The sequence below is a fragment of the Pseudophryne corroboree genome (assembly GCF_028390025.1).
Source record: "Pseudophryne corroboree isolate aPseCor3 chromosome 10 unlocalized genomic scaffold, aPseCor3.hap2 SUPER_10_unloc_1, whole genome shotgun sequence".
NCBI lineage: Eukaryota > Metazoa > Chordata > Amphibia > Anura > Myobatrachidae > Pseudophryne > Pseudophryne corroboree.
Window position 1 is genome coordinate 75,063 of NW_026967472.1, and position 144,179 is coordinate 219,241.

Here is a 144,179-nt window from a genome sequence, read left to right on the forward strand (position 1 = left end):
TACTATCTGTGGTGAGTGTCAGCATTCTCTGGTACTATCTGTGGTGAGTGTCAGCATTCCCTGGTACTATCTGTGGTGAGTGTCAGCATTCCCTGGTACTATGTGTGGTGAGTGTCAGCATTCCCTGGTACTATCTGTGGTGAGTGTCAGCATTCCCTGGTACTATCTGTGGTGAGTGTCAGCATTCTCTGGTACTATCTGTGGTCAGTGTCAGCATTCTCTGGTACTATCTGTGGTGAGTGTCAGCATTCTCTGGTACTATCTGTGGTGAGTGTCAGCATTCTCTGGTACTATCTGTGGTGAGTGTAAGCATTCTCTGGTACTATGTGTGGTGAGTGTCAGCATTCCCTGGTACTATCTGTGGTGAGTGTCAGCATTCCCTGGTACTATCTGTGGTGAGTGTCAGCATTCTCTGGTACTATCTGTGGTCAGTGTCAGCATTCTCTGGTACTATCTGTGGTCAGTGTCAGCATTCTCTGGTACTATGTGTGGTGAGTGTCAGCATTCCCTGGTACTATCTGTGGTGAGTGTCAGCATTCCCTGGTACTATCTGTGGTGAGTGTCAGCATTCTCTGGTACTATCTGTGGTCAGTGTCAGCATTCTCTGGTACTATCTGTGGTGAGTGTCAGCATTCTCTGGTACTATCTGTGGTGAGTGTCAGCATTCTCTGGTACTATGTGTGGTGAGTGTCAGCATTCCCTGGTACTATCTGTGGTGAGTGTCAGCATTCCCTGGTACTATGTGTGGTGAGTGTCAGCATTCTCTGGTACTATCTGTGGTGAGTGTCAGCATTCTCTGGTACTATCTGTGGTCAGTGTCAGCATTCCCTGGTACTATCTGTGGTGAGTGTCAGCATTCCCTGGTACTATCTGTGGTGAGTGTCAGCATTCTCTGGTACTATGTGTGGTGAGTGTCAGCATTCCCTGGTACTATCTGTGGTGAGTGTCAGCATTCCCTGGTACTATCTGTGGTGAGTGTCAGCATTCCCTGGTACTATCTGTGGTGAGTGTCAGCATTCCCTGGTACTATGTGTGGTGAGTGTCAGCATTCCCTGGTACTATCTGTGGTGAGTGTCAGCATTCTCTGGTACTATCTGTGGTGAGTGTCAGCATTCTCTGGTACTATGTGTGGTGAGTGTCAGCATTCCCTGGTACTATCTGTGGTGAGTGTCAGCATTCCCTGGTACTATGTGTGGTGAGTGTCAGCATTCTCTGGTACTATCTGTGGTGAGTGTCAGCATTCTCTGGTACTATCTGTGGTCAGTGTCAGCATTCCCTGGTACTATCTGTGGTGAGTGTCAGCATTCCCTGGTACTATCTGTGGTGAGTGTCAGCATTCTCTGGTACTATGTGTGGTGAGTGTCAGCATTCCCTGGTACTATCTGTGGTGAGTGTCAGCATTCCCTGGTACTATCTGTGGTGAGTGTCAGCATTCCCTGGTACTATCTGTGGTGAGTGTCAGCATTCCCTGGTACTATGTGTGGTGAGTGTCAGCATTCCCTGGTACTATCTGTGGTGAGTGTCAGCATTCCCTGGTACTATGTGTGGTGAGTGTCAGCATTCCCTGGCACTACGTGTGTCTTCTTATCATAGAGGTTACATGTGCTCACAGCTTGCAGTATGTAGTCTCTGCCCTGCGCTGCTGACTGTCACTCCTTCAGGCAGAGAGATGTTTCCCCTACTCTCTCCGGCTGATTACAGGTACAGCGTGCGCACATAAGGGAAGATGGGAAATCCAAAGATGAGAGTCTGCTGAGGGCAGAAAGGAAAAGCTGTGACACATATAATATATATACACACACACACACACACACACACACACACACACACACACACACACACACACACACACACTGAGTATCCCATATCCAAATATTCTGAAATAGTGAATATTGTGAGTGAGATAGTGAAACCTTTGTTTTCTGATAGCACAATGTACACAAACTTTCTCTAATACGCAAAGTTATTAAAAATATTGGCTAAAATGACCTTCAGGCTGTGTCATACTTGCCTACCCTCCCAAAATGGCCGGGAGGCTCCCGAAAATCGGGTGATCGTCCCGGCACCCCGGAAAGGTGGGCAAGCCTCCCGCTTTCCCCCTTGGCCGCCCGCAGCAGTGAACAAGTAGGCGGGCCGAGGGGGTCCGATGACGAGATTCGCGCTGAATCGCGTCATCGTAGCTCCGCCCCCCGCTATGCAGCGCCTCGTTTCTCGGCACAGCACAGCGGGGGGTGGAGTCACGATGACGCGACCCTGATGCAACGCCTCCGGACCGCCCATCCTGCTGCCGGCCACGCCCCCGAACCACCCGTCCTGCTGTCGGCCACGCCCCCATTCACCTACAACGCTGCCTCCTCCCGGAGGAGGAGGCAGCAAAGTAGGTAAGCCTGGGCTGTGTGTATAAGGTGTATATGAAACATAAATGTATTCTGTGCTTAGATTTAGGTCCCATCACCATGATATCTCATTATGGTATGCAATTATTCCAAAACACGGAAAAATCCGATATCCAAAATACCTCTGGTCCCAAGCATTAGGATTATGGGATACTCAACCTGCGTATGTGTGTGTGTGTGTATATATATATATATATATATATATATATATATATATATATATACACACACACACACGTACACCCTCTTCCCCCTCTCCCTCCATAGTATTAGCCTGGGAACATTGCTAGTACATATATATATATTTTGGAAATAACATATAACAATATATTTACTAGCGGAGGACAGAGAAAGTGTGACAGTAAATGTGATGATATCGGGATTGATGTGTAATATTCCCCTATTCATTCATCTCTTGACTTATTGCACAATATAAACTCTCTTTATAAGCACTCTGATCCTGAATGGATTAATGACTAATTGATGTCACCATTGGAATTAACAAGACCCTGGTCTGTCCTGCATATTCTGTGTTCTCTATCACTGGGTACATGCAGTACGCTCCGTGTGCACAATTACTGTACATGGGGCTTAGGGCTCTATTCATGAAGCAGTGAGCCTGTGGGGAAGTTGCCCATGGCAACCAATCAGCATTGAAGTAACATTTATAATTTGCATACTATTCAATTGTACGGAGCAGCTGATTGGTTGCCATGGGCAACTTCTCCACAGGCTCACTTCTCCGCTCTTCACTGCTTCATGAATAGAGCCCTTAATATCATAGCACAATTGAATACTGGAGTATTGATAAGTAATTCCAGTCAGATGATGATATGGAACTGACCCTGGGGCATTGGCCCTGATTCAGCGACGAGGCTGAAGTTAGCTTCTTATTCGGCTCCAGTTTCTTATTCACTTCTTATTCGGCTCCAGCTTCTTATTCACTTCTTATTCGGCTCCAGCTTCTTATTCACTTCTTATTCGGCTCCAGCTTCTTATTCACTTCTTATTCGGCTCCAGCTTCTTATTCAGAAATTATTATATTAAAATAAATTAAATAAGGATAGATCACTAAGTTAACATTGCATAAACTTCAAATAGTGTCCCTTACACCAATTTACATGACATTTTGCAATAAACAAAAATGATTTAGGCATGAAAATGGTGGTAAAGCGGGCACAGACACCAGATTTCATCATTTTGAATAAGAAGCTGTAGTTGTGCAAGGGTTAAACAGCGTTGGTCAAAAGATTTGACACTTGAAACTCACAGAGGGTGGTCACTTACATATCACCCACTTGCAGTTTGTCTTGACCAACAAGCATTTGGGCATGAAAATAATGGCAAGGCGGGCACAGAAACCAGATTTCATCATTTTGAATAAGAAGCTGTAGTTGTGCAAGGGTTAAACAGCGTTGGTCAACAGATTCGACACTTGAAACTCACAGAGGGTGGACACTTACATAACACCCACTTGCAATTTGCCTTCACCAACAGGCATTTGGGCATTAAAATGGTGGTAAAGCGGGCACAGACACCAGATTTCATCATTTTGAATAAGAAGCTGTAGCTGTGCAAGGGTTAAACAGCGTTGGTCAACAGATTTGACACTTGAAACTCACACAGGGTGGTCACTTACATATCACCCACTTGCAGTTTGTCTTGACCAACAAGCATTTGGGCATGAAAATGGTGGTAAAGCGGGCACAGACACCAGATTTCATCATTTTGAATAAGAAGCTGTAGTTGTGCAAGGGTTAAACAGCGTTGGTCAACAGATTTGACACTTGAAACTCACACAGGGTGGTCACTTACATATCACCCACTTGCAATTTGCCTTCACCAACAGGCATTTGGGCATGAAAATGGTGGTAAAGCGGGCACAGACACCAGATTTCATCATTTTGAATAAGAAGCTGTAGTTGTGCAAGGGTTAAACAGCGTTGGTCAACAGATTTGACACTTGAAACTCACACAGGGTGGTCACTTACATATCACCCACTTGCAGTTTGTCTTGACCAACAAGCATTTGGGCATGAAAATGGTGGTAAAGCGGGCACAGACACCAGATTTCATCATTTTGAATAAGAAGCTGTAGTTGTGCAAGGGTTAAACAGCGTTGTTCAAAAGATTTGACACTTGAACCTCACACAGGGTGGTCACTTACATATCACCCACTTGCAATTTGCCTTGACCAACAAGCATTTGGGCATGAAAATGGTGGTAAAGCGGGCACAGATACCAGATTTAATAATTTTGAATAAGAAGCTGTAGCTGTGCAAGGGTTAAACAGCGTTGGTCAAAACATTTGACACTTGAAACTCACACAGGGTGGTCACTTACATATCACCCACTTGCAAGTTGCCTTGACCAACAAGCATTTAGGCATGAAAATGGTGGTAAAGCGGGCACAGACACCAGATTTCATCATTTTGAATAAGAAGCTGTAGCTGTGCAAGGGTTAAACAGCGTTGGTCAAAAGATTTGACACTTGAACCTCACACGGGGTGGTCACTTACATATCACCCACTTGCAAGTTGCCTTGACCAACAAGCATTTAGGCATGAAAATGGTGGTAAAGCGGGCACAGACACCAGATTTCATCATTTTGAATAAGAAGCTGTAGCTGTGCAAGGGTTAAACAGCGTTGGTCAAAAGATTTGACACTTGAACCTCACACGGGGTGGTCACTTACATATCACCCACTTGCAAGTTGCCTTGACCAACAAGCATTTGGGCATGAAAATGGCGGTAAAGCGGGCACAGACACCAGATTTCATCATTTTGAATAAGAAGCTGTAGTTGTGCAAGGGTTAAACAGCGTTGGTCAAAACATTTGACACTTGAAACTCACACAGGGTGGTCACTTACATATCACCCACTTGCAGTTTGTCTTGACCAACAAGCATTTGGGCATGAAAATGGTGGTAAAGCGGGCACAGACACCAGATTTCATCATTTTGAATAAGAAGCTGTAGTTGTGCATAGTGAAGTGCACCGGACATTTTTCGGGTTTTGTGTTGTGGCTTTGAATTCGGTTCCGCGGCCGTGTTTTGGATTCGGACGCGTTTTGGCAAAACCTCCCTGAAATTTTTTTGTCGGATTCTGGTGTGTTTTGGATTCGGGTTTTTTTTTTACAAAAAACCCCCTGAAAAACAGCTGAAATCATAAAATTTGGGGGTAATTTCGATCCCATAGTATTATTAACCTCAATAACCATAATTTCCACTCATTTCCAGTCTATTCTGAACACCTCACACCTCACAATATTATTTTTAGTCCTAAAATTTGCACCGAGGTCGCTGGATGACTAAGCTAAGCGACCCAAGTGGCCGACACAACCACCTGGCCCATCTAGGAGTGGAACTGCAGTGTCAGACAGGATGGCAGATTAAAAAAATAGTCCTCAAACAGCACATGATGCAAAGAAAAAAAGAGGTGCACCAAGGTCGCTGGATGGCTAAGCTAAGCGACCCAAGTGTCCGACACAAACACCTGGCCCATCTAGGAGTGGCACTGCAGTGTCAGACAGGATGGCAGATTAAAAAAATTGTCCCCAAACAGCACATGATACAAAGAAAAAAAGAGGCGCAATGAGGTAGCTGTGTGACTAAGCTAAGCGACCCAAGTGGCCGACACAAACACCTGGCCCATCTAGGAGTGGCACTGCAGTGTCAGACAGGATGGCAGATTAAAAAAATTGTCCCCAAACAGCACATGATGCAAAGAAAAAAAGAGGTGCACCAAGGTCGCTGGATGCCTAAGCTAAGCGACCCAAGTGGCCGACACAAACACCTGGCCCATCTAGGAGTGGCACTGCAGTTTTCTAGCGAGAGGATGAGTGCTTCCATCCTCATGTGAAGTTGAACCACTAGCCATGAACATAGGCCAGGCCCTCAGCCGTTCCTTGCCACTCCGTGTCGTAAATGGCACATTGGCAAGTTTACGCTTCTCCTCAGACGATTTTGATTTAGATTTTTGGGTCATTTTACTGAACTTTATTTTTTTGGATGTTACATGCTCTCTACTATGACATTGGTCATCGGCCTTGGCAGATGGCATTTCATCGTCTCGGCCATGACTAGTGGCAGCAGCTTCAGCACGAGGTAGAAGTGGATCTTGATCTTTCCCTATTTTACCCTCCACATTTTTGTTCTCCAATTTTTAATGTGTGGAATTATATGCCAGTAATATATCAATAGCAATGGCCTACTACTATATATACTGCGCACAAAAACTTAAATGCACCACAGGTATGGATGGCTAGTATACTTGACGACACAGAGGTAGGTAGAGCAGTGGCCTACTGTACCGTACTGCTATATATTATATACTGGTGGTCAGCAAAATTATGCACTGTCCTACTACTATATATATACTGCGCACAAAAACTTAAATGCACTACAGGTATGGATGGATAGTATACTTGACGACACAGAGGTAGGTAGAGCAGTGGCCTACTGTACCGTACTGTTATAATATACTGGTGGTCAGCAAAATGATGCACTGTCCTACTACTATATATATACTGCGCACAAAAACTTAAATGCACCACAGGTATGGATGGATAGTATACTTGACGACACAGAGGTAGGTAGAGCAGTGGCCTATTGTACCGTACTGCTATATATTATATACTGGTGGTTAGCAAAATTATGCACTGTCCTACTACTATATATATACTGCGCACAAAAACTTAAATGCACCACAGGTATGGATGGATAGTATACTTGACGACACAGAGGTAGGTAGAGCAGTGGCCTACTGTACCGTACTGCTATATATATTATATACTGCTGATCAGCAAACTGTGCAAAACTGAAATGCACCACAGGTATGGATGGATAGTATACTTGACGACACAGTGGTAGGTAGAGCAGTGGCCTACTGTACCGTACTGCTGTTATATACTGGTGGTCAGCAAAATGATGCACTGTACTCCTATATACTACAAAGCAGCACAGATATGGAGCGTTTTTCAGGCAGAGAACGTAGATATTTGCAGCACACTGAGCACAGATATTTGCAGCACACTGAGCACAGATATTTGCAGCACACTGAACAAACTGAGAGAACGCCAGCCACGTCCTCTCCCTATCATCTCCAATGCATGAGTGAAAATGGCGGCGACGCGCGGCTCCTTATATAGAATACGAATCTCGCGAGAATCCGACAGCGGGATGATGACATTCGGGCGCGCTCGGGTTAACCGAGCAAGGCGGGAGGATCCAAGTTTGCCTCAGAACCGTGTAAAATGGGTGAAGTTCGGGGGGCTTCGGATTCCGAGGAACCGAACCCGCTCATCACTATGCAGAACTACAGCTTCTTATTCAAAATGATGAAATCTGGTGTCTGTGCCCGCTTTACCACCATTTTCATGCCCAAATGCTTGTTGGTCAAGACAAACTGCAAGTGGGTGATATGTAAGTGACCACCCTGTGTGAGGTTCAAGTGTCAAATCTTTTGACCAACGCTGTTTAACCCTTGCACAGCTACAGCTTCTTATTCAAAATGATGAAATCTGGTGTCTGTGCCCGCTTTACCACCATTTTCATGCCCAAATGCTTGTTGGTCAAGACAAACTGCAAGTGGGTGATATGTAAGTGACCACCCTGTGTGAGGTTCAAGTGTCAAATCTTTTGACCAACGCTGTTTAACCCTTGCACAGCTACAGCTTCTTTTTTTTTTAAATTGTGTTTATTGAAGAGAAGAAAAGTAACACACATGTAACAGTATTAATACATATCAATAAAGGCGAACATAGAAATCCACTGTCCGTATATTATTGTGACATGTTAAATGTGGGAAATTGCGAAACAAAATAGTATAAACACTAATGATCATGAAATACAGTACATCAGAATTAGTCAATTATACATATGTATGACTATATTTATAAGTGAGGTGTTAAAAGTCCAACAGCAAAAGACCTATCTAAAGGAGCTCAAAACGGTGGCGACCCATCGGTGAGGGTTGCCATATTATACCACGTTGTTAACCGTACCACTTTACGTATACTTTCTTTGGTGTTCACAGGTAATGTGATCAAAAAAGGCAGCCATATTGCAAAAAACTTAGGAGCACGAGATTCAACATCTAGAGAACATTCTGTCCAATCCATTTGGAATAGAAATATTAACCGGGGTAACACAAGAGACACAGGAATATGATCTTTTTGTATCCACTGAGATAATATTGTTTTTTTCGCTGCTGCTGAGATGCGAGCCAGAAGCAGTCTTGTACCCTTGGATAAAGCGGGAGTGTAAGGTTCTACATAATTCCAAAGGGCCCATGCCATTGTCATTGTAAATGGTATACCCAATTTAACCCCGATGTACACCTGTATTAGTTCCCAGAATGATTGTATAATTGGGCAAGACCATAAACAGTGTATAATATCAGCATCGGGGGACTTGCATTTGAAACATTGAGAATTGTCTGCTGCCCCTGTAAGGAATCGCAGCCTAGGGGTATAGTAAGCTCTATGTAAAATTTTTAAATGCATCTCTGCATAAGAGGAAGATACCAATTGTTTATTAAGCAAATTAGACCATTTAATAATAGTGTGCAAATCCACTCCCGGAAAGACATCCTTCCATTTAGCTATGCCCGCAGTAAGTTTAGTATAGTCAATCTTCCGTCTGGTGTAAGAGTATATTAAAGATGTAGAATGGGGGGAGTCTAAACGTCGTCGTACAATGCCATCCAGTAGAAAAGTATGATCAATGGGCTGTAGGTGCGTCATAATGTGTGTAGCAAAACTACGCATCTGAAAATATGCAAAAAAGGGAAATTTCAAAGTCGGGTATCTAGTTTGTAATTGGGACAGCGATAATACCGCCGAACAGTCATCATTCAAAGATTGAAACAATGAACGGAGTTCCTGGAGGTGCCAACCACGTACAATCCTGCCCGCATCCCCTCCCTGAAAAGCCGGGTTCCCAAATAAAGGCTGGAACAAGGAATGAGTCAGAGTGAGTTTAGAACGTTTTCTAATTTGCTGCCACGCCTTGTAAGGAGCATATAATAATGGAATTGATTTTATATCCTGTAATATAGAGGAATTCGGAAAATGTAGTATCTGTAACAAATCATAACTGGGATACAAAGCTTGTTCCAGAGCCTTGTTAACAAAATTGTCTCCGTTACCTATGCAATCTAGGGCGCATCTATAATTAGCTGCTAAGGAGTAATCTTCCGGGCAGGGGAGATTAACTCCTCCAAGTGAGGGTGGTTGTTTTAATTTGAACAGCGCTATACGAGGACGCTTATTCGCCCATATAAATTTAGTAATGGCTTTATTTAGTGTATGTATATCTTTTTTTAATAGCAAAAACGGAAGCATCTGTATCGGGTAAAGTAGGCGAGGAAAAGACACCATTTTATACAAGTGACACCTACCCAAGTAAGAAATTGGCAGATGTTGCCATCTCGTAAAGTCCTCGATCATCCTATTAATATAATAAGAAAAGTTTAAAGAGTATAATTCCGAGGGATCAGATGATACACGTATACCAAGATATGTTATGTAGTTATGCGCCCATTTAAATGGGAACGCATCATCCCATCCCACCCTCGCGTCTCCACCCAGTGCCAGTGCCTCAGTCTTGTCAAAATTAATTAAAAATCCTGATATTAAGTTCAAATTCTCTAGTGCGGTCAATAGTGAGGGCAAGGATGTCATGGGGTCACTGAAATATAGTAGAAGATCATCCGCAAAAGCGGAGACCTTTATAGTGTGAGAGCCCACTTCGATACCTTTCCAAGATACATCACTTATGAACGTGCGTATGAGCGGGTCTAAAGCCAGATTAAATAACAAGGGGGAGAGGGGGCACCCCTGTCTTGTACCCCTATATAACTGAAACAATTTTGTGATTAATCCATTGATCGTGATATACGCTTGTGGAGTGGCATATAGTGTTTTAAAAACATCAATAAACAGTACCAAAATGTTGGGCATGTAGGACTCGCAATATATGAGCTCAGGAGACACGGTCAAATGCCTTGTCTGCATCACAACTGACTATAAGGGCTTTGTGAGACTTTGATTGTCTCGAGCTATGTATCGCTGCCATTAAAGTACGGATATTATGTACTGAAGTTCTGTTTCTAACAAACCCATTTTGAGCTGGGTGTAAAATTCGCTGTAAAATGGGCTGAAGTCTAAACGCTAGTAATTTGGTAAATAATTTCAAGCCTTGGTTTAGTAAGGAGATCGGCCTATAAGATTGGACATACTTGGGATCTTTTCCCGGTTTCGGAAAGACCACTATTCTAGCCTCATCAAACCCGGTCGGGGCTGAATTCCCTTGTAATATAGAATTAAAAAGAGCTAGCATATAAGGCATTAAGTGAGGAGCCAGCATTCGGTAATACTCCGCCCCAAAACCATCCGGCCCAGGGGACTTCCCCTTTTTCAACAATTTGATTAGAGATAATATTTCAGGTTCCTGAATTGGCGTCGTCAGAGATTCTCTCTCTTCCTCCGTCAACACCGGAAGTCCTGCCTTATCCAAAAATCTCTGGCCCTCCATTGGATGATCTAGAGGAGATTTATACAAAATTTGGTAGTAACGTAAGAATTCCTCCGAGATAGCAGGAGTATCCAAAACGTTAGAGGTGAGATCAGTTGACAGTTGAGTGATGCGTGAAGGAGCAGAGTACGACCGAACCAAATTTGCCAACAACCTGCCCGATTTATTGCCAGTTCTAAAAAACTTGTTTCTACGAATATCATGAGAAAAGCTTGCCCGCTCAGTGCATAGGGCATCGTATTGTTGTTTAGCAGTAAGATAAGCCTGGCGGTTTTCAAGTGAATAATGTGAAGAGAGTATATCATAAGTTCTAGTTAAATTTTGACTAAGATCATTTAATTGATTATTCAGTGCCTTGCGTCTCCTGGAGACATACTCCATGATCTGACCCCGTATTACCGGCTTCGAGGCGGACCAAAATAGGTTGATGTCCCCGATATGTTCCATATTATCAGTTTTATAATTTAGAAATGACTGTTCAAGATGTAGGCGGAAATCTGAAGATTTTTCCATATAAGCTGGAAACTTCCAATTATAAGAACGTGGTATTGGAGTGTTTAACTTTATAGTGAACCACACCGGAGCATGGTCAGAGAGGAGAATTGGATCTATCTGGGAGTGTACTACCTGTTGCAAAAGAGTATCCGTGATCAGCCAATAATCTAATCTGGACGAGGAATGATGAGGGTGTGAGTAAAACGTATACTCACGAGAATCTGGATGTTGGCACCTCCAGGGATCACACAATCCCATCGTATTAGTCAGCAACGAAAGCGATAGGGGAGCAGCTGAGCCATGGGTAGTGGCAGCTGTGGATCTGTCCAGTCCTGTCAATTGAACACAGTTAAAGTCCCCACCCAGAATAATAGGACTTCTGCCCAGTCCTGCAACTTTGTATAAATATCCGTGAAAAAGAGGGCATTAGGTCCCGTGGGAGCATAAATATTAGCAATCGTGTAAGATATACCATGTATAGTCAGTTTTAAAAATAGATACCTTCCCTCAGGGTCTACCAAGCTGTCACTAATATTATAAACAAGAAATTTGCTAAAAATAATCATAACCCCTCTTTGTTTTGATGTATAGGATGCTGTTTTGAAATCTCCTATCCATGTATCTCTTACCACATTGGGATCTTAAATCTTCCAGTGTGTCTCTTGTAATAAAACTATATCCGGTCGTTAACGTTTTAGGTGGGTCAGAATCTTCTTCCTCTTTATAGGGGAATTTAAGCCCTCCACATTCCATGTTACTAATTTAAGGGCCGTTTTTATCGTTTTAGAAGGATTTACAGTCGCTGTCATTTAACCAATACCCACCCTAGGCCAAGTCATAACAGTATAAACTTCCTTTGGAAAATCCTTACCCGTCCCAGCGAACGGACAAGGGGGGGGGGGGGGTGAATACCGGCCCAATGGGGGGAAATGTAAACATATCACATGTAGTAGGAAAAAATCATGTGTGTTAACCACAATTAAATTTTCAACAATCATAAACCATTTTAACCTTATAAGAACCCAGTAGTATGTCCGACTGAGCAGCAGCCCTGCAGAACATTGCAGGACACAATCATACTCGTGTGACAATACGGATTTCGAACTAGACGGACATTTAGTACTAGAGCATTTTAAAAGCTGAGAAAATAGGATAAGAACAAGAAAAAGAAGAAAAAAAAGAAGGGAAATCAGTGAGATGCAGAAAGAGAATAAGAAAAAGAGGGCGAGCGAGCCGAAGAAGAAATAGGTAAAGGTACACCTAGATATGAGATTTTCAACAAGAAGTTTGGTCCTTGTAAGACTCCAGCAACACCCTTGAAATATCACAGCATAGCTAAGCATTAAACAGCCTGCAAGAAACCAAAAACATTCCAAACTATAAACCGTCATCCATAACCTGAATGTTCAATGAATTTAAAGATGTCCACAAGATAAAATTCTGTAGTGTCAATCCGCATCATCCATCCTAGATGGACGTGAAGAAGCCAATGAGTCCACAAAGTTTTTTGCAGCTTGCGGAGTATCAAAGAAATAGGATTTTCCTGAGTATGTGACCCTCAGCTTAGCCGGATAAAGTAGAGCAAACCGGAGCTCCATCTCGAACATGCGTTTGCATATCGGGGAAAACTCTCGTCTCTTTGCAGCCACCATATATGAGAAGTCCTGAAAAAGTAGGATCTTGGACTCTTGGTACTTGAGAGTGGAACGTTTTCTATAAGCATCAAGCAGGCGGACCTTATCAGCGTAATTTAAAAACTTCATAATAACCGGTCTAGGTCTATCTTTGGTAGATTGTCGATCCGGACCGATACGGTGAACACGTTCAATCAGCAGTGATTCAGAATCAGATATACATCCCAATTCCCTTGGCAACCACTGAGAGACCAAGTTCATAAGTTCGTAAGGTTTCACCGTTTCCGGGAGTCCTATAAGGCGCACATTACTTCTTCTATTTCTGTTCTCTAAATCTTCAAGTTTCTCTTGCATGGACGTCACTATTTTATCCTGTTCAGTGAGCGCCGTTCTGGCCGTCTTTAAATCATCCTCAAGGTCTGAGATTCTTTGCTCCGCCTCCGATATACGTTGATCATGATGATTCAATTGGGTAAGAGCGGAGTCCAATGAATCCTTCAAGGGAGCCAATTTTTGATCCAGAAGCGAAGCCAGTATGTCAGTAATCTCATGCGTAGTAAAAGATTTGGTGGGATCCTTTGTTGTAGTAAGTGATGAGCGTTCCAAAGGACTATTGCTGAGACCAGATGCCAGTGACTGAGGGCTATCTGCAGGAATGTTGTCCCGACCCCGACCTTTATTCGCTTGTGAGCCTCGGGGGTTTCTAGGAGTTTTAGCCATATACTTATCCATATTTAGGAACTTGTGGTGTTGAAATAGCAATAGCGTATGACAAGGTGTAAGAGACGTAGAGAGAGAAAATAAAATAAATAAATAAAAAAGAATAAAAAAAAAAAAAATGTGTATAGAAATAAATGCTCTGCAATATGATTTCTCACCAGCTGGGGGAGCTCCAAAGCTGTTCCTATGACATTACAGATTATTTAATGTATAGAAATGTACTCCAAGAGAGCTGGCTTCACTGTGTATAGGTTAGGTGACCAATAATGTCGAGCACCCAGCAGTGACGGTTGCGTATATATGGAAACGGATTTTCCAGAGGAGAGACAAATATTAAGAAAAAATAAAAATAGCCAAATTAGTATAAAAAAAAACAACAATTAAAATAAAATAAAATAAAAGAAAGGAAAAAAAAATAAAATAAACAGAAATATAAATCAAAGAAAGGATTAGAATGGGGAGGTAGAGCACCTTTATGCCCTTTCCAGCATACCCCTATCACAAGGCATGTAAGGTTGTTGACAGGAGTGTTCAGTGTAACTTCCCAGACCAGGCCAGTCGATCAGCATGTAGGAGCAGCAGGAGCTGGCTGGAAGTGCAGGTTTGCCCACACTTAAGATGGCCGCCAGGAGGTGTACAGCCCGGGGAAGTGTCCAGGAGTATCCGGCCAGTGAGCTCCGTGTGAGGGGTGAGTGCCGGCGTGGATGCAGGGGGAGGCCAGGACCCGGACCACCAGGTCACAGTCTCCGGGGAGCAGGAGAGGCAGCGCTGTAGCCGCTGCAACGAGCGGAATGGGAGGCTCCGTTCCGTTGCCCTGGAGATCCGCGGCAGGCACCTGGTGAAATTGAGGTCCCGGCTCAGGGGGATGAAGTGGGCCGCAACCTGCAAGGGCGCTCTGAGCGTCCTCCGGCTCCGCAACCCGCTTCCTCCGACCCCCTTTCAGCAGCAGAGGTATAGTAGAGGGTATGGGGAGACCCGGTGGGCTATTTGGTGTTGTAGTTTTGTTTTTATTAGGACGCCGTGTAGGAGCAGTTCCAAGGCACGTCCTTCTCCCTAGCCCGTCAGGCCACGCCTCTCCAACTACAGCTTCTTATTCAAAATGATGAAATCTGGTGTCTGTGCCCGCTTTACCACCATTTTCATGGCCAAATGCTTGTTGGTCAAGACAAACTGCAAGTGGGTGATATGTAAGTGACCACCCTGTGTGAGGTTCAAGTGTCAAATCTTTTGACCAACGCTGTTTAACCCTTGCACAACTACAGCTTCTTATTCAAAATGATGAAATCTGGTGTCTGTGCCCGCTTTACCACCATTTTCATGCCCAAATGCTTGTTGGTCAAGACAAACTGCAAGTGGGTGATATGTAAGTGACCACCCTGTGTGAGGTTCAAGTGTCAAATCTTTTGACCAACGCTGTTTAACCCTTGCACAGCTACAGCTTCTTATTCAAAATGATGAAATCTGGTGTCTGTGCCCGCTTTAGCACCATTTTCATGCCCAAATGCTTGTTGGTCAAGACAAACTGCAAGCGGGTGATATGTAAGTGACCACCCTGTGTGAGTTTCAAGTATCAAATCTTTTGACCAACGCTGTTTAACCCTTGCACAGCTACAGCTTCTTATTCAAAATGATTAAAACATGGTATCTGTGCCCGCTTTACCACCATTTTAATGCCCAAATGCTTGTTGGTCAAGGCAAATTGCAAGTGGGTGATATGTAAGTGACCACCCTGTGTGAGTTTCAAGTGTCAAATCTGTTGACCAACGCTGTTTAACCCTTGCACAACTACAGCTTCTTATTCAAAATGATGAAATCTGGTGTCTGTGCCCGCTTTACCACCATTTTCATGCCCAAATGCTTGTTGGTCAAGGCAACTTGCAAGTGGGTGATATGTAAGTGACCACCCTGTGTGAGTTTCAAGTGTCAAATGTTTTGACCAACGCTGTTTAACCCTTGCACAGCTACAGCTTCTTATTCAAAATTATTAAATCTGGTATCTGTGCCCGCTTTACCACCATTTTCATGCCCAAATGCTTGTTGGTCAAGGCAAATTGCAAGTGGGTGATATGTAAGTGACCACCCTGTGTGAGGTTCAAGTGTCAAATCTTTTGAACAACGCTGTTTAACCCTTGCACAACTACAGCTTCTTATTCAAAATGATGAAATCTGGTGTCTGTGCCCGCTTTACCACCATTTTCATGCCCAAATGCTTGTTGGTCAAGACAAACTGCAAGTGGGTGATATGTAAGTGACCACCTTGTGTGAGGTTCAAGTGTCAAATCTTTTGACCAACGCTGTTTAACCCTTGCACAGCTACAGCTTCTTATTAAAAATGATGAAATCTGGTGTCTGTGCCCGCTTTACCACCATTTTCATGCCCAAATGCTTGTTGGTCAAGGCAAATTGCAAGTGGGTGATATGTAAGTGACCACCCTCTGTGAGTTTCAAGTGTCAAATCTGTTGACCAACGCTGTTTAACCCTTGCACAACTACAGCTTCTTATTCAAAATGATGAAATCTGGTGTCTGTGCCCGCTTTACCACCATTTTCATGCCCAAATGCTTGTTGGTCAAGACAAACTGCAAGTGGGTGATATGTAAGTGACCACCCTGTGTGAGTTTCAAGTGTCAAATCTGTTGACCAACGCTGTTTAACCCTTGCACAACTACAGCTTCTTATTCAAAATGATGAAATCTGGTGTCTGTGCCCGCTTTACCACCATTTTCATGCCCAAATGCCTGTTGGTGAAGGCAAATTGCAAGTGGGTGTTATGTAAGTGTCCACCCTCTGTGAGTTTCAAGTGTCAAATCTGTTGACCAACGCTGTTTAACCCTTGCACAACTACAGCTTCTTATTCAAAATGATGAAATCTGGTTTCTGTGCCCGCCTTGCCATTATTTTCATGCCCAAATGCTTGTTGGTCAAGACAAACTGCAAGTGGGTGATATGTAAGTGACCACCCTGTGTAAGTTTCAAGTATCAAATCTTTTGACCAACGCTGTTTAACCCTTGCACAACTACAGCTTCTTATTCAAAATGATGAAATCTGGTGTCTGTGCCCGCTTACCGCCATTTTCATGCCCAAATGCTTGTTGGTCAAGACAAACTGCAAGTGAGTGATATGTAAGTGACCACCCTGTGTGAGTTTCAAGTGTCAAATCTTTTGACCAACGCTGTTTAACCCTTGTACAGCTACAGCCTCTTATTCAAAATGATGAAATCTGGTGTCTGTGCCCGCTTTACCACCATTTTCATGCCCAAATGCTTGTTGGTCAAGACAAACTGCAAGTGGGTGATATGTAAGTGACCACCCTGTGTGAGTTTCAAGTGTCAAATCTTTTGACCAACGCTGTTTAACCCTTGCACAGCTACAGCTTCTTATTCAAAATGATGAAATCTGGTGTCTGTGCCCGCTTTACCACCATTTTCATGCCCAAATGCTTGTTGGTCAAGACAAACTGCAAGTGGGTGATATGTAAGTGACCACCCTGTGTGAGTTTCAAGTGTCAAATCTTTGACCAACGCTGTTTAACCCTTGCACAGCTACAGCTTCTTATTCAAAATGATGAAATCTGGTGTCTGTGCCCGCTTTACCACCATTTTCATGCCCAAATGCTTGTTGGTCAAGACAAACTGCAAGTGGGTGATATGTAAGTGACCACCCTGTGTGAGTTTCAAGTGTCAAATCTTTTGACCAACGCTGTTTAACCCTTGCACAGCTACAGCTTCTTATTCAAAATTATGAAATCTGGTGTCTGTGCCCGCTTTACCACCATTTTCATGCCTAAATCATTTTTGTTTATTGCAAAATGTCATGTAATTTGGTGTAAGGGACACTATTTGAAGTTTATGCAATGTTAACTTAGTGATCTATCCTTATTTAATTTATTTTAATATAATAGTTTCTGAATAAGAAGCTGGAGCCGAATAAGAAGTGAATAAGAAGCTGGAGCCGAATAAGAAGCTATCTTCAGCCTCGTGATTCAGCGTGGGTTGTAGTTGTGTGAAAATTGCACCTTTTGCACTAGCATGTGGGGGGACACCCAGCGCACGCCGGGTCCTTTCCCCCCCGCTAACATATGAACGCTTTTCTAGCTCCGAAGACAGACGGCTACCTGCCATGTTCAGGCTCCAAGCGGCTGCGTGTTACATCATGAGGCCGCCGTGGCCTGCCCCACAAATGGCCCGGACACGCCCGCATTATCTGGACCGCGCTCCCCCAACGTCCCCCTGAAAGTGTCACGTCGACGCTCCCTCCCGCCCTTGTAAATGCCGCTGCCTGATTGTGATATGTCGCATCTCACTGTGTGCACAATGGCAGTGCGGCGTCTGCGCGTGCGCACTCTCAAGAAGAGCTTCAGCCAGCAAACACATCGTAGATGCGTTCCACACTGAATTGTGCGCATTGTGTATTATCCTCTGCTAACAGGATGTGTTGTACAGCGGCATAGTGTAATTGCCATACTGTGTGTTGTACAGCGGCATAGTGTTATTGCCGTACTGTGTGTTGTGCAGCGGCATAGTGTTATTGCCATACTGTGTGTTGTACAGCGGCATAGTGTTATTGCCATACTGTGTGTTGTGCAGCGGCATAGTGTTATTGCCATACTGTGTGTTGTACAGCGGCATAGTGTTATTGCCATACTGTGTGTTGTACAGCGGCATAGTGTTATTGCCATACTGTGTGTTGTACAGCGGCATAGTGTAATTGCCATACTGTGTGTTGTACAGCGGCATAGTGTGATTGCCATACTGTGTGTTGTACAGCGGCATAGTGTTATTGCCATACTCTGTGTTGTACAGCGGCATAGTGTTATTGCTATACTGTGTGTTGTACAGCGGCATAGTGTAATTGCCATACTGTGTGTTGTACAGCGGCATAGTGTTATTGCCATACTGTGTGTTGTACAGCGGCATAGTGTAATTGCCATACTGTGTGTTGTACAGCGGCATAGTGTTATTGCCATACTGTGTGTTGTACAGCGGCATAGTGTTATTGCCATACTGTGTGTTGTACAGCGGCATAGTGTAATTGCCATACTGTGTGTTGTACAGCGGCATAGTGTTATTGCCATACTGTGTGTTGTGCAGCGGCATAGTGTTATTGCCATACTGTGTGTTGTACAGCGGCATAGTGTAATTGCCATACTGTGTGTTGTGCAGCGGCATAGTGTTATTGCCATACTGTGTGTTGTACAGCGGCATAGTGTTATTGCCATACTGTGTGTTGTGCAGCGGCATAGTGTTATTGCCATACTGTGTGTTGTACAGCGGCATAGTGTAATTGCCATACTGTGTGTTGTGCAGCGGCATAGTGTTATTGCCATACTGTGTGCTGTACAGCGGCATAGTGTAATTGCCATACTGTGTGTTGTACAGCGGCATAGTGTTATTGCCATACTGTGTGTTGTGCAGCGGCATAGTGTTATTGCCATACTGTGTGTTGTACAGCGGCATAGTGTTATTGCCATACTGTGTGTTGTACAGCGGCATAGTGTAATTGCCATACTGTGTGTTGTACAGCGGCATAGTGTTATTGCCATACTGTGTGTTGTGCAGCGGCATAGTGTTATTGCCATACTGTGTGTTGTACAGCGGCATAGTGTAATTGCCATACTGTGTGTTGTGCAGCGGCATAGTGTTATTGCCATACTGTGTGTTGTACAGCGGCATAGTGTTATTGCCATACTCTGTGTTGTACAGCGGCATAGTGTTATTGCTATACTGTGTGTTGTACAGCGGCATAGTGTAATTGCCATACTGTGTGTTGTACAGCGGCATAGTGTAATTGCCATACTGTGTGTTGTACAGCGGCATAGTGTTATTGCCATACTGTGTGTTGTACAGCGGCATAGTGTTATTGCCATACTGTGTGTTGTACAGCGGCATAGTGTAATTGCCATACTGTGTGTTGTACAGCGGCATAGTGTTATTGCCATACTGTGTGTTGTGCAGCGGCATAGTGTTATTGCCATACTGTGTGTTGTACAGCGGCATAGTGTAATTGCCATACTGTGTGTTGTGCAGCGGCATAGTGTTATTGCCATACTGTGTGTTGTACAGCGGCATAGTGTTATTGCCATACTGTGTGTTGTGCAGCGGCATAGTGTTATTGCCATACTGTGTGTTGTGCAGCGGCATAGTGTAATTGCCATACTGTGTGTTGTGCAGCGGCATAGTGTTATTGCCATACTGTGTGTTGTACAGCGGCATAGTGTAATTGCCATACTGTGTGTTGTACAGCGGCATAGTGTTATTGCCATACTGTGTGTTGTGCAGCGGCATAGTGTTATTGCCATACTGTGTGTTGTACAGCGGCATAGTGTTATTGCCATACTGTGTGTTGTACAGCGGCATAGTGTAATTGCCATACTGTGTGTTGTACAGCGGCATAGTGTTATTGCCATACTGTGTGTTGTGCAGCGGCATAGTGTTATTGCCATACTGTGTGTTGTACAGCGGCATAGTGTTATTGCCATACTGTGTGTTGTGCAGCGGCATAGTGTTATTGCCATACTGTGTGTTGTACAGCGGCATAGTGTAATTGCCATACTGTGTGTTGTACAGCGGCATAGTGTTATTGCCATACTGTGTGTTGTACAGCGGCATAGTGTAATTGCCATACTGTGTGTTGTGCAGCGGCATAGTGTTATTGCCATACTGTGTGTTGTACAGCGGCATAGTGTAATTGCCATACTGTGTTTTGTACAGTGGCATAGTGTTATTGCTATACTGTGTGTTGTACAGTGGGATAGTGTAATTGCCATACTGTGTGTTGTGCAGCGGCATAGTGTTATTGCCATACTGTGTGTTGTACAGCGGCATAGTGTTATTGCCATACTGTGTTTTGTACAGCGGCATAGTGTGATTGCTATACTGTGTGTTGTACAGCGGCATAGTGTTATTGCCATACTCTGTGTTGTACAGCGGCATAGTGTTATTGCTATACTGTGTGTTGTACAGTGGCATAGTGTGATTGCTATACTGTGTGTTGTACAGCGGCATAGTGTTATTGTTATACTGTGTGTTGTACAGCGGCATAGTGTTATTGCCATACTGTGTTTTGTACAGCGGCATAGTGTTATTGCCATACTGTGTTTTGTACAGCGGCATAGTGTAATTGCCATACTGTGTGTTGTGCAGCGGCATAGTGTTATTGCCATACTGTGTGTTGTACAGCGGCATAGTGTAATTGCCATACTGTGTGTTGTGCAGCGGCATAGTGTTATTGCCATACTGTGTGTTGTACAGCGGCATAGTGTAATTGCCATACTGTGTGTTGTACAGCGGCATAGTGTAATTGCCATACTGTGTGTTGTACAGCGGCATAGTGTTATTGCCATACTGTGTGTTGTGCAGCGGCATAGTGTTATTGCCATACTGTGTGTTGTACAGCGGCATAGTGTTATTGCCATACTGTGTTTTGTACAGCGGCATAGTGTTATTGCCATACTGTGTTTTGTACAGCGGCATAGTGTGATTGCTATACTGTGTGTTGTACAGCGGCATAGTGTTATTGCCATACTGTGTGTTGTACAGCGGCATAGTGTTATTGCCATACTGTGTTTTGTACAGCGGCATAGTGTTATTGCCATACTGTGTTTTGTACAGCGGCATAGTGTGATTGCTATACTGTGTTTTGTACAGCGGCATAGTGTTATTGCTATACTGTGTTTTGTACAGCGGCATAGTGTTATTGCCATACTGTGTTTTGTACAGCGGCATAGTGTTATTGCCATACTGTGTGTTGTACAGCGGCATAGTGTAATTGCCATACTGTGTGTTGTGCAGCGGCATAGTGTTATTGCCATACTGTGTGTTGTACAGCGGCATAGTGTAATTGCCATACTGTGTGTTGTACAGCGGCATAGTGTTATTGCCATACTGTGTGTTGTGCAGCGGCATAGTGTTATTGCCATACTGTGTGTTGTACAGCGGCATACTGTTATTGCCATACTCTGTGTTGTACAGCGGCATAGTGTGATTGCCATACTGTGTTTTGTACAGCGGCATAGTGTGATTGCCATACTGTGTTTTGTACAGCGGCATAGTGTTATTGCTATACTGTGTGTTGTACAGTGGCATAGTGTGATTGCCATACTGTGTTTTGTGCAGCGGCATAGTGTTATTGCCATACTGTGTTTTGTACAGCGGCATAGTGTTATTGCCATACTGTGTGTTGTACAGCGGCATAGTGTAATTGCCATACTGTGTGTTGTGCAGCGGCATAGTGTTATTGCCATACTGTGTGTTGTACAGCGGCATAGTGTAATTGCCATACTGTGTGTTGTACAGCGGCATAGTGTTATTGCCATACTGTGTGTTGTGCAGCGGCATAGTGTTATTGCCATACTGTGTGTTGTACAGCGGCATAGTGTTATTGCCATACTGTGTTTTGTACAGCGGCATAGTGTGATCGCTATACTGTGTGTTGTACAGCGGCATACTGTTATTGCCATACTCTGTGTTGTACAGCGGCATAGTGTTATTGCCATACTGTGTGTTGTACAGCGGCATAGTGTTATTGCCATACTGTGTTTTGTACAGCGGCATAGTGTTATTGCTATACTGTGTGTTGTACAGCGGCATAGTGTGATTGCCATACTGTGTTTTGTACAGCGGCATAGTGTTATTGCCGTACTGTGTGTTGTGCAGCGGCATAGTGTTATTGCCGTACTGTGTGTTGTGCAGCGGCATAGTGTTATTGCTATACTGTGTGTTGTGCAGCGGCATAGTGTTATTGCTATACTGTGTGTTGTACAGCGGCATAGTGTTATTGCCATACTGTGTGTTGTACAGTGGCATAGTGTTATTGCTATACTGTGTTTTGTACAGTGGCATAGTGTTATTGCCATACTGTGTGTTGTACAGTGGCATAGTGTTATTGCTATACTGTGTTTTGTACAGTGGCATAGTGTGATTGCTATACTGTGTGTTGTACAGTGGCATAGTGTTATTGCTATACTGTGTGTTGTACAGTGGCATAGTGTTATTGCTATACTGTGTGTTGTACAGTGGCATAGTGTGATTGCTATACTGTGTGTTGTACAGCGGCATAGTGTTATTGCCATACTATGTGTTGTACAGTGGCATAGTGTTATTGCTATACTGTGTTTTGTACAGTGGCATAGTGTTATTGCTATACTGTGTGTTGTACAGTGGCATAGTGTTATTGCTATACTGTGTGTTGTACAGTGGCATAGTGTTATTGCTATACTGTGTGTTGTACAGCGGCATAGTGTTATTGCCATACTGTGTGTTGTACAGCGGCATAGTGTTATTGCCATACTGTGTGTTGTACAGCGGCATAGTGTTATTGCCATACTGTGTGTTGTACAGCGGCATAGTGTTATTGCCATACTGTGTGTTGTACAGCGGCATAGTGTTATTGCCATACTGTGTGTTGTACAGCGGCATACTGTTATTGCCATACTGTGTGTTGTACAGTGGCATAGTGTTATTGCCATACTGTGTGTTGTACAGCGGCATAGTGTTATTGCCATACTGTGTGTTGTACAGCGGCATAGTGTGATTGCCATACTGTGTGTTGTACAGCGGCATAGTGTTATTGCTATACTGTGTGTTGTACAGCGGCATAGTGTTATTGCTATACTGTGTGTTGTACAGTGGCATAGTGTTATTGCCATATTGTGTGTTGTACAGTGGCATAGTGTTATTGCCATACTGTGTGTTGTACAGCGGCATAGTGTGATCGCCATACTGTGTTTTGTACAGCGGCATAGTGTTATTGCTATACTGTGTGTTGTACAGCGGCATAGTGTTATTGCTATACTGTGTGTTGTACAGTGGCATAGTGTTATTGCCATATTGTGTGTTGTACAGTGGCATAGTGTTATTGCCATACTGTGTGTTGTACAGCGGCATAGTGTGATTGCCATACTGTGTTTTGTACAGCGGCATAGTGTTATTGCCATACTGTGTTTTGTACAGCGGCATAGTGTTATTGCCATACTGTGTTTTGTACAGCGGCATAGTGTGATTGCCATACTGTGTTTTGTACAGCGGCATAGTGTTATTGCCATACTGTGTTTTGTACAGCGGCATAGTGTGATTGCTATACTGTGTTTTGTACAGCGGCATAGTGTTATTGCCATACTGTGTTTTGTACAGCGGCATAGTGTTATTGCTATACTGTGTGTTGTACAGCGGCATAGTGTTATTGCCATACTGTGTGTTGTACAGTGGCATAGTGTTATTGCTATACTGTGTGTTGTACAGCGGCATAGTGTTATTGCTATACTGTGTGTTGTACAGCGGCATAGTGTTATTGCTATACTGTGTTTTGTACAGCGGCATAGTGTTATTGCTAGACTGTGTGTTGTACAGCAGCATAGTGTTATTGCCATACTGTGTGCTGTACAGTGGCATAGTGTTATTGCCATACTGTGTGTTGTACAGTGGCATAGTGTTATTGCCATACTGTGTGTTGTACAGTGGCATAATGTTATTGCTATACTGTGTGTTGTACAGCGGCATAGTGTTATTGCCATACTGTGTGTTGTACAGTGGCATAGTGTTATTGCTATACTGTGTTTTGTACAGCGGCATAGTGTTATTGCTATACTGTGTGTTGTACAGCGGCATAGTGTTATTGCCATACTGTGTGTTGTACAGTGGCATAGTGTTATTGCCATACTGTGTGTTGTACAGTGGGATAGTGTTATTGCTATACTGTGTGTTGTAAAGTGGGATAGTGTTATTGCTATACTGTGTTTTGTACAGCGGCATAGTGTTATTGCCATACTGTGTGTTGTACAGCGGCATAGTTTTATTGCTATACTGTGTTTTGTACAGCGGGATAGTGTTATTGCTATACTGTGTGTTGTACAGCGGCATAGTGTTATTGCTATACTGTGTTTTGTACAGTGGCATAGTGTTATTGTTATACTGTGTTTTGTACAGTGGCATAGTGTTATTGTTATACTGTGTTTTGTACAGTGGCATAGTGTTATTGTTATACTGTGTTTTGTACAGCGGCATAGTGTTATTGTTATACTGTGTTTTGTACAGTGGCATAGTGTTATTGTTATACTGTGTTTTGTACAGTGGCATAGTGTTATTGTTATACTGTGTTTTGTACAGTGGCATAGTGTTATTGTTATACTGTGTTTTGTACAGCGGCATAGTGTTATTGTTATACTGTGTGTTGTACAGCGGCATAGTGTTATTGCTATACTGTGTGTTGTACAGCGGCAGCCCCTGTGACTTTTGCACTAAGTTGTTTTCATCGATTTTTGTTTTATTCGCTGTTTTTTATTACATTGGGTCTGCTGCACTTTTCAGCTATTGATATAATAATGTGATCACATGGTATATAATTATTATACATATCGTTATAGTCCTCGTTCTGCTGCATCCCCCGCGACTGCCACGTCCTGCGCAGTCCAGGGACAGAGCACATTGCGTATGACAGCTCTTATCGGAAGATCTGTTCTGTTAGTAAATATGCGATTAGTATCAATGTGATGTGTGACAGGATTAGTACATCTCATCCTCTGCAGTGTCCTCTGTGTGCACGGTTGCAGTCGCGGTTTGTGTAGAGATGGAAAGGCAGCAGGATCTGTCCCTGAAAAAGAAAAGAAAATTTGGCCCATCAGGGGGGGTTTCTGGATGCTGAGAACCCCCCCTCCCTGCATGCACCACTGGTCAGAAAGTGATTGATGAATGAGTTATAGGATTAACAAACCATTACATCAGTGCGGACGCTGAGAGGGGTTTTCTATATTGAACAAAAAATACAAATCTGTCATCTCAGACTTCATATTTACCTATTATAACATCACCCTTTACAGTAAGAGACCACTCCTGCTGTGTGCACAGCATCGCAGATATAGATGTGTGTTGTGTGTGTGTGTGTGTGTGCGGGGTGACTGTGTGTGTGTGGGAGGTGACGGTGTGTGTGTGTGGGGGGGTGAGGGTGTGTGTGTGTGTGGTGACGGTGTGTGTGGGAGGTGACGGTGTGTGTGTGGGGGGGTGAGGGTGTGTGTGTGGGGTGACTGTGTGTGTGTGCGGGGTGACTGTGTGTGTGTGGGAGGTGACGGTGTGTGTGTGGGGGGGTGAGGGTGTGTGTGTGTGTGGTGACGGTGTGTGTGGGAGGTGACGGTGTGTGTGTGGGGGGGGTGAGGGTGTGTGTGTGGGGTGACTGTGTGTGTGTGCGGGGTGACTGTGTGTGTGTGGGAGGTGACGGTGTGTGTGTAGGGGGGTGAGGGGGTGTGTGTGTGGGAGGTGACTGTGTGTGGGGGTGACGGTGTGTGTGTGTGGGGGGGTAAGGGTGTGTGTGTGGGGGGGGGTAAGGGTGTGTGTGTGCGGGGTGACTGTGTGTGTGTGGGAGGTGACGGTGTGTGTGTGGGGGGGTGAGGGTGTGTGTGTGTGTGGTGACGGTGTGTGTGGGAGGTGACGGTGTGTGTGTGGGGGGGGTGAGGGTGTGTGTGTGGGGTGACTGTGTGTGTGTGCGGGGTGACTGTGTGTGTGTGGGAGGTGACGGTGTGTGTGTAGGGGGGTGAGGGTGTGTGTGTGTGGGAGGTGACTGTGTGTGGGGGTGACGGTGTGTGTGTGTGGGGGGGTAAGGGTGTGTGTGTGGGGGGGGGTAAGGGTGTGTGTGTGCGGGGTGACTGTGTGTGTGTGGGAGGTGACGGTGTGTGTGTGTGGGGGGGTGAGGGTGTGTGTGTGGGGGGGTGAGGGTGTGTGTGTGTGTGTGTGGGGTGACTGTGTGTGTGTGTGTGTGGGAGGTGACTGTGTGTGGGGGTGACGGTGTGTGTGTGTAGGGGGGTAAGGGTGTGTGTGTGTGGGGTGACTGTGTGTGGGAGGTGACTGTATGTGTGTGGGGGATGCCAGTGTGTGTGTGTGTGGGGGGGGGGATGACAGTGTGTGTGTGGGGGGTGACGTGTGTGTGTGGGGTGACGGTGCGTGTGTGTGGGGTGACGGTGTGTGTGTGTGGAGGGTGACGGTGTGTGTGGAGGGTGACGTATGTGTGGGAGGTGACGGTGTGTGTGTATGGAGGGTGACGGTGTGTGTGTGTGTGGAGGGTGACGGTGTGTGTGTGTCATACATGTACCCCATAGTATGAAGCTTGCAGACCCCTCTCCCACGTATCCCTCTGTTACTGATACTGACCGTTCATACATTGCCCGCCATACCGGCAGGTCATACATGTACCCCATAGTATGACGCTTGCAGACCCCTCTCCCACCTCTATTAGCAATGGGTAAGGAGCACCTGGAGTTGTGGGCAGGAGGGCAAATGTCAGGACCTCGTGTATATGGAGCAGGCAGTACAGATAAAGGGAATATATATAATGACTGTCAGTGCTGAGTGTGAGGGTGAGTGGGGTCACTGCACAAGGTGTATATTCTATTGGTGTGGGAAAGGGGCCTAGAGAGTCGGAAAACTAATAATAATTAGAATATCACACACAAATATTGTTATGCCATAAAGACTTAGAAAGCGAATTCTATTCTGTGAAATGTTCTGTTGTTCTGTACATCCTCACCACATCTTATTCTCAGACAGAATGTCTTCCCGTTCTCCTTCCGCGCTCTGGTGAATATTCGGATCCCGCTGTCTGTTCTGCTGTCGTGTGCTGGGATTTGGGTACAGATTGTCCATATGCAGAATTTTCAGCCAAGCAAACCTCATTACACCAAGCACAGTATATACTTGCCCTCAAGGGTATTAACAAGACACTTTACAATTGGAATCATCCACTCTTTGACCTTTAGAGACAACTTTGCTAAAAGCTAATGTTAACTGTATAGTTATACTATAAAAGGTGAGATGTTCTAAAGGAAAAATGCAGTACTAACACCCAGCCGCCCGCTTTTTGATGTGGCGAGCTTCTTACCGCATCCCATCACACCCGCTGCCCAGCACTGCTCACTCTGCCCCCCCATACCTGTATGCAGGTAGCTCCCGTCGCAGTCCCGAATCCCAGACTCCTCCTCCCCCAGGAACACAGTCATCTGTACGTCCGGATGCAGAGAGGAGGAGCCTGGGACAGACAGCAGACGTCACCTCCCAGTGACGGAGGACCCCGCACACCCTCTCCGGACCAACAATCTTCACAGGGGGCCACTGCTATCGCATTGCGATGGCCTACGGAAATTATTAGTACATTCTGCCCAAAAAGAGAGAAGCGCACACACAGATGTGTCCACAGAGACCAATTCTGAGACCGCACCAAATAGCCCTGTTTAGCACGCAATCTATATTGTAACTTATCCGCCCCAAAACACTGATCCTAAGTACCCAGTGCACTATAAGGGAGCTAAGAGGCAATACTGAGGATAAGGTGCACAATCCAGTGCTATATACAGATGGGTCCTCCGTTATCTTGGATCTTTCTCCGCCTAGACGGAGGTTTAGTCACGCCTAGGCGATAGCTTAGGTTGCTGAGTTTAATCATGGACAGGCGCGTTTAGGCGCGACTAGATACTCAGCATGCAATACACATCACCACCACTGGGTGGCTAATGCTCCACTAATCCAGTACTCTAGATCGAATAGCATCGGATTGATCTATAAGCTCTGGCAAATGGTCAGTGACGACTGTAATGTTAATAGATGGTGACCAATGGTCAGTCGGAGAGTTAAAAAAAAAAAAAATTATACAGACACAAACGAACATGTTAAAACACTTGTGTATGCAGACACAACTAATGTGTGAAAGGAATAATATAGCTCATTGACTTTAAAGTATGTACAGTGCACTAAATACCGTGCTTTTGAAATAGGGGACTCGGCTGCTCATAACAGCATAAACAAACACCAATGAGAAAGGATGGCTGCTTGCAGTACTTTTACACATGAACTTATGAATCTTCCATGAAGTGTCGTGGTCTAGCAATGAAGGCTCCCACCTCCCCCGCTGAGAGTCCCGGGTTTGAGTCCCAAAGTGCCAACCTTTTTTTTTGTGTTCCCATGACATTCACTTTTTTTTATTATTTTTTTTCTTTGTAATACATTCAATGGAAGGGTGCACACAGGTTTCACATAAATCAGAGCAAATCTGCAGCAGCGACTCATTCCGCTATATACAATACACAGCGTGTAATGACCACCCGTAGAGATACAGTACCAGTAAATATAAATTAGTGTATTCTGACGTAACTAACTTCGAGCAACACAGTACTGTAGATCGCCAGCATTAGAGAATCTGTGTTGTACTTAATGAGAAGGGATCACTGCTACTGTACCATTTACACATCTACACAGAATCAACGCGACTGTAGTTCTCTATGTGATTTTCCTACGTAGTATACTGTTGCACATGTCTTGTAACCTGATCGGAACTCCCTCCCTGTCTACTGCATGTACTTTGCAGGCTCCCAGGGAGGAAGGGGAAAGTGGGATGGGGGTAGGGCGAGGCAGTAGAAAATACTGTGTTCAAAGAAAAGGCATAATCAAAACCAAAGGGAACTGACATAACAACCTGGAATGCCTGGAACGCACAACGTCATCTAAGATGCTCATTGCGGTTATTAACTGTACAGTATGTCTGCCAGGGATCGCCCCTATTCCCTTGGGGAGCTCCGTCTCCTCGTTTGCTGGCGGGACAGACCTCTCACCAGCAATGAGGAGAAGATTAGGGCCTATAGGAGGGCTCGCAGGGAGATCCACATTACTCCTCACAGTAGTGCCCCTTATTCACATTCCACCACACCATATTGCCCTTTATTCACATTAGACCACGCAGTAGTGCCCTTTCTTTACGTTATGCCACAAAGTACTGTAGTACCCCTTATACACATAATGCCGCACATTAGTAATGCATTTCATATTTCATTTCATAGATCCGCAGTCACACACAGAATATAGGCATGCTGCATATCATTTTAATCAGCAGGAGCTGCTTGTGCCCCATTTGCCTAGTGTGCCTATGCCTCGGGCCAGCTCTGTATATTACAATAGAAAAAAAATAGCGTCAGGGAAAAAAACACCTCATGACAGATACACAAGCTCATGTGTACATGTACAGTAAGCAGTGATCCCTTGCCATTGGTTTTAGATTATGCCCTAATGGCTAGGGGACTTGGCCGCTCACTTACTGTACTGTATCCCTGACTTCAATAGACCGCACTGTTGCTTAAAATCCTTTTTTAGCGTCTATATACTGTACACTATACAGTATTTATTAATTGATCATTCTACGGGACCTCATTACCCCTGTGTATTTTAGGGGATTGTGACGCTCCTTCAGCATTGGCCCATAGCCTGCAAAACCTGTGCCATCGCTCGCTTCATAGCTGAGGGCTGCTACAATGCAGGGGGAATTGGGCGGCGGCCATTTTGTCAGTTTGCTATGCGATCGAGTCTGGTGTATCGTTATGCACATAGACCTTGCCTATCCCTGTCGCCCCTGTGTATTTTAGCTAGGAGATTATGATGCTTCTTCAGCATTGGCCCATAGTCTGCAAAACCTGTGCTGTCACTTGCTCCGTAGCCGAGGGCCTCCATGGGGCAAGGAGTCACAGGCGGTAGCCATTTCAATTGAGTCTGCCCTGCTACAGAATTGTATGTGTATCGTACGGTGCATAGAACCTTAACAGTAGAAATGCTCCTGCAGCTTTGCCCTGCTTTATGTAAAACTTGTATTGAATGTGAAAGTATACTACAGTATGATAGATAGATATAAAAATAAAAAAAATAATAAAGTGTCTGGAAGAAACTAACATGCATTCGTACTTTAGAAATCGAACCCGGGACTTTAAGCATAGGAAGCGGAACACTTCACCACTCAGACACTTCGCCGCCGACAGATCAGTAAGTCCATTGGTTTTGATTATGCCGTAATAGCTACGGGATTAGGACGTTAACATACAATATCCCTAACATCAATAGGCAACAATGTACTTGTAACACGTCCGTTTGCGTCTGTGTACACTACTGGTTTTATGTTGATTTGTCTGCGGGATTTGGACGCTCACATATTTCTAAAGTACAGTAAATGGACCATATATGCTGTACTATTTGCATCTGTACTGTATGAAATAATGTAGCGTAATGAGACGCTGTACGTACTGTATGTAGCGTAATGAGACGCACTAGTAAAGTAGTTCTTACTATCTATTTCAGTATTGTATTTTACGGGAGACCACATGCATGCACAGTGGTTATTGTAAAAAGCGACATCTGGTGGATGATCGCAGGTATTACACTAAAAGGTAATGACAAACGCTCTGTGCGCCTCCCTGCGACTAGGTGCACCTCTCTGCGACAGTGCGCGCCTCCATGCACCCCGGCACGCTGTGTGTGCCTGATATCTTGGCTGGCTGAGGCGTAAGTCGCTAACGGAGGACCCATCTGTATATGCGATACTAGTGACCCGCACAATGAGCACTGCGATACTAGTGACCCGCACAATGCATTGTCATGCTTAAGCTGCGCCTTTATACCAATTCCTTTGCTACAAAAAAAAGTCCCAAGAACCTAGCAAACAATTAGTAAATGAAAACATAAAATTGAGGAGACAGTACGGGAATCATTCTCATGTAGCGCAAAGAGGATGGGTATATGAGGACACGTCTGTAACCTGCATTGTAAACCAAGTCATGAGGCTGGGCAGTTTGAGCAGACAGGGCCACCACTGGGGGCTCCCAGAGCCAGCCTTAGGCATAGGCAGTACAGGCAAATAGCTAGGGGCATCTGAAAAGCCATGGGGTATCTGGGCAGGCTGGGATGTAGCGTTATTGCACCGTGCGTGAGCTGGAGCCGGAGTTTGCAGGGATTTATTCATGTAGTGTGAGATATTATATGTATTAGCCTGCACCATCTTAACAATGTTCTGGAGCCAGAGATAAACAAGGGATGAGGCTGTGTGGGATGGGAAGCACAACACCACAAGACCCAGGGGTCTAGTCATGAGGCAGTGGAAAGAGTGGAGAAGTGAGCCAGTGGAAAAGTTGCCCATGGCAACCAATCAGCTGCTACATATAATTGTATAGCATGCACTGCAGAAATGTTACCTCAACACTGATTGGTTGCCACAGGCAACTTTTACACTGGCTCACTTCATGAAGCAGTGAAAAGTGTGGAGAAGTGAGCCAGTGTAAAAGTTGCCTGTGGCAACCAATCAGTGTTGAGGTAACATTTCTGCAGTGCATGCTATACAATTATATGTAGCAGCTGATTGGTTACCATGGGCAACTTTTCCACTGGCTCGCTTCTCCACACTTTTCACTGCTTCATGAATAGACCCCCATATCCTTCCGTGAGACCACACCCATTCTGTGAGGCCATGCCCCTTTTAAGGTGCTTATAAAGCCTCCCTCACAAGGGTGGAAAAGGGGGCACCAGACATAATCTTGCCTATGGCACCAAATCGGTCAGTGCTGGCTATGGGGGCTGCCATACTTACGGATTTCTAAAAAGCCCCGAAGAGTGGTCTGGAGCACAAAGCAAGGGTTCAGAATCCCACAAAAAGGTTTTCAGGGTAGCTCAAAAGCTGGAAGATAAAAACACCCCAAGTGCAAACCAGGAGGCCTGGCATTGATTCTACTAAACCTAGACTGCACCTGAGGCACAATGTCTAGTGTGTGACATAACGAAGAGCCACCATGACGATACGTAACTAAGAAGCCAATGTTGGATCTGAAAGAGTCTGAATGTAAATACGTTTTTATTTTATCACCCTAAAACTAGAGGGATTTTTGGGTCTGCATAGAAGTGCTGAGGGATTGAAATGAAATTGACTGTAATCAGTGAGTGGTGCGTTGAGGGGATAGGGGTGCTGTAATTGGTGAGGAATGTTGTGCTGTGAGGAGAGGGGTGCTGTAATTGGTGAGGAATGTTGTGCTGTGAGGAGAGGGATGCTGTAATTGGTGAGGGGTGCTGTGAGGAGAGGGGTGCTGTAATTGTTGAGGGATGTTGTGCTATGAGGAGAGGGGTGCTGTAATTGGTGAGGAATGTTGTGCTGTGAGGAGAGGGATGCTGTAATTGGTGAGGAATGTTGTGCTGTGAGGAGAGGGATGCTGTAATTGGTGAGGAATGTTGTGCTGTGAGGAGAGGGATGCTGTAATTGGTGAGGGATGTTGTGCTGTGAGGAGAGGGATGCTGCAATTGGTGAGGAATGTTGTGCTGTGAGGAGAGGGGTGCTGTAATTGGTGAGGAATGTTGTGCTGTGAGGAGAGGGGTGCTGTAATTGGTGAGGAATGTTGTGCTGTGAGGAGAGGGATGCTGTAATTGGTGAGGGGTGCTGTGAGGAGAGGGGTGCTGTAATTGGTGAGGGATGTTGTGCTATGAGGAGAGGGGTGCTGTAATTGGTGAGGAATGTTGTGCTGTGAGGAGAGGGTGGTGTAATTGGTGAGGAATGTTGTGCTGTGAGGAGAGGGATGCTGTAATTGGTGAGGAATGTTGTGCTGTGAGGAGAGGGGTGCTGTAATTGGTGAGGAATGTTGTGCTGTGAGGAGAGGGATGCTGTAATTGGTGAGGGATGTTGTGCTGTGAGGAGAGGGATGCTGTAATTGGTGAGGGATGTTGTGCTGTGAGGAGAGGGATGCTGTAATTGGCGAGGAATGTTGTGCTGTGAGGAGAGGGGTGCTGTAATTGGTGAGGAATGTTGTGCTGTGAGGAGAGGGGTGCTGTAATTGGTGAGGAATGTTGTGCTGTGAGAGAGGGGTGCTGTAATTGGTGAGGGATGTTGTGCTGTGAGGAGAGGGGTGCTGTAATTGGTGAGGGATGTTGTGCTGTGAGGAGAGGGATGCTGTAATTGGTGAGGAATGTTGTGCTGTGAGGAGAGGGATGCTGTAATTGGTGAGGAATGTTGTGCTGTGAGGAGAGGGATGCTGCAATTGGTGAGGGGTGCTGTGAGGAGAGGGATGCTGTAATTGGTGAGGTATGTTGTGCTGTGAGGAGAGGGATGCTGTAATTGGTGAGGGATGTTGTGCTGTGAGGGGAGAGGGATGCTGTAATTGGTGAGGAATGTTGTGCTGTGAGGAGAGGGATGCTGCAATTGGTGAGGGGTGCTGTGAGGAGAGGGATGCTGTAATTGGTGAGGGATGTTGTGCTGTGAGGAGAGGGTTGCTGTAATTGGTGAGGGATGTTGTGCTGTGAGGAGAGAGGGATGCTGTAATTGGGGAGGGATGCTGTGCTATGAGGGGAAAGAGGTGCAGTAATTGGTGAGGACAGGGCCGAAACTAGGATTTTTGGCACCTGGGGCAAGGCTGCAATTCCCCCCCCCTCCCCCACACAGACACTCACACACACACTTTATCACACTAAATTATTAGTATCCATTTTATTCTAAATATATGGTAGACTATATTGCCCCCCTGTGTGCCCCAAATGCCCTAAGCATCTGTCATATGGCACACAGCAGCGTGTTCCCCCACATGTCCACTGTGTGCCCCAGATGTGCTTAACTTCTGTCACCTGGCCTCCCCAGCAGCGTCTTCCACTACGTGCCCTGTTTGTCCCCATACATTGCACAACGTCACTGCACTGCATCATTATACTACATCACTACACTACATTCCCCTGTACGCTGCACTACATTACTAAACACCTGCCTATACGCCACACTGCGCTACATCACTACACTATAACCCCCTATACGCTGCACTACTACACTATAACCCCCTATACGTTGCACTGCATCACTACACAATAACCCCCTATACGCTGCATTACATTACTACACAATAACCCCCTATACGCTGCACTACATTACTACACTATAACCCCCTATACGCTGCACTACATTACTACACAATAACCCCCTATACGCTGCACTACATTACTACACTATAACCCCCTATACGCTGCACTACATTACTACACTATAACCCCCTATACGCTGCACTACATTACTACACTATAACCCCCTATACGCTGCACTACATTACTACACAATAACCCCCTATACGCTGCACTACATTACTACACAATAACCCCCTATACGCTGCACTACATTACTACACAATAACCCCCTATACGCTGCACTACATTACTACACAATAACCCCCTATACGCTGCACTACATTACTACACAATAACCCCCTATACGCTGCACTACATTACTACACTATAACCCCCTATACGCTGCACTACATTACTACACAATAACCCCCTATACGCTGCACTACATTACTACACTATAACCCCCTATACGCTGCACTACATTACTACACTATAACCCCCTATACGCTGCACTACATTACTACACAATAACCCCCTATACGCTGCACTACATTACTACACTATAACCCCCTATACGCTGCACTACATTACTACACAATAACCCCCTATACGCTGCACTACATTACTACACAATAACCCCCTATACGCTGCACTACATTACTACACAATAACCCCCTATACGCTGCACTACATTACTACACTATAACCCCCTATACGCTGCACTACATTACTACACTATAACCCAGAGCCGGCCTAACCAATATGATGCCCTAAGCAAGATTTTGGCTTGTGCCCCCTAGCACCGCCGCTAGTTCTGCAGGAGATGCCTGGCATGAGTCAGCTGGCAGCTCTGCTAACGTCGGGCACCTTTTGTTTATGAAAATTCATCATCTTATTTGCATTACTATGTGGCTAGAACGCACAAGCAGCTTCTGCTGATTAAAATGATATGCAGCATGCCTATATTCTGTGTGCGACTGCAGCTGTATCTGCATATGAAATGCTACATTACAGTGATTTCCAGGAATACACTGCAACGTAGCATTTCGTATGCAGATACAGCCGCAGTCACACACAGAATATAGGCATGCCGCATATCATTTTAATCAGCAGAAGCTGCTGGTGCCCCTAAGCATACCAAATGCCCTAGGCATTTGCCTAGTTTGCCTATGCCTAAGGCCGGCTCAGGGTATATTTCACCGTGAGTTGTATTATATGGGCTCAGGGCGTAATTCAGCGTGAGTTGTATTACAGGTTGAGTATCCCTTATCCAAAATACTTCTGGTCCCAAGCATTTTGGATATCGGATTTTTCCGTATTTTGGAATAATTGCATACCATAATGAGATATCATGCTGATGGGACCTAAATCTAAGCACATAATGCATTTATGTTACATATACACCTTATACACACAGCCTGAAGGTCATTTACTACAATATTTTTTATAACTTTGAGTATTAAACAAAGTTTGTGTACATTGAGCCATCAAAAAACAAAGGTTTCACTATCTCACTCTCACTCAAAAAAGTCCGTATTTTGGAATATTTGGATATGGGATACTCAACCTGTATATGGGCTCAGGGTATAATTCAGCGTGAGTTGTATTATATGGGCTCGGGGTATAATTCAGCGTGAGTTGTATTATATGGGCTCGGGGTATAATTCAGCGTGAGATGTATTATATGGGCTCGGGGTATAATTCAGCATGAGATGTATTATATGGGCTCGGGGTATAATTCAGCATGAGATGTATTATATGGGCTCGGGGTATAATTCAGCGTGAGTTGTATTATATGGGCTCGGGGTATAATTCAGCATGAGATGTATTATATGGGCTCGGGGTATAATTCAGCATGAGATGTATTATATGGGCTCGGGGTATAATTCAGCGTGAGTTGTATTATATGGGCTCGGGGTATAATTCAGCATGAGATGTATTATATGGGCTCGGGGTATAATTCAGCGTGAGTTGTATTATATGGGCTCGGGGTATAATTCAGCATGAGTTGTATTATATGGGCTCGGGGTATAATTCAGCATGAGTTGTATTATATGGGCTCGGGGTATAATTCAGCATGAGATGTATTATATGGGCTCGGGGTATAATTCAGCGTGAGTTGTATTATATGGGCTCGGGGTATAATTCAGCATGGCTCGCTTCTCCACACTTTTCACTGCTTCATGAATAGACCCCCATATCCTTCCGTGAGACCACACCCATTCTGTGAGGCCATGCCCCTTTTAAGGTGCTTATAAAGCCTCCCTCACAAGGGTGGAAAAGGGGGCACCAGACATAATCTTGCCTATGGCACCAAATCGGTCAGTGCTGGCTATGGGGGCTGCCATACTTACGGATTTCTAAAAAGCCCCGAAGAGTGGTCTGGAGCACAAAGCAAGGGTTCAGAATCCCACAAAAAGGTTTTCAGGGTAGCTCAAAAGCTGGAAGATAAAAACACCCCAAGTGCAAACCAGGAGGCCTGGCATTGATTCTACTAAACCTAGACTGCACCTGAGGCACAATGTCTAGTGTGTGACATAACGAAGAGCCACCATGACGATACGTAACTAAGAAGCCAATGTTGGATCTGAAAGAGTCTGAATGTAAATACGTTTTTATTTTATCACCCTAAAACTAGAGGGATTTTTGGGTCTGCATAGAAGTGCTGAGGGATTGAAATGAAATTGACTGTAATCAGTGAGTGGTGCGTTGAGGGGATAGGGGTGCTGTAATTGGTGAGGAATGTTGTGCTGTGAGGAGAGGGGTGCTGTAATTGGTGAGGAATGTTGTGCTGTGAGGAGAGGGATGCTGTAATTGGTGAGGGGTGCTGTGAGGAGAGGGGTGCTGTAATTGTTGAGGGATGTTGTGCTATGAGGAGAGGGGTGCTGTAATTGGTGAGGAATGTTGTGCTGTGAGGAGAGGGATGCTGTAATTGGTGAGGAATGTTGTGCTGTGAGGAGAGGGATGCTGTAATTGGTGAGGAATGTTGTGCTGTGAGGAGAGGGATGCTGTAATTGGTGAGGGATGTTGTGCTGTGAGGAGAGGGATGCTGCAATTGGTGAGGAATGTTGTGCTGTGAGGAGAGGGGTGCTGTAATTGGTGAGGAATGTTGTGCTGTGAGGAGAGGGGTGCTGTAATTGGTGAGGAATGTTGTGCTGTGAGGAGAGGGATGCTGTAATTGGTGAGGGGTGCTGTGAGGAGAGGGGTGCTGTAATTGGTGAGGGATGTTGTGCTATGAGGAGAGGGGTGCTGTAATTGGTGAGGAATGTTGTGCTGTGAGGAGAGGGTGGTGTAATTGGTGAGGAATGTTGTGCTGTGAGGAGAGGGATGCTGTAATTGGTGAGGAATGTTGTGCTGTGAGGAGAGGGGTGCTGTAATTGGTGAGGAATGTTGTGCTGTGAGGAGAGGGATGCTGTAATTGGTGAGGGATGTTGTGCTGTGAGGAGAGGGATGCTGTAATTGGTGAGGGATGTTGTGCTGTGAGGAGAGGGATGCTGTAATTGGCGAGGAATGTTGTGCTGTGAGGAGAGGGGTGCTGTAATTGGTGAGGAATGTTGTGCTGTGAGGAGAGGGGTGCTGTAATTGGTGAGGAATGTTGTGCTGTGAGAGAGGGGTGCTGTAATTGGTGAGGGATGTTGTGCTGTGAGGAGAGGGGTGCTGTAATTGGTGAGGGATGTTGTGCTGTGAGGAGAGGGATGCTGTAATTGGTGAGGAATGTTGTGCTGTGAGGAGAGGGATGCTGTAATTGGTGAGGAATGTTGTGCTGTGAGGAGAGGGATGCTGCAATTGGTGAGGGGTGCTGTGAGGAGAGGGATGCTGTAATTGGTGAGGTATGTTGTGCTGTGAGGAGAGGGATGCTGTAATTGGTGAGGGATGTTGTGCTGTGAGGGGAGAGGGATGCTGTAATTGGTGAGGAATGTTGTGCTGTGAGGAGAGGGATGCTGCAATTGGTGAGGGGTGCTGTGAGGAGAGGGATGCTGTAATTGGTGAGGGATGTTGTGCTGTGAGGAGAGGGTTGCTGTAATTGGTGAGGGATGTTGTGCTGTGAGGAGAGAGGGATGCTGTAATTGGGGAGGGATGCTGTGCTATGAGGGGAAAGAGGTGCAGTAATTGGTGAGGACAGGGCCGAAACTAGGATTTTTGGCACCTGGGGCAAGGCTGCAATTCCCCCCCCCTCCCCCACACAGACACTCACACACACACTTTATCACACTAAATTATTAGTATCCATTTTATTCTAAATATATGGTAGACTATATTGCCCCCCTGTGTGCCCCAAATGCCCTAAGCATCTGTCATATGGCACACAGCAGCGTGTTCCCCCACATGTCCACTGTGTGCCCCAGATGTGCTTAACTTCTGTCACCTGGCCTCCCCAGCAGCGTCTTCCACTACGTGCCCTGTTTGTCCCCATACATTGCACAACGTCACTGCACTGCATCATTATACTACATCACTACACTACATTCCCCTGTACGCTGCACTACATTACTAAACACCTGCCTATACGCCACACTGCGCTACATCACTACACTATAACCCCCTATACGCTGCACTACTACACTATAACCCCCTATACGTTGCACTGCATCACTACACAATAACCCCCTATACGCTGCATTACATTACTACACAATAACCCCCTATACGCTGCACTACATTACTACACTATAACCCCCTATACGCTGCACTACATTACTACACAATAACCCCCTATACGCTGCACTACATTACTACACTATAACCCCCTATACGCTGCACTACATTACTACACTATAACCCCCTATACGCTGCACTACATTACTACACTATAACCCCCTATACGCTGCACTACATTACTACACAATAACCCCCTATACGCTGCACTACATTACTACACAATAACCCCCTATACGCTGCACTACATTACTACACAATAACCCCCTATACGCTGCACTACATTACTACACAATAACCCCCTATACGCTGCACTACATTACTACACAATAACCCCCTATACGCTGCACTACATTACTACACTATAACCCCCTATACGCTGCACTACATTACTACACAATAACCCCCTATACGCTGCACTACATTACTACACTATAACCCCCTATACGCTGCACTACATTACTACACTATAACCCCCTATACGCTGCACTACATTACTACACAATAACCCCCTATACGCTGCACTACATTACTACACTATAACCCCCTATACGCTGCACTACATTACTACACAATAACCCCCTATACGCTGCACTACATTACTACACAATAACCCCCTATACGCTGCACTACATTACTACACAATAACCCCCTATACGCTGCACTACATTACTACACTATAACCCCCTATACGCTGCACTACATTACTACACTATAACCCAGAGCCGGCCTAACCAATATGATGCCCTAAGCAAGATTTTGGCTTGTGCCCCCTAGCACCGCCGCTAGTTCTGCAGGAGATGCCTGGCATGAGTCAGCTGGCAGCTCTGCTAACGTCGGGCACCTTTTGTTTATGAAAATTCATCATCTTATTTGCATTACTATGTGGCTAGAACGCACAAGCAGCTTCTGCTGATTAAAATGATATGCAGCATGCCTATATTCTGTGTGCGACTGCAGCTGTATCTGCATATGAAATGCTACATTACAGTGATTTCCAGGAATACACTGCAACGTAGCATTTCGTATGCAGATACAGCCGCAGTCACACACAGAATATAGGCATGCCGCATATCATTTTAATCAGCAGAAGCTGCTGGTGCCCCTAAGCATACCAAATGCCCTAGGCATTTGCCTAGTTTGCCTATGCCTAAGGCCGGCTCAGGGTATATTTCACCGTGAGTTGTATTATATGGGCTCAGGGCGTAATTCAGCGTGAGTTGTATTACAGGTTGAGTATCCCTTATCCAAAATACTTCTGGTCCCAAGCATTTTGGATATCGGATTTTTCCGTATTTTGGAATAATTGCATACCATAATGAGATATCATGCTGATGGGACCTAAATCTAAGCACATAATGCATTTATGTTACATATACACCTTATACACACAGCCTGAAGGTCATTTACTACAATATTTTTTATAACTTTGAGTATTAAACAAAGTTTGTGTACATTGAGCCATCAAAAAACAAAGGTTTCACTATCTCACTCTCACTCAAAAAAGTCCGTATTTTGGAATATTTGGATATGGGATACTCAACCTGTATATGGGCTCAGGGTATAATTCAGCGTGAGTTGTATTATATGGGCTCGGGGTATAATTCAGCGTGAGTTGTATTATATGGGCTCGGGGTATAATTCAGCGTGAGATGTATTATATGGGCTCGGGGTATAATTCAGCATGAGATGTATTATATGGGCTCGGGGTATAATTCAGCATGAGATGTATTATATGGGCTCGGGGTATAATTCAGCGTGAGTTGTATTATATGGGCTCGGGGTATAATTCAGCATGAGATGTATTATATGGGCTCGGGGTATAATTCAGCATGAGATGTATTATATGGGCTCGGGGTATAATTCAGCGTGAGTTGTATTATATGGGCTCGGGGTATAATTCAGCATGAGATGTATTATATGGGCTCGGGGTATAATTCAGCGTGAGTTGTATTATATGGGCTCGGGGTATAATTCAGCATGAGTTGTATTATATGGGCTCGGGGTATAATTCAGCGTGAGATGTATTATATGGGCTTGGGGTATAATTCAGCGTGAGATGTGTTATATGGGCTCGGGGTATAATTCAGCATGAGTTGTATTATATGGGCTCGGGGTATAATTCAGCATGAGTTGTATTATATGGGCTCGGGGTATAATTCAGCATGAGTTGTATTATATGGGCTCGGGGTATAATTCAGCATGAGATGTATTATATGGGCTCGGGGTATAATTCAGCGTGAGTTGTATTATATGGGCTCGGGGTATAATTCAGCATGAGATGTATTATATGGGCTCGGGGTATAATTCAGCATGAGATGTATTATATGGGCTCGGGGTATAATTCAGCATGAGATGTATTATATGGGCTCGGGGTATAATTCAGAGTGAGTTGTATTATATGGGCTCGGGGTATAATTCAGCATGAGTTGTATTATATGGGCTCGGGGTATAATTCAGCATGAGATGTATTATATGGGCTCGGGGTATAATTCAGCATGAGATGTATTATATGGGCTCGGGGTATAATTCAGCGTGAGTTGTATTATATGGGCTCGGGGTATAATTCAGCATGAGTTGTATTATATGGGCTCGGGGTATAATTCAGCGTGAGTTGTATTATATGGGCTCGGGGTATAATTCAGCATGAGTTGTATTATATGGGCTCGGGGTATAATTCAGCGTGAGATGTATTATATGGGCTCGGGCTATAATTCAGCATGAGATGTATTCTATGGGCTCAGGGTATAATTCAGCATGAGTTGTATTATATGGGCTCGGGGTATAATTCAGCGTGAGATGTATTATATGGGCTCGGGCTATAATTCAGCATGAGATGTATTCTATGGGCTCGGGGTATAATTCAGCGTGAGATGTATTATATGGGCTCAGGGTATAATTCAGCATGAGATGTATTATATGGGCTCGGGGTATAATTCAGCATGAGATGTGTTATATGGGCTCAGGGTATAATTCAGCATGAGATGTATTATATGGGCTCGGGGTATAATTCAGCATGAGATGTATTATATGGGCTCGGGGTATAATTCAGCATGATATGTATTCTATGGGCTCGGGGTATAATTCAGCATGAGATGTATTCTATGGGCTCAGGGTATAATTCAGCATGAGATGTATTCTATGGGCTCGGGGTATAATTCAGCGTGAGTTGTATTATATGGGCTCGGGCTATAATTCAGCATGAGATGTATTATATGGGCTCGGGGTATAATTCAGCGTGAGTTGTATTATATGGGCTCGGGGTATAATTCAGCGTGAGTTGTATTATATGGGCTCGGGCTATAATTCAGCATGAGATGTATTATATGGGCTCGGGGTATAATTCAGCATGAGATGTATTATATGGGCTTGGGGTATAATTCAGCGTGAGATGTATTATATGGGCTCGGGGTATAATTCAGCGTGAGTTGTATTATATGGGCTCGGGGTATAATTCAGCGTGAGTTGTATTATATGGGCTCGGGCTATAATTCAGCATGAGATGTATTATATGGGCTCGGGGTATAATTCAGCGTGAGTTGTATTATATGGGCTCGGGGTATAATTCAGCGTGAGATGTATTATATGGGCTCGGGGTATAATTCAGCATGAGATGTATTATATAGGCTCGGGGTATAATTCAGCATGAGATGTATTATATGGGCTCGGGGTATAATTCAGAGTGATTTGTATTATATGGGCTCGGGGTATAATTCAGCGTGAGATGTATTATATGGGCTCGGGGTATAATTCAGCGTGAGTTGTATTATATGGGCTCGGGCTATAATTCAGCGTGAGATGTATTATATGGGCTCGGGGTATAATTCAGCATGAGATGTATTATATGGGCTCGGGGTATAATTCAGCGTGAGATGTATTATATGGGCTCGGGGTATAATTCAGAGTGAGTTGTATTATATGGGCTCAGGGTCTAATTCAGCGTGAGTTGTATTATATGGAATCGGGTTATAATTCAGCGTGAGTTTTATTATATGGGCTCGGGGTATAATTCAGCGTGAGTTGTGTTATATGGGCTCGGGGTATAATTCAGCGTGAGTTGTATTATATGGGCTCGGGGTATAATTCAGCATGAGATGTGTTATATGGGCTCGGGGTATAATTCAGCGTGAGTTGTGTTATATGGGCTCGGGGTATAATTCAGCATGAGATGTATTATATGGGCTCGGGGTATAATTCAGCGTGAGTTGTATTATATGGGCTCGGGGTATAATTCAGCGTGAGTTGTATTCTATGGGCTTGGGGTATAATTCAGCATGAGATGTATTATATGGGCTCGGGGTATAATTCAGCATGAGATGTATTATATGGGCTCGGGGTATAATTCAGCATGAGATGTATTATATGGGCTCGGGGTATAATTCAGCATGAGATGTATTATATGGGCTCGGGGTATAATTCAGCGTGAGTTGTATTATATGGGCTCGGGGTATAATTCAGCATGAGTTGTATTCTATGGGCTCGGGGTATAATTCAGCGTGAGTTGTATTATATGGGCTCGGGGTATAATTCAGAGTGAGTTGTATTATATGGGCTCGGGGTATAATTCAGCATGAGTTGTATTATATGGGCTCGGGGTATAATTCAGCGTGAGTTTTATTATATGGGCTTGGGGTATAATTCAGCGTGAGATGTATTATATGGGCTCGGGGTATAATTCAGCGTGAGATGTATTATATGGGCTCGGGGTATAATTCAGCATGAGATGTATTATATGGGCTCGGGGTATAATTCAGAGTGAGATGTATTATATGGGCTCGGGGTATAATTCAGAGTGAGTTGTATTCTATGGGCTCGGGGTATAATTCAGCGTGAGTTGTGTTATATGGGCTCAGGGCCTACAACGCATTTTTCTAGCCCTGCTAATGTTACAGACACGCCTAGATAGTCTAGACCCCCCCTCCTCCCCAACACCACACGCCCCTTTCGCCCCAAAACGCCATTGGAACATTCCATCCCCGTCCTCCGCTGGGATAATAGTGGTGAGCGTGCATGCGCAGAAGTGGAGAAATCACCAAATAGCGATTTGCGCACTTCTCCGACTCCTGCTGAACCGGCCCCTCAGTCTCCGCAGACAGATCCTCGCCTCATTTACCACTGCGTGTACCTTGTCTGAATAAACTCGTGTGTTAATAAAAACATATAAATAATTCAGCTCTTACCACATAATCACTGCTTACAGAGTACAATATTGACAAATGAAGTCATTTCGCGGCTCCTACAGATCATTTTAATAACTCCTGATGTTTGAAAACTGTTTTGCCTGAAGTTCCCTGTACAAAACTAATACACGCACTGTCGCTGCTACTTAGACTGTCCGCAAACAAGTAATCACAGTAACGTAACCGTGGAAATAAGCGTCGGACTGCGGTGACTACTTCATGAATGCAGATGTTGCTAATGAGTGCTTGTCAGGGGCATAAGTAAGGGCTCCATAGCAAAATCTTGAAAGGGTCCCCCCTCCCCCCATGCCATTGTTACTACAATGCCCCTTAGGGGAGCAAGAGATGGGGATTGAGAGAGAGACAACAGGAGAGTGAGGGGAGAGAGAGGAGCGAGAAAGAGGGGGAGAGAGCGGGGTCAGAGAGAGAAAGGGGTGAGAGGAGAAGAAAGAATGGACATCAGGGAGAGAGAGAGGAGCAAAAGAGGGAGAGTGGGGTCAGAGAAAGAAAGAGAGAGATAGGGGTGAGAGAGAGACAGGAGAGTGAGGGGAGAGAGAGAGGAGCGAGAAAGAGGGGGAGAGAGCGGGGTCAGAGAGAGCAAGGGGTGAGAGGAGAAGAAAGAAAGGACATCAGGGAGAGAGAGAGGAGAAAAAGAGGGAGAGGGGGGTCAGAGAAAGAAAGAGAGATAGGGGTGAGAGAGACAACAGGAGAGTGAGGGGAGAGAGAGAGGAGCGAGAGGGAGAGAGCGGGGTCAGAGAAAGCAAGGGGTGAGAGGAGAAGAAAGAAAGGACATCAGGGAGAGAGAGAGGAGAAAAAGAGGGAGAGGGGGGTCAGAGAAAGAAAGAGAGAGATAGGGGTGAGAGAGAGACAACAGGAGAGTAAGGGGAGAGAAAGAGGAGCGAGAGGGAGAGAGCGGGGTCAGAGAGAGAAAGGGGTGAGCAGAAAGAAAGGACATCAGGGAGAGAGAGAGGAGCAAAAGAGGGAGAGCGGGGTCAGAGAAAGCAAGGGGTGAGAGGAGAAGAAAGAAAGGACATCAGGGAGAGAGAGAGGAGCAAAAGAGTGAGAGTGGGGTCAGAGAAAGAACGAGAGAGTGGGGTGAGAGAGACAACAGGAGAGTGAGGGGAGAGAGAGAGTAGCAAGAAAGAGGGGGAGAGAGAAGGGTGAGAGGAGAAGAAAGGGCATCAGGGAGAGAGAGAGAGAGAGAGAGAGAGAGAGGGGGTGAGAGGAGAAGAAAAATAAAGGGCATCAGGGAGAAAGAGAGGGGTGGGTCAGGGAGAGAGCGACAAAGGGGTGAGAGGGAAACAGTGAAAGGGCAACAGGGAGAGAGGAGCAAGAAAGAGAGGGAGAGAAAAGGGTAAGAGAAGAAGAAAGAGAAAGGGCATCAGGGAGAGTGAAAGGTGTCAGAGGGAGAAAGGAGAGGAGCAAGAAAGAGAGGGAGAGAAAAGGGTAAGAGAAGAAGAAAGAGAAAGGGCATCAGGGAGAGAGAAAGGTGTCAGAGGGAGAAAGGAGAGGAGCAAGAAAGAGAGGGAAAGAGAGGGGTCAGGCAGAGAGAGAAAAAGGGGTAAGAGGGGAAGAGAGAGGATGTCAGAAGGAGAGAGTGTCAGGGAGGGAGAGCAAAAGAGAAGGGGAGCAAGAGAGAGTGAGAGTATCAGGAAGAGACAGACAAGGAGAGAGAGAGAGAAAGTTCCAGGCTGAGAGAGAGGGAAAGAGAGACAGTGCCAGGTAGAGAGACAGTATCAGGGAGAGAGAGAGTGTGTGCCAGGGAGAGAGAGACAGTATCATGGAGAGCGAGATAGTGTCAGGCAGAAAGAGGGAAGGAGAGAGACAGTGCCAGAGAAAGACAATGTAAAGGCATGAGAGAGGGAGAGAAAGAGTGTGAGAGAGGGAGACCGTGTCAGAGAGAGAGATTGTCAGAAAGGGGGTGAGGGAGAGACAGTGTGAGAGAGAGATAGTGTAGCAAGAGAGTGTCAGGGAGAGCGCGCGGGTAGAGAGAGGGGGAGTGAGCAGGAGATACATTACCTGCTACAGCAAACTTTCAAAGGTTTCTAATGGCATTAGGCCCCACCCCCTAAATTACAGCGAATCGCAGCACTGCTCATCTGCAACTGGTTCTTGGAGCCTGCCAGGTAGGGCACCCCCACCCACCTGCAGCTGTAGGGGGCTGCTATCAGCGGCGGACGTTCACCCATGGTCGGGGTTGAAGGGTGAGCAGCGGGCCTCAGAGGCAGTCAGTGACTGGGTGCAGGAGGAGCAGCAGGCCTCAGAGGCAGTCAGTGACGGTGCAGGGGGAGCAGCGGGCCTCAGAGGCAGTCAGTGACTGAGTGCAGGGTGTGCAGCGGGCATCAGAGGCAGTCAGTGACTGAGTGCAGGGGGAGCAGCGGGCCTCAGAGGCAGTCAGTGATGGTGCAGGGGGAGCAGCGGGCCTCAGAGGCAGTCAGTGACTGGGTGCAGGGTGTGCAGCGGGCCTCAGAGGTAGTCAGTGACTGGATGCAGGAGGAGCAGCGGGCCTCAGAGGCAGTCAGTGATGGTGCAGGGGGAGCAGCGGGCCTCAGAGGCAGTCAGTGACTGGGTGCAGGGTGTGCAGCGGGCCTCAGAGGTAGTCAGTGACTGGGTGCAGGAGGAGCAGCGGGCATCAGAGGCAGTCAGTGACTGAGTGCAGGAGGAGCAGTGGGCATCAGAGGCAGTCAGTGACGGTGCAGGGGGAGCAGCGGGCATCAGAGGCAGTCAGTGACTGAGTGCAGGGTGTGCAGCGGGCATCAGAGGCAGTCAGTGACGGTGCAGGGGGAGCAGCGGGCCTCAGAGGCAGTCAGTGACTGGGTGCAGGGTGTGCAGCGGGCCTCAGAGGTAGTCAGTGACTGGGTGCAGGAGGAGCAGCGGGCCTCAGAGGCAGTCAGTGACTGGGTGCAGGGTGTGCAGCGGGCCTCAGAGGCAGTCAGTGACTGGGTGCAGGAGGAGCAGCGGGCATCAGAGGCAGTCAGTGACTGGGTGCAGGAGGAGCAGCGGGCCTCAGAGGCAGTCAGTGACGGTGCAGGGGGAGCAGCGGGCCTCAGAGGCAGTCAGTGTCGGTGCAGGGGGAGCAGCGGGCCTCAGAGGCAGTCAGTGACTGAGTGCAGGGTGTGCAGCGGGCATCAGAGGCAGTCAGTGACTGAGTGCAGGGTGTGCAGCGGGCCTCAGAGGCAGTCAGTGACTGGGTGCAGGAGGAGCAGCGGGCCTCAGAGGCAGTCAGTGACTGAGTGCAGGGTGTGCAGCGGGTATCAGAGGCAGTCAGTGACTTGGTGCAGGGTGTGCAGCGGGCCTCAGAGGCAGTCAGTGACTGGGTGCAGGAGGAGCAGCGGGCCTCAGAGGCAGTCAGTGACGGTGCAGGGGGAGCAGCGGGCCTCAGAGGCAGTCAGTGTCGGTGCAGGGGGAGCAGCGGGCCTCAGAGGCAGTCAGTGACTGAGTGCAGGGTGTGCAGCGGGCATCAGAGGCAGTCAGTGACTGAGTGCAGGGTGTGCAGCGGGCCTCAGAGGCAGTCAGTGACTGAGTGCAGGGTGTGCAGCGGGTATCAGAGGCAGTCAGTGACTGGGTGCAGGGGGAGCAGCGGGCATCAGAGGCAGTCAGTGACTGGGTGCAGGGTGTGCAGCGTGCATCAGAGGCAGTCTGTGACTGGGTGCAGGGTGTGCAGCGGGCATCAGAAGCAGTCAGTGACGGTGCAGGGTGTGCAGTGGGCCTCAGAGGCAGTCAGTGACGGTGCAGGGGGAGCAGCGGGCCTCAGAGGCAGTCAGTGACGGAGTACAGGGTGTGCAGCGGGCCTCAGAGGCAGTCAGTGACTGAGTGCAGGGGGAGCAGCGGGCATAAGAGGCAGTCAGTGACTTGGTGCAGGGTGTGCAGCGGGCATCAGAGGCAGTCAGTGACTGGGTGCAGGGGGAGCAGCGGGCATCAGAGGCAGTCAGTGACTGGGTGCAGGGGGAGCAGCGGGCATCAGAGGCAGTCAGTGACTGGGTGCAGGGTGTGCAGCGGGCCTCAGAGGTAGTCAGTGACTGGGTGCAGGAGGAGCTGCGGGCATCAGAGGCAGTCAGTGACTGGGTGCAGGGTGTGCAGCGGGCCTCAGAGGTAGTCAGTGACTGGGTGCAGGAGGAGCAGCGGGCATCAGAGGCAGTCAGTGACTGGGTGCAGGGTGTGCAGCGGGCCTCAGAGGCAGTCAGTGACGGTGCAGGGGGAGCAGCGGGCCTCAGAGGCAGTCAGTGACTGAGTGCAGGGTGTGCAGCGGGCATCAGAGGCAGTCAGTGACTGAGTGCAGGGTGTGCAGCGGGCCTCAGAGGCAGTCAGTGACTGGGTGCAGGGGGAGCAGCGGGCATCAGAGGCAGTCAGTGACTGGGTGCAGGAGGAGCAGCGGGCATCAGAGGCAGTCAGTGACTGGGTGCAGGAGGAGCAGCGGGCATCAGAGGCAGTCAGTGACTGAGTGCAGGGTGTGCAGCGGGCATCAGAGGCAGTCAGTGACGGTGCAGGGGGAGCAGCGGGCATCAGAGGCAGTCAGTGACTGAGTGCAGGGTGTGCAGCGTGCATCAGAGGCAGTCAGTGACTGGGTGCAGGGTGTGCAGCGGGCCTCAGAGGCAGTCAGTGACTGGGTGCAGGAGGAGCAGCGGGCCTCAGGGGCAGTCAGTGACTGGGTGCAGGGTGTGCAGCGGGCCTCAGAGGCAGTCAGTGACTGGGTGCAGGGTGTGCAGCGGGCCTCAGAGGCAGTCAGTGACTGGGTGCAGGAGGAGCAGCGGGCATCAGAGGCAGTCAGTGACTGGGTGCAGGAGGAGCAGCGGGCATCAGAGGCAGTCAGTGACTGGGTGCAGGAGGAGCAGCGGGCATCAGAGGCAGTCAGTGACTGGGTGCAGGGGGAGCAGCGGGCCTCAGAGGCAGTCAGTGACTGGGGGCAGGGGGAGCAGCGGGCATCAGAGGCAGTCAGTGACTGGGTGCAGGGTGTGCAGCGTGCATCAGAGGCAGTCAGTGACTGGGTGCAGGGTGTGCAGCGGGCCTCAGAGGCAGTCAGTGACTGGGTGCAGGAGGAGCAGCGGGCCTCAGAGGCAGTCAGTGACTGGGTGCAGGGTGTGCAGCGGGCCTCAGAGGCAGTCAGTGACTGGGTGCAGGGTGTGCAGCGGGCCTCAGAGGCAGTCAGTGACGGTGCAGGGGGAGCAGCGGGCATCAGAGGCAGTCAGTGACTGAGTGCAGGGTGTGCAGCGTGCATCAGAGGCAGTCAGTGACTGGGTGCAGGGTGTGCAGCGGGCCTCAGAGGCAGTCAGTGACTGGGTGCAGGAGGAGCAGCGGGCATCAGAGGCAGTCAGTGACTGGGTGCAGGAGGAGCAGCGGGCTCTGGAAGTAGCCGGGGCCCCATAGCAGCTGCACCCTTGGTAGTTACGCCACTGGTGCTTGTCTTTACCTGTTTATGAAATGCCAGTAAGAGTCTATTGCTGAATCTTAAGCTGGCAATTTCAGGCACAAGTCACTTTGAATTGTCGTGCCCGGTATAAAGAATTTCACTACAATGAAATAGCCTCTAAATAAATCTTAATCTGTAAAAATGTTTTGTTTTGTGTCCTAGGAGCTGGGTGCAATACAGGAACATCTTCTCCTGAGACTGCTGTCTGGGTGGACGGATAGCGCAGAAAGTCATTCATTAGAGGCGGAGAGAGCTGCTCCTGACACTTCTGAGACCAACTTTATTCCATCCGTGAAGTTCCAGCATCTTTCTCAACGTGAACGAAAAGCTCCCTGCAAACATTTCTTCTGGAAGACATTCACTATGTGCTAGTGACCGCATACAGCTGCCGGCCCTTATACATTGTGCTGCTGATTCACAGTACGGAGCAATGCGCAGAAAGAGGAGTAACCATACACATGCCAAGGTGCAGGTGCATGCAGGGTAAACACTGGCCGCTTCTGCATGTAGCCCACACATGCTGGACAGCTTTATTATTCTGCATGCAGGGTAAATACTGGCTGCTTCTGCATGTAGCCCACACATACTGGGCAGCTTTATTATTCTGCATGCAGGGTAAATACTGGCCGCTTCTGCATGTAGCCCACACATGCTGGACAGCTTTATTATTCTGCATGCAGGGTAAATACTGGCCGCTTCTGCATGTAGCCCATACGTGCTGGGCAGCTTTATTATTCTGCATGCAGGGTAAATACTGGCCGCTTCTGCATGTAGCCCACACGTGCTGGGCAGCTTTATTATTCTGCATGCAGGGTAAATACTGGCCGCTTCTGCATGTAGCCCACACATGCTGGGCAGCTTTATTATTCTGCATGCAGGGTAAATACCCGCCGCTTCTGCATGTAGCCCACACGTGCTGGGCAGCTTTATTATTCTGCATGCAGGGTAAATACTGGCCGCTTCTGCATGTAGCCCACACATGCTGGGCAGCTTTATTATTCTGCATGCAGGGTAAATACTGGCCGCTTCTGCATGTAGCCCACACATGCTGGGCAGCTTTATTATTCTGCATGCAGGGTAAATACTGTCCGCTTCTGCATGTAGCCCACACATGCTGGACAGCTGTATTATTCTGCATGCAGGGTAAATACTGGCCGCTTCTGCATGTGGCCCACACATGCTGGACAGCTTTATTATTCTGCATGCAGGGTAAATACTGGCCGCTTCTGCATGTAGCCCACACATGCTGGACAGCTGTATTATTCTGCATGCAGGGTAAATACTGGCTGCTTCTGCATGTAGCCCACACGTGCTGGGCAGCTTTATTATTCTGCATGCAGGGTAAATACTGGCTGCTTCTGCATGTAGCCCACACATGCTGGGCAGCTTTATTATTCTGCATGCAGGGTAAATACTGGCCGCTTCTGCATGTAGCCCACACATGCTGGACAGCTTTATTATTCTGCATGCAGGGTAAATACTGGCCGTTTCTGCATGGAGCCCACACATGCTGGGCAGCTTTACTTTTAATGAATTTAGATTTGGACTAGGACCCCCTCACAATCTAATTCTCCCTGCACATTATACATCTGCCGCGCCGGCATGGTAAAGTTGGCCACGTATATAAAGATGGTCATTCCAACCAGCCAACTAAATGGTAATCTGGTAATGTACTAAGCAAATAGAAAGTAGTTTCCTTCCAAAACGCTGGAAAAGGGGACAATACGGCCGCGCAGACAAGTTGGTGGATTTGTTTTGATGACCATTGTCTTCGGTTTTCCGGCGCTGAACCAGTTGTTTGCTCCCGTCCATTACCAGTGGTTGGAATGCTGGCTCTTTGCTCCTGACTCTGAACCAGACCTTGTGCTAACACCACATTATCCCACTGTGCGCTCAGATTGTGACCTCAATATTAAAGACTCATCCAGCACTAAGAGTCTTATTGTCTTCTGTATAATAAACACCAAACACAACAATGACACAACTTGTTATATGGATTGAATGAAACATTTGTTTTCCAAAGTAATTTCATCAAAATGAGGCATCATCTGTAAGGGAGGTTTTTGCAGCGGTGCAAGTGGGCGGGTACGGGTGGGTAGGGCGTACCCTTAAGAATTTAGCCGTGGGTACGCCATACCCACCGCCGACGGGCCACCGCTCCGTCCCTCCCTCTGCTGCGAGCGTTCTCCTCTCCTGTCCCTCACCGTCTCCCTTCAATTCAGAGCCAGCCCGTGAGCCAATCAAAGCTCGCGGACCAGCAGTCAAGGCTGCCGGCCCACGAGCTTTGATTGGCTCACGGATCGGCGCTGAATTGAAGGAAGACACATGCACCACCGCCAGAGAGGGGCAGGAGAGGCGCAGGCTGCGCGCTCCTCCCTTCACACACAGGACAGCAGCGGGGGAGCAGCAGGGGAAGGGGGGGGGGCGCATATACCTGGCACTGGGGGGGACGTGTATCTGGCACTGGGGGCATATCTGGCACTGGGGGGACGTGTATCTGTCACTGAGGGCATATCTGGCACTGGGGGGGACATGTATCTGGCACTGGGGGCATATCTGGCACTGGGGGGGACGTGTATCTGGCACTGGGGGCATATCTGGCACTGGGGGGGACGTGTATCTGGCACTGGGGGCATATCTGGCACTGGGGGGGACGTGTATCTGGTACTGGGGGCATATCTGGCACTGGGGGGGACGTGTATCTGGCACTGGGGGCATATCTGGCACTGGGGGGGACATGTGTATCTGGCACTGGGGGCATATCTGGCACTGGGGGGGACGTGTATCTGGCACTGGGGGCATATCTGGCACTGGGGGGGACATGTATCTGGCACTGGGGGCATATCTGGCACTGGGGGGGACGTGTATCTGGCACTGGGGGCATATCTGGCACTGGGGGGGACGTGTATCTGGCACTGGGGGCATATCTGGCACTGGGGGGGATGTGTATCTGGCACTGGGGGCATATCTGGCACTGGGGGGGACGTGTATCTGGCACAATTGGGGTCATATGTGTATCTGGCCCCCCCATATGTGTATCACCCCCCGATTTTCATTGGCCACGCCCCATGTGGCATTTGGCCACACCCATTTTTTTTGGCGTGTGCACACAGTACCTATAAGACATTTTTCTACTTGCAGCACTGGGTTTTTGCATTGTATAAAAAGATTATGTAACTTCCCTAACGAGCTTCCGTGCACAAGAATGTTTTTATAGCAAATATGGTGAAACGTAATTGTGTCTGTAACGTGATCTCCTGGCGGAGCGAGGTCATCCCGTCACAGTACCTCATTCTGCTGGAATATGTTGAGCGAGGCTGCGCAGTCTCCATGACGCTCCTTCAAACGCTTGATGGCCACTGTATGGTCTAATGTGCTTGTGCGGTGCCAGAATGCCACAGAGGGACACCCAGAGACCCTGAAATATCCTGAGCATAGCTGTCAGCAAGACGCACCACTACCCCTACACATCACTGCCCACCCCCTCCTCTAGTGATCAGGTTCCAGACTGTTATACATTATACGCATGTTACATTATACTGCACAGGACTATGGTGTATTCTCTACAGTGTATTATACATTATACATATGTTACATTATACTGCACAGGACTATGGTGTATTCTCTACAGTGTATTATACATTATACATATGTTACATTATACTGCACAGGACTATGGTGTATTCTCTACAGTACATTATACATTATACATATGTTACATTATACTGCACAGGACTAAGGTGTATTCTCTACAGTGCATTATACATATGTTACATTATACTGCACAGGACTATGGTGTATTCTGCACAGTGCATTATACATTATACTTATGTTACATTATACTGCACAGGACTATGGTGTATTCTCTACAGTGTTTTATACATATGTTACATTATACTGCACAGGACTATAGTGTATTCTCTACAGTGCATTATACATTATACATATGTTACATTATACTGCACAGGACTATGGTGTATTCTCTACAGTACATTATATATTATACATATGTTACATTATACTGCACAGGACTATGGTGTATTCTCTACAGTGCATTATACATATGTTACATTATACTGCACAGGACTATGGTGTATTCTGCACAGTGCATTATACATTATACTTATGTTACATTATACTGCACAGGACTATGGTGTATTCTCTACAGTACATTATACATTATACATATGTTACATTATACTGCACAGGACTATGGTGTATTCTCTACAGTACATTATACATTATACATATGTTACATTATACTGCACAGGACTATGGTGTATTCTCTACAGTGCATTATACACATGTTACATTATACTGCACAGGACTATGGTGTATTCTCTACAGTGCATTATACATTATACATACTTACATTATACTACACAGGACTATGGTGTATTCTCTACAGTGCATTATACATTATACATATGTTACATTATACTGCACAGGACTATGGTGTATTCTCTACAGTGCATTATACACATGTTACATTATACTGCACAGGACTATGGTGTATTCTCTACAGTGCATTATACATATATTACATTATACTGCACAGGACTATGGTGTATTCTGTACAGTGAATTATACACATGTTACATTATACTGCACAGGACTATGGTGTATTCTCTACAGTGCATTATACATTATACATATGTTACATTATACTGCACAGGACTATGGTGTATTCTCTACAGTGTATTATACATATGTTACATTATACTGCACAGGACTATGGTGTATTCTCTACAGTGAATTATACATTATTCATATGTTACATTATACTGCACATGACTATGATGTATTCTCTACAGTGCATTATACATTATACATATCTTACATTACACTGCACAGGACTATGGTGTATTTTCTACAGTGCATTATACACGTTACATTATACTGCACAGGACTATGATGTATTCTCTACAGTGCATTATACATTAATCATATGTTATATTATACTTGAAAGGAGTATGGTGTATTCTCTTCAGTACATTATACATATGTTACCTTATACTGCACAGGACTATGGTGTATTTTCTACAGTGCATTATACATATCTTACATTATACTGCACTGGACTATGGTATATTCTCTACAGTGCATTATATATTATACATATGTTACATTATACTGCACAGGACTATGGTGTATTCTCTACAGTGCATTATACATTATACATATGTTACATTATACTGCACAGGACTATGGTGTATTTTCTACAGTGCATTATACATTATACATATGTTACATTATACTGCACAGGACTATGGTGTATTCTCTACAGTGCATTATACATTATACATATGTTACATTATACTGCACAGGACTATGGTGTATTCTCTACAGTGCATTATACACTATACATATGATACATTATACTGCACAGGACTATGGTGTATTCTCTACAGTGCATTCTACATTCTACATATGTTACATTATACTGCGCAGGACTATGGTGTATTATCTACAGTACATTATACAAATGTTGCACTATACTGCACAGGACTATGGTGTATTCTCTACAGTGCATTATACATATGTTACATTATACTGCACAGGACTATGGTGTATTCTCTACAGTGCATTATACATTATACATATGTTACATTATACTGCACAGGACTATGGTGTATTCTCTACAGTGCATTATACATTATACATATGTTACATTACACTGCACAGGACTATGGTGTATTCTCTACAGTGCATTATACAATATACATATGTTACATTATACTGCACAGGACTATGGTGTATTCTCTACAGTGCATTATACATTATACTTATGTTACATTATACTGCACAGGACTGTGGTGTATTCTCTACAGTGCATTATACATATGTTACATTATACTGCACAGGACTATGGTGTATTCTCTACAGTGTATTATACATTATACATATGTTACATTATACTGCACAGGACTATGGTGTATTCACCTATGGTGTATTCACAGTGCATTATACATTATACGTATGTTACATTATACTGCACAGGACTATGGTGTATTCTCTACAGTGTATTATACATTATACATATGTTACATTATACTGCACAGGACTATGGTGTATTCACAGTGCATTATACATTATACGTATGTTACATTATACTGCACAGGACTATGGTGTATTCTCTACAGTGTATTATACATTATACATATGTTACATTATACTGCACAGGACTATGGTGTATTCTCTACAGTACATTATACATATGTTACATTATACTGCTCAGGACTATGGTGTATTCTCTACAGTGTATTATACATATGTTACATTATACTGCACAGGACTATGGTGTATTCTCTACAGTGTATTATACATTATACATATGTTACATTATACTGCACAGGACTATGGTGTATTCACAGTGCATTATACATTATACGTATGTTACATTATACTACACAGGACTATGGTGTATTCTCTACAGTGTATTATACATTATACATGTGTTACATTATACTGCACAGGACTATGGTGTTTTCTGTACAGTGTATTATTCATTATACATATGTTACATTATAGTGCACATGACTATGGTGTATTCACAGTGCATTATACATTATACGTATGTTACATTATACTGCACAGGACTATGGTATATTCTCTACAGTGCATTATACATTATACATATGTTACATTATACTGCACAGGACTATGGTGTATTCTCTACAGTGCATTATACATATGGTACATTATACTGCACAGGACTATGGTGTATTCTCTACAGTACATTATACATATGTTACATTATACTGCACAGGACTATGGTGTATTCTCTACAGTGTATTATACATATGTTACATTATACTGCACAGGACTATGGTGTATTCTGCACAGTGCATTATACATTATACATATGTTACATTATACAGCACAGGGCTATGGTGTATTCTCTACAGTACATTATACATATGTTACATTATACTGCACAGGACTATGGTGTATTCTCTACAGTACATTATACATATGTTACATTATACTGCACAGGACTATGGTGTATTCTCTACAGTGCATTATACATATGTTACATTAAACTGCACAGGACTATGGTGTATTCTCTACAGTGCATTATACATATGTTACATTATACATTACATGACTATGGTGTATTCTCTACAGTGTATTATACATTATACATATCTTACATTACACTGCACAGGACTATGGTGTTATTCTACAGTGCATTATACACGTTACATTATACTGCACAGGACTATGATGTATTCTCTACAGTGCATTATACATTAATCATATGTTACATTATACTTGAAAGGAGTATGGTGTATTCTCTTCAGTACATTATACATATGTTACCTTATACTGCACAGGACTATGGTGTATTCTCTACAGTGCATTATAATTTATACAAATGTTACATTATACTGCACAGGACTATGGTGTATTCTCTACAGTGCATTATACATATCTTACATTATACTGCAGTGGACTATGGTGTATTCTCTACAGTGCATTATACATTATACATATGTTACATTATACTGCACAGGACTATGGTGTATTCTCTACAGTGCATTATACACATGTTACATTATACTGCACAGGACTATGGTGTATTCTCTACAGTGCATTATACATATATTACATTATACTGCACAGGACTATGGTGTATTCTTTACAGTGAATTATACACATGTTACATTGTACTGCACAGGACTATGGTGTATTCTCTACAGTGCATTATACATTATACATATGTTACATTATACTGCACAGGACTATGGTGTATTCTCTACAGTGTATTATACATATGTTACATTATACTGCTCAGGACTATGGTGTATTCTCTACAGTGAATTATACATTATTCATATGTTACATTATACTGCACATGACTATGATGTATTCTCTACAGTGCATTATACATTATACATATCTTACATTACACTGCACAAGACTATGGTGTATTTTCTACAGTGCATTATACACGTTACATTATACTGCACAGGACTATGATGTATTCTCTAGAGTGCATAATACATTAATCATATGTTATATTATACTTAAAAGGAGTATGGTGTATTCTCTTCAGTACATTATACATATGTTAGCTTATACTGCACAGGACTATGGTGTATTTTCTACAGTGCATTATACATATCTTACATTATACTGCACTGGACTATGGTGTATTCTCTACAGTGCATTATATATTATACATATGTTACATTATACTGCACAGGACTATGGTGTATTCTCTACAGTGCATTATACATTATACATATGTTACATTATACTGCACAGGACTATGGTGTATTCTCTACAGTGCATTATACATTATACATATGTTACATTATACTGCACAGGACTATGGTGTATTCTCTACAGTGAATTATACACATGTTACATTGTACTGCACAGGACTATGGTGTATTCTCTACAGTGCATTATACATTATACATATGTTACATTATACTGCACAGGACTATGGTGTATTCTCTACAGTGTATTATACATATGTTACATTATACTGCTCAGGACTATGGTGTATTCTCTACAGTGAATTATACATTATTCATATGTTACATTATACTGCACATGACTATGATGTATTCTCTACAGTGCATTATACATTATACATATCTTACATTACACTGCACAAGACTATGGTGTATTTTCTACAGTGCATTATACACGTTACATTATACTGCACAGGACTATGATGTATTCTCTAGAGTGCATAATACATTAATCATATGTTATATTATACTTAAAAGGAGTATGGTGTATTCTCTTCAGTACATTATACATATGTTACCTTATACTGCACAGGACTATGGTGTATTTTCTACAGTGCATTATACATATCTTACATTATACTGCACTGGACTATGGTGTATTCTCTACAGTGCATTATATATTATACATATGTTACATTATACTGCACAGGACTATGGTGTATTCTCTACAGTGCATTATACATTATACATATGTTACATTATACTGCACAGGACTATGGTGTATTCTCTACAGTGCATTATACATTATACATATGTTACATTATACTGCACAGGACTATGGTGTATTCTCTACAGTGCATTATACATTATACATATGTTACATTATACTGCACAGGACTATGGTGTATTCTCTACAGTGCATTATACATTATACATATGTTACATTATACTGCGCAGGACTATGGTGTATTATCTACAGTACATTATACAAATGTTGCACTATACTGCACAGGACTATGGTGTATTCTCTACAGTGCATTATACATTATACATATGTTACATTATACTGCACAGGACTATGGTGTATTCTCTACAGTTCATTATACATTATACATATGTTACATTATACTGCACAGGACTATGGTGTATTCTCTACAGTGCATTATACAATATACATATGTTACATTATACTGCACAGGACTATGGTGTATTCTCTACAGTACATTATACATATGTTACATTATACTGCACAGGACTATGGTGTATTCTCTACAGTGTATTATACATATGTTACATTATACTGCACAGGACTATGGTGTATTCTCTACAGTGTATTATACATTATACATATGTTACATTATACTGCACAGGACTATGGTGTATTCACAGTGCATTATACATTATACGTATGTTACATTATACTGCACAGGACTATGGTATATTCTCTACAGTGCATTATACATTATACATATGTTACATTATACTGCACAGGACTATGGTGTATTCTCTACAGTGCATTATACATATGTTACATTATACTGCACAGGACTATGGTGTATTCTCTACAGTGCATTATACATATGTTACATTATACTGCACAGGACTATGGTGTATTCTCTACAGTACATTATACATATGTTACATTATACTGCACAGGACAATGGTGTATTCTCTACAGTGTATTATACATATGTTACATTATACTGCACAGGACTATGGTGTATTCTGCACAGTGCATTATACATTATACATATGTTACATTATACAGCACAGGGCTATGGTGTATTCTCTACAGTACATTATACATATGTTACATTATACTGCACAGGACTATGGTGTATTCTCTATAGTACATTATACATATGTTACATTATACTGCACAGGACTATGGTGTATTCTCTACAGTGCATTATACATATGTTACATTAAACTGCACAGGACTATGGTGTATTCTCTACAGTGCATTATACATATGTTACATTATACATTACATGACTATGGTGTATTCTCTACAGTGTATTATACATTATACATATCTTACATTACACTGCACAGCACAGGACTATGGTGTATATTATACAGTGCATTATACACGTTACATTATACTGCACAGGACTATGATGTATTCTCTACAGTGCATTATACATTAATCATATGTTACATTATACTTGAAAGGAGTATGGTGTATTCTCTTCATTACATTATACATATGTTACCTTATACTGCACAGGACTATGGTGTATTCTCTACAGTGCATTATAAATTATACAAATGTTACATTATACTGCACAGGACTATGGTGTATTCTCTACAGTGCATTATACATATCTTACATTATACTGCAGTGGACTATGGTGTATTCTCTACAGTGCATTATACATTATACATATGTTACATTATACTGCACAGGACTATGGTGTATTCTCTACAGTGCATTATACACATGTTACATTATACTGCACAGGACTATGGTGTATTCTCTACAGTGCATTATACATATATTACATTATACTGCACAGGACTATGGTGTATTCTCTACAGTGAATTATACACGTTACATTGTACTGCACAGGACTATGGTGTATTCTCTACAGTGCATTATACATTATACATATGTTACATTATACTGCACAGGACTATGGTGTATTCTCTACAGTGTATTATACATATGTTACATTATACTGCACAGGACTATGGTGTATTCTCTACAGTGAATTATACATTATTCATATGTTACATTATACTGCACATGACTATGATGTATTCTCTACAGTGCATTATACATTATACATATCTTACATTACACTGCACAGGACTATGGTGTATTTTCTACAGTGCATTATACACGTTACATTATACTGCACAGGACTATGATGTATTCTCTAGAGTGCATAATACATTAATCATATGTTATATTATACTTAAAAGGAGTATGGTGTATTCTCTTCAGTACATTATACATATGTTACCTTATACTGCACAGGACTATGGTGTATTTTCTACAGTGCATTATACATATCTTACATTATACTGCACTGGACTATGGTGTATTCTCTACAGTGCATTATATATTATACATATGTTACATTATACTGCACAGGACTATGGTGTATTCTCTACAGTGCATTATACATTATACATATGTTACATTATACTGCACAGGACTATGGTGTATTCTCTACAGTGCATTATACATTATACATATGTTACATTATACTGCACAGGACTATGGTGTATTCTCTACAGTGCATTATACATTATACATATGTTACATTATACTGCACAGGACTATGGTGTATTCTCTACAGTGCATTATACACTATACATATGATACATTATACTGCACAGGACTATGGTGTATTCTCTACAGTGCATTCTACATTCTACATATGTTACATTATACTGCGCAGGACTATGGTGTATTATCTATAGTACATTATACAAATGTTGCACTATACTGCACAGGACTATGGTGTATTCTCTACAGTGCATTATACATTATACTTATGTTACATTATACTGCACAGGACTATGGTGTATTCTCTACAGTTCATTATACATTATACATATGTTACATTATACTGCACAGGACTATGGTGTATTCTCTACAGTGCATTATACAATATACATATGTTACATTATACTGCACAGGACTATGGTGTATTCTCTACAGTGCATTATACATTATACTTATGTTACATTATACTGCACAGGACTATGGTGTATTCTCTCCAGTGCATTATACATATGTTACATTATACTGCACAGGACTATGGTGTATTCTCTACAGTGTATTATACATTATACATATGTTACATTATACTGCACAGGACTATGGTGTATTCACCTATGGTGTATTCACAGTGAATTATACATTATAGGTATGTTACATTATACTGCACAGGACTATGGTGTATTCTCTACAGTGTATTATACATTATACATATGTTACATTATACTGCACAGGACTATGGTGTATTCACAGTGCATTATACATTATACGTATGTTACATTATACTGCACAGGACTATGGTGTATTCTCTACAGTGTATTATACATTATACATATGTTACATTATACTGCACAGAACTATGGTGTATTCACAGTGCATTATACATTATACGTATGTTACATTATACTGCACAGGGCTATGGTGTATTCTCTACAGTGCCTTATACATATGTTACATTATACTGCCAGGACTATGGTGTATTCTCTACAGTACATTTTACATATGTTACATTATACTGCACAGGACTACGGTGTATTCTTTACAGTACATTATACATATGTTACATTATACTGCACAGGACTATGGTGTATCCTCTACAGAGTATTATACATTATTCATATGTTACATTATACTGCACAGGACTATGGTGTATTCTCTACAGTGCATTATACATTATACATATGTTACATTATACTGCACAGGACTATGGTGTATTCTCTACAGTGCATTATACACTATACATATGATACATTATACTGCACAGGACTATGGTGTATTCTCTACAGTGCATTCTACATTCTACATATGTTACATTATACTGCGCAGGACTATGGTGTATTATCTATAGTACATTATACAAATGTTGCACTATACTGCACAGGACTATGGTGTATTCTCTACAGTGCATTATACATTATACATATGTTACATTATACTGCACAGGACTATGGTGTATTCTCTACAGTTCATTATACATTATACATATGTTACATTATACTGCACAGGACTATGGTGTATTCTCTACAGTGCATTATACAATATACATATGTTACATTATACTGCACAGGACTATGGTGTATTCTCTACAGTGCTTTATACATTATACTTATGTTACATTATACTGCACAGGACTATGGTGTATTCTCTACAGTGCATTATACATATGTTACATTATACTGCACAGGACTATGGTGTATTCTCTACAGTGTATTATACATTATACATATGTTACATTATACTGCACAGGACTATGGTGTATTCACCTATGGTGTATTCACAGTGAATTATACATTATAGGTATGTTACATTATACTGCACAGGACTATGGTGTATTCTCTACAGTGTATTATACATTATACATATGTTACATTATACTGCACAGGACTATGGTGTATTCACAGTGCATTATACATTATACGTATGTTACATTATACTGCACAGGACTATGGTGTATTCTCTACAGTGTATTATACATTATACATATGTTACATTATACTGCACAGGACTATGGTGTATTCACAGTGCATTATACATTATACGTATGTTACATTATACTGCACAGGGCTATGGTGTATTCTCTACAGTGCCTTATACATATGTTACATTATACTGCCAGGACTATGGTGTATTCTCTACAGTACATTTTACATATGTTACATTATACTGCACAGGACTACGGTGTATTCTTTACAGTACATTATACATATGTTACATTATACTGCACAGGACTATGGTGTATCCTCTACAGAGTATTATACATTATTCATATGTTACATTATACTGCACAGGACTATGATGTATTCTCTACAGCAGGGACGTGCAGTCAGGGGAGGCAGGGGAGGCAGTGCCTCCCCTGTCATAATGATTAAGATAATACAAAGAAGATGCATATGACACATATTCTGTGCCATATGTATCTTCTTAATATTATTCTTATCGTTGCTGTTTTGTATATGTGTTTGGGAGGCACCGATCGTGGTGCCTCCCGTTGTCACTGGGGAAAGTATGGGGAGCGGGGGTGGGCACGGGCGGGGACTAGCCTTGGGCTGTAAAAGCCCATTGAAAATATATGGGAAAGCGGCACCATTAGTGGTGCCGCTTTCCATCAGGGACGTGCTTTCAACCTATGAAAGCACGTCCCTGTCAGTGAGGCCACAGTGATTGTCCAGCGGATCCGTCACTGGATCCGCTGTCAATCACTGTGTGGGCGACGCTGGCGGAGGAGGTGCGGGCGGCTGGATGCGGCGATGGTGCGGGCGGCGGGATGCGGCGGTGGAGCGGGCGGCGGCGGTGCGGGTTGCGGCGGCGGTGCGGCGGCGGAAATTACCTTTATCCTGCAGAGTTTGGCAGCGGAGCGGTTCCAGTTTCAAAAATGGCACCTCAGCGTCATTTTTTAAATTCAAGATGGCCGCCGCGAGCCAATCACGGCTCGCCGCGTCATCGCCCCGTCCCCTCCGGCTGACTTATATAAGTCAGCGCGAGGCGGAGGAGAGTCAGTCCGACGGCGGAGGAGGAGCTGTGAAGAGCTCCTGAAGAATGAAGACGCCGGAAGTCCTGGCTGGGCGGCGGCTATGCAAAAAAGCTTAGCAGCCGCCGCCCACCAGGTGAAGACGCTGGAAGCCCTGGGGAGGTGGCGCCCCCCCAGGTGAAGACGCCGGAAGCCCTGGGAAGGCGGCGGCCACGCAAAAGAGCTTAAAGGCCGCCGCCCCCAGGTGAAGACCCAGTTTAATAAAGCTTATTTTCAAGACTTGTGTGGTGTTTTTATTTTAATATTTTCTTTACAGGTGGACTACAGGTGCCAGCGGGCACTTTATGTCCGGGCATGCTGGCACTTGTGGTTCTCCAAGTGCCAGCAGGCTTGCTGGGACCTGTAGGCTACCTGTAAAGAACAATATTACTATTCTTTGCAGGTGGACTACAGGTGCCAGCAGGCCCTTTGTGTCCGGGCATGCTGGCACTTGTGGTTCTGCAAGTGCCAGCATGCTGGGGCAGGCTTACTGGGACTTGTAGGCAACCTGTAAAGAACACTATTAACACACAATGAACCCCGCACCCACCGCCACCAGGGGTGCGGGGCATAGTACTGGGCTATCAGCCCAGTGCTGGTTATTGCTCGGGAGGGGGGACCCCATTTTAATTTTTTGGGGTTCCCACTTTCCGAGGAATTCCAACCCTGGGCTGACTGGTTGGGGGGCAGATTAATGTTATGGCAGGGGGACCCCACACTGAGTGTCTCCCCTGCTGTGGCATTACTCCCCATGGCTGGTTCTGCCTAGTGCTGGTTTTACTGGTGTGTTGGGGGACCACACTTTTTTTTTTTTCAGGGGGGGGGAGGGCTTGTTAGCTGCCAGTGCCTCCCCAACCAGTGACCTCACCGCACGTCACTGCTCTACAGTGCATTATACATTATACATATGTTACATTATACTGCACAGGACTATGGTGTATTTTCAACAGTGCATTATACATTATACATATGTTACATTATACTGCACAGGACTATGGTGTATTCTCTACAGTGCATTATACATTATACATATGTTACATTATACTGCACAGGACTATGGTGTATTCTCTACAGTGCATTATACATTATACATATGTTACATTATACTGCACAGGACTATGGTGTATTCTCTACAGTGCATTATACATTATACATATGTTACATTACACTGCACAGGACTATGGTGTATTCTCTACAGTGCATTATACAATATACATATGTTACATTATACTGCACAGGACTATGGTGTATTCTCTACAGTGCATTATACATTATACTTATGTTACATTATACTGCACAGGACTGTGGTGTATTCTCTACAGTGCATTATACATATGTTACATTATACTGCACAGGACTATGGTGTATTCTCTACAGTGTATTATACATTATACATATGTTACATTATACTGCACAGGACTATGGTGTATTCACCTATGGTGTATTCACAGTGCATTATACATTATACGTATGTTACATTATACTGCACAGGACTATGGTGTATTCTCTACAGTGTATTATACATTATACATATGTTACATTATACTGCACAGGACTATGGTGTATTCACAGTGCATTATACATTATACGTATGTTACATTATACTGCACAGGACTATGGTGTATTCTCTACAGTGTATTATACATTATACATATGTTACATTATACTGCACAGGACTATGGTGTATTCTCTACAGTGTATTATACATTATACATATGTTACATTATACTGCACAGGACTATGGTGTATTCTCTACAGTACATTATACATATGTTACATTATACTGCTCAGGACTATGGTGTATTCTCTACAGTGTATTATACATATGTTACATTATACTGCACAGGACTATGGTGTATTCTCTACAGTGTATTATACATTATACATATGTTACATTATACTGCACAGGACTATGGTGTATTCACAGTGCATTATACATTATACGTATGTTACATTATACTACACAGGACTATGGTGTATTCTCTACAGTGTATTATACATTATACATGTGTTACATTATACTGCACAGGACTATGGTGTTTTCTGTACAGTGTATTATTCATTATACATATGTTACATTATAGTGCACAGGACTATGGTGTATTCACAGTGCATTATACATTATACGTATGTTACATTATACTGCACAGGACTATGGTATATTCTCTACAGTGCATTATACATTATACATATGTTACATTATACTGCACAGGACTATGGTGTATTCTCTACAGTGCATTATACATATGTTACATTATACTGCACAGGACTATGGTGTATTCTCTACAGTGTATTATACATATGTTACATTATACTGCACAGGACTATGGTGTATTCTGCACAGTGCATTATACATTATACATATGTTACATTATACAGCACAGGGCTATGGTGTATTCTCTACAGTACATTATACATATGTTACATTATACTGCACAGGACTATGGTGTATTCTCTACAGTACATTATACATATGTTACATTATACTGCACAGGACTATGGTGTATTCTCTACAGTGCATTATACATATGTTACATTAAACTGCACAGGACTATGGTGTATTCTCTACAGTGCATTATACATATGTTACATTATACATTACATGACTATGGTGTATTCTCTACAGTGTATTATACATTATACATATCTTACATTACACTGCACAGGACTATGGTGTTATTCTACAGTGCATTATACACGTTACATTATACTGCACAGGACTATGATGTATTCTCTACAGTGCATTATATATTAATCATATGTTACATTATACTTGAAAGGAGTATGGTGTATTCTCTTCAGTACATTATACATATGTTACCTTATACTGCACAGGACTATGGTGTATTCTCTACAGTGCATTATAATTTATACAAATGTTACATTATACTGCACAGGACTATGGTGTATTCTCTACAGTGCATTATACATATCTTACATTATACTGCAGTGGACTATGGTGTATTCTCTACAGTGCATTATACATTATACATATGTTACATTATACTGCACAGGACTATGGTGTATTCTCTACAGTGCATTATACACATGTTACATTATACTGCACAGGACTATGGTGTATTCTCTACAGTGCATTATACATATATTACATTATACTGCACAGGACTATGGTGTATTCTCTACAGTGAATTATACACATGTTACATTGTACTGCACAGGACTATGGTGTATTCTCTACAGTGCATTATACATTATACATATGTTACATTATACTGCACAGGACTATGGTGTATTCTCTACAGTGTATTATACATATGTTACATTATACTGCTCAGGACTATGGTGTATTCTCTACAGTGAATTATACATTATTCATATGTTACATTATACTGCACATGACTATGATGTATTCTCTACAGTGCATTATACATTATACATATCTTACATTACACTGCACAAGACTATGGTGTATTTTCTACAGTGCATTATACACGTTACATTATACTGCACAGGACTATGATGTATTCTCTAGAGTGCATAATACATTAATCATATGTTATATTATACTTAAAAGGAGTATGGTGTATTCTCTTCAGTACATTATACATATGTTACCTTATACTGCACAGGACTATGGTGTATTTTCTACAGTGCATTATACATATCTTACATTATACTGCACTGGACTATGGTGTATTCTCTACAGTGCATTATATATTATACATATGTTACATTATACTGCACAGGACTATGGTGTATTCTCTACAGTGCATTATACATTATACATATGTTACATTATACTGCACAGGACTATGGTGTATTCTCTACAGTGCATTATACATTATACATATGTTACATTATACTGCACAGGACTATGGTGTATTCTCTACAGTGCATTATACATTATACATATGTTACATTATACTGCACAGGACTATGGTGTATTCTCTACAGTGCATTATACATTATACATATGTTACATTATACTGCGCAGGACTATGGTGTATTATCTACAGTACATTATACAAATGTTGCACTATACTGCACAGGACTATGGTGTATTCTCTACAGTGCATTATACATTATACATATGTTACATTATACTGCACAGGACTATGGTGTATTCTCTACAGTTCATTATACATTATACATATGTTACATTATACTGCACAGGACTATGGTGTATTCTCTACAGTGCATTATACAATATACATATGTTACATTATACTGCACAGGACTATGGTGTATTCTCTACAGTACATTATACATATGTTACATTATACTGCTCAGGACTATGGTGTATTCTCTACAGTGTATTATACATATGTTACATTATACTGCACAGGACTATGGTGTATTCTCTACAGTGTATTATACATTATACATATGTTACATTATACTGCACAGGACTATGGTGTATTCACAGTGCATTATACATTATACGTATGTTACATTATACTGCACAGGACTATGGTATATTCTCTACAGTGCATTATACATTATACATATGTTACATTATACTGCACAGGACTATGGTGTATTCACAGTGCATTATACATTATACGTATGTTACATTATACTGCACAGGACTATGGTGTATTCTCTACAGTGCATTATAAATTATACAAATGTTACATTATATTGCACAGGACTATGGTGTATTCTCTACAGTGCATTATACATATCTTACATTATACTGCAGTGGACTATGGTGTATTCTCTACAGTGCATTATACATTATACATATGTTACATTATACTGCACAGGACTATGGTGTATTCTCTACAGTGCATTATACACATGTTACATTATACTGCACAGGACTATGGTGTATTCTCTACAGTGCATTATACATATATTACATTATACTGCACAGGACTATGGTGTATTATCTACAGTGAATTATACACGTTACATTGTACTGCACAGGACTATGGTGTATTCTCTACTGTGCATTATACATTATACATATGTTACATTATACTGCACAGGACTATGGTGTATTCTCTACAGTGTATTATACATATGTTACATTATACTGCACAGGACTATGGTGTATTCTCTACAGTGAATTATACATTATTCATATGTTACATTATACTGCACATGACTATGATGTATTCTCTACAGTGCATTATACATTATACATATCTTACATTACACTGCACAGGACTATGGTGTATTTTCTACAGTGCATTATACACGTTACATTATACTGCACAGGACTATGATGTATTCTCTAGAGTGCATAATACATTAATCATATGTTATATTATACTTAAAAGGAGTATGGTGTATTCTCTTCAGTACATTATACATATGTTACCTTATACTGCACTGGACTATGGTGTATTCTCTACAGTGCATTATATATTATACATATGTTACATTATACTGCACAGGACTATGGTGTATTCTCTACAGTGCATTATACATTATACATATGTTACATTATACTGCACAGGACTATGGTGTATTCTCTACAGTGCATTATACATTATACATATGTTACATTATACTGCACAGGACTATGGTGTATTCTCTACAGTGCATTATACATTATACATATGTTACATTATACTGCACAGGACTATGGTGTATTCTCTACAGTGCATTATACACTATACATATGATACATTATACTGCACAGGACTATGGTGTATTCTCTACAGTGCATTCTACATTCTACATATGTTACATTATACTGCGCAGGACTATGGTGTATTATCTATAGTACATTATACAAATGTTGCACTATACTGCACAGGACTATGGTGTATTCTCTACAGTGCATTATACATTATACATATGTTACATTATACTGCACAGGACTATGGTGTATTCTCTACAGTTCATTATACATTATACATATGTTACATTATACTGCACAGGACTATGGTGTATTCTCTACAGTGCATTATACAATATACATATGTTACATTATACTGCACAGGACTATGGTGTATTCTCTACAGTGCATTATACATTATACTTATGTTACATTATACTGCACAGGACTATGGTGTATTCTCTCCAGTGCATTATACATATGTTACATTATACTGCACAGGACTATGGTGTATTCTCTACAGTGTATTATACATTATACATATGTTACATTATACTGCACAGGACTATGGTGTATTCACCTATGGTGTATTCACAGTGAATTATACATTATAGGTATGTTACATTATACTGCACAGGACTATGGTGTATTCTCTACAGTGTATTATACATTATACATATGTTACATTATACTGCACAGGACTATGGTGTATTCACAGTGCATTATACATTATACGTATGTTACATTATACTGCACAGGACTATGGTGTATTCTCTACAGTGTATTATACATTATACATATGTTACATTATACTGCACAGGACTATGGTGTATTCACAGTGCATTATACATTATACGTATGTTACATTATACTGCACAGGGCTATGGTGTATTCTCTACAGTGCCTTATACATATGTTACATTATACTGCCAGGACTATGGTGTATTCTCTACAGTACATTTTACATATGTTACATTATACTGCACAGGACTACGGTGTATTCTTTACAGTACATTATACATATGTTACATTATACTGCACAGGACTATGGTGTATCCTCTACAGAGTATTATACATTATTCATATGTTACATTATACTGCACAGGACTATGGTGTATTCTCTACAGTGCATTATACATTATACATATGTTACATTATACTGCACAGGACTATGGTGTATTCTCTACAGTGCATTATACACTATACATATGATACATTATACTGCACAGGACTATGGTGTATTCTCTACAGTGCATTCTACATTCTACATATGTTACATTATACTGCGCAGGACTATGGTGTATTATCTATAGTACATTATACAAATGTTGCACTATACTGCACAGGACTATGGTGTATTCTCTACAGTGCATTATACATTATACATATGTTACATTATACTGCACAGGACTATGGTGTATTCTCTACAGTTCATTATACATTATACATATGTTACATTATACTGCACAGGACTATGGTGTATTCTCTACAGTGCATTATACAATATACATATGTTACATTATACTGCACAGGACTATGGTGTATTCTCTACAGTGCATTATACATTATGCTTATGTTACATTATACTGCACAGGACTATGGTGTATTCTCTACAGTGCATTATACATATGTTACATTATACTGCACAGGACTATGGTGTATTCTCTACAGTGTATTATACATATGTTACATTATACTGCACAGGACTATGGTGTATTCACCTATGGTGTATTCACAGTGAATTATACATTATAGGTATGTTACATTATACTGCACAGGACTATGGTGTATTCTCTACAGTGTATTATACATTATACATATGTTACATTATACTGCACAGGACTATGGTGTATTCACAGTGCATTATACATTATACGTATGTTACATTATACTGCACAGGGCTATGGTGTATTCTCTACAGTGTATTATACATTATACATATGTTACATTATACTGCACAGGACTATGGTGTATTCACAGTGCATTATACATTATACGTATGTTACATTATACTGCACAGGGCTATGGTGTATTCTCTACAGTGCCTTATACATATGTTACATTATACTGCCAGGACTATGGTGTATTCTCTACAGTACATTTTACATATGTTACATTATACTGCACAGGACTACGGTGTATTCTTTACAGTACATTATACATATGTTACATTATACTGCACAGGACTATGGTGTATCCTCTACAGAGTATTATACATTATTCATATGTTACATTATACTGCACAGGACTATGATGTATTCTCTACAGCAGGGACGTGCAGTCAGGGGAGGCAGGGGAGGCAGTGCCTCCCCTGTCATAATGATTAAGATAATACAAAGAAGATGCATATGACACATATTCTGTGCCATATGTATCTTCTTAATATTATTCTTATCGTTGCTGTTTTGTATATGTGTTTGGGAGGCACCGATCGTGGTGCCTCCCGTTGTCACTGGGGAAAGTATGGGGAGCGGGGGTGGGCACGGGCGGGGACTAGCCTTGGGCTGTAAAAGCCCATTGAAAATATATGGGAAAGCGGCACCATTAGTGGTGCCGCTTTCCATCAGGGACGTGCTTTCAACCTATGAAAGCACGTCCCTGTCAGTGAGGCCACAGTGATTGTCCAGCGGATCCGTCACTGGATCCGCTGTCAATCACTGTGTGGGCGACGCTGGCGGAGGAGGTGCGGGCGGCTGGATGCGGCGATGGTGCGGGCGGCGGGATGCGGCGGTGGAGCGGGCGGCGGCGGTGCGGGTTGCGGCGGCGGTGCGGCGGCGGAAATTACCTTTATCCTGCAGAGTTTGGCAGCGGAGCGGTTCCAGTTTCAAAAATGGCACCTCAGCGTAATTTTTTAAATTCAAGATGGCCGCCGCGAGCCAATCACGGCTCGCCGCGTCATCGCCCCGTCCCCTCCGGCTGACTTATATAAGTCAGCGCGAGGCGGAGGAGAGTCAGTCCGACGGCGGAGGAGGAGCTGTGAAGAGCTCCTGAAGAATGAAGACGCCGGAAGTCCTGGCTGGGCGGCGGCTATGCAAAAAAGCTTAGCAGCCGCCGCCCACCAGGTGAAGACGCTGGAAGCCCTGGGGAGGTGGCGCCCCCCCAGGTGAAGACGCCGGAAGCCCTGGGAAGGCGGCGGCCACGCAAAAGAGCTTAAAGGCCGCCGCCCCCAGGTGAAGACCCAGTTTAATAAAGCTTATTTTCAAGACTTGTGTGGTGTTTTTATTTTAATATTTTCTTTACAGGTGGACTACAGGTGCCAGCGGGCACTTTATGTCCGGGCATGCTGGCACTTGTGGTTCTCCAAGTGCCAGCAGGCTTGCTGGGACCTGTAGGCTACCTGTAAAGAACAATATTACTATTCTTTGCAGGTGGACTACAGGTGCCAGCAGGCCCTTTGTGTCCGGGCATGCTGGCACTTGTGGTTCTCCAAGTGCCAGCATGCTGGGGCAGGCTTACTGGGACTTGTAGGCAACCTGTAAAGAACACTATTAACACACAATGAACCCCGCACCCACCGCCACCAGGGGTGCGGGGCATAGTACTGGGCTATCAGCCCAGTGCTGGTTATTGCTCGGGAGGGGGGACCCCATTTTAATTTTTTGGGGTTCCCACTTTCCGAGGAATTCCAACCCTGGGCTGACTGGCTGGGGGGCAGATTAATGTTATGGCAGGGGGACCCCACACTGAGTGTCTCCCCTGCTGTGGCATTACTCCCCATGGCTGGTTCTGCCTAGTGCTGGTTTTACTGGTGTGTTGGGGGACCACACTTTTTTTTTTTCAGGGGGGGGGGGGGGGGAGGGCTTGTTAGCTGCCAGTGCCTCCCCAACCAGTGACCTCACCGCACGTCACTGCTCTACAGTGCATTATACATTATACATATGTTACATTATACTGCACAGGACTATGGTGTATTTTCAACAGTGCATTATACATTATACATATGTTACATTATACTGCACAGGACTATGGTGTATTCTCTACAGTGCATTATACATTATACATATGTTACATTATACTGCACAGGACTATGGTGTATTCTCTACAGTGCATTATACACTATACATATGATACATTATACTGCACAGGACTATGGTGTATTCTCTACAGTGCATTCTACATTCTACATATGTTACATTATACTGCGCAGGACTATGGTGTATTATCTACAGTACATTATACAAATGTTGCACTATACTGCACAGGACTATGGTGTATTCTCTACAGTGCATTATACATATGTTACATTATACTGCACAGGACTATGGTGTATTCTCTACAGTGCATTATACATTATACATATGTTACATTATACTGCACAGGACTATGGTGTATTCTCTACAGTGCATTATACATTATACATATGTTACATTACACTGCACAGGACTATGGTGTATTCTCTACAGTGCATTATACAATATACATATGTTACATTATACTGCACAGGACTATGGTGTATTCTCTACAGTGCATTATACATTATACTTATGTTACATTATACTGCACAGGACTGTGGTGTATTCTCTACAGTGCATTATACATATGTTACATTATACTGCACAGGACTATGGTGTATTCTCTACAGTGTATTATACATTATACATATGTTACATTATACTGCACAGGACTATGGTGTATTCACCTATGGTGTATTCACAGTGCATTATACATTATACGTATGTTACATTATACTGCACAGGACTATGGTGTATTCTCTACAGTGTATTATACATTATACATATGTTACATTATACTGCACAGGACTATGGTGTATTCACAGTGCATTATACATTATACGTATGTTACATTATACTGCACAGGACTATGGTGTATTCTCTACAGTGTATTATACATTATACATATGTTACATTATACTGCACAGGACTATGGTGTATTCTCTACAGTGTATTATACATTATACATATGTTACATTATACTGCACAGGACTATGGTGTATTCTCTACAGTACATTATACATATGTTACATTATACTGCTCAGGACTATGGTGTATTCTCTACAGTGTATTATACATATGTTACATTATACTGCACAGGACTATGGTGTATTCTCTACAGTGTATTATACATTATACATATGTTACATTATACTGCACAGGACTATGGTGTATTCACAGTGCATTATACATTATACGTATGTTACATTATACTACACAGGACTATGGTGTATTCTCTACAGTGTATTATACATTATACATGTGTTACATTATACTGCACAGGACTATGGTGTTTTCTGTACAGTGTATTATTCATTATACATATGTTACATTATAGTGCACAGGACTATGGTGTATTCACAGTGCATTATACATTATACGTATGTTACATTATACTGCACAGGACTATGGTATATTCTCTACAGTGCATTATACATTATACATATGTTACATTATACTGCACAGGACTATGGTGTATTCTCTACAGTGCATTATACATATGTTACATTATACTGCACAGGACTATGGTGTATTCTCTACAGTACATTATACATATGTTACATTATACTGCTCAGGACTATGGTGTATTCTCTACAGTGTATTATACATATGTTACATTATACTGCACAGGACTATGGTGTATTCTCTACAGTGTATTATACATTATACATATGTTACATTATACTGCACAGGACTATGGTGTATTCACAGTGCATTATACATTATACGTATGTTACATTATACTGCACAGGACTATGGTATATTCTCTACAGTGCATTATACATTATACATATGTTACATTATACAGCACAGGGCTATGGTGTATTCTCTACAGTACATTATACATATGTTACATTATACTGCACAGGACTATGGTGTATTCTCTACAGTACATTATACATATGTTACATTATACTGCACAGGACTATGGTGTATTCTCTACAGTGCATTATACATATGTTACATTAAACTGCACAGGACTATGGTGTATTCTCTACAGTGCATTATACATATGTTACATTATACATTACATGACTATGGTGTATTCTCTACAGTGTATTATACATTATACATATCTTACATTACACTGCACAGGACTATGGTGTTATTCTACAGTGCATTATACACGTTACATTATACTGCACAGGACTATGATGTATTCTCTACAGTGCATTATACATTAATCATATGTTACATTATACTTGAAAGAAGTATGGTGTATTCTCTTCAGTACATTATACATATGTTACCTTATACTGCACAGGACTATGGTGTATTCTCTACAGTGCATTATAATTTATACAAATGTTACATTATACTGCACAGGACTATGGTGTATTCTCTACAGTGCATTATACATATCTTACATTATACTGCAGTGGACTATGGTGTATTCTCTACAGTGCATTATACATTATACATATGTTACATTATACTGCACAGGACTATGGTGTATTCTCTACAGTGCATTATACACATGTTACATTATACTGCACAGGACTATGGTGTATTCTCTACAGTACATTATACATATGTTACATTATACTGCACAGGACTATGGTGTATTCTCTACAGTGAATTATACACATGTTACATTGTACTGCACAGGACTATGGTGTATTCTCTACAGTGCATTATACATTATACATATGTTACATTATACTGCACAGGACTATGGTGTATTCTCTACAGTGTATTATACATATGTTACATTATACTGCTCAGGACTATGGTGTATTCTCTACAGTGAATTATACATTATTCATATGTTACATTATACTGCACATGACTATGATGTATTCTCTACAGTGCATTATACATTATACATATCTTACATTACACTGCACAAGACTATGGTGTATTTTCTACAGTGCATTATACACGTTACATTATACTGCACAGGACTATGATGTATTCTCTAGAGTGCATAATACATTAATCATATGTTATATTATACTTAAAAGGAGTATGGTGTATTCTCTTCAGTACATTATACATATGTTACCTTATACTGCACAGGACTATGGTGTATTTTCTACAGTGCATTATACATATCTTACATTATACTGCACTGGACTATGGTGTATTCTCTACAGTGCATTATATATTATACATATGTTACATTATACTGCACAGGACTATGGTGTATTCTCTACAGTGCATTATACATTATACATATGTTACATTATACTGCACAGGACTATGGTGTATTCTCTACAGTGCATTATACATTATACATATGTTACATTATACTGCACAGGACTATGGTGTATTCTCTACAGTGCATTATACATTATACATATGTTACATTATACTACACAGGACTATGGTGTATTCTCTACAGTGCATTATACATTATACATATGTTACATTATACTGCGCAGGACTATGGTGTATTATCTACAGTACATTATACAAATGTTGCACTATACTGCACAGGACTATGGTGTATTCTCTACAGTGCATTATACATTATACATATGTTACATTATACTGCACAGGACTATGGTGTATTCTCTACAGTTCATTATACATTATACATATGTTACATTATACTGCACAGGACTATGGTGTATTCTCTACAGTGCATTATACAATATACATATGTTACATTATACTGCACAGGACTATGGTGTATTCTCTACAGTACATTATACATATGTTACATTATACTGCACAGGACTATGGTGTATTCTCTACAGTGTATTATACATTATACATATGTTACATTATACTGCACAGGACTATGGTGTATTCACAGTGCATTATACATTATACGTATGTTACATTATACTGCACAGGACTATGGTATATTCTCTACAGTGCATTATACATTATACATATGTTACATTATACTGCACAGGACTATGGTGTATTCTCTACAGTGCATTATACATATGTTACATTATACTGCACAGGACTATGGTGTATTCTCTACAGTGCATTATACATATGTTACATTATACTGCACAGGACTATGGTGTATTCTCTACAGTACATTATACATATGTTACATTATACTGCACAGGACAATGGTGTATTCTCTACAGTGTATTATACATATGTTACATTATACTGCACAGGACTATGGTGTATTCTGCACAGTGCATTATACATTATACATATGTTACATTATACAGCACAGGGCTATGGTGTATTCTCTACAGTACATTATACATATGTTACATTATACTGCACAGGACTATGGTGTATTCTCTACAGTACATTATACATATGTTACATTATACTGCACAGGACTATGGTGTATTCTCTACAGTGCATTATACATATGTTACATTATACTGCACAGGACTATGGTGTATTCTCTACAGTGCATTATACATATGTTACATTATACATTACATGACTATGGTGTATTCTCTACAGTGTATTATACATTATACATATCTTACATTACACTGCACAGCACAGGACTATGGTGTATATTATACAGTGCATTATACACGTTACATTATACTGCACAGGACTATGATGTATTCTCTACAGTGCATTATACATTAATCATATGTTACATTATACTTGAAAGGAGTATGGTGTATTCTCTTCAGTACATTATACATATGTTACCTTATACTGCACAGGACTATGGTGTATTCTCTACAGTGCATTATAAATTATACAAATGTTACATTATACTGCACAGGACTATGGTGTATTCTCTACAGTGCATTATACATATCTTACATTATACTGCAGTGGACTATGGTGTATTCTCTACAGTGCATTATACATTATACATATGTTACATTATACTGCACAGGACTATGGTGTATTCTCTACAGTGCATTATACACATGTTACATTATACTGCACAGGACTATGGTGTATTCTCTACAGTGCATTATACATATATTACATTATACTGCACAGGACTATGGTGTATTCTCTACAGTGAATTATACACGTTACATTGTACTGCACAGGACTATGGTGTATTCTCTACAGTGCATTATACATTATACATATGTTACATTATACTGCACAGGACTATGGTGTATTCTCTACAGTGTATTATACATATGTTACATTATACTGCACAGGACTATGGTGTATTCTCTACAGTGAATTATACATTATTCATATGTTACATTATACTGCACATGACTATGATGTATTCTCTACAGTGCATTATACATATCTTACATTACACTGCACAGGACTATGGTGTATTTTCTACAGTGCATTATACACGTTACATTATACTGCACAGGACTATGATGTATTCTCTAGAGTGCATAATACATTAATCATATGTTATATTATACTTAAAAGGAGTATGGTGTATTCTCTTCAGTACATTATACATATGTTACCTTATACTGCACAGGACTATGGTGTATTTTCTACAGTGCATTATACATATCTTACATTATACTGCACTGGACTATGGTGTATTCTCTACAGTGCATTATATATTATACATATGTTACATTATACTGCACAGGACTATGGTGTATTCTCTACAGTGCATTATACATTATACATATGTTACATTATACTGCACAGGACTATGGTGTATTCTCTACAGTGCATTATACATTATACATATGTTACATTATACTGCACAGGACTATGGTGTATTCTCTACAGTGCATTATACATTATACATATGTTACATTATACTGCACAGGACTATGGTGTATTCTCTACAGTGCATTATACACTATACATATGATACATTATACTGCACAGGACTATGGTGTATTCTCTACAGTGCATTCTACATTCTACATATGTTACATTATACTGCGCAGGACTATGGTGTATTATCTATAGTACATTATACAAATGTTGCACTATACTGCACAGGACTATGGTGTATTCTCTACAGTGCATTATACATTATACATATGTTACATTATACTGCACAGGACTATGGTGTATTCTCTACAGTTAATTATACATTATACATATGTTACATTATACTGCACAGGACTATGGTGTATTCTCTACAGTGCATTATACAATATACATATGTTACATTATACTGCACAGGACTATGGTGTATTCTCTACAGTGCATTATACATTATACTTATGTTACATTATACTGCAGAGGACTATGGTGTATTCTCTACAGTGCATTATACATATGTTACATTATACTGCACAGGACTATGGTGTATTCTCTACAGTGTATTATACATTATACATATGTTACATTATACTGCACAGGACTACGGTGTATTCACCTATGGTGTATTCACAGTGAATTATACATTATAGGTATGTTACATTATACTGCACAGGACTATGGTGTATTCTCTACAGTGTATTATACATTATACATATGTTACATTATACTGCACAGGACTATGGTGTATTCACAGTGCATTATACATTATACGTATGTTACATTATACTGCACAGGACTATGGTGTATTCTCTACAGTGTATTATACATTATACATATGTTACATTATACTGCACAGGACTATGGTGTATTCACAGTGCATTATACATTATATGTATGTTACATTATACTGCACAGGGCTATGTTGTATTCTCTACAGTGCCTTATACATATGTTACATTATACTGCCAGGACTATGGTGTATTCTCTACAGTACATTTTACATATGTTACATTATACTGCACAGGACTACGGTGTATTCTTTACAGAACATTATACATATGTTACATTATACTGCACAGGACTATGGTGTATCCTCTACAGAGTATTATACATTATTCATATGTTACATTATACTGCACAGGACTATGGTGTATTCTCTACAGTGCATTATACATTATACATATGTTACATTATACTGCACAGGACTATGGTGTATTCTCTACAGTGCATTATACACTATACATATGATACATTATACTGCACAGGACTATGGTGTATTCTCTACAGTGCATTCTACATTCTACATATGTTACATTATACTGCGCAGGACTATGGTGTATTATCTATAGTACATTATACAAATGTTGCACTATACTGCACAGGACTATGGTGTATTCTCTACAGTGCATTATACATTATACATATGTTACATTATACTGCACAGGACTATGGTGTATTCTCTACAGTTCATTATACATTATACATATGTTACATTATACTGCACAGGACTATGGTGTATTCTCTACAGTGCATTATACAATATACATATGTTACATTATACTGCACAGGACTATGGTGTATTCTCTACAGTGCATTATACATTATACTTATGTTACATTATACTGCACAGGACTATGGTGTATTCTCTACAGTGCATTATACATATGTTACATTATACTGCACAGGACTATGGTGTATTCTCTACAGTGTATTATACATTATACATATGTTACATTATACTGCACAGGACTATGGTGTATTCACCTATGGTGTATTCACAGTGAATTATACATTATAGGTATGTTACATTATACTGCACAGGACTATGGTGTATTCTCTACAGTGTATTATACATTATACATATGTTACATTATACTGCACAGGACTATGGTGTATTCACAGTGCATTATACATTATACGTATGTTACATTATACTGCACAGGACTATGGTGTATTCTCTACAGTGTATTATACATTATACATATGTTACATTATACTGCACAGGACTATGGTGTATTCACAGTGCATTATACATTATACGTATGTTACATTATACTGCACAGGGCTATGGTGTATTCTCTACAGTGCCTTATACATATGTTACATTATACTGCCAGGACTATGGTGTATTCTCTACAGTACATTTTACATATGTTACATTATACTGCACAGGACTACGGTGTATTCTTTACAGTACATTATACATATGTTACATTATACTGCACAGGACTATGGTGTATCCTCTACAGAGTATTATACATTATTCATATGTTACATTATACTGCACAGGACTATGATGTATTCTCTACAGCAGGGACGTGCAGTCAGGGGAGGCAGGGGAGGCAGTGCCTCCCCTGTCATAATGATTAAGATAATACAAAGAAGATGCATATGACACATATTCTGTGCCATATGTATCTTCTTAATATTATTCTTATCGTTGCTGTTTTGTATATGTGTTTGGGAGGCACCGATCGTGGTGCCTCCCGTTGTCACTGGGGAAAGTATGGGGAGCGGGGGTGGGCACGGGCGGGGACTAGCCTTGGGCTGTAAAAGCCCATTGAAAATATATGGGAAAGCGGCACCATTAGTGGTGCCGCTTTCCATCAGGGACGTGCTTTCAACCTATGAAAGCACGTCCCTGTCAGTGAGGCCACAGTGATTGTCCAGCGGATCCGTCACTGGATCCGCTGTCAATCACTGTGTGGGCGACGCTGGCGGAGGAGGTGCGGGCGGCTGGATGCGGCGATGGTGCGGGCGGCGGGATGCGGCGGTGGAGCGGGCGTCGGCGGTGCGGGTTGCGGCGGCGGAAATTACCTTTATCCTGCAGAGTTTGGCAGCGGAGCGGTTCCAGTTTCAAAAATGGCACCTCAGCGTCATTTTTGAAATTCAAGATGGCCGCCGCGAGCCAATCACGGCTCGCCGCGTCATCGCCCCGTCCCCTCCGGCTGACTTATATAAGTCAGCGCGAGGCGGAGGAGAGTCAGTCCGACGGCGGAGGAGGAGCTGTGAAGAGCTCCTGAAGAATGAAGACGCCGGAAGTCCTGGCTGGGCGGCGGCTATGCAAAAAAGCTTAGCAGCCGCCGCCCACCAGGTGAAGACGCTGGAAGCCCTGGGGAGGTGGCGCCCCCCCAGGTGAAGACGCCGGAAGCCCTGGGAAGGCGGCGGCCACGCAAAAGAGCTTAAAGGCCGCCGCCCCCAGGTGAAGACCCAGTTTAATAAAGCTTATTTTCAAGACTTGTGTGGTGTTTTTATTTTAATATTTTCTTTACAGGTGGACTACAGGTGCCAGCGGGCACTTTATGTCCGGGCATGCTGGCACTTGTGGTTCTCCAAGTGCCAGCAGGCTTGCTGGGACCTGTAGGCTACCTGTAAAGAACAATATTACTATTCTTTGCAGGTGGACTACAGGTGCCAGCAGGCCCTTTGTGTCCGGGCATGCTGGCACTTGTGGTTCTCCAAGTGCCAGCATGCTGGGGCAGGCTTACTGGGACTTGTAGGCAACCTGTAAAGAACACTATTAACACACAATGAACCCCGCACCCACCGCCACCAGGGGTGCGGGGCATAGTACTGGGCTATCAGCCCAGTGCTGGTTATTGCTCGGGAGGGGGGACCCCATTTTAATTTTTTGGGGTTCCCACTTTCCGAGGAATTCCAACCCTGGGCTGACTGGCTGGGGGGCAGATTAATGTTATGGCAGGGGGACCCCACACTGAGTGTCTCCCCTGCTGTGGCATTACTCCCCCTGGCTGGTTCTGCCTAGTGCTGGTTTTACTGGTGTGTTGGGGGACCACACTTTTATTTTTTTTCAGGGGGGGGGGGGGGGAGGGCTTGTTAGCTGCCAGTGCCTCCCCAACCAGTGACCTCACCGCACGTCACTGCTCTACAGTGCATTATACATTATACATATGTTACATAATACAGCACAGGACTATGGTGTATTCTCTACAGGGCATTATACATTATACATATCTTACATTACACGGCACAAGACTATGGTGTATTTTCTACAGTGCATTATACACGTTACATTATACTGCACAGGACTATGATGTATTTTCTACAGTGCATTATACATTAATCATATGTTACATTATACTTGAAAGGAGTATGGTGTATTCTCTTCAGTACATTATACATATGTTACCTTATACTGCACAGGACTATGGTGTATTCTCTACAGTGCATTATCAAGTATACAAATGTTACATTATACAGCACAGGACTATGGTGTATTTTCTACAGTGCATTATACATATCTTACATTATACTGCACTGGACTATGGTGTATTCTCTACAGTGCATTATATATTATACATATGTTACATTATACTGCACAGGACTATGGTGTATTCTCTACAGTGCATTATACATTATACATATGTTACATTATACTGCACATGACTATGGTGTATTCTCTACAGTGCATTATACATTATACATATGTTACATTATACTGCACAGGACTACGGTGTATTATCTACAGTGCATTATACATATGTTACATTATACTGCACAGGACTATGGTGTATTATCTACAGTACATTATACAAATGTTGCATTATACTGCACAGGACTATGGTGTATTCTCTACAGTGCATTATACATATGTTACATTATACTGCACAGGACTATGGTGTATTCTCTACAGTGTATTATACATGTGTTACATTATACTGCACAGGACTATGGTGTATTCTCTACAGTGCATTATACATTATACATATGTTACATTATACTGCACAGGACTATGGTGTATTCTCTACAGTGCATTCTACATTCTACATATGTTACATTATACTGCGCAGGACTATGGTGTATTATCTATAGTACATTATACAAATGTTGCACTATACTGCACAGGACTATGGTGTATTCTCTACAGTGCATTATACATTATACATATGTTACATTATACTGCACAGGACTATGGTGTATTCTCTACAGTTCATTATACATTATACATATGTTACATTATACTGCACAGGACTATGGTGTATTCTCTACAGTGCATTATACAATATACATATGTTACATTATACTGCACAGGACTATGGTGTATTCTCTACAGTGCATTATACATTATACTTATGTTACATTATACTGCACAGGACTATGGTGTATTCTCTCCAGTGCATTATACATATGTTACATTATACTGCACAGGACTATGGTGTATTCTCTACAGTGTATTATACATTATACATATGTTACATTATACTGCACAGGACTATGGTGTATTCACCTATGGTGTATTCACAGTGAATTATACATTATAGGTATGTTACATTATACTGCACAGGACTATGGTGTATTCTCTACAGTGTATTATACATTATACATATGTTACATTATACTGCACAGGACTATGGTGTATTCACAGTGCATTATACATTATACGTATGTTACATTATACTGCACAGGACTATGGTGTATTCTCTACAGTGTATTATACATTATACATATGTTACATTATACTGCACAGGACTATGGTGTATTCACAGTGCATTATACATTATACGTATGTTACATTATACTGCACAGGGCTATGGTGTATTCTCTACAGTGCCTTATACATATGTTACATTATACTGCCAGGACTATGGTGTATTCTCTACAGTACATTTTACATATGTTACATTATACTGCACAGGACTACGGTGTATTCTTTACAGTACATTATACATATGTTACATTATACTGCACAGGACTATGGTGTATCCTCTACAGAGTATTATACATTATTCATATGTTACATTATACTGCACAGGACTATGGTGTATTCTCTACAGTGCATTATACATTATACATATGTTACATTATACTGCACAGGACTATGGTGTATTCTCTACAGTGCATTATACACTATACATATGATACATTATACTGCACAGGACTATGGTGTATTCTCTACAGTGCATTCTACATTCTACATATGTTACATTATACTGCGCAGGACTATGGTGTATTATCTATAGTACATTATACAAATGTTGCACTATACTGCACAGGACTATGGTGTATTCTCTACAGTGCATTATACATTATACATATGTTACATTATACTGCACAGGACTATGGTGTATTCTCTACAGTTCATTATACATTATACATATGTTACATTATACTGCACAGGACTATGGTGTATTCTCTACAGTGCATTATACAATATACATATGTTACATTATACTGCACAGGACTATGGTGTATTCTCTACAGTGCATTATACATTATACTTATGTTACATTATACTGCACAGGACTATGGTGTATTCTCTACAGTGCATTATACATATGTTACATTATACTGCACAGGACTATGGTGTATTCTCTACAGTGTATTATACATTATACATATGTTACATTATACTGCACAGGACTATGGTGTATTCACCTATGGTGTATTCACAGTGAATTATACATTATAGGTATGTTACATTATACTGCACAGGACTATGGTGTATTCTCTACAGTGTATTATACATTATACATATGTTACATTATACTGCACAGGACTATGGTGTATTCACAGTGCATTATACATTATACGTATGTTACATTATACTGCACAGGACTATGGTGTATTCTCTACAGTGTATTATACATTATACATATGTTACATTATACTGCACAGGACTATGGTGTATTCACAGTGCATTATACATTATACGTATGTTACATTATACTGCACAGGGCTATGGTGTATTCTCTACAGTGCCTTATACATATGTTACATTATACTGCCAGGACTATGGTGTATTCTCTACAGTACATTTTACATATGTTACATTATACTGCACAGGACTACGGTGTATTCTTTACAGTACATTATACATATGTTACATTATACTGCACAGGACTATGGTGTATCCTCTACAGAGTATTATACATTATTCATATGTTACATTATACTGCACAGGACTATGATGTATTCTCTACAGCAGGGACGTGCAGTCAGGGGAGGCAGGGGAGGCAGTGCCTCCCCTGTCATAATGATTAAGATAATACAAAGAAGATGCATATGACACATATTCTGTGCCATATGTATCTTCTTAATATTATTCTTATCGTTGCTGTTTTGTATATGTGTTTGGGAGGCACCGATCGTGGTGCCTCCCGTTGTCACTGGGGAAAGTATGGGGAGCGGGGGTGGGCACGGGCGGGGACTAGCCTTGGGCTGTAAAAGCCCATTGAAAATATATGGGAAAGCGGCACCATTAGTGGTGCCGCTTTCCATCAGGGACGTGCTTTCAACCTATGAAAGCACGTCCCTGTCAGTGAGGCCACAGTGATTGTCCAGCGGATCCGTCACTGGATCCGCTGTCAATCACTGTGTGGGCGACGCTGGCGGAGGAGGTGCGGGCGGCTGGATGCGGCGATGGTGCGGGCGGCGGGATGCGGCGGTGGAGCGGGCGTCGGCGGTGCGGGTTGCGGCGGCGGTGCGGCGGCGGAAATTACCTTTATCCTGCAGAGTTTGGCAGCGGAGCGGTTCCAGTTTCAAAAATGGCACCTCAGCGTCATTTTTGAAATTCAAGATGGCCGCCGCGAGCCAATCACGGCTCGCCGTGTCATCGCCCCGTCCCCTCCGGCTGACTTATATAAGTCAGCGCGAGGCGGAGGAGAGTCAGTCCGACGGCGGAGGAGGAGCTGTGAAGAGCTCCTGAAGAATGAAGACGCCGGAAGTCCTGGCTGGGCGGCGGCTATGCAAAAAAGCTTAGCAGCCGCCGCCCACCAGGTGAAGACGCTGGAAGCCCTGGGGAGGTGGCGCCCCCCCAGGTGAAGACGCCGGAAGCCCTGGGAAGGCGGCGGCCACGCAAAAGAGCTTAAAGGCCGCCGCCCCCAGGTGAAGACCCAGTTTAATAAAGCTTATTTTCAAGACTTGTGTGGTGTTTTTATTTTAATATTTTCTTTACAGGTGGACTACAGGTGCCAACGGGCACTTTATGTCCGGGCATGCTGGCACTTGTGGTTCTCCAAGTGCCAGCAGGCTTGCTGGGACCTGTAGGCTACCTGTAAAGAACAATATTACTATTCTTTGCAGGTGGACTACAGGTGCCAGCAGGCCCTTTGTGTCCGGGCATGCTGGCACTTGTGGTTCTCCAAGTGCCAGCATGCTGGGGCAGGCTTACTGGGACTTGTAGGCAACCTGTAAAGAACACTATTAACACACAATGAACCCCGCACCCACCGCCACCAGGGGTGCGGGGCATAGTACTGGGCTATCAGCCCAGTGCTGGTTATTGCTCGGGAGGGGGGACCCCATTTTAATTTTTTGGGGTTCCCACTTTCCGAGGAATTCCAACCCTGGGCTGACTGGCTGGGGGGCAGATTAATGTTATGGCAGGGGGACCCCACACTGAGTGTCTCCCCTGCTGTGGCATTACTCCCCCTGGCTGGTTCTGCCTAGTGCTGGTTTTACTGGTGTGTTGGGGGACCACACTTTTATTTTTTTTCAGGGGGGGGGGGGGGGGGAGGGCTTGTTAGCTGCCAGTGCCTCCCCAACCAGTGACCTCACCGCACGTCACTGCTCTACAGTGCATTATACATTATACATATGTTACATAATACAGCACAGGACTATGGTGTATTCTCTACAGGGCATTATACATTATACATATCTTACATTACACGGCACAAGACTATGGTGTATTTTCTACAGTGCATTATACACGTTACATTATACTGCACAGGACTATGATGTATTTTCTACAGTGCATTATACATTAATCATATGTTACATTATACTTGAAAGGAGTATGGTGTATTCTCTTCAGTACATTATACATATGTTACCTTATACTGCACAGGACTATGGTGTATTCTCTACAGTGCATTATCAAGTATACAAATGTTACATTATACAGCACAGGACTATGGTGTATTTTCTACAGTGCATTATACATATCTTACATTATACTGCACTGGACTATGGTGTATTCTCTACAGTGCATTATATATTATACATATGTTACATTATACTGCACAGGACTATGGTGTATTCTCTACAGTGCATTATACATTATACATATGTTACATTATACTGCACATGACTATGGTGTATTCTCTACAGTGCATTATACATTATACATATGTTACATTATACTGCACAGGACTACGGTGTATTATCTACAGTGCATTATACATATGTTACATTATACTGCACAGGACTATGGTGTATTATCTACAGTACATTATACAAATGTTGCATTATACTGCACAGGACTATGGTGTATTCTCTACAGTGCATTATACATATGTTACATTATACTGCACAGGACTATGGTGTATTCTCTACAGTGTATTATACATGTGTTACATTATACTGCACAGGACTATGGTGTATTCTCTTCAGTGCATTATACATTATACATATGTTACATTATACTGCACAGGACTATGGTGTATTCTCTACAGTGCATTATACATTATACATATGTTACATTATACTGCACAGGACTATGGTGTATTCTCTACTGTGCATTATACAATATACATATGTTACATTATACTGCACAAGACTATGGTGTATTCTCTACAGTGCATTATACATTATACTTATGTTACATTATACTGCACAGGACTATGGTGTATTCTCTACAGTGCATTATACATTATACGTATGTTACATTATACTGCACAGGACTATGGTGTATTCTCTACAGTGTATTATACATTAAACATATGTTACATTATACTGCACAGGACTATGGTGTATTCTCTACAGTGCATTATACATATGTTACATTATACTGCACAGGACTATGGTGTATTCTCTACAGTGCATTATACATATATTACATTATACTGCACAGGACTATGGTGTATTCTCTACAGTGAATTATACACATGTTACATTGTACTGCACAGGACTATGGTGTATTCTCTACAGTGCATTATACATTATACATATGTTACATTATACTGCACAGGACTATGGTGTATTCTCTACAGTGTATTATACATATGTTACATTATACTGCTCAGGACTATGGTGTATTCTCTACAGTGAATTATACATTATTCATATGTTACATTATACTGCACATGACTATGATGTATTCTCTACAGTGCATTATACATTATACATATCTTACATTACACTGCACAAGACTATGGTGTATTTTCTACAGTGCATTATACACGTTACATTATACTGCACAGGACTATGATGTATTCTCTAGAGTGCATAATACATTAATCATATGTTATATTATACTTAAAAGGAGTATGGTGTATTCTCTTCAGTACATTATACATATGTTACCTTATACTGCACAGGACTATAATGTATTTTCTACAGTGCATTATACATATCTAACATTATACTGCACTGGACTATGGTGTATTCTCTACAGTGCATTATATATTATACATATGTTACATTATACTGCACAGGACTATGGTGTATTCTCTACAGTGCATTATACATTATACATATGTTACATTATACTGCACAGGACTATGGTGTATTCTCTACAGTGCATTATACATTATACATATGTTACATTATACTGCACAGGACTATGGTGTATTCTCTACAGTGCATTATACATTATACATATGTTACATTATACTGCACAGGACTATGGTGTATTCTCTACAGTGCATTATACACTATACATATGATACATTATACTGCACAGGACTATGGTGTATTCTCTACAGTGCATTCTACATTCTACATATGTTACATTATACTGCGCAGGACTATGGTGTATTATCTACAGTACATTATACAAATGTTGCACTATACTGCACAGGACTATGGTGTATTCTCTACAGTGCATTATACATTATACATATGTTACATTATACTGCACAGGACTATGGTGTATTCTCTACAGTTCATTATACATTATACATATGTTACATTATACTGCACAGGACTATGGTGTATTCTCTACAGTGCATTATACAATATACATATGTTACATTATACTGCACAGGACTATAGTGTATTCTCTACAGTACATTATACATATGTTACATTATACTGCTCAGGACTATGGTGTATTCTCTACAGTGTATTATACATATGTTACATTATACTGCACAGGACTATGGTGTATTCTCTACAGTGTATTATACATTATACATATGTTACATTATACTGCACAGGACTATGGTGTATTCACAGTGCATTATACATTATGCGTATGTTACATTATACTGCACAGGACTATGGTATATTCTCTACAGTGCATTATACATTATACATATGTTACATTATACTGCACAGGACTATGGTGTATTCTCTACAGTGCATTATACATATGTTACATTATACTGCACAGGACTATGGTGTATTCTCTACAGTGCATTATACATATGTTACATTATACTGCACAGGACTATGGTGTATTCTCTACAGTACATTATACATATGTTACATTATACTGCACAGGACTATGGTGTATTCTCTACAGTGTATTATACATATGTTACATTATACTGCACAGGACTATGGTGTATTCTGCACAGTGCATTATACATTATACATATGTTACATTATACAGCACAGGGCTATGGTGTATTCTCTACAGTACATTATACATATGTTACATTATACTGCACAGGACTATGGTGTATTCTCTACAGTACATTATACATATGTTACATTATACTGCACAGGACTATGGTGTATTCTCTACAGTGCATTATACATATGTTACATTAAACTGCACAGGACTATGGTGTATTCTCTACAGTGCATTATACATATGTTACATTATACATTACATGACTATGGTGTATTCTCTACAGTGTATTATACATTATACATATCTTACATTACACTGCACAGGACTATGGTGTATATTATACAGTGCATTATACACGTTACATTATACTGCACAGGACTATGGTGTATTCTCTACAGTGCATTATACATATGTTACATTAAACTGCACAGGACTATGGTGTATTCTCTACAGTGCATTATACATATGTTACATTATACATTACATGACTATGGTGTATTCTCTACAGTGTATTATACATTATACATATCTTACATTACACTGCACAGGACTATGGTGTATATTATACAGTGCATTATACACGTTACATTATACTTGAAAGGAGTATGGTGTATTCTCTTCAGTACATTATACATATGTTACCTTATACTGCACAGGACTATGGTGTATTCTCTACAGTGCATTATAAATTATACAAATGTTACATTATACTGCACAGGACTATGGTGTATTCTCTACAGTGCATTATACATATCTTACATTATACTGCAGTGGACTATGGTGTATTCTCTACAGTGCATTATACATTATACATATGTTACATTATACTGCACAGGACTATGGTGTATTCTCTACAGTGCATTATACACATGTTACATTATACTGCACAGGACTATGGTGTATTCTCTACAGTGCATTATACATATATTACATTATACTGCACAGGACTATGGTGTATTCTCTACAGTGAATTATACACGCTACATTGTACTGCACAGGACTATGGTGTATTCTCTACAGTGCATTATACATTATACATATGTTACATTATACTGCACAGGACTATGGTGTATTCTCTACAGTGTATTATACATATGTTACATTATACTGCACAGGACTATGGTGTATTCTCTACAGTGAATTATACATTATTCATATGTTACATTATACTGCACATGACTATGATGTATTCTCTACAGTGCATTATACATTATACATATCTTACATTACACTGCACAGGACTATGGTGTATTTTCTACAGTGCATTATACACGTTACATTATACTGCACAGGACTATGATGTATTCTCTAGAGTGCATAATACATTAATCATATGTTATATTATACTTAAAAGGAGTATGGTGTATTCTCTTCAGTACATTATACACATGTTACCTTATACTGCACAGGACTATGGTGTATTTTCTACAGTGCATTTTACATATCTTACATTATACTGCACTGGACTATGGTGTATTCTCTACAGTGCATTATATATTATACATATGTTACATTATACTGCAGAGGACTATGGTGTATTCTCTACAGTGCATTATACATTATACATATGTTACATTATACTGCACAGGACTATGGTGTATTCTCTACAGTGCATTATACACTATACATATGATACATTATACTGCACAGGACTATGGTGTATTCTCTACAGTGCATTCTACATTCTACATATGTTACATTATACTGCGCAGGACTATGGTGTATTATCTATAGTACATTATACAAATGTTGCACTATACTGCACAGGACTATGGTGTATTCTCTACAGTGCATTATACATTATACATATGTTACATTATTCTGCACAGGACTATGGTGTATTCTCTACAGTTCATTATACATTATACATATGTTACATTATACTGCACAGGACTATGGTGTATTCTCTACAGTGCATTATACAATATACATATGTTACATTATACTGCACAGGACTATGGTGTATTCTCTACAGTGCATTATACATTATACTTATGTTACATTATACTGCACAGGACTATGGTGTATTCTCTACAGTGCATTATACATATGTTACATTATACTGCACAGGACTATGGTGTATTCTCTACAGTGTATTATACATTATACATATGTTACATTATACTGCACAGGACTATGGTGTATTCACCTATGGTGTATTCACAGTGCATTATACATTATACGTATGTTACATTATACTGCACAGGACTATGGTGTATTCTCTACAGTGTATTATACATTATACATATGTTACATTATACTGCACAGGACTATGGTGTATTCACAGTGCATTATACATTATACGTATGTTACATTATACTGCACAGGACTATAGTGTATTCTCTACAGTGTATTATACATTATACATATGTTACATTATCCTGCACAGGACTATGGTGTATTCACAGTGCATTATACATTATACGTATGTTACATTATACTGCACAGGGCTATGGTGTATTCTCTACAGTGCATTATACATATGTTACATTATACTGCCAGGACTATGGTGTATTCTCTACAGTACATTTTACATATGTTACATTATACTGCACAGGACTACGGTGTATTCTTTACAGTACATTATACATATGTTACATTATACTGCACAGGACTATGGTGTATCCTCTACAGAGTATTATACATTATTCATATGTTACATTATACTGCACAGGACTATGATGTATTCTCTACAGCAGGGACGTGCAGTCAGGGGAGGCAGGGGAGGCAGTGCCTCCCCTGTCATAATGATTAAGATAATACAAAGAAGATGCATATGACACATATTCTGTGCCATATGTATCTTCTTAATATTATTCTTATCGTTGCTGTTTTGTATATGTGTTTGGGAGGCACCGATCGTGGTGCCTCCCGTTGTCACTGGGGAAAGTATGGGGAGCGGGGGTGGGCACGGGCGGGGACTAGCCTTGGGCTGTAAAAGCCCATTGAAAATATATGGGAAAGCGGCACCATTAGTGGTGCCGCTTTCCATCAGGGACGTGCTTTCAACCTATGAAAGCACGTCCCTGTCAGTGAGGCCACAGTGATTGTCCAGCGGATCCGTCACTGGATCCGCTGTCAATCACTGTGTGGGCGACGCTGGCGGGTGAGGTGCGGGCGGCTGGATGCGGCGATGGTGCGGGCGGCGGGATGCGGCGGTGGAGCGGGCGTCAGCGGTGCGGGTTGCGGCGGCGGTGCGGCGGCGGAAATTACCTTTATCCTGCAGAGTTTGGCAGCGGAGCGGTTCCAGTTTCAAAAATGGCGCCTCAGCGTAATTTTTGAAATTCAAGATGGCCGCCGCGAGCCAATCACGGCTCGCCGCATCATCGCCCCGTCCCCTCCGGCTGACTTATCTAAGTCAGCGCGAGGCGGAGGAGAGTCAGTCCGACGGCGGAGGAGGAGCTGTGAAGAGCTCCTGAAGAATGAAGACGCCGGAAGTCCTGGCTGGGCGGCGGCTATGCAAAAAAGCTTAGCAGCCGCCGCCCACCAGGTGAAGACGCTGGAAGCCCTGGGGAGGTGGCGCCCCCCAGGTGAAGACGCCGGAAGCCCTGGGAAGGCGGCGGCCACGCAAAAGAGCTTAAAGGCCGCCGCCCCCAGGTGAAGACCCAGTTTAATAAAGCTTATTTTCAAGACTTGTGTGGTGTTTTTATTTTAATATTTTCTTTACAGGTGGACTACAGGTGCCAGCGGGCACTTTATGTCCGGGCATGCTGGCACTTGTGGTTCTCCAAGTGCCAGCAGGCTTGCTGGGACCTGTAGGCTACCTGTAAAGAACAATATTACTATTCTTTGCAGGTGGACTACAGGTGCCAGCAGGCCCTTTGTGTCCGGGCATGCTGGCACTTGTGGTTCTCCAAGTGCCAGCATGCTGGGGCAGGCTTACTGGGACTTGTAGGCAACCTGTAAAGAACACTATTAACACACAATGAACCCCGCACCCACCACCACCAGGGGTGCGGGGCATAGTACTGGGCTATCAGCCCAGTGCTGGTTATTGCTCGGGAGGGGGGACCCCATTTTAATTTTTTGGGGTTCCCACTTTCCGAGGAATTCCAACCCTGGGCTGACTGGCTGGGGGGCAGATTAATGTTATGGCAGGGGGACCCCACACTGAGTGTCTCCCCTGCTGTGGCATTACTCCCCCTGGCTGGTTTTGCCTAGTGCTGGTTTTACTGGTGTGTTGGGGGACCACACTTTTTTTTTTTTTTTCAGGGGGGGGGGGGGGAGGGCTTGTTAGCTGCCAGTGCCTCCCCAACCAGTGACCTCACCGCACGTCACTGCTCTACAGTGCATTATACATTATACATATGTTACATTATACAGCACAGGACTATGGTGTATTCTCTACAGTGCATTATACATTATACATATCTTACATTACACGGCACAGGACTATGGTGTATTTTCTACAGTGCATTATACACGTTACATTATACTGCACAGGACTATGATGTATTTTCTACAGTGCATTATACATTAATCATATGTTACATTATACTTGAAAGGAGTATGGTGTATTCTCTTCAGTACATTATACATATGTTACCTTATACTGCACAGGACTATGGTGTATTCTCTACAGTGCATTATCAAGTATACAAATGTTACATTATACTGCACAGGACTATGGTGTATTTTCTACAGTGCATTATACATATCTTACATTATACTGCACTGGACTATGGTGTATTCTCTACAGTGCATTATATATTATACATATGTTACATTATACTGCACAGGACTATGGTGTATTCTCTACAGTGCATTATACATTATACATATGTTACATTATACTGCACATGACTATGGTGTATTCTCTACAGTGCATTATACATTATACATATGTTACATTATACTGCACAGGACTATGGTGTATTCTCTACAATGCATTATACACTATACATATGATACATTATACTGCACAGGACTACGGTGTATTATCTACAGTGCATTATACATATGTTACATTATACTGCACAGGACTATGGTGTATTATCTACAGTACATTATACAAATGTTGCATTATACTGCACAGGACTATGGTGTATTCTCTACAGTGCATTATACATATGTTACATTATACTGCACAGGACTATGGTGTATTCTCTACAGTGTATTATACATGTGTTACATTATACTGCACAGGACTATGGTGTATTCTCTACAGTGCATTATACATTATACATATGTTACATTATACTGCACAGGACTATGGTGTATTCTCTGCAGTGCATTATACATTATACATATGTTACATTATACTGCACAGGACTATGGTGTATTCTCTACTGTGCATTATACAATATACATATGTTACATTATACTGCACAAGACTATGGTGTATTCTCTACAGTGCATTATACATTATACTTATGTTACATTATACTGCACAGGACTATGGTGTATTCTCTACAGTGCATTATACATTATACGTATGTTACATTATACTGCACAGGACTATGGTGTATTCTCTACAGTGTATTATACATTAAACATATGTTACATTATACTGCACAGGACTATGGTGTATTCTCTACAGTGCATTATACATATGTTACATTATACTGCACAGGACTATGGTGTATTCTCTACAGTACATTATACATATGTTACATTATACTGCACAGGACTATGGTGTATTCTCTACAGTGTATTATACATATGTTACATTATACTGCACAGGACTATGGTGTATTCTGCACAGTGCATTGTACATTATACATATGTTACATTATACAGCACAGGGCTATGGTGTATTCTCTACAGTACATTATACATATGTTACATTATACTGCACAGGACTATGGTGTATTCTCTACAGTGCATTATACATTATACATATGTTACATTATACTGCACAGGACTATGGTGTATTCACTACAGCACAGGTTCTCAAACTCGGTCCTCAGGACCCCACACAGGGCATGTTTTGCAGATCTCCTCACAGAATCGCAAGTGAAATAATTAACTCCACCTGTGGACCTTTAAAAATGTGTCAGTGAGTAATTAATCCACCTGTGCACCTGCTGGGTTACCTGCAAAACATGCACTGTGTGGGGTCCTGAGGACCGAGTTTGAGAACCTATGCTCTACAGTGCATTATACATTATACATATGTTACATTAAACTACACAGGACTATGGTGTATTCTCTACAGTGCATTATACATATGTGACATTATACAGCACAGGACTATGGTGTATTCTCTACAGTGTATTATACATTATACATATCTTACATTACACTGCACAGGACTATGGTGTATATTCTACAGTGCATTATACACGTTACATTATACTGCACAGGACTATGATGTATTCTCTACAGTGCATTATACATTAATCATATGTTACATTATACTTGAAAGGAGTATGGTGTATTCTCTTCAGTACATTATACATATGTTACCTTATACTGCACAGGACTATGGTGTATTCTCTACAGTGCATTATAAATTATACAAATGTTACATTATACTGCACAGGACTATGGTGTATTCTCTACAGTGCATTATACATATCTTACATTATACTGCACTGGACTATGGTGTATTCTCCACAAGTCATTATACATTATACATATGTTACATTATACTGCACAGGACTATGGTGTATTCTCTACAGTGCATTATAAATTATACATATGTTACATTATACTGCACAGGACTATGGTGTATTCTCTACAGTGCATTATACAATATACATATGTTACATTATACTGCACAGGACTATGGTGTATTCTCTACAGTGCATTATACATTATACATATGTTACATTATACTGCACAGGACTATGGTGTATTCTCTACAGTGTATTATACATGTGTTACATTATACTGCACATGACTATGGTGTATACTCCACAGTGCATTATACATTATACATATCTTACATTATACTGCACAGGACTATGGTATATTCTCTACAGTGCATTATACATATGTTACATTATACTGCACAGGACTATGGTGTATTCTCTAAAGTGCATTATACATTATACATATGTTACATTATACTACACAGGACTATGGTGCATTCTCTACAGTACATTATACATTATACATATGTTACATTATACTGCACAGGGCTATGGTGTATTCTCTACAGTGCATTATACATATGTTACATTATACTGCCAGGACTATGGTGTATTCTCTACAGTACATTATACATATGTTACATTATACTGCACAGGACTATGGTGTATTCTCTACAGTGCATTATACACTATACATATGATACATTATACTGCACAGGACTACGGTGTATTATCTACAGTGCATTATACATATGTTACATTATACTGCACAGAACTATGGTGTATTATCTACAGTACATTATACAAATGTTGCATTATACTGCACAGGACTATGGTGTATTCTCTACAGTGCATTATACATATGTTACATTATACTGCACAGGACTATGGTGTATTCTCTACAGTGTATTATACATGTGTTACATTATACTGCACAGGACTATGGTATATTCTCTACAGTGCATTATACATTATACATATGTTACATTATACTGCACAGGACTATGGTGTATTCTCTACAGTGCATTATACATTATACATATGTTACATTATACTGCACAGGACTATGGTGTATTCTCTACAGTGCATTATACATTATACTTATGTTACATTATACTGCACAGGACTATGGTGTATTCTCTACAGTGCATTATACATTATACATATGTTACATTATACTGCACAGGACTATGGTGTATTCTCTACAGTCTATTATACATTATACATATGTTACATTATACTGCACAGGACTATGGTGTATTCTCTACAGTGCATTATACATTATACGTATGTTACATTATACTGCACAGGACTATGGTGTATTCTCTACAGTGTATTATATATTATACATATGTTACATTATACTGCACAGGACTATGGTGTTTTCTGTACAGTGTATTTTTCATTATACATATGTTACATTATACTGCACAGGACTATGGTGTATTCACAGTGCATTATACATATGTTACATTATACTGCACAGGACTATGGTGTATTCTCTACAGTACATTATACATATGTTACATTATACTGCTCAGGACTATGGTGTATTCTCTACAGTGTATTATACATATGTTACATTATACTGCACAGGACTATGGTGTATTCTCTACAGTGTATTATACATTATACATATGTTACATTATACTGCACAGGACTATGGTGTATTCACAGTGCATTATACATTATACGTATGTTACATTATACTGCACAGGACTATTGTGTATTCTCTACAGTACATTATACATTATACATATGTTACATTATACTGCACAGGACTATGGTGTATTCTCTACAGTGCATTATACATATGTTACATTATACTGCACAGGACTATGGTGTATTCTCTACAGTACATTATACATATGTTACATTATACTGCACAGGACTATGGTGTATTCTCTACAGTGTATTATACATATGTTACATTATACTGCACAGGACTATGGTGTATTCTGCACAGAGCATTATACATTATACATATGTTACATTATACAGCACAGGGCTATGGTGTATTCTCTACAGTACATTATACATATGTTACATTATACTGCACAGGACTATGGTGTATTCTCTACAGTGCATTATACATTATACATATGTTACATTATACTGCACAGGACTATGGTGTATTCTCTACAGTGCATTATACATTATACATATGTTACATTATACTGCACAGGACTATGGTGTATTCTCTACAGTGCATTATACATATGTTACATTATACTGCACAGGACTATGGTGTATTCTCTACATTGCATTCTACATTCTACATATGTTACATTATATTGCACAGGACTACGGAGTATTATCTACAGTGCATTATACATATGTTACATTATACTGCACAGGACTATGGTGTATTATCTACAGTACATTAAACAAATGTTGCATTATACTGCACAGGACTATGGTGTATTCTCTACAGTGCATTATACATATGTTACATTATACTGCACAGCACTATGGTGTATTCTCTACTGTACATTATACATATATTACATTATACTGCACAGGACTATGGTGTATTCTCTACAGTGCATTATACAATACACATATGTTACATTATACAGCACAGGACTATGGTGTATTCTCTACAGTGCATTATACAATATACATATGTTACATTATACTGCACAGGACTATGGTGTATTCTTTACAGTGCATTATACATTATACATATGTTACATTTTACTGCACAGGACTATGGTGTATTCTCTACAGTGCATTATACATATCTTACATTACACTGCACAGGACTATGGTGTATTTTCTACAGTGCATTATACACGTTACATTATACTGCACAGGACTATGATGTATTTTCTACAGTGCATTATACATTAATCATATGTTACATTATACTTGAAAGGAGTATGGTGTATTCTCTTCAGTACATTATACATATGTTACCTTATACTGCACAGGACTATGGTGTATTCTCTACAGTGCATTATCAAGTATACAAATGTTACATTATACTGCACAGGACTATGGTGTATTTTCTACAGTGCATTATACATATCTTACATTATACTGCACTGGACTATGGTGTATTCTCTACAGTGCATTATATATTATACATATGTTACATTATACTGCACAGGACTATGGTGTATTCTCTACAGTGCATTATACATTATACATATGTTACATTATACTGCACATGACTATGGTGTATTCTCTACAGTGCATTATACATTATACATGTTACATTATACTGCACAGGACTATGGTGTATTCTCTACAATGCATTATACACTATACATATGATACATTATACTGCACAGGACTACGGTGTATTATCTACAGTGCATTATACATATGTTACATTATACTGCACAGGACTATGGTGTATTATCTACAGTACATTATACAAATGTTGCATTATACTGCACAGGACTATGGTGTATTCTCTACAGTGCATTATACATATGTTACATTATACTGCACAGGACTATGGTGTATTCTCTACAGTGTATTATACATGTGTTACATTATACTGCACAGGACTATGGTGTATTCTCTACAGTGCATTATACATTATACATATGTTACATTATACTGCACAGGACTATGGTGTATTCTCTACTGTGCATTATACAATATACATATGTTACATTATACTGCACAAGACTATGGTGTATTCTCTACAGTGCATTATACATTATACTTATGTTACATTATACTGCACAGGACTATGGTGTATTCTCTACAGTGCATTATACATTATACGTATGTTACATTATACTGCACAGGACTATGGTGTATTCTCTACAGTGTATTATACATTAAACATATGTTACATTATACTGCACAGGACTATGGTGTATTCTCTACAGTGCATTATACATATGTTACATTATACTGCACAGGACTATGGTGTATTCTCTACAGTACATTATACATATGTTACATTATACTGCACAGGACTATGGTGTATTCTCTACAGTGTATTATACATATGTTACATTATACTGCACAGGACTATGGTGTATTCTGCACAGTGCATTGTACATTATACATATGTTACATTATACAGCACAGGGCTATGGTGTATTCTCTACAGTACATTATACATATGTTACATTATACTGCACAGGACTATGGTGTATTCTCTACAGTGCATTATACATTATACATATGTTACATTATACTGCACAGGACTATGGTGTATTCACTACAGCACAGGTTCTCAAACTCGGTCCTCAGGACCCCACACAGGGCATGTTTTGCAGATCTCCTCACAGAATCGCAAGTGAAATAATTAACTCCACCTGTGGACCTTTTAAAATGTGTCAGTGAGTAATTAATCCACCTGTGCACCTGCTGGGTTACCTGCAAAACATGCACTGTGTGGGGTCCTGAGGACCGAGTTTGAGAACCTATGCTCTACAGTGCATTATACATTATACATATGTTACATTAAACTACACAGGACTATGGTGTATTCTCTACAGTGCATTATACATATGTGACATTATACAGCACAGGACTATGGTGTATTCTCTACAGTGTATTATACATTATACATATCTTACATTACACTGCACAGGACTATGGTGTATATTCTACAGTGCATTATACACGTTACATTATACTGCACAGGACTATGATGTATTCTCTACAGTGCATTATACATTAATCATATGTTACATTATACTTGAAAGGAGTATGGTGTATTCTCTTCAGTACATTATACATATGTTACCTTATACTGCACAGGACTATGGTGTATTCTCTACAGTGCATTATAAATTATACAAATGTTACATTATACTGCACAGGACTATGGTGTATTCTCTACAGTGCATTATACATATCTTACATTATACTGCACTGGACTATGGTGTATTCTCCACAAGTCATTATACATTATACATATGTTACATTATACTGCACAGGACTATGGTGTATTCTCTACAGTGCATTATAAATTATACATATGTTACATTATACTGCACAGGACTATGGTGTATTCTCTACAGTGCATTATACAATATACATATGTTACATTATACTGCACAGGACTATGGTGTATTCTCTACAGTGCATTATACATTATACATATGTTACATTATACTGCACAGGACTATGGTGTATTCTCTACAGTGTATTATACATGTGTTACATTATACTGCACATGACTATGGTGTATACTCCACAGTGCATTATACATTATACATATCTTACATTATACTGCACAGGACTATGGTATATTCTCTACAGTGCATTATACATATGTTACATTATACTGCACAGGACTATGGTGTATTCTCTAAAGTGCATTATACATTATACATATGTTACATTATACTACACAGGACTATGGTGCATTCTCTACAGTACATTATACATTATACATATGTTACATTATACTGCACAGGGCTATGGTGTATTCTCTACAGTGCATTATACATATGTTACATTATACTGCCAGGACTATGGTGTATTCTCTACAGTACATTATACATATGTTACATTATACTGCACAGGACTATGGTGTATTCTCTACAGTGCATTATACACTATACATATGATACATTATACTGCACAGGACTACGGTGTATTATCTACAGTGCATTATACATACATATGTTACATTATACTGCACAGAACTATGGTGTATTATCTACAGTACATTATACAAATGTTGCATTATTCTGCACAGGACTATGGTGTATTCTCTACAGTGCATTATACATATGTTACATTATACTGCACAGGACTATGGTGTATTCTCTACAGTGTATTATACATGTGTTACATTATACTGCACAGGACTATGGTGTATTCTCTACAGTGCATTATACATTATACATATGTTACATTATACTGCACAGGACTATGGTGTATTCTCTACAGTGCATTATACATTATACATATGTTACATTATACTGCACAGGACTATGGTGTATTCTCTACAGTGCATTATACATTATACTTATGTTACATTATACTGCACAGGACTATGGTGTATTCTCTACAGTGCATTATACATTATACATATGTTACATTATACTGCACAGGACTATGGTGTATTCTCTACAGTCTATTATACATTATACATATGTTACATTATACTGCACAGGACTATGGTGTATTCTCTACAGTGCATTATACATTATACGTATGTTACATTATACTGCACAGGACTATGGTGTATTCTCTACAGTGTATTATATATTATACATATGTTACATTATACTGCACAGGACTATGGTGTTTTCTGTACAGTGTATTTTTCATTATACATATGTTACATTATACTGCACAGGACTATGGTGTATTCACAGTGCATTATACATATGTTACATTATACTGCACAGGACTATGGTGTATTCTCTACAGTACATTATACATATGTTACATTATACTGCTCAGGACTATGGTGTATTCTCTACAGTGTATTATACATATGTTACATTATACTGCACAGGACTATGGTGTATTCTCTACAGTGTATTATACATTATACATATGTTACATTATACTGCACAGGACTATGGTGTATTCACAGTGCATTATACATTATACGTATGTTACATTATACTGCACAGGACTATTGTGTATTCTCTACAGTGCATTATACATATGTTACATTATACTGCACAGGACTATGGTGTATTCTCTACAGTACATTATACATATGTTACATTATACTGCACAGGACTATGGTGTATTCTCTACAGTGTATTATACATATGTTACATTATACTGCACAGGACTATGGTGTATTCTGCACAGTGCATTATACATTATACATATGTTACATTATACAGCACAGGGCTATGGTGTATTCTCTACAGTACATTATACATATGTTACATTATACTGCACAGGACTATGGTGTATTCTCTACAGTGCATTATACATTATACATATGTTACATTATACTGCACAGGACTATGGTGTATTCTCTACAGTGCATTATACATTATACATATGTTACATTATACTGCACAGGACTATGGTGTATTCTCTACAGTGCATTATACATATGTTACATGATACTGCACAGGACTATGGTGTATTCTCTACATTGCATACTACATTCTACATATGTTACATTATATTGCACAGGACTACGGAGTATTATCTACAGTGCATTATACATATGTTACATTATACTGCACAGGACTATGGTGTATTATCTACAGTACATTAAACAAATGTTGCATTATACTGCACAGGACTATGGTGTATTCTCTACAGTGCATTATACATATGTTACATTATACTGCACAGCACTATGGTGTATTCTCTACTGTACATTATACATATATTACATTATACTGCACAGGACTATGGTGTATTCTCTACAGTGCATTATACAATACACATATGTTACATTATACAGCACAGGACTATGGTGTATTCTCTACAGTGCATTATACAATATACATATGTTACATTATACTGCACAGGACTATGGTGTATTCTTTACAGTGCATTATACATTATACATATGTTACATTATACTGCACAGGACTATGGTGTATTCTCTACAGTGCATTATACATATCTTACATTACACTGCACAGGACTATGGTGTATTTTCTACAGTGCATTATACACGTTACATTATACTGCACAGGACTATGATGTATTCTCTACAGTGCATTATACATTAATCATATGTTACATTATACTTGAAAGGAGTATGGTGTATTCTCTTCAGTACATTATACATATGTTACCTTATACTGCACAGGACTATGGTGTATTCTCTACAGTGCATTATACATATCTTACATTATACTGCACTGGACTATGGTGTATTCTCTACAGTGCATTATACATTATACATATGTTACATTATACTGCACAGGAATATGGTGTATTCTCTATAGTGCATTATACATTATACATATGTTACATTATACTGCACAGGACTATGGTGTATTCTCTACAGTGCATTATACACTATACATATGATACATTATACTGCGCAGGACTATGGTGTATTCTCTACAGTGCATTATACATTATACATATGTTACATTATACTGCACATGACTATGGTGGATTCTCTACAGTGCATTATACATATGTTACATTATACTGCACAGGACTACGGTGTATTCTCTACAGTGTATTATACATATGTTACATTATACTGCACAGGACTATGGTGTATTCTGCACAGTGCATTATACATTATACTTATGTTACATTATACTGCACAGGACTATGGTGTATTCTCTACAGTGTATTATACATTATACGTATGTTACATTATACTGCACAAGACTATGGTGTATTCTCTACAGTGTATTATACATTATACATATGTTACATTATACTGCACAGGACTATGGTGTATTCTCTACAGTACATTATACATATGTTACATTATACTGCTCAGGACTATGGTGTATTCTCTACAGTGTATTATACATATGTTACATTATACTGCACAGGACTATGGTGTATTCTCTACAGTGCATTATACATATGTTACATTATACTGCACAGGACTATGGTGTATTCTCTGCAGTGTATTATACATGTGTTACATTATACTGCACAGGACTATGGTGTATTCTCTACAGTGCATTATACATATGTTACATTATACTGCAAAGGACAATGGTGTATTCTGCAAAGTGCATTATACAATATACTTATGTTACATTATACTGCACAGGACTATAGTGTATTCTCTACAGTGTATTATACATTATACATATGTTACATTATACTGCACAGGACTATGGTATATTCTCTATAGTGTATTATACATGTTTTACATTATACTGCACAGGACTATTGTGTATTCTCCACAGTGCATTATACATATGTTACCTTATACTGCTCAGGACTATGGTGTATTCTCTACAGTGTATTATACATATGTTACATTATACTGCACAGGAATATGGTGTATTCTCTACAGTGCATTATACATATGTTACATAATACTGCACAGGACTATGGTGTATTCTCTGCAGTGTATTATACATGTGTTACATTATACTGCACAGGACTATGGTGTATTCTCTACAGTGCATTATACATATGTTACATTATACTGCACAGGACTATGGTGTATTCTCTACAGTGCATTATACATTATACATATGTTACATTATACTGCACAGGACTATGGTGTATTATCTACAGTACATTATACAAATGTTGCATTATACTGCACAGGACTATGGTGTATTCTCTACAGTGCATTATACATATGTTACATTATACTGCACAGCACTATGGTGTATTCTCTACTGTACATTATACATATGTTACATTATACTGCACAGGACTATGGTGTATTCTCTACAGTGCATTATACAATACACATATGTTACATTATACAGCACAGGACTATGTTGTATTCTCTACAGTGCATTATACAATATACATATGTTACATTATACTGCACAGGACTATGGTGTATTCTTTACAGTGCATTATACATTATACATATGTTACATTATACTGCACAGGACTATGGTGTATTCTCTACAGTGCATTATACATATCTTACATTACACTGCACAGGACTATGGTGTATTTTCTACAGTGCATTATACATGTTACATTATACTGCACAGGACTATGATGTATTCTCTACAGTGCATTATACATTAATCATATGTTACATTATACTTGAAAGGAGTATGGTGTATTCTCTTCAGTACATTATACATATGTTACCTTATACTGCACAGGACTATGGTGTATTCTCTACAGTGCATTATAAATTATACAAATGTTACATTATACTGCACAGGACTATGGTGTATTCTCTACAGTGCATTATACATATCTTACATTATACTGCTCTGGACTGTGGTGTATTCTCTACAGTGCATTATACATTATACATATGTTACATTATACTGCACAGGACTATGGTGTATTCTCTACAGTGCATTATACATATGTTACATTATACTGCACAGGACTATGGTGTATTCTCTACAGGGCATTATAAATTATACAAATGTTACATTATACTGCACAGGACTATGGTGTATTCTCTACAGTGCATTATACATATCTTACATTATACTGCACTGGACTATGGTATATTCTCTACAGTGCATTATACATTATACATATGTTACATTATACTGCACAGGACTATGGTGTATTCTCTATAGTGCATTATACATTAAACATATGTTACATTATACTTCACAGGACTATGGTGTATTCTCTACAGTGCATTATACACTATACATATGATACATTATACTGCACAGGACTACGGTGTATTATCTACAGTGCATTATACATATGTTACATTATACTGCACAGAACTATGGTGTATTATCTACAGTACATTATACAAATGTTGCATTATACTGCACAGGACTATGGTGTATTCTCTACAGTGCATTATACATATGTTACATTATACTGCACAGGACTATGGTGTATTCTCTACAGTGTATTATACATGTGTTACATTATACTGCACAGGACTATGGTATATTCTCTACAGTGCATTATACATTATACATATGTTACATTATACTGCACAGGACTATGGTGTATTCTCTACAGTGCATTATACATTATACATATGTTACATTATACTGCACAGGACTATGGTGTATTCTCTACAGTGCATTATACATTATACTTATGTTACATTATACTGCACAGGACTATGGTGTATTCTCTACAGTGCATTATACATTATACATATGTTACATTATACTGCACAGGACTATGGTGTATTCTCTACAGTCTATTATACATTATACATATGTTACATTATACTGCACAGGACTATGGTGTATTCTCTACAGTGCATTATACATTATACGTATGTTACATTATACTGCACAGGACTATGGTGTATTCTCTACAGTGTATTATATATTATACATATGTTACATTATACTGCACAGGACTATGGTGTTTTCTGTACAGTGTATTTTTCATTATACATATGTTACATTATACTGCACAGGACTATGGTGTATTCACAGTGCATTATACATATGTTACATTATACTGCACAGGACTATGGTGTATTCTCTACAGTACATTATACATATGTTACATTATACTGCTCAGGACTATGGTGTATTCTCTACAGTGTATTATACATATGTTACATTATACTGCACAGGACTATGGTGTATTCTCTACAGTGTATTATACATTATACATATGTTACATTATACTGCACAGGACTATGGTGTATTCACAGTGCATTATACATTATACGTATGTTACATTATACTGCACAGGACTATTGTGTATTCTCTACAGTACATTATATATTATACATATGTTACATTATACTGCATAGGACTATGGTGTATTCTCTACAGTGCATTATACATATGTTACATTATACTGCACAGGACTATGGTGTATTCTCTACAGTACATTATACATATGTTACATTATACTGCACAGGACTATGGTGTATTCTCTACAGTGTATTATACATATGTTACATTATACTGCACAGGACTATGGTGTATTCTGCACAGTGCATTATACATTATACATATGTTACATTATACAGCACAGGGCTATGGTGTATTCTCTACAGTACATTATACATATGTTACATTATACTGCACAGGACTATGGTGTATTCTCTACAGTGCATTATACATTATACATATGTTACATTATACTGCACAGGACTATGGTGTATTCTCTACAGTGCATTATACATTATACATATGTTACATTATACTGCACAGGACTATGGTGTATTCTCTACAGTGCATTATACATATGTTACATTATACTGCACAGGACTATGGTGTATTCTCTACATTGCATTCTACATTCTACATATGTTACATTATATTGCACAGGACTACGGAGTATTATCTACAGTGCATTATACATATGTTACATTATACTGCACAGGACTATGGTGTATTATCTACAGTACATTAAACAAATGTTGCATTATACTGCACAGGACTATGGTGTATTCTCTACAGTGCATTATACATATGTTACATTATACTGCACAGCACTATGGTGTATTCTCTACTGTACATTATACATATATTACATTATACTGCACAGGACTATGGTGTATTCTCTACAGTGCATTATACAATACACATATGTTACATTATACAGCACAGGACTATGGTGTATTCTCTACAGTGCATTATACAATATACATATGTTACATTATACTGCACAGGACTATGGTGTATTCTTTACAGTGCATTATACATTATACATATGTTACATTATACTGCACAGGACTATGGTGTATTCTCTACAGTGCATTATACATATCTTACATTACACTGCACAGGACTATGGTGTATTTTCTACAGTGCATTATACACGTTACATTATACTGCACAGGACTATGATGTATTTTCTACAGTGCATTATACATTAATCATATGTTACATTATACTTGAAAGGAGTATGGTGTATTCTCTTCAGTACATTATACATATGTTACCTTATACTGCACAGGACTATGGTGTATTCTCTACAGTGCATTATCAAGTATACAAATGTTACATTATACTGCACAGGACTATGGTGTATTTTCTACAGTGCATTATACATATCTTACATTATACTGCACTGGACTATGGTGTATTCTCTACAGTGCATTATATATTATACATATGTTACATTATACTGCACAGGACTATGGTGTATTCTCTACAGTGCATTATACATTATACATATGTTACATTATACTGCACATGACTATGGTGTATTCTCTACAGTGCATTATACATTATACATATGTTACATTATACTGCACAGGACTATGGTGTATTCTCTACAATGCATTATACACTATACATATGATACATTATACTGCACAGGACTACGGTGTATTATCTACAGTGCATTATACATATGTTACATTATACTGCACAGGACTATGGTGTATTATCTACAGTACATTATACAAATGTTGCATTATACTGCACAGGACTATGGTGTATTCTCTACAGTGCATTATACATATGTTACATTATACTGCACAGGACTATGGTGTATTCTCTACAGTGTATTATACATGTGTTACATTATACTGCACAGGACTATGGTGTATTCTCTACAGTGCATTATACATTATACATATGTTACATTATACTGCACAGGACTATGGTGTATTCTCTACTGTGCATTATACAATATACATATGTTACATTATACTGCACAAGACTATGGTGTATTCTCTACAGTGCATTATACATTATACTTATGTTACATTATACTGCACAGGACTATGGTGTATTCTCTACAGTGCATTATACATTATACGTATGTTACATTATACTGCACAGGACTATGGTGTATTCTCTACAGTGTATTATACATTAAACATATGTTACATTATACTGCACAGGACTATGGTGTATTCTCTACAGTGCATTATACATATGTTACATTATACTGCACAGGACTATGGTGTATTCTCTACAGTACATTATACATATGTTACATTATACTGCACAGGACTATGGTGTATTCTCTACAGTGTATTATACATATGTTACATTATACTGCACAGGACTATGGTGTATTCTGCACAGTGCATTGTACATTATACATATGTTACATTATACAGCACAGGGCTATGGTGTATTCTCTACAGTACATTATACATATGTTACATTATACTGCACAGGACTATGGTGTATTCTCTACAGTGCATTATACATTATACATATGTTACATTATACTGCACAGGACTATGGTGTATTCACTACAGCACAGGTTCTCAAACTCGGTCCTCAGGACCCCACACAGGGCATGTTTTGCAGATCTCCTCACAGAATCGCAAGTGAAATAATTAACTCCACCTGTGGACCTTTTAAAATGTGTCAGTGAGTAATTAATCCACCTGTGCACCTGCTGGGTTACCTGCAAAACATGCACTGTGTGGGGTCCTGAGGACCGAGTTTGAGAACCTATGCTCTACAGTGCATTATACATTATACATATGTTACATTAAACTGCCAGGACTATGGTGTATTCTCTACAGTACATTTTACATATGTTACATTATACTGCACAGGACTACGGTGTATTCTTTACAGTACATTATACATATGTTACATTATACTGCACAGGACTATGGTGTATCCTCTACAGAGTATTATACATTATTCATATGTTACATTATACTGCACAGGACTATGATGTATTCTCTACAGCAGGGACGTGCAGTCAGGGGAGGCAGGGGAGGCAGTGCCTCCCCTGTCATAATGATTAAGATAATACAAAGAAGATGCATATGACACATATTCTGTGCCATATGTATCTTCTTAATATTATTCTTATCGTTGCTGTTTTGTATATGTGTTTGGGAGGCACCGATCGTGGTGCCTCCCGTTGTCACTGGGGAAAGTATGGGGAGCGGGGGTGGGCACGGGCGGGGACTAGCCTTGGGCTGTAAAAGCCCATTGAAAATATATGGGAAAGCGGCACCATTAGTGGTGCCGCTTTCCATCAGGGACGTGCTTTCAACCTATGAAAGCACGTCCCTGTCAGTGAGGCCACAGTGATTGTCCAGCGGATCCGTCACTGGATCCGCTGTCAATCACTGTGTGGGCGACGCTGGCGGGTGAGGTGCGGGCGGCTGGATGCGGCGATGGTGCGGGCGGCGGGATGCGGCGGTGGAGCGGGCGTCAGCGGTGCGGGTTGCGGCGGCGGTGCGGCGGCGGAAATTACCTTTATCCTGCAGAGTTTGGCAGCGGAGCGGTTCCAGTTTCAAAAATGGCGCCTCAGCGTAATTTTTGAAATTCAAGATGGCCGCCGCGAGCCAATCACGGCTCGCCGCATCATCGCCCCGTCCCCTCCGGCTGACTTATCTAAGTCAGCGCGAGGCGGAGGAGAGTCAGTCCGACGGCGGAGGAGGAGCTGTGAAGAGCTCCTGAAGAATGAAGACGCCGGAAGTCCTGGCTGGGCGGCGGCTATGCAAAAAAGCTTAGCAGCCGCCGCCCACCAGGTGAAGACGCTGGAAGCCCTGGGGAGGTGGCGCCCCCCAGGTGAAGACGCCGGAAGCCCTGGGAAGGCGGCGGCCACGCAAAAGAGCTTAAAGGCCGCCGCCCCCAGGTGAAGACCCAGTTTAATAAAGCTTATTTTCAAGACTTGTGTGGTGTTTTTATTTTAATATTTTCTTTACAGGTGGACTACAGGTGCCAGCGGGCACTTTATGTCCGGGCATGCTGGCACTTGTGGTTCTCCAAGTGCCAGCAGGCTTGCTGGGACCTGTAGGCTACCTGTAAAGAACAATATTACTATTCTTTGCAGGTGGACTACAGGTGCCAGCAGGCCCTTTGTGTCCGGGCATGCTGGCACTTGTGGTTCTCCAAGTGCCAGCATGCTGGGGCAGGCTTACTGGGACTTGTAGGCAACCTGTAAAGAACACTATTAACACACAATGAACCCCGCACCCACCACCACCAGGGGTGCGGGGCATAGTACTGGGCTATCAGCCCAGTGCTGGTTATTGCTCGGGAGGGGGGACCCCATTTTAATTTTTTGGGGTTCCCACTTTCCGAGGAATTCCAACCCTGGGCTGACTGGCTGGGGGGCAGATTAATGTTATGGCAGGGGGACCCCACACTGAGTGTCTCCCCTGCTGTGGCATTACTCCCCCTGGCTGGTTTTGCCTAGTGCTGGTTTTACTGGTGTGTTGGGGGACCACACTTTTTTTTTTTTTTTCAGGGGGGGGGGGGGGGAGGGCTTGTTAGCTGCCAGTGCCTCCCCAACCAGTGACCTCACCGCACGTCACTGCTCTACAGTGCATTATACATTATACATATGTTACATTATACAGCACAGGACTATGGTGTATTCTCTACAGTGCATTATACATTATACATATCTTACATTACACGGCACAGGACTATGGTGTATTTTCTACAGTGCATTATACACGTTACATTATACTGCACAGGACTATGATGTATTTTCTACAGTGCATTATACATTAATCATATGTTACATTATACTTGAAAGGAGTATGGTGTATTCTCTTCAGTACATTATACATATGTTACCTTATACTGCACAGGACTATGGTGTATTCTCTACAGTGCATTATCAAGTATACAAATGTTACATTATACTGCACAGGACTATGGTGTATTTTCTACAGTGCATTATACATATCTTACATTATACTGCACTGGACTATGGTGTATTCTCTACAGTGCATTATATATTATACATATGTTACATTATACTGCACAGGACTATGGTGTATTCTCTACAGTGCATTATACATTATACATATGTTACATTATACTGCACATGACTATGGTGTATTCTCTACAGTGCATTATACATTATACATATGTTACATTATACTGCACAGGACTATGGTGTATTCTCTACAATGCATTATACACTATACATATGATACATTATACTGCACAGGACTACGGTGTATTATCTACAGTGCATTATACATATGTTACATTATACTGCACAGGACTATGGTGTATTATCTACAGTACATTATACAAATGTTGCATTATACTGCACAGGACTATGGTGTATTCTCTACAGTGCATTATACATATGTTACATTATACTGCACAGGACTATGGTGTATTCTCTACAGTGTATTATACATGTGTTACATTATACTGCACAGGACTATGGTGTATTCTCTACAGTGCATTATACATTATACATATGTTACATTATACTGCACAGGACTATGGTGTATTCTCTGCAGTGCATTATACATTATACATATGTTACATTATACTGCACAGGACTATGGTGTATTCTCTACTGTGCATTATACAATATACATATGTTACATTATACTGCACAAGACTATGGTGTATTCTCTACAGTGCATTATACATTATACTTATGTTACATTATACTGCACAGGACTATGGTGTATTCTCTACAGTGCATTATACATTATACGTATGTTACATTATACTGCACAGGACTATGGTGTATTCTCTACAGTGTATTATACATTAAACATATGTTACATTATACTGCACAGGACTATGGTGTATTCTCTACAGTGCATTATACATATGTTACATTATACTGCACAGGACTATGGTGTATTCTCTACAGTACATTATACATATGTTACATTATACTGCACAGGACTATGGTGTATTCTCTACAGTGTATTATACATATGTTACATTATACTGCACAGGACTATGGTGTATTCTGCACAGTGCATTGTACATTATACATATGTTACATTATACAGCACAGGGCTATGGTGTATTCTCTACAGTACATTATACATATGTTACATTATACTGCACAGGACTATGGTGTATTCTCTACAGTGCATTATACATTATACATATGTTACATTATACTGCACAGGACTATGGTGTATTCACTACAGCACAGGTTCTCAAACTCGGTCCTCAGGACCCCACACAGGGCATGTTTTGCAGATCTCCTCACAGAATCGCAAGTGAAATAATTAACTCCACCTGTGGACCTTTAAAAATGTGTCAGTGAGTAATTAATCCACCTGTGCACCTGCTGGGTTACCTGCAAAACATGCACTGTGTGGGGTCCTGAGGACCGAGTTTGAGAACCTATGCTCTACAGTGCATTATACATTATACATATGTTACATTAAACTACACAGGACTATGGTGTATTCTCTACAGTGCATTATACATATGTGACATTATACAGCACAGGACTATGGTGTATTCTCTACAGTGTATTATACATTATACATATCTTACATTACACTGCACAGGACTATGGTGTATATTCTACAGTGCATTATACACGTTACATTATACTGCACAGGACTATGATGTATTCTCTACAGTGCATTATACATTAATCATATGTTACATTATACTTGAAAGGAGTATGGTGTATTCTCTTCAGTACATTATACATATGTTACCTTATACTGCACAGGACTATGGTGTATTCTCTACAGTGCATTATAAATTATACAAATGTTACATTATACTGCACAGGACTATGGTGTATTCTCTACAGTGCATTATACATATCTTACATTATACTGCACTGGACTATGGTGTATTCTCCACAAGTCATTATACATTATACATATGTTACATTATACTGCACAGGACTATGGTGTATTCTCTACAGTGCATTATAAATTATACATATGTTACATTATACTGCACAGGACTATGGTGTATTCTCTACAGTGCATTATACAATATACATATGTTACATTATACTGCACAGGACTATGGTGTATTCTCTACAGTGCATTATACATTATACATATGTTACATTATACTGCACAGGACTATGGTGTATTCTCTACAGTGTATTATACATGTGTTACATTATACTGCACATGACTATGGTGTATACTCCACAGTGCATTATACATTATACATATCTTACATTATACTGCACAGGACTATGGTATATTCTCTACAGTGCATTATACATATGTTACATTATACTGCACAGGACTATGGTGTATTCTCTAAAGTGCATTATACATTATACATATGTTACATTATACTACACAGGACTATGGTGCATTCTCTACAGTACATTATACATTATACATATGTTACATTATACTGCACAGGGCTATGGTGTATTCTCTACAGTGCATTATACATATGTTACATTATACTGCCAGGACTATGGTGTATTCTCTACAGTACATTATACATATGTTACATTATACTGCACAGGACTATGGTGTATTCTCTACAGTGCATTATACACTATACATATGATACATTATACTGCACAGGACTACGGTGTATTATCTACAGTGCATTATACATATGTTACATTATACTGCACAGAACTATGGTGTATTATCTACAGTACATTATACAAATGTTGCATTATACTGCACAGGACTATGGTGTATTCTCTACAGTGCATTATACATATGTTACATTATACTGCACAGGACTATGGTGTATTCTCTACAGTGTATTATACATGTGTTACATTATACTGCACAGGACTATGGTATATTCTCTACAGTGCATTATACATTATACATATGTTACATTATACTGCACAGGACTATGGTGTATTCTCTACAGTGCATTATACATTATACATATGTTACATTATACTGCACAGGACTATGGTGTATTCTCTACAGTGCATTATACATTATACTTATGTTACATTATACTGCACAGGACTATGGTGTATTCTCTACAGTGCATTATACATTATACATATGTTACATTATACTGCACAGGACTATGGTGTATTCTCTACAGTCTATTATACATTATACATATGTTACATTATACTGCACAGGACTATGGTGTATTCTCTACAGTGCATTATACATTATACGTATGTTACATTATACTGCACAGGACTATGGTGTATTCTCTACAGTGTATTATATATTATACATATGTTACATTATACTGCACAGGACTATGGTGTTTTCTGTACAGTGTATTTTTCATTATACATATGTTACATTATACTGCACAGGACTATGGTGTATTCACAGTGCATTATACATATGTTACATTATACTGCACAGGACTATGGTGTATTCTCTACAGTACATTATACATATGTTACATTATACTGCTCAGGACTATGGTGTATTCTCTACAGTGTATTATACATATGTTACATTATACTGCACAGGACTATGGTGTATTCTCTACAGTGTATTATACATTATACATATGTTACATTATACTGCACAGGACTATGGTGTATTCACAGTGCATTATACATTATACGTATGTTACATTATACTGCACAGGACTATTGTGTATTCTCTACAGTACATTATACATTATACATATGTTACATTATACTGCACAGGACTATGGTGTATTCTCTACAGTGCATTATACATATGTTACATTATACTGCACAGGACTATGGTGTATTCTCTACAGTACATTATACATATGTTACATTATACTGCACAGGACTATGGTGTATTCTCTACAGTGTATTATACATATGTTACATTATACTGCACAGGACTATGGTGTATTCTGCACAGAGCATTATACATTATACATATGTTACATTATACAGCACAGGGCTATGGTGTATTCTCTACAGTACATTATACATATGTTACATTATACTGCACAGGACTATGGTGTATTCTCTACAGTGCATTATACATTATACATATGTTACATTATACTGCACAGGACTATGGTGTATTCTCTACAGTGCATTATACATTATACATATGTTACATTATACTGCACAGGACTATGGTGTATTCTCTACAGTGCATTATACATATGTTACATTATACTGCACAGGACTATGGTGTATTCTCTACATTGCATTCTACATTCTACATATGTTACATTATATTGCACAGGACTACGGAGTATTATCTACAGTGCATTATACATATGTTACATTATACTGCACAGGACTATGGTGTATTATCTACAGTACATTAAACAAATGTTGCATTATACTGCACAGGACTATGGTGTATTCTCTACAGTGCATTATACATATGTTACATTATACTGCACAGCACTATGGTGTATTCTCTACTGTACATTATACATATATTACATTATACTGCACAGGACTATGGTGTATTCTCTACAGTGCATTATACAATACACATATGTTACATTATACAGCACAGGACTATGGTGTATTCTCTACAGTGCATTATACAATATACATATGTTACATTATACTGCACAGGACTATGGTGTATTCTTTACAGTGCATTATACATTATACATATGTTACATTTTACTGCACAGGACTATGGTGTATTCTCTACAGTGCATTATACATATCTTACATTACACTGCACAGGACTATGGTGTATTTTCTACAGTGCATTATACACGTTACATTATACTGCACAGGACTATGATGTATTTTCTACAGTGCATTATACATTAATCATATGTTACATTATACTTGAAAGGAGTATGGTGTATTCTCTTCAGTACATTATACATATGTTACCTTATACTGCACAGGACTATGGTGTATTCTCTACAGTGCATTATCAAGTATACAAATGTTACATTATACTGCACAGGACTATGGTGTATTTTCTACAGTGCATTATACATATCTTACATTATACTGCACTGGACTATGGTGTATTCTCTACAGTGCATTATATATTATACATATGTTACATTATACTGCACAGGACTATGGTGTATTCTCTACAGTGCATTATACATTATACATATGTTACATTATACTGCACATGACTATGGTGTATTCTCTACAGTGCATTATACATTATACATGTTACATTATACTGCACAGGACTATGGTGTATTCTCTACAATGCATTATACACTATACATATGATACATTATACTGCACAGGACTACGGTGTATTATCTACAGTGCATTATACATATGTTACATTATACTGCACAGGACTATGGTGTATTATCTACAGTACATTATACAAATGTTGCATTATACTGCACAGGACTATGGTGTATTCTCTACAGTGCATTATACATATGTTACATTATACTGCACAGGACTATGGTGTATTCTCTACAGTGTATTATACATGTGTTACATTATACTGCACAGGACTATGGTGTATTCTCTACAGTGCATTATACATTATACATATGTTACATTATACTGCACAGGACTATGGTGTATTCTCTACTGTGCATTATACAATATACATATGTTACATTATACTGCACAAGACTATGGTGTATTCTCTACAGTGCATTATACATTATACTTATGTTACATTATACTGCACAGGACTATGGTGTATTCTCTACAGTGCATTATACATTATACGTATGTTACATTATACTGCACAGGACTATGGTGTATTCTCTACAGTGTATTATACATTAAACATATGTTACATTATACTGCACAGGACTATGGTGTATTCTCTACAGTGCATTATACATATGTTACATTATACTGCACAGGACTATGGTGTATTCTCTACAGTACATTATACATATGTTACATTATACTGCACAGGACTATGGTGTATTCTCTACAGTGTATTATACATATGTTACATTATACTGCACAGGACTATGGTGTATTCTGCACAGTGCATTGTACATTATACATATGTTACATTATACAGCACAGGGCTATGGTGTATTCTCTACAGTACATTATACATATGTTACATTATACTGCACAGGACTATGGTGTATTCTCTACAGTGCATTATACATTATACATATGTTACATTATACTGCACAGGACTATGGTGTATTCACTACAGCACAGGTTCTCAAACTCGGTCCTCAGGACCCCACACAGGGCATGTTTTGCAGATCTCCTCACAGAATCGCAAGTGAAATAATTAACTCCACCTGTGGACCTTTTAAAATGTGTCAGTGAGTAATTAATCCACCTGTGCACCTGCTGGGTTACCTGCAAAACATGCACTGTGTGGGGTCCTGAGGACCGAGTTTGAGAACCTATGCTCTACAGTGCATTATACATTATACATATGTTACATTAAACTACACAGGACTATGGTGTATTCTCTACAGTGCATTATACATATGTGACATTATACAGCACAGGACTATGGTGTATTCTCTACAGTGTATTATACATTATACATATCTTACATTACACTGCACAGGACTATGGTGTATATTCTACAGTGCATTATACACGTTACATTATACTGCACAGGACTATGATGTATTCTCTACAGTGCATTATACATTAATCATATGTTACATTATACTTGAAAGGAGTATGGTGTATTCTCTTCAGTACATTATACATATGTTACCTTATACTGCACAGGACTATGGTGTATTCTCTACAGTGCATTATACATATCTTACATTATACTGCACTGGACTATGGTGTATTCTCTACTGTGCATTATACAATATACATATGTTACATTATACTGCACAAGACTATGGTGTATTCTCTACAGTGCATTATACATTATACTTATGTTACATTATACTGCACAGGACTATGGTGTATTCTCTACAGTGCATTATACATTATACGTATGTTACATTATACTGCACAGGACTATGGTGTATTCTCTACAGTGTATTATACATTAAACATATGTTACATTATACTGCACAGGACTATGGTGTATTCTCTACAGTGCATTATACATATGTTACATTATACTGCACAGGACTATGGTGTATTCTCTACAGTACATTATACATATGTTACATTATACTGCACAGGACTATGGTGTATTCTCTACAGTGTATTATACATATGTTACATTATACTGCACAGGACTATGGTGTATTCTGCACAGTGCATTGTACATTATACATATGTTACATTATACAGCACAGGGCTATGGTGTATTCTCTACAGTACATTATACATATGTTACATTATACTGCACAGGACTATGGTGTATTCTCTACAGTGCATTATACATTATACATATGTTACATTATACTGCACAGGACTATGGTGTATTCACTACAGCACAGGTTCTCAAACTCGGTCCTCAGGACCCCACACAGGGCATGTTTTGCAGATCTCCTCACAGAATCGCAAGTGAAATAATTAACTCCACCTGTGGACCTTTTAAAATGTGTCAGTGAGTAATTAATCCACCTGTGCACCTGCTGGGTTACCTGCAAAACATGCACTGTGTGGGGTCCTGAGGACCGAGTTTGAGAACCTATGCTCTACAGTGCATTATACATTATACATATGTTACATTAAACTACACAGGACTATGGTGTATTCTCTACAGTGCATTATACATATGTGACATTATACAGCACAGGACTATGGTGTATTCTCTACAGTGTATTATACATTATACATATCTTACATTACACTGCACAGGACTATGGTGTATATTCTACAGTGCATTATACACGTTACATTATACTGCACAGGACTATGATGTATTCTCTACAGTGCATTATACATTAATCATATGTTACATTATACTTGAAAGGAGTATGGTGTATTCTCTTCAGTACATTATACATATGTTACCTTATACTGCACAGGACTATGGTGTATTCTCTACAGTGCATTATAAATTATACAAATGTTACATTATACTGCACAGGACTATGGTGTATTCTCTACAGTGCATTATACATATCTTACATTATACTGCACTGGACTATGGTGTATTCTCCACAAGTCATTATACATTATACATATGTTACATTATACTGCACAGGACTATGGTGTATTCTCTACAGTGCATTATAAATTATACATATGTTACATTATACTGCACAGGACTATGGTGTATTCTCTACAGTGCATTATACAATATACATATGTTACATTATACTGCACAGGACTATGGTGTATTCTCTACAGTGCATTATACATTATACATATGTTACATTATACTGCACAGGACTATGGTGTATTCTCTACAGTGTATTATACATGTGTTACATTATACTGCACATGACTATGGTGTATACTCCACAGTGCATTATACATTATACATATCTTACATTATACTGCACAGGACTATGGTATATTCTCTACAGTGCATTATACATATGTTACATTATACTGCACAGGACTATGGTGTATTCTCTAAAGTGCATTATACATTATACATATGTTACATTATACTACACAGGACTATGGTGCATTCTCTACAGTACATTATACATTATACATATGTTACATTATACTGCACAGGGCTATGGTGTATTCTCTACAGTGCATTATACATATGTTACATTATACTGCCAGGACTATGGTGTATTCTCTACAGTACATTATACATATGTTACATTATACTGCACAGGACTATGGTGTATTCTCTACAGTGCATTATACACTATACATATGATACATTATACTGCACAGGACTACGGTGTATTATCTACAGTGCATTATACATACATATGTTACATTATACTGCACAGAACTATGGTGTATTATCTACAGTACATTATACAAATGTTGCATTATTCTGCACAGGACTATGGTGTATTCTCTACAGTGCATTATACATATGTTACATTATACTGCACAGGACTATGGTGTATTCTCTACAGTGTATTATACATGTGTTACATTATACTGCACAGGACTATGGTGTATTCTCTACAGTGCATTATACATTATACATATGTTACATTATACTGCACAGGACTATGGTGTATTCTCTACAGTGCATTATACATTATACATATGTTACATTATACTGCACAGGACTATGGTGTATTCTCTACAGTGCATTATACATTATACTTATGTTACATTATACTGCACAGGACTATGGTGTATTCTCTACAGTGCATTATACATTATACATATGTTACATTATACTGCACAGGACTATGGTGTATTCTCTACAGTCTATTATACATTATACATATGTTACATTATACTGCACAGGACTATGGTGTATTCTCTACAGTGCATTATACATTATACGTATGTTACATTATACTGCACAGGACTATGGTGTATTCTCTACAGTGTATTATATATTATACATATGTTACATTATACTGCACAGGACTATGGTGTTTTCTGTACAGTGTATTTTTCATTATACATATGTTACATTATACTGCACAGGACTATGGTGTATTCACAGTGCATTATACATATGTTACATTATACTGCACAGGACTATGGTGTATTCTCTACAGTACATTATACATATGTTACATTATACTGCTCAGGACTATGGTGTATTCTCTACAGTGTATTATACATATGTTACATTATACTGCACAGGACTATGGTGTATTCTCTACAGTGTATTATACATTATACATATGTTACATTATACTGCACAGGACTATGGTGTATTCACAGTGCATTATACATTATACGTATGTTACATTATACTGCACAGGACTATTGTGTATTCTCTACAGTGCATTATACATATGTTACATTATACTGCACAGGACTATGGTGTATTCTCTACAGTACATTATACATATGTTACATTATACTGCACAGGACTATGGTGTATTCTCTACAGTGTATTATACATATGTTACATTATACTGCACAGGACTATGGTGTATTCTGCACAGTGCATTATACATTATACATATGTTACATTATACAGCACAGGGCTATGGTGTATTCTCTACAGTACATTATACATATGTTACATTATACTGCACAGGACTATGGTGTATTCTCTACAGTGCATTATACATTATACATATGTTACATTATACTGCACAGGACTATGGTGTATTCTCTACAGTGCATTATACATTATACATATGTTACATTATACTGCACAGGACTATGGTGTATTCTCTACAGTGCATTATACATATGTTACATGATACTGCACAGGACTATGGTGTATTCTCTACATTGCATACTACATTCTACATATGTTACATTATATTGCACAGGACTACGGAGTATTATCTACAGTGCATTATACATATGTTACATTATACTGCACAGGACTATGGTGTATTATCTACAGTACATTAAACAAATGTTGCATTATACTGCACAGGACTATGGTGTATTCTCTACAGTGCATTATACATATGTTACATTATACTGCACAGCACTATGGTGTATTCTCTACTGTACATTATACATATATTACATTATACTGCACAGGACTATGGTGTATTCTCTACAGTGCATTATACAATACACATATGTTACATTATACAGCACAGGACTATGGTGTATTCTCTACAGTGCATTATACAATATACATATGTTACATTATACTGCACAGGACTATGGTGTATTCTTTACAGTGCATTATACATTATACATATGTTACATTATACTGCACAGGACTATGGTGTATTCTCTACAGTGCATTATACATATCTTACATTACACTGCACAGGACTATGGTGTATTTTCTACAGTGCATTATACACGTTACATTATACTGCACAGGACTATGATGTATTCTCTACAGTGCATTATACATTAATCATATGTTACATTATACTTGAAAGGAGTATGGTGTATTCTCTTCAGTACATTATACATATGTTACCTTATACTGCACAGGACTATGGTGTATTCTCTACAGTGCATTATACATATCTTACATTATACTGCACTGGACTATGGTGTATTCTCTACAGTGCATTATACATTATACATATGTTACATTATACTGCACAGGAATATGGTGTATTCTCTATAGTGCATTATACATTATACATATGTTACATTATACTGCACAGGACTATGGTGTATTCTCTACAGTGCATTATACACTATACATATGATACATTATACTGCGCAGGACTATGGTGTATTCTCTACAGTGCATTATACATTATACATATGTTACATTATACTGCACATGACTATGGTGGATTCTCTACAGTGCATTATACATATGTTACATTATACTGCACAGGACTACGGTGTATTCTCTACAGTGTATTATACATATGTTACATTATACTGCACAGGACTATGGTGTATTCTGCACAGTGCATTATACATTATACTTATGTTACATTATACTGCACAGGACTATGGTGTATTCTCTACAGTGTATTATACATTATACGTATGTTACATTATACTGCACAAGACTATGGTGTATTCTCTACAGTGTATTATACATTATACATATGTTACATTATACTGCACAGGACTATGGTGTATTCTCTACAGTACATTATACATATGTTACATTATACTGCTCAGGACTATGGTGTATTCTCTACAGTGTATTATACATATGTTACATTATACTGCACAGGACTATGGTGTATTCTCTACAGTGCATTATACATATGTTACATTATACTGCACAGGACTATGGTGTATTCTCTGCAGTGTATTATACATGTGTTACATTATACTGCACAGGACTATGGTGTATTCTCTACAGTGCATTATACATATGTTACATTATACTGCAAAGGACAATGGTGTATTCTGCAAAGTGCATTATACAATATACTTATGTTACATTATACTGCACAGGACTATAGTGTATTCTCTACAGTGTATTATACATTATACATATGTTACATTATACTGCACAGGACTATGGTATATTCTCTATAGTGTATTATACATGTTTTACATTATACTGCACAGGACTATTGTGTATTCTCCACAGTGCATTATACATATGTTACCTTATACTGCTCAGGACTATGGTGTATTCTCTACAGTGTATTATACATATGTTACATTATACTGCACAGGAATATGGTGTATTCTCTACAGTGCATTATACATATGTTACATAATACTGCACAGGACTATGGTGTATTCTCTGCAGTGTATTATACATGTGTTACATTATACTGCACAGGACTATGGTGTATTCTCTACAGTGCATTATACATATGTTACATTATACTGCACAGGACTATGGTGTATTCTCTACAGTGCATTATACATTATACATATGTTACATTATACTGCACAGGACTATGGTGTATTATCTACAGTACATTATACAAATGTTGCATTATACTGCACAGGACTATGGTGTATTCTCTACAGTGCATTATACATATGTTACATTATACTGCACAGCACTATGGTGTATTCTCTACTGTACATTATACATATGTTACATTATACTGCACAGGACTATGGTGTATTCTCTACAGTGCATTATACAATACACATATGTTACATTATACAGCACAGGACTATGTTGTATTCTCTACAGTGCATTATACAATATACATATGTTACATTATACTGCACAGGACTATGGTGTATTCTTTACAGTGCATTATACATTATACATATGTTACATTATACTGCACAGGACTATGGTGTATTCTCTACAGTGCATTATACATATCTTACATTACACTGCACAGGACTATGGTGTATTTTCTACAGTGCATTATACATGTTACATTATACTGCACAGGACTATGATGTATTCTCTACAGTGCATTATACATTAATCATATGTTACATTATACTTGAAAGGAGTATGGTGTATTCTCTTCAGTACATTATACATATGTTACCTTATACTGCACAGGACTATGGTGTATTCTCTACAGTGCATTATAAATTATACAAATGTTACATTATACTGCACAGGACTATGGTGTATTCTCTACAGTGCATTATACATATCTTACATTATACTGCTCTGGACTGTGGTGTATTCTCTACAGTGCATTATACATTATACATATGTTACATTATACTGCACAGGACTATGGTGTATTCTCTACAGTGCATTATACATATGTTACATTATACTGCACAGGACTATGGTGTATTCTCTACAGGGCATTATAAATTATACAAATGTTACATTATACTGCACAGGACTATGGTGTATTCTCTACAGTGCATTATACATATCTTACATTATACTGCACTGGACTATGGTATATTCTCTACAGTGCATTATACATTATACATATGTTACATTATACTGCACAGGACTATGGTGTATTCTCTATAGTGCATTATACATTAAACATATGTTACATTATACTTCACAGGACTATGGTGTATTCTCTACAGTGCATTATACACTATACATATGATACATTATACTGCACAGGACTACGGTGTATTATCTACAGTGCATTATACATATGTTACATTATACTGCACAGAACTATGGTGTATTATCTACAGTACATTATACAAATGTTGCATTATACTGCACAGGACTATGGTGTATTCTCTACAGTGCATTATACATATGTTACATTATACTGCACAGGACTATGGTGTATTCTCTACAGTGTATTATACATGTGTTACATTATACTGCACAGGACTATGGTATATTCTCTACAGTGCATTATACATTATACATATGTTACATTATACTGCACAGGACTATGGTGTATTCTCTACAGTGCATTATACATTATACATATGTTACATTATACTGCACAGGACTATGGTGTATTCTCTACAGTGCATTATACATTATACTTATGTTACATTATACTGCACAGGACTATGGTGTATTCTCTACAGTGCATTATACATTATACATATGTTACATTATACTGCACAGGACTATGGTGTATTCTCTACAGTCTATTATACATTATACATATGTTACATTATACTGCACAGGACTATGGTGTATTCTCTACAGTGCATTATACATTATACGTATGTTACATTATACTGCACAGGACTATGGTGTATTCTCTACAGTGTATTATATATTATACATATGTTACATTATACTGCACAGGACTATGGTGTTTTCTGTACAGTGTATTTTTCATTATACATATGTTACATTATACTGCACAGGACTATGGTGTATTCACAGTGCATTATACATATGTTACATTATACTGCACAGGACTATGGTGTATTCTCTACAGTACATTATACATATGTTACATTATACTGCTCAGGACTATGGTGTATTCTCTACAGTGTATTATACATATGTTACATTATACTGCACAGGACTATGGTGTATTCTCTACAGTGTATTATACATTATACATATGTTACATTATACTGCACAGGACTATGGTGTATTCACAGTGCATTATACATTATACGTATGTTACATTATACTGCACAGGACTATTGTGTATTCTCTACAGTACATTATATATTATACATATGTTACATTATACTGCATAGGACTATGGTGTATTCTCTACAGTGCATTATACATATGTTACATTATACTGCACAGGACTATGGTGTATTCTCTACAGTACATTATACATATGTTACATTATACTGCACAGGACTATGGTGTATTCTCTACAGTGTATTATACATATGTTACATTATACTGCACAGGACTATGGTGTATTCTGCACAGTGCATTATACATTATACATATGTTACATTATACAGCACAGGGCTATGGTGTATTCTCTACAGTACATTATACATATGTTACATTATACTGCACAGGACTATGGTGTATTCTCTACAGTGCATTATACATTATACATATGTTACATTATACTGCACAGGACTATGGTGTATTCTCTACAGTGCATTATACATTATACATATGTTACATTATACTGCACAGGACTATGGTGTATTCTCTACAGTGCATTATACATATGTTACATTATACTGCACAGGACTATGGTGTATTCTCTACATTGCATTCTACATTCTACATATGTTACATTATATTGCACAGGACTACGGAGTATTATCTACAGTGCATTATACATATGTTACATTATACTGCACAGGACTATGGTGTATTATCTACAGTACATTAAACAAATGTTGCATTATACTGCACAGGACTATGGTGTATTCTCTACAGTGCATTATACATATGTTACATTATACTGCACAGCACTATGGTGTATTCTCTACTGTACATTATACATATATTACATTATACTGCACAGGACTATGGTGTATTCTCTACAGTGCATTATACAATACACATATGTTACATTATACAGCACAGGACTATGGTGTATTCTCTACAGTGCATTATACAATATACATATGTTACATTATACTGCACAGGACTATGGTGTATTCTTTACAGTGCATTATACATTATACATATGTTACATTATACTGCACAGGACTATGGTGTATTCTCTACAGTGCATTATACATATCTTACATTACACTGCACAGGACTATGGTGTATTTTCTACAGTGCATTATACACGTTACATTATACTGCACAGGACTATGATGTATTTTCTACAGTGCATTATACATTAATCATATGTTACATTATACTTGAAAGGAGTATGGTGTATTCTCTTCAGTACATTATACATATGTTACCTTATACTGCACAGGACTATGGTGTATTCTCTACAGTGCATTATCAAGTATACAAATGTTACATTATACTGCACAGGACTATGGTGTATTTTCTACAGTGCATTATACATATCTTACATTATACTGCACTGGACTATGGTGTATTCTCTACAGTGCATTATATATTATACATATGTTACATTATACTGCACAGGACTATGGTGTATTCTCTACAGTGCATTATACATTATACATATGTTACATTATACTGCACATGACTATGGTGTATTCTCTACAGTGCATTATACATTATACATATGTTACATTATACTGCACAGGACTATGGTGTATTCTCTACAATGCATTATACACTATACATATGATACATTATACTGCACAGGACTACGGTGTATTATCTACAGTGCATTATACATATGTTACATTATACTGCACAGGACTATGGTGTATTATCTACAGTACATTATACAAATGTTGCATTATACTGCACAGGACTATGGTGTATTCTCTACAGTGCATTATACATATGTTACATTATACTGCACAGGACTATGGTGTATTCTCTACAGTGTATTATACATGTGTTACATTATACTGCACAGGACTATGGTGTATTCTCTACAGTGCATTATACATTATACATATGTTACATTATACTGCACAGGACTATGGTGTATTCTCTACTGTGCATTATACAATATACATATGTTACATTATACTGCACAAGACTATGGTGTATTCTCTACAGTGCATTATACATTATACTTATGTTACATTATACTGCACAGGACTATGGTGTATTCTCTACAGTGCATTATACATTATACGTATGTTACATTATACTGCACAGGACTATGGTGTATTCTCTACAGTGTATTATACATTAAACATATGTTACATTATACTGCACAGGACTATGGTGTATTCTCTACAGTGCATTATACATATGTTACATTATACTGCACAGGACTATGGTGTATTCTCTACAGTACATTATACATATGTTACATTATACTGCACAGGACTATGGTGTATTCTCTACAGTGTATTATACATATGTTACATTATACTGCACAGGACTATGGTGTATTCTGCACAGTGCATTGTACATTATACATATGTTACATTATACAGCACAGGGCTATGGTGTATTCTCTACAGTACATTATACATATGTTACATTATACTGCACAGGACTATGGTGTATTCTCTACAGTGCATTATACATTATACATATGTTACATTATACTGCACAGGACTATGGTGTATTCACTACAGCACAGGTTCTCAAACTCGGTCCTCAGGACCCCACACAGGGCATGTTTTGCAGATCTCCTCACAGAATCGCAAGTGAAATAATTAACTCCACCTGTGGACCTTTTAAAATGTGTCAGTGAGTAATTAATCCACCTGTGCACCTGCTGGGTTACCTGCAAAACATGCACTGTGTGGGGTCCTGAGGACCGAGTTTGAGAACCTATGCTCTACAGTGCATTATACATTATACATATGTTACATTAAACTACACAGGACTATGGTGTATTCTCTACAGTGCATTATACATATGTGACATTATACAGCACAGGACTATGGTGTATTCTCTACAGTGTATTATACATTATACATATCTTACATTACACTGCACAGGACTATGGTGTATATTCTACAGTGCATTATACACGTTACATTATACTGCACAGGACTATGATGTATTCTCTACAGTGCATTATACATTAATCATATGTTACATTATACTTGAAAGGAGTATGGTGTATTCTCTTCAGTACATTATACATATGTTACCTTATACTGCACAGGACTATGGTGTATTCTCTACAGTGCATTATAAATTATACAAATGTTACATTATACTGCACAGGACTATGGTGTATTCTCTACAGTGCATTATACATATCTTACATTATACTGCACTGGACTATGGTGTATTCTCCACAAGTCATTATACATTATACATATGTTACATTATACTGCACAGGACTATGGTGTATTCTCTACAGTGCATTATAAATTATACATATGTTACATTATACTGCACAGGACTATGGTGTATTCTCTACAGTGCATTATACAATATACATATGTTACATTATACTGCACAGGACTATGGTGTATTCTCTACAGTGCATTATACATTATACATATGTTACATTATACTGCACAGGACTATGGTGTATTCTCTACAGTGTATTATACATGTGTTACATTATACTGCACATGACTATGGTGTATACTCCACAGTGCATTATACATTATACATATCTTACATTATACTGCACAGGACTATGGTATATTCTCTACAGTGCATTATACATATGTTACATTATACTGCACAGGACTATGGTGTATTCTCTAAAGTGCATTATACATTATACATATGTTACATTATACTACACAGGACTATGGTGCATTCTCTACAGTACATTATACATTATACATATGTTACATTATACTGCACAGGGCTATGGTGTATTCTCTACAGTGCATTATACATATGTTACATTATACTGCCAGGACTATGGTGTATTCTCTACAGTACATTATACATATGTTACATTATACTGCACAGGACTATGGTGTATTCTCTACAGTGCATTATACACTATACATATGATACATTATACTGCACAGGACTACGGTGTATTATCTACAGTGCATTATACATACATATGTTACATTATACTGCACAGAACTATGGTGTATTATCTACAGTACATTATACAAATGTTGCATTATTCTGCACAGGACTATGGTGTATTCTCTACAGTGCATTATACATATGTTACATTATACTGCACAGGACTATTGTGTATTCTCTACAGTGCATTATACATATGTTACATTATACTGCACATGACTATGGTGTATTCTCTACAGTACATTATACATATGTTACATTATACTGCACAGGACTATGGTGTATTCTCTACAGTGTATTATACATATGTTACATTATACTGCACAGGACTATGGTGTATTCTGCACAGTGCATTATACATTATACATATGTTACATTATACAGCACAGGGCTATGGTGTATTCTCTACAGTACATTATACATATGTTACATTATACTGCACAGGACTATGGTGTATTCTCTACAGTGCATTATACATTATACATATGTTACATTATACTGCACAGGACTATGGTGTATTCTCTACAGTGCATTATACATTATACATATGTTACATTATACTGCACAGGACTATGGTGTATTCTCTACAGTGCATTATACATATGTTACATGATACTGCACAGGACTATGGTGTATTCTCTACATTGCATACTACATTCTACATATGTTACATTATATTGCACAGGACTACGGAGTATTATCTACAGTGCATTATACATATGTTACATTATACTGCACAGGACTATGGTGTATTATCTACAGTACATTAAACAAATGTTGCATTATACTGCACAGGACTATGGTGTATTCTCTACAGTGCATTATACATATGTTACATTATACTGCACAGCACTATGGTGTATTCTCTACTGTACATTATACATATATTACATTATACTGCACAGGACTATGGTGTATTCTCTACAGTGCATTATACAATACACATATGTTACATTATACAGCACAGGACTATGGTGTATTCTCTACAGTGCATTATACAATATACATATGTTACATTATACTGCACAGGACTATGGTGTATTCTTTACAGTGCATTATACATTATACATATGTTACATTATACTGCACAGGACTATGGTGTATTCTCTACAGTGCATTATACATATCTTACATTACACTGCACAGGACTATGGTGTATTTTCTACAGTGCATTATACACGTTACATTATACTGCACAGGACTATGATGTATTCTCTACAGTGCATTATACATTAATCATATGTTACATTATACTTGAAAGGAGTATGGTGTATTCTCTTCAGTACATTATACATATGTTACCTTATACTGCACAGGACTATGGTGTATTCTCTACAGTGCATTATACATATCTTACATTATACTGCACTGGACTATGGTGTATTCTCTACAGTGCATTATACATTATACATATGTTACATTATACTGCACAGGAATATGGTGTATTCTCTATAGTGCATTATACATTATACATATGTTACATTATACTGCACAGGACTATGGTGTATTCTCTACAGTGCATTATACACTATACATATGATACATTATACTGCGCAGGACTATGGTGTATTCTCTACAGTGCATTATACATTATACATATGTTACATTATACTGCACATGACTATGGTGGATTCTCTACAGTGCATTATACATATGTTACATTATACTGCACAGGACTACGGTGTATTCTCTACAGTGTATTATACATATGTTACATTATACTGCACAGGACTATGGTGTATTCTGCACAGTGCATTATACATTATACTTATGTTACATTATACTGCACAGGACTATGGTGTATTCTCTACAGTGTATTATACATTATACGTATGTTACATTATACTGCACAAGACTATGGTGTATTCTCTACAGTGTATTATACATTATACATATGTTACATTATACTGCACAGGACTATGGTGTATTCTCTACAGTACATTATACATATGTTACATTATACTGCTCAGGACTATGGTGTATTCTCTACAGTGTATTATACATATGTTACATTATACTGCACAGGACTATGGTGTATTCTCTACAGTGCATTATACATATGTTACATTATACTGCACAGGACTATGGTGTATTCTCTGCAGTGTATTATACATGTGTTACATTATACTGCACAGGACTATGGTGTATTCTCTACAGTGCATTATACATATGTTACATTATACTGCAAAGGACAATGGTGTATTCTGCAAAGTGCATTATACAATATACTTATGTTACATTATACTGCACAGGACTATAGTGTATTCTCTACAGTGTATTATACATTATACATATGTTACATTATACTGCACAGGACTATGGTATATTCTCTATAGTGTATTATACATGTTTTACATTATACTGCACAGGACTATTGTGTATTCTCCACAGTGCATTATACATATGTTACCTTATACTGCTCAGGACTATGGTGTATTCTCTACAGTGTATTATACATATGTTACATTATACTGCACAGGAATATGGTGTATTCTCTACAGTGCATTATACATATGTTACATAATACTGCACAGGACTATGGTGTATTCTCTGCAGTGTATTATACATGTGTTACATTATACTGCACAGGACTATGGTGTATTCTCTACAGTGCATTATACATATGTTACATTATACTGCACAGGACTATGGTGTATTCTCTACAGTGCATTATACATTATACATATGTTACATTATACTGCACAGGACTATGGTGTATTATCTACAGTACATTATACAAATGTTGCATTATACTGCACAGGACTATGGTGTATTCTCTACAGTGCATTATACATATGTTACATTATACTGCACAGCACTATGGTGTATTCTCTACTGTACATTATACATATGTTACATTATACTGCACAGGACTATGGTGTATTCTCTACAGTGCATTATACAATACACATATGTTACATTATACAGCACAGGACTATGTTGTATTCTCTACAGTGCATTATACAATATACATATGTTACATTATACTGCACAGGACTATGGTGTATTCTTTACAGTGCATTATACATTATACATATGTTACATTATACTGCACAGGACTATGGTGTATTCTCTACAGTGCATTATACATATCTTACATTACACTGCACAGGACTATGGTGTATTTTCTACAGTGCATTATACATGTTACATTATACTGCACAGGACTATGATGTATTCTCTACAGTGCATTATACATTAATCATATGTTACATTATACTTGAAAGGAGTATGGTGTATTCTCTTCAGTACATTATACATATGTTACCTTATACTGCACAGGACTATGGTGTATTCTCTACAGTGCATTATAAATTATACAAATGTTACATTATACTGCACAGGACTATGGTGTATTCTCTACAGTGCATTATACATATCTTACATTATACTGCTCTGGACTGTGGTGTATTCTCTACAGTGCATTATACATTATACATATGTTACATTATACTGCACAGGACTATGGTGTATTCTCTACAGTGCATTATACATATGTTACATTATACTGCACAGGACTATGGTGTATTCTCTACAGGGCATTATAAATTATACAAATGTTACATTATACTGCACAGGACTATGGTGTATTCTCTACAGTGCATTATACATATCTTACATTATACTGCACTGGACTATGGTATATTCTCTACAGTGCATTATACATTATACATATGTTACATTATACTGCACAGGACTATGGTGTATTCTCTATAGTGCATTATACATTAAACATATGTTACATTATACTTCACAGGACTATGGTGTATTCTCTACAGTGCATTATACACTATACATATGATACATTATACTGCACAGGACTACGGTGTATTATCTACAGTGCATTATACATATGTTACATTATACTGCACAGAACTATGGTGTATTATCTACAGTACATTATACAAATGTTGCATTATACTGCACAGGACTATGGTGTATTCTCTACAGTGCATTATACATATGTTACATTATACTGCACAGGACTATGGTGTATTCTCTACAGTGTATTATACATGTGTTACATTATACTGCACAGGACTATGGTATATTCTCTACAGTGCATTATACATTATACATATGTTACATTATACTGCACAGGACTATGGTGTATTCTCTACAGTGCATTATACATTATACATATGTTACATTATACTGCACAGGACTATGGTGTATTCTCTACAGTGCATTATACATTATACTTATGTTACATTATACTGCACAGGACTATGGTGTATTCTCTACAGTGCATTATACATTATACATATGTTACATTATACTGCACAGGACTATGGTGTATTCTCTACAGTCTATTATACATTATACATATGTTACATTATACTGCACAGGACTATGGTGTATTCTCTACAGTGCATTATACATTATACGTATGTTACATTATACTGCACAGGACTATGGTGTATTCTCTACAGTGTATTATATATTATACATATGTTACATTATACTGCACAGGACTATGGTGTTTTCTGTACAGTGTATTTTTCATTATACATATGTTACATTATACTGCACAGGACTATGGTGTATTCACAGTGCATTATACATATGTTACATTATACTGCACAGGACTATGGTGTATTCTCTACAGTACATTATACATATGTTACATTATACTGCTCAGGACTATGGTGTATTCTCTACAGTGTATTATACATATGTTACATTATACTGCACAGGACTATGGTGTATTCTCTACAGTGTATTATACATTATACATATGTTACATTATACTGCACAGGACTATGGTGTATTCACAGTGCATTATACATTATACGTATGTTACATTATACTGCACAGGACTATTGTGTATTCTCTACAGTACATTATATATTATACATATGTTACATTATACTGCATAGGACTATGGTGTATTCTCTACAGTGCATTATACATATGTTACATTATACTGCACAGGACTATGGTGTATTCTCTACAGTACATTATACATATGTTACATTATACTGCACAGGACTATGGTGTATTCTCTACAGTGTATTATACATATGTTACATTATACTGCACAGGACTATGGTGTATTCTGCACAGTGCATTATACATTATACATATGTTACATTATACAGCACAGGGCTATGGTGTATTCTCTACAGTACATTATACATATGTTACATTATACTGCACAGGACTATGGTGTATTCTCTACAGTGCATTATACATTATACATATGTTACATTATACTGCACAGGACTATGGTGTATTCTCTACAGTGCATTATACATTATACATATGTTACATTATACTGCACAGGACTATGGTGTATTCTCTACAGTGCATTATACATATGTTACATTATACTGCACAGGACTATGGTGTATTCTCTACATTGCATTCTACATTCTACATATGTTACATTATATTGCACAGGACTACGGAGTATTATCTACAGTGCATTATACATATGTTACATTATACTGCACAGGACTATGGTGTATTATCTACAGTACATTAAACAAATGTTGCATTATACTGCACAGGACTATGGTGTATTCTCTACAGTGCATTATACATATGTTACATTATACTGCACAGCACTATGGTGTATTCTCTACTGTACATTATACATATATTACATTATACTGCACAGGACTATGGTGTATTCTCTACAGTGCATTATACAATACACATATGTTACATTATACAGCACAGGACTATGGTGTATTCTCTACAGTGCATTATACAATATACATATGTTACATTATACTGCACAGGACTATGGTGTATTCTTTACAGTGCATTATACATTATACATATGTTACATTATACTGCACAGGACTATGGTGTATTCTCTACAGTGCATTATACATATCTTACATTACACTGCACAGGACTATGGTGTATTTTCTACAGTGCATTATACACGTTACATTATACTGCACAGGACTATGATGTATTTTCTACAGTGCATTATACATTAATCATATGTTACATTATACTTGAAAGGAGTATGGTGTATTCTCTTCAGTACATTATACATATGTTACCTTATACTGCACAGGACTATGGTGTATTCTCTACAGTGCATTATCAAGTATACAAATGTTACATTATACTGCACAGGACTATGGTGTATTTTCTACAGTGCATTATACATATCTTACATTATACTGCACTGGACTATGGTGTATTCTCTACAGTGCATTATATATTATACATATGTTACATTATACTGCACAGGACTATGGTGTATTCTCTACAGTGCATTATACATTATACATATGTTACATTATACTGCACATGACTATGGTGTATTCTCTACAGTGCATTATACATTATACATATGTTACATTATACTGCACAGGACTATGGTGTATTCTCTACAATGCATTATACACTATACATATGATACATTATACTGCACAGGACTACGGTGTATTATCTACAGTGCATTATACATATGTTACATTATACTGCACAGGACTATGGTGTATTATCTACAGTACATTATACAAATGTTGCATTATACTGCACAGGACTATGGTGTATTCTCTACAGTGCATTATACATATGTTACATTATACTGCACAGGACTATGGTGTATTCTCTACAGTGTATTATACATGTGTTACATTATACTGCACAGGACTATGGTGTATTCTCTACAGTGCATTATACATTATACATATGTTACATTATACTGCACAGGACTATGGTGTATTCTCTACTGTGCATTATACAATATACATATGTTACATTATACTGCACAAGACTATGGTGTATTCTCTACAGTGCATTATACATTATACTTATGTTACATTATACTGCACAGGACTATGGTGTATTCTCTACAGTGCATTATACATTATACGTATGTTACATTATACTGCACAGGACTATGGTGTATTCTCTACAGTGTATTATACATTAAACATATGTTACATTATACTGCACAGGACTATGGTGTATTCTCTACAGTGCATTATACATATGTTACATTATACTGCACAGGACTATGGTGTATTCTCTACAGTACATTATACATATGTTACATTATACTGCACAGGACTATGGTGTATTCTCTACAGTGTATTATACATATGTTACATTATACTGCACAGGACTATGGTGTATTCTGCACAGTGCATTGTACATTATACATATGTTACATTATACAGCACAGGGCTATGGTGTATTCTCTACAGTACATTATACATATGTTACATTATACTGCACAGGACTATGGTGTATTCTCTACAGTGCATTATACATTATACATATGTTACATTATACTGCACAGGACTATGGTGTATTCACTACAGCACAGGTTCTCAAACTCGGTCCTCAGGACCCCACACAGGGCATGTTTTGCAGATCTCCTCACAGAATCGCAAGTGAAATAATTAACTCCACCTGTGGACCTTTTAAAATGTGTCAGTGAGTAATTAATCCACCTGTGCACCTGCTGGGTTACCTGCAAAACATGCACTGTGTGGGGTCCTGAGGACCGAGTTTGAGAACCTATGCTCTACAGTGCATTATACATTATACATATGTTACATTAAACTACACAGGACTATGGTGTATTCTCTACAGTGCATTATACATATGTGACATTATACAGCACAGGACTATGGTGTATTCTCTACAGTGTATTATACATTATACATATCTTACATTACACTGCACAGGACTATGGTGTATATTCTACAGTGCATTATACACGTTACATTATACTGCACAGGACTATGATGTATTCTCTACAGTGCATTATACATTAATCATATGTTACATTATACTTGAAAGGAGTATGGTGTATTCTCTTCAGTACATTATACATATGTTACCTTATACTGCACAGGACTATGGTGTATTCTCTACAGTGCATTATAAATTATACAAATGTTACATTATACTGCACAGGACTATGGTGTATTCTCTACAGTGCATTATACATATCTTACATTATACTGCACTGGACTATGGTGTATTCTCCACAAGTCATTATACATTATACATATGTTACATTATACTGCACAGGACTATGGTGTATTCTCTACAGTGCATTATAAATTATACATATGTTACATTATACTGCACAGGACTATGGTGTATTCTCTACAGTGCATTATACAATATACATATGTTACATTATACTGCACAGGACTATGGTGTATTCTCTACAGTGCATTATACATTATACATATGTTACATTATACTGCACAGGACTATGGTGTATTCTCTACAGTGTATTATACATGTGTTACATTATACTGCACATGACTATGGTGTATACTCCACAGTGCATTATACATTATACATATCTTACATTATACTGCACAGGACTATGGTATATTCTCTACAGTGCATTATACATATGTTACATTATACTGCACAGGACTATGGTGTATTCTCTAAAGTGCATTATACATTATACATATGTTACATTATACTACACAGGACTATGGTGCATTCTCTACAGTACATTATACATTATACATATGTTACATTATACTGCACAGGGCTATGGTGTATTCTCTACAGTGCATTATACATATGTTACATTATACTGCCAGGACTATGGTGTATTCTCTACAGTACATTATACATATGTTACATTATACTGCACAGGACTATGGTGTATTCTCTACAGTGCATTATACACTATACATATGATACATTATACTGCACAGGACTACGGTGTATTATCTACAGTGCATTATACATACATATGTTACATTATACTGCACAGAACTATGGTGTATTATCTACAGTACATTATACAAATGTTGCATTATTCTGCACAGGACTATGGTGTATTCTCTACAGTGCATTATACATATGTTACATTATACTGCACAGGACTATGGTGTATTCTCTACAGTGTATTATACATGTGTTACATTATACTGCACAGGACTATGGTGTATTCTCTACAGTGCATTATACATTATACATATGTTACATTATACTGCACAGGACTATGGTGTATTCTCTACAGTGCATTATACATTATACATATGTTACATTATACTGCACAGGACTATGGTGTATTCTCTACAGTGCATTATACATTATACTTATGTTACATTATACTGCACAGGACTATGGTGTATTCTCTACAGTGCATTATACATTATACATATGTTACATTATACTGCACAGGACTATGGTGTATTCTCTACAGTCTATTATACATTATACATATGTTACATTATACTGCACAGGACTATGGTGTATTCTCTACAGTGCATTATACATTATACGTATGTTACATTATACTGCACAGGACTATGGTGTATTCTCTACAGTGTATTATATATTATACATATGTTACATTATACTGCACAGGACTATGGTGTTTTCTGTACAGTGTATTTTTCATTATACATATGTTACATTATACTGCACAGGACTATGGTGTATTCACAGTGCATTATACATATGTTACATTATACTGCACAGGACTATGGTGTATTCTCTACAGTACATTATACATATGTTACATTATACTGCTCAGGACTATGGTGTATTCTCTACAGTGTATTATACATATGTTACATTATACTGCACAGGACTATGGTGTATTCTCTACAGTGTATTATACATTATACATATGTTACATTATACTGCACAGGACTATGGTGTATTCACAGTGCATTATACATTATACGTATGTTACATTATACTGCACAGGACTATTGTGTATTCTCTACAGTACATTATACATTATACATATGTTACATTATACTGCACAGGACTATGGTGTATTCTCTACAGTGCATTATACATATGTTACATTATACTGCACAGGACTATGGTGTATTCTCTACAGTACATTATACATATGTTACATTATACTGCACAGGACTATGGTGTATTCTCTACAGTGTATTATACATATGTTACATTATACTGCACAGGACTATGGTGTATTCTGCACAGTGCATTATACATTATACATATGTTACATTATACAGCACAGGGCTATGGTGTATTCTCTACAGTACATTATACATATGTTACATTATACTGCACAGGACTATGGTGTATTCTCTACAGTGCATTATACATTATACATATGTTACATTATACTGCACAGGACTATGGTGTATTCTCTACAGTGCATTATACATTATACATATGTTACATTATACTGCACAGGACTATGGTGTATTCTCTACAGTGCATTATACATATGTTACATTATACTGCACAGGACTATGGTGTATTCTCTACATTGCATACTACATTCTACATATGTTACATTATATTGCACAGGACTACGGAGTATTATCTACAGTGCATTATACATATGTTACATTATACTGCACAGGACTATGGTGTATTATCTACAGTACATTAAACAAATGTTGCATTATACTGCACAGGACTATGGTGTATTCTCTACAGTGCATTATACATATGTTACATTATACTGCACAGCACTATGGTGTATTCTCTACTGTACATTATACATATATTACATTATACTGCACAGGACTATGGTGTATTCTCTACAGTGCATTATACAATACACATATGTTACATTATACAGCACAGGACTATGGTGTATTCTCTACAGTGCATTATACAATATACATATGTTACATTATACTGCACAGGACTATGGTGTATTCTTTACAGTGCATTATACATTATACATATGTTACATTATACTGCACAGGACTATGGTGTATTCTCTACAGTGCATTATACATATCTTACATTACACTGCACAGGACTATGGTGTATGTTCTACAGTGCATTATACACGTTACATTATACTGCACAGGACTATGATGTATTCTCTACAGTGCATTATACATTAATCATATGTTACATTATACTTGAAAGGAGTATGGTGTATTCTCTTCAGTACATTATACATATGTTACCTTATACTGCACAGGACTATGGTGTATTCTCTACAGTGCATTATACATATCTTACATTATACTGCACTGGACTATGGTGTATTCTCTACAGTGCATTATACATTATACATATGTTACATTATACTGCACAGGAATATGGTGTATTCTCTATAGTGCATTATACATTATACATATGTTACATTATACTGCACAGGACTATGGTGTATTCTCTACAGTGCATTATACACTATACATATGATACATTATACTGCGCAGGACTATGGTGTATTCTCTACAGTGCATTATACATTATACATATGTTACATTATACTGCACATGACTATGGTGGATTCTCTACAGTGCATTATACATATGTTACATTATACTGCACAGGACTACGGTGTATTCTCTACAGTGTATTATACATATGTTACATTATACTGCACAGGACTATGGTGTATTCTGCACAGTGCATTATACATTATACTTATGTTACATTATACTGCACAGGACTATGGTGTATTCTCTACAGTGTATTATACATTATACGTATGTTACATTATACTGCACAAGACTATGGTGTATTCTCTACAGTGTATTATACATTATACATATGTTACATTATACTGCACAGGACTATGGTGTATTCTCTACAGTACATTATACATATGTTACATTATACTGCTCAGGACTATGGTGTATTCTCTACAGTGTATTATACATATGTTACATTATACTGCACAGGACTATGGTGTATTCTCTACAGTGCATTATACATATGTTACATTATACTGCACAGGACTATGGTGTATTCTCTGCAGTGTATTATACATGTGTTACATTATACTGCACAGGACTATGGTGTATTCTCTACAGTGCATTATACATATGTTACATTATACTGCACAGGACTATGGTGTATTCTCTACAGTGCATTATACATTATACATATGTTACATTATACTGCACAGGACTATGGTGTATTCTCTACAGTGTATTATACATATGTTACATTATACTGCAAAGGACAATGGTGTATTCTGCAAAGTGCATTATACAATATACTTATGTTACATTATACTGCACAGGACTATAGTGTATTCTCTACAGTGTATTATACATTATACATATGTTACATTATACTGCACAGGACTATGGTATATTCTCTATAGTGTATTATACATGTTTTACATTATACTGCACAGGACTATTGTGTATTCTCCACAGTGCATTATACATATGTTACCTTATACTGCTCAGGACTATGGTGTATTCTTTACAGTGTATTATACATATGTTACATTATACTGCACAGGATTATGGTGTATTCTCTACAGTGCATTATACATATGTTACATAATACTGCACAGGACTATGGTGTATTCTCTGCAGTGTATTATACATGTGTTACATTATACTGCACAGGACTATGGTGTATTCTCTACAGTGCATTATACATATGTTACATTATACTGCACAGGACTATGGTGTATTCTCTACAGTGCATTATACATTATACATATGTTACATTATACTGCACAGGACTATGGTGCATTATCTACAGTACATTATACAAATGTTGCATTATACTGCACAGGACTATGGTGTATTCTCTACAGTGCATTATACATATGTTACATTATACTGCACAGCACTATGGTGTATTCTCTACTGTACATTATACATATGTTACATTATACTGCACAGGACTATGGTGTATTCTCTACAGTGCATTATACAATACACATATGTTACATTATACAGCACAGGACTATGTTGTATTCTCTACAGTGCATTATACAATATACATATGTTACATTATACTGCACAGGACTATGGT